General features: G+C 41.5%; 2 protein-coding genes across 4 annotated transcripts; one reads left to right on the forward strand and one right to left on the reverse strand.

Moving 5' to 3' along the window:
- The first annotated feature begins 3,936 nt into the window (after nt 1-3,936).
- Nucleotides 3,937-64,585, forward strand: col5a2a (collagen, type V, alpha 2a). Its single transcript, XM_046362739.1, has 53 exons — nt 3,937-4,193; nt 39,525-39,749; nt 39,990-40,009; nt 40,110-40,175; nt 40,538-40,591; nt 43,667-43,759; nt 45,034-45,111; nt 45,274-45,318; nt 45,412-45,465; nt 45,820-45,873; nt 46,165-46,218; nt 46,317-46,370; nt 46,471-46,524; nt 46,854-46,898; nt 48,783-48,836; nt 49,527-49,571; nt 49,654-49,707; nt 49,929-50,027; nt 50,112-50,156; nt 50,255-50,353; nt 50,664-50,717; nt 50,923-51,030; nt 51,268-51,321; nt 51,426-51,524; nt 51,607-51,660; nt 51,944-52,042; nt 52,147-52,200; nt 52,306-52,359; nt 52,535-52,588; nt 52,746-52,799; nt 52,945-52,989; nt 53,101-53,199; nt 53,319-53,426; nt 53,674-53,727; nt 54,184-54,237; nt 54,326-54,379; nt 54,494-54,547; nt 54,981-55,088; nt 55,184-55,237; nt 55,381-55,434; nt 55,633-55,794; nt 56,118-56,225; nt 56,347-56,454; nt 57,346-57,399; nt 57,537-57,644; nt 57,899-57,952; nt 58,261-58,368; nt 58,621-58,674; nt 58,773-58,880; nt 59,047-59,347; nt 59,591-59,772; nt 61,885-62,127; nt 62,914-64,585. Exons 1-53 carry the CDS (start codon nt 4,103-4,105, stop codon nt 63,058-63,060), a joined length of 4,488 nt encoding a protein of 1,495 aa, XP_046218695.1. The 5' UTR covers nt 3,937-4,102; the 3' UTR covers nt 63,061-64,585.
- A 638-nt stretch (nt 64,586-65,223) lies between these two features.
- Nucleotides 65,224-103,146, reverse strand: gulp1a (GULP PTB domain containing engulfment adaptor 1a). 3 transcript variants are annotated; one of them, XM_046362768.1, is made up of 13 exons: nt 102,751-103,146; nt 91,998-92,079; nt 75,315-75,376; nt 73,627-73,698; nt 72,572-72,670; nt 72,292-72,429; nt 71,945-72,061; nt 71,683-71,769; nt 71,308-71,535; nt 69,697-69,838; nt 69,379-69,473; nt 67,015-67,025; nt 65,224-66,039 (listed from the first exon to the last, which is right to left on the reverse strand). In XM_046362768.1, the coding sequence occupies exons 1-13, from the start codon at nt 102,820-102,822 to the stop codon at nt 66,018-66,020; spliced, it is 1,227 nt and encodes a 408-aa protein (XP_046218724.1). In that variant the 5' UTR covers nt 102,823-103,146; the 3' UTR covers nt 65,224-66,017. The 3 variants fall into 3 exon arrangements, with proteins under 3 accessions (XP_046218724.1, XP_046218713.1, XP_046218706.1); XM_046362757.1 differs by lacking the exon at nt 71,308-71,535 and having other exon boundaries at nt 102,751-103,131; XM_046362750.1 differs by lacking the exons at nt 67,015-67,025; nt 71,308-71,535 and having other exon boundaries at nt 102,751-103,119.
- Nucleotides 103,147-144,179: the final 41,033 nt, after the last annotated feature.

Consider the following 144,179-nt stretch of genomic DNA (forward strand, 5'->3'; position numbering starts at 1 on the left):
CATCCGCTACAAGACCATGGTGCTTGCCTACGGAGCTGTGAGGGGAACGGCACCTCAGTACCTCCAGGCTCTGATCAGGCCCTGCACCCAAACAAGGGCACTGCGTTCATCCACCTCTGGCCTGCTCGCCTCCCTACCACTGAGGAAGTACAGTTCCCGCTCAGCCCAGTCAAAACTGTTCGCTGCTCTGGCCTCCCAATGGTGGAATAAACTCCCTCACGACGCCAGGACAGCGGAGTCAATCACCACCTTCCGGAGACACCTGAAACCCCACCTCTTTAAGGAATACATTACATTTAAGTCATTTAGCAGACGCTCTTATCCAGAGCGACTTACAAATAGGATAGGATAAGTAATCCTTCTCACCCCCCCCCCCTTTAAGATTTTGATGCACTATTGTAAAGTGGCTGTTCCACTGGATGTCATAAGGTGAATGCACCAATTTGTAAGTCGCTCTGGATAAGAGCGTCTGCTAAATGACTTAAATGTAAAAATGTAAATGTACATTTAGTTGAGTTTTCAACTAACGTGATTTCAATAAAAAATGTCACCATGTCATTGTTTTTGGTGAAATAATGACAAAATGCCCGAACGTTGATGACTTTCTGCAAATCCAATCAGTTTGATTCAACATCATCACATTGATTTGTTGTGTTGAAATGACGTGGAAACAATGTTGATTCCACCAGTTATTCCCCAGTGCGAGACAGGTAGGCAGGCAGACATTCAGGCACATACACTTACACAGACATTCATTTAACATCTTTGAACTTTTTCAACAAAAGAGGGCTAAAAAATGATTTACTTTCACCAATCCATTGCCAGACAGCCAGGAACATAGACAAGGAGGGAAGACAAGCCATGACTCAGACTAATGTCTGCTCCCTGTGCAGCTACAATATAGCCTCCCTCTGGCTATCTTCTCTGATGACAGGCCCTATAACAGCTGCCTTTCTCCTCTACTTCCGCCACAGTCCCAGTGGTTCACCACACATCCAGTCCTGATGGCAAGTAAATCACCTGATGCTTTCTGCACCTTGAGAACACAGTCCAATGCTCTTTCCTCTCATTAACTACCCACAACGTAACACACAGCCAGGAGACTGAAGTGTGACTGTGACAGAGGAACTGTTACACATACAGTTGAAGTAGGAAGTTTACATACACTTAGGTTGGAGTCTTTTAAAACTTGTTTTTCAACCACTCCACAAATTTCTTGTTAACAAACTATAGTTTTGGCAAGTCGGTTGGGACATCTACTTTGCGCAGGACACAAGTAATTTGTCCAACAATTGTTTACAGACAGATTATTTCACTTATAATTCACTGCATCACATTTGTAGTGGGTCAGAAATTCACATACAAGTTGACTGTGCCTTTAAACAGCTTGGACAATTCCAGAAAATTATCTCATTGCTTTAGAAGCAACTGATAGGCTAATTAACATAATTTGAGTCAATCGGAGGTGTGCCTGTGGATGTATTTCAAGGCCTACCTTCAAACTCAGTGCCTCTTTGCTTGACATCATGGGAAAATCAAAAGAAATCAGACAAGACCTCAGAAAAAAATGGTAGACCTCCACAAGTCTGGTTCATCCTTGGGAGCAATTTCCAAATGCCTGAAGGTACTACGTTCATCTGTACAAACAATAGTATGCAAGTATAAACACCATGGGACCACGCAACTGTCATACCGCTCAGGAAGGAGACGCATTCTGTCTCCTAGAGATTAACGTACTTTGGTGCGAAAAGTGCAAATCAATCCCAGAACAACAGCAAAGGACCCTGTGAAGACGCTGGAGGAAACAGGCACAAAAGTATCTATATCCACAGTAAAACGAGTCCTATATCGACATAACCTGAAAGGCTGCTCAGCAAGGAAGAAGCCAATGCGCCAAACCACCATAAAAAGCCAGACTATGGTTTGCATCTACACATGGGGACAAAGATCATACTTTTTGGAGAAATGTCCTCTGGTCTGATGAAACAAAAATAGAACTGTGTGGCCATAATGACCATCATTATATTTGGAGGAAAAAGAGGAGGCTTGCAAGCTGAAGAACACCATCCCAACCCTAAAACACGGGGTGGCAGCATCATGTTGTGGGGGTGCTTTGCTGCAGGAGGGACTGGTGCACTTCACAAAATAGATGGCATCATGAGGAGGTAAAATTATGTGGATATATTGAAGCAACATCTCAAAACATCAGTCAGGAAGTTAAAGCTTGGTCGCAAATGGATCTTCCAAATGCACAACGACCCCAAGCATACTTCCAAATTTGTGGCAAAATGGCTTAAGGACAACAAAGTCAAGGATTGGAGTTGCCATCACAAAGCCCTGACCTCATTCCTAAAACATTTGTGGGCAGAACTGAAAAAGAGTGAGCGAGGAAGGAGGCTTACCAAACTGACTCAGTTACAGCAGCTTTGTCAGGAGGAATGGGCCAAAATTCACCCAACTTATTGTGGGAATTTTGTGAAAGGCTACCCTAAACGTTTGATCCAAGTTAAACAATTTAAAGGCAATGCTACTGTAACAGTATAGCTTCCGTCCCTCTCTACCCGGGCTCGAACCAGGGACCCTCTTCACACATCAACAACTGACACCCACAAAGCATCGTTACCCATTGCCCCACAAAAGCTGCGGCCCTTGCAGAGCAAGGTGAACCACTACTTCAAGGTCTCAGAGCAAGTGACGTCACCGATTGAAATGCTATTAGCGCGCACCACCGCTAACTAGCTAGCCATTTCACATCCGTTACACTACCAAATACTCATTGAGTGTATGTAAACTTCTGACCCACTTGGAATGTGATGAAAGAAATGTGATGAAAGAAATTGTATTGAGAACACATACATAGGTAAGACATAACTGTTGAACTTCAGAAAAAAGTATGTCTTGCTAATTCCTGGAAAGGTTACTCCCGGTTTGTCTTGAATCTGACAGGCGAGGCTCTACCAAATGCAAGTGTAATATGCTCCTCTGATTCCAGGCCTGTTCCAGAAATATTTCCTCCCTCCTAATCTCAGCACTCAGAATCAAATAAACTCAGGCTGTCTCAAGAGTCTACTCCCTCCAATCCCTCCCTCTTTGAGGTTTGCAGATCTGAGGGAATCAAATAGGTGAAAGCAATATGGCAGAGGCTTTCCAGAGCAATGAAATGATTCTCTTGCTCCATAAGGTTGTGTGACAAATTGACAAGGCTTCACCTTCCCCTATCGCTTCTGTAATATGCTGAGCCTTCTGAGTTCCATCTTGGATACAGCTGCTCTGCCACCTCCTCTACGTTGATATTATAACCTAACACAGCAGGCGTAGAAAGACTCTTGAGTGGATTTTCTGCTTCGGGCTTTTTCAGGGGAAAATGCAGTATCCCTGAAAACCGGATGTTAGCCGGTTCTGGCGAGTCTGCATCGGCTGCTGTTATTACAAAAGGAGAATCAAACTGTTACTCCTTTCATTTCTGAGGGCCCATCAATCAAAAGTCAAAGGGACCTGCCTAAGAGCATTTAAACAATGTTATTACATGTTTTCTGTTCAGATTTCCTATCACCTTTCGACAATGATAATGCTCCATGAACTCTAGTCTTGTGCTTCTAATAAAACGTTGCCTTTCAGACCCTGCTAAGTTTGGTGCCTTGAAGACAATAAAACAGCACTTTAACAGTCCTGCTTAGCAACCTCTTCAGGGAGGGTGTGGGGAGGGAAGAGCAAAACAGTTTTAAACAAACAAAGCTTTTCTTGTCTGTTTCTTCTCATCTTTGCTCTAATTCTGATCTTGTTGTTTAAGTAACAAGAACGTATCATTCATCATTCAAAAGATGGGTACAAGGGTGTAGTTTTCAGAGCCACAAATGCCTGTGATTGGATGGTTATGAGAGAGGACTGACAAAAGGGGGAGGAAAATTAGGGTTGCCAAGCATTCTTCTCACTTAAAGCTGTAACTACCCAAAAAAGCACTCGTGCAGTCTGGGTTGGGTCTGCCTTGCTCGCTGCTTATTGGAAGTGTTCTCTGGCTACATGGTACAGTGATAACCTGGGCATTTCTCATCCCTTTTTTCCCGCTTTGTGCACAAGTAGAGCCCATGTCTTTGTTGTAGACATGATGAGCTTTGTGCATTCAAGGATTTGCCTTTTTCTGGTTGTCTCTGTGGCTCAGGTTTTGTTTGTGAAATGCCAGGATGGAAACAGTGGTAAGTACATCCTTGCTCATTTATTTTAACAATTAATTGCTGATTGGTGTAGCATTAAGAGTGTGGCTGTTGGTTCCAAGATGAGTTGAACTTAAAACATGATCTTGTTGGATTAGGACTTGATTGTTTTTTTCTGTTGTTGAATTTGAACATTTATCTGTGAATAGCCTCATTTGGTTCAAATTGTTGGATGTTAAGGTAGTTCTGGAGTGTGTTCTGCTAAATACAGATAACAATTAAACAATTAAACATAACGCATAAATAATAATAATAGTGTATTACATTCGTAATGCACTTTTCATTATTCAGTGTTTTTGTTGTTGTTACCAAATAGAAGAAAATAATGTTTATTGAATTGGATCTGTTTTTGCCAAAGTAGATAGCAAGGACATGAAAAATAGAATTTTCACCTTTTTATCTTTTTTTCATGGATAGCAGCTGAAGAAACAGTGGAGGTATGGAACATGTAAGATACATGTCTGTGAAGGATGATTGGCACAGACCTTAGCTGGCAGGACCTCAAAAATGAATTCCAGTTTTGGATGAGAGTAACTATAGTGTGGATTATCTTAAAGCGGGAAATCAGCTCTCAATCATACACTGTACTGTCCTGTATGGACATACAGTATGTCAGTGATTGCCAGTGATGTTACATGTTAATCTAAGGTGCCAGAAGAAAGCCCTGAGAGAGAAAAGAAGTGCCAGAGTACTACATTTATTCCTCATCTCATTTTTTTTCTCTGCATTCTACATCTGCCTAGACTATTTCAACACCATGTGTCTCGGATGGAACATAGCTTGCATTCTAATGCAGAGTCATTGGAGCTCTCTATAGGTAGCCTACAGACTAGCGACCCAGCACTTAAAAACCCAGAGCTGAGTGTTACTGTTGTAGTCACTTTATGTTTTTTCAATGCCATGATGTCATGGAATATTGTTCAGTGTATGATGTCATGAGGGGAAAACCATAAAGCAGACTACTGAAAAGGATCTTTGTGGCCCTTGAGTGGCCCCTGTTTTCAGCTCAGTGAGCTGTCAAAACAATATGTTTGATTTGTAGCTTAAACTCAATTGGAGTTTGTTTTCCAAGTACCCATAGATACTGTATTTGTTAGATTTTTTAAAAAGTAATTCACCCAAAACATGACATCGGCGTAACCTAGATAGGGAGCCCTCTTGTGGTGGAATGAACAGGAACTTTAAAATTCCTGTTTTACATCTGTGCATGTATGAAGTGTAATGATGTTCAACATGTCGGCACATTTTGTGTTGAACTAATTACCGTCATTTCAATGATGTTGCTAAAGAGCCATCTCTTCCATAGTATGTATTACTTTAGCTATTATAGGAATGTATGGCCAACTGTGAAGCCTGACAAGATGGGAAAATAAATCCAAAACTCTTGAAATACGCCATATTTAAGTAGGGCCCCTGACCTAATGCCTCTTCAAAATGGACGACTGGTGATGACTCCTCAGAGGAAAATGATCTTCCTCACATTTTATTCCATTTCAGAGCACTAGTCCCAGAGGGTCTATAGTTTTGCCCTCTGCTCTCGGTGGATGAAAGGGTTTCCATATTTGTCCATATGAAACAAGGCACTGAGAACCTGAACTCATGTTCCCACAGAACATTGACAAATTATGTCAGCCCAGGGAGAAGACCATCAAAAATGTATTCCTGTCAAAGCAGCAGAATGTTGACTCAAATTCTTGCAACTAAGTCAAAAAGGAGTCAACTGCTTTTGAGGGATGTTTTAGTATATGGCTTCATTAAATTACTATGTTAAGTATAGAGAGTTGGTCAGTGTTGAATGGATTACAATCTAAGCTACTTTACATCATTATGAACAGGAAGGCATAGCCATCCAATTTTCCAAGGTGTTTATGAGTCCTTAGAACTTCAGCAACAAATCCCTGTATTTAGAACTTTGTCATTTCAAGAACCCATCAAACTCTGTTTGACACTCTGAGTAAGAACTAGACTACAGATGCAGCATCTTAATTTGGTCATACTCACAGACCAGGGGAGGAGGGCATTAATCAGAGAGGCAACAAAGAGACCAAAGATAACCCTGAATGAGCTACAATGCTCCACAGCGGAGATTGGAGTATCTGTCCATAGGACCACTTTAAGCCATACTCTCCACAGAACTTGGCTTTACAGCAGAGTGGCCAGAAAAAAAGCTGTTGCTTAAAGAAAAAAGTAGGGGAAGACTCCCCAAACATATGGAAGAAGGTACTCTGGTCAGATGAGACTAAAATTGAGCTTTTTGGCCATCAAGGAAAACGCTATGTCTGGTGCAAACACAACACATCTCATCACCCCGAGAACACCCTATCCCCGCCGTGAATCATGGTGGTGGCAGCATCATGCTGTGGGGATGTTTTTCATCGGCAGGGACTAGGAAACTGGTCAGAATTGAAGGAAGGATGGATGGCGCTAAATGCAGGGAAATTCTTGAGGGAAACCTGTTTGTCTTCCACAGATTTTGAGACTGGGACGGAGGTTCACCTTCCAGCAGGACAATGCCCCTAAGCATACTGTTAAAGCAACACTTGAGTGGTTTAAGGGGAACATGTAACTGTCTTGGAATGGCCTAGTCAAAGCCTAGACCTCAATCCAACTGAGAATATGTGGTATGACTTAAAGATTACGGTACACCAGCGGAACCCATCCAACTTGAAGGAGCTGGAGCAGTTTTGCCTTGACGAATGGGCAAAAATCACAGTGGCCAGATGTGTCAGTCTTATAGAGACTTACCCGAAGAGACTTGCAGCTGTAATTGCTGCAAAAGGTGGCTCTATAAAGTATTGACTTTGGGGTGATGAATAGTTATTCATGCTCAAGTTGTCAGTTTTTTATTTATTTCTTGTTTGTTTCACAATAAAAAATTTTGGTGGTAGGCATGTTGTGTAAATCAAATAATACAAATCCCCCCAAAAATCTATTTTAATTCCAGGTTGTAAGGCAACAAAATAGGAAACATGCCAATGGGATGAATACTTTCGCAAGCCACTGTAATTATAATCCACATAACACTTCACATTTCCTGTTTCTGCAGGATTATTTTCCTGCTGTGTGAAACTGACTTTAAATTGAGATCTGTGTATTGCAATGATATAAAGATTTTATGAAAAATAAAGTCTCTAATGTGGTGACAGCAATGAGCTGCTGAATATGTTGAGGTGTTACTGAGGAAACTCTAGACACACCCAATGATTCATTGTGCTCTTTTGCACATGTTAAAGGCTCTTTAAAGGCTCTTTGTCAAAAGTGTGAATGTATTGTATAAAATTCCAAGATTTGTTTTCAGTTTAGTAAGCATATAAGCATATATGATCTATAATATGCAGTGTGACTGGGTTTAATTTAGATGTTATATGGAGAAAATGCCAACTTGAAGATCGGTGTGGTTGAATGTTGATGATAGTGAGTAATTGGAATATAACAGTAATATGTATCTGTTCTGTAAAAAAAGACTGTAACCATGAAGAGGACGGTTGTGGAGGGTATTAAAGTGTTTTTTAAATAAACTGGCTATATTTCTGAGAGGAGGGAGAGACTTGGAAAGAATTTGGGAGAGTTCAAGATGAACCTTTGAAGGCTGAAAACAGGTTTAGAGCAAATGTTTGAAGTCCAAATGTTGAGTTTTACAGTTTTAGATTAATGTCATACTGTATGGGTATGCGCTTGTTGGAAGTTTGCTTGCTGAAGGGTCTCAAACTCTTGATAGTCTTGTGACAAACGAGTGGTGAAAACTTGGCACACACATGCAAACACCATTGTTCCTCTGACAGGTAGATCTTTACTGGCACAATACAAGATGTCCTGTAAGTCTTTTTCTGAGAATATCCTGTGCAAGGATCACTGTCCCAAGTAACCAAAAGTAGCAGTTCGTGCCCAACAGTAGAGCTGTGAGAAGCCATTCAAGAATATGTTAGTGTGTGACCACTCCCCCTCCCAAAGGGCAGCCTGCAAAACATTTGCAAAGATGGCCACTTAACACTGTACGTCAAAGGGACTTCACTTTTTACATTAAACCATTTTAACCCTTGTGGAACCTTCTTTTCATTTATTTATAACTGTCTTTATAGTAGATTTGTTCTTTTTCGTGAACCTTTTGGTATTTATTTAGGACAAATGCCAAAGAGGCTGATAACTTTCTCTCTCTCTCTCTGCGGGTAATTTGCAACAGGCAAACAAAGCTGGTATTCTGAATCAAGAAACCTATACAGTATGAGGTAACTTTGACTCGCAAATCGGTTCCAGGTGTTATTGCCACATGAGTTACAATGCATCAAATGGACGGTTTTCTCAGCAAACACTAAATGTCCAAACTTGAATTCAACCAGGTCCACCAGACACGACACTGATTAGAACCATGTGCTGCATTTTTGCCATATTACTTGATTACATGCATCTTTTATTCCCCGTGTTGGACTAAAATAAATCCAGATTGTACTTTGTGGGTTACATCTCAACCAGAGTGCCAGATATCCTTGTTTTATCAACTGCCTGGCATGATAGCCCATGGCATTGAACCTGGATGACTCAGTGGCACCACAGACTGACGGAGCAGATAGATTTTTAATGCAGCTCGTGCCCAAGAGGCCACTACTTATAAACCAAATGATGGCAGTCAGCAAACGGTGGAGTGGAGGGGGGATGATTTCCAGATGTTAAAACAGTTGCTTTGGCAGTATTTGGAAAGTATTAAAACAAGCAGATTGGCTGAAAGGAAGGAGGCTGGGGAGGAAGTTATAGAGCTGATGTAAGATGTGGTGTGTCAGGGTATGGCTTGGGGCCTAGGTGATGTGGAAATTGTGGATATGTAGGTTCATTGCTTAAGGGCGGGAGCCCCCTCTCCTCTTTCCAGCTCCCAAGCATCCACTGTTTTAAAGTGAGAAAACATCAATTTTGCACATGTTGCGTCAGCTCTGAATGGCACTTCGTTCTCAATCGTCTCTGTGATCCATTCAACAACCTGTCCAGACAAGATGGTCTGTTAGCATCTGCTTCGTTCAAGAACACAAACTGGCTGGCAAATGGTGTGCGTCTGTCGTTTTGAGTTGCCTTTGCAGGTTTTGAATGTTTATACAGCTGGTTGTATTTTGTCAGAGGAGATCAGGAGGGGTGTCTGCCCTCTGGAGTTGATCCACTGGAGGTTGGCAGTCTTAAATATACTGTTCTCTTCCACTAAGCGTGTTCTCTATTTGTCCCCTGGTGACCATTTCAAAGCCTGCGTAATTGGTTTAAATCGTCCAATTTCATGATATGTCATGTCACATTATGGGAGGGTCTGCCATGCAGGTTCAATGCTTCAGACCCAGGTAATGAGATAGCACTACATACCTGGGTTAAAACAGTATTTGTTTAGCTGTGCTTGGTTGAGCTTGCCTGGCATAATGAAACCAATAGTCCCAAAAGTGCCCATTTGGCACTCAGGCAGAAGTCAAATATTTGAGACACTATTTGAACCCAGTTCTGCAGCACAACTAAACATATACTTTCCTGAATTGGTCATTGCAATTATTAAACCTTGTTACTATACATTATACTCGTTAGATACTGATTGTATGATGTCAGAAGTGGTTTCCTATAGGTTCTTGTCTGTACTGTGCCTTCTGTGGGCCACGTGCTGTCCGAAGTTTGAGTACATGTGGCCTGCACAAACCTAAATTCTAGGCTTGATTCTGTGGTTAAGGTCTATGGTTGCTGCCTGCAAAGACTAGTAGGTGGCAATGGTCATGGTGGTCATGTTTAGGTTCCATGCTCTTGTTGTGTAGGAAACTTAATTGACAGCTGACTGGGGTTAGAGGTAGGTTCCTTCCATGTGCACGGTCCTCCTCTCGTGTGTCAACATAGAACCGTTTTAAATCGGTGGAGGCTGCTGAGGGGAGGAAAGCTCATAATAATGGCTTGAACGGTGCGAATGGAATGGCATCAGACACATTGAAAACATGTTTGCTACCATTCCACTTATTCCACTCTAGGCATTACCACGAGCCCGTCTTCCCCAATGAAGTTACCACCAACCTCCTCTGTTTTAAACATATCACACATATGGAAACCACATTTGACTCCATTCGATTAATTCCATTCCAGTCATTACAATGAGCCCATCCTCCTATAGCTCCTCCCACCAGCCTCTGCAGAGCACTTACCCAGAAGAACATCTCGTGGCTCAGTCAGGTACATGACACAGTATATGCCTAATGAATAAAGGAATGGAAGTCGAATGGAAGTCAGACAGACTGATATGTGTTAGCTCCCTTTCAACTCAGCTTGTCCCCCCATGTTTGCTCAATATTTGGGTATTCATTTTATTGGCCTTAACAACTCCATTCAACTATTTAAATCAGGTGCCAGTTGCTCGTCTGTTTTCTTGCCTATGTAGGGCATGATCTAATTTTTTCACAGGTAAAAGTTCACAGGTGAAAGTTTACTGGCTCAAGTGAAAAGGGTTCCAATGTTGTCAGTTAGCATGGCAAATATATGACCCTTCCATGAGTAGTTTAAATTCTTCAATTACCTGAATGATTTTCACTGAGGCACTATTATGTTGGCTAATTTGCTAATGTGGACATCAAATGTAAACTCTGTTTGCATGACTTTGAGACCCAAAGAGCTATATAGACAACATAATTAGGGTCGGGACGATACCAGTATAGCATTTAATTTTGTGGCAGCAAAACATGAAGAGGATTTAACTAAATTTAGGAAAACAGCCCTAATGTTGGAAACAAACATCATTATTTTGTCATCCAGGGTCACATGTATTTATTTCCCAAGCTATAGTGCACAACATTTTACATATAGCAGGTTTTTAAAGGACCAAAGAGTAAGGTCTGCTTCGTGTTTTCATTTTTGCAATGGCAAAACATATTGTGATGCAGATTGCATGATTCTAGAGTTCCTGGTCAAATACCAGAACAGATATGCCAAATGGATGTTTCAGGTGATTTGGAACACATATGTTCAGAGAATTTCTTGGCATTGAGTCAAGCCAAGGATTCCAACTGTTCTGTGTCTACTGTACTACTTCTGACTGCTAAGGTTCTGGTAGGTTGTCTGTCTGTTGTTAGGTGCCATAATGGTCCAACAGCAAGTGCAGAATACTTTACTTCTCTTCCAGTTCCATGTATGACCGTTTCTGTAATGTCCCTCGCAATTACACTCATATGGTAGGAAAAGCAGATCCATTTTAGACTCAGCACAGAGTTAAGTACTGAGTGCTGTGACATGTAGATTATATCAGATGTGGTGAACAATGGGATTTTAGATCCATTTCTGGCTCTCATTACTATACAATGGAACTGTTAGTTGATTAACTCTTACTGAATGACACTACTTCATACATATAATCATGAATGTACAAATGTACGATCTTAATTTGATCACTTGTTGCTGAGATATAGGTCAAATTAAGATCCTACATCTGTAATGATGCACGCATGCACATATGCACATGCACAAACACACACACACACTCATGCAAGGCATGAGAGTGTCACGCCTTGGTCACAGTGTTTTGTGTTTCGTTATATATTTGGTCTGGCCAGGGTGTGACATGGGTTTATTTTGTGGTATTTCGTATTGGGGTTTTATAGTTATTGGGATTGCGGCTGAGTAGGGGTGTTGCATAGGCTTGGCTGCCTGAGGCGGTTCTCAATCAGAGTCACGTGATTATCGTTGTCTCTGATTGGGAACCGTATTTAGGTAGCCTGGGTTTCACTTTGTATTTCGTGGGTGATTGTTCCTGTCTCTGTGTAGTGTTCACCAGATAGGCTGTAATAGGTTTCACGTTCTGTTTGTTGTTTTTGTATTTATTAGTTATTTCATGTATCGTTCCGTTTTTCTTCATTAAAGACATGAGTAACCACCACGCTGCATTTCGGTCTGACTCTCTTTCAACAAACGAAGAACGCCGTTTCAGAGAGATCATTCTTTGGGGAGATGGTGTATCAGATATACATATGTATCAGTTCTCTAAAGACTCAATAATAAGGGAATTTATTAAAACTACACAGCAATTTAAATGAAATAAACAGGATTCAACACCAGGAGTGTTAAAGGCGCTACAGGTAGAATGTCTCACCCATGTGGAAGCTAGGGGAATTGCAACAACACTACAGCTAAATATAAACAACTCTCCCCCGGCCCCCCCCATCCCATTTCCCAGCAATACGGAGGAAAGGTTCGTGCTATCCGACATCCCAACATTCCATCTAGCATGGACCATGGTGGAGATTACTTTCAGTTTCGTCCACCAACTTCAAACAGCATTAAAAAATTATATATTTGTTGTTGACAGTGGTGGGAAAAGTATCACATTTTCATACTTCAACAAAAGTAAAGATACCTTTAATAGAAAATTACTCAAGTAAAAGTGAAAGTCACCCAGTAAAATACTACTTGAGTAAAAGTCTAAAAGTAGTTGGTTTTAAATATACTTAAGTATCAAATGTAAATGTAATTTCTGAAGTACACTTAAGTATCAAAAGTAAAGTATATATAATTTCAAATTCCTTTTATTAAGCAAACCAGGCAGCACGATTTTCTTGTTTTTAAATTGACAGATAGTCAGGGGCACACTCCAACACTTAGACATAATTTACAAGTTAAGCATTTGTGTTAGTGAGTCCGCCAGAACAGATGCAGTAGGGGTGATCCGATGTGCGAATTTAACCAGTTTCCTGCCCTGCTAAGCATTCAAAATGTAAAGAGTACTGTTGGGTGTCAGGGAAAATGTATGGAGTAGAAAGTACATCATTTTCGTTGGGAATGTCGTGGAATAAAAGTAAAAGTTGTACAAAATATAAAAAGTAAAGTATAGATACCACACAAGAAAACGACTTAAGTAGTACTTTAAAGTATTTTTACTTAAGTACTTTAAACCACTGGTTATTGACAATTCAATATTAGTCCTATATTGACACTTTTCCTGTTTGATGGTCGTCGGAGGGCATTGCGGGATTTCTTATAAGCTTCTGGGTTAGAGTCCGCTCCTTGAAAGCGGCAGCTCTAGCCTTTAGCTCAGTGGTAATGCCTGTAATACATGGTTTCTGGTTGGCATATGTACGTACGGTCACTGTACGGACGACGTCATCGATGCACTTATTGATGAAGCCAATGACGGATGTGGTGTGCTCCTCATTGCTTCGGGAAGAATATTCCAGTCTGTACTTGCAAAACAGTCCTGTAGCTTAGCACCTGCTTCATCTGACCACTTTTTTATTGACCAACTCACTGGTGCTTCCTGCTTTAATTTTTGCTTGTCAGGAGGAATCAGGAGGATAGAATTATGGTCAGAGCTTTGTACACATCTCTATGTGTGAAGTAAAGTGGTGTAGAGTTTTTTTTCTCTCTGGTTGCACATTTAACATGCTGATAGAAATTTGGTAAAACAGATTTAAGTTTTCCCTGCATTAAAGTCCCCGGCCACTAGGAGCGCTGCCTCTGGATGAGCATTTTCCTTTATGCTTATGGCGGAAGATAGCACATTGAGTGTGGTTTTAGTGCCAGCATCGGTCTGTGATGGTAAGTAGACAGCTATGAAAAATACAGATGAAAACTCTCCACATTGGTTGCTCAACTAAAGGTTTTGCGAGTATGCTGCGGTACTTAGAGGTAATTTGTGGTTTTACTATGGTACCCTGCGTCACCACTTCAAGATAGCGCACGGGGGAGTTAGAGCACTGATTATGCTTTTGGGGCCTACTGTGTCTCTAACTGACAATGTATGGGTGACATAAACCTAAATAGAAACTGATAATTGTGCACAACTTTAGTATTATGTAGCTCACACCCGACCAGTCATGTTGTACACTGCCTGAGTGTTGCAACGGTCTAAGAGACTGCATAGCAGTGTAAGCTGTGTTGCTCCAGATGCTAGTTCAATACCTGTGCTTTCCTCGACTGGGAGACCCATGAGATAACTGTAGGTTTTTGGTTTCCCTCCCTCTAAATACAGAAATAAATCATTCTAAGTAGTAATCTGGCTTTATGTATTTACAAATTTAGTAACAATGTCTCACCCCATATTCAAGAAAGGTCTTTTTCTCGCTAATTTTACGTTATGTGAAAACAAAATCACCTCCAAAATATATATATTTTTAAACAAACAATTATTATTATTATTATTAATTTAGAATTATATAAAAGCCCCTTGGACAGATATATTATTAACCCTATTATTAGCAGGACAATATATATTGGTCATATTGGTCGTGGCTCCCGAGTGGCGCACAATGGGATTGCCTTGCAGTTCTCCAGCTGTATCCACTGAAAATGTGCAAGGTTCAAGGCGTGAGGGCAGGGGGCACGGGATGGGCCGCAGAGCCGCGCACAGAGGACTGACCTACCCCATGCGGAAGGGAGGAGGAGGAAGGGAGAGGGGGGGTGGACACCCACCCTGCCACACTGCGTAGCACAGAGCAACACTTTAAGGGGCATTGCACTAAGAATGGCCCTGACTAGGGAAATTATTATTATTGCCAATCTGCATGTTTAAACTAAAACAATGTAACTAATGATGGCATCTTTATGCTTTCGTTAAAATAAAATAATGATAAAAATACTCTTTCAAAATGCCGATGTTTATTTGGTTATGGATCCATAACGAATTACTATGTGATTAAAGTTCACTGAATTACAGAAATATCCTCCAATCCTCCAATCCTCTATATGTAATTATTGGAGGAGAGGCACGTCATATTTTTCGATATACTTTAGGCCTACCGTGGGTGACATGAGTCTCACTAGTGTTGAGTAATGTGCTGTTAAAAGTGGTGTAGGTCTTATTTATTTAAAAAGCTAATTGAAGTTAGAAGCAATACCCTACACCTAGTTTAGTTTCACCCTGCTCTGAGACAAGCATGGGGACTGGTCTTGATAAATCAATAATATATAATAATAATATATGCCATTTAGCAGATGCTTTTATCCAAAGCGACTTACAGTCATGTGTGCATACATTCTACGTATGGGTGGTCCTGGGGATCGAACCCACTACCCTGGCGTTACAAGCGCCATGCTCTACCAACTGAGCTACAGAAGGACCAAATCAATGATTATTGTTATTTTCACTGAATCTCCATTTGGGAAGGCAAGTCAGTTAAGAACAAATTCTTATTTACAAGGGCAGCCTACTCCTTCCTCCCCGTTGGGGAATTGAACCCTAGTCTCCCTCATGACACAGGGATTATTTAGCTAAATTGCCAAGTACTGCAGTCTACTCCCGACAGTCAAGTTGTACAGTGCTATATCTTCCATTCCATCCTAATGGAAACCCAGAGGGTTTTTTGTATTTCTTGGAATCGATACACCATAATATTTATCAAATGAATTCAGCAACATTTCTTAAAATCAGTCCCATATACTCTGTTCTTACAAAAAAAGGTTTTAAATTTTCTAGTTCAGCAACAATTGAAAGATATCAAATTATTCTCAAAGATGCCCTCTGGTGGTCGAACTAGAACTAACTAGCATTAATGGTACCATTGGTTGGCACTTAAATAACGTGCCATAGAATTCCGCGGCCCCACGCAAGCTATGTTGCGGTACCAACTTTTAAAGGATGAACCACTGTAGGTAGATAGTGTGGTCTACAGCTTATCATGAGATACTCTACCTCAGGCAAGCAAAACCTTGAGACTTCCTTAGATATTGTGCACCAGCTGTTGTTTACATAAATGCATAGTCCGCCACCCCTTGTCTTTCCAGACGCCGCTATTCTATCCTGCTGATGCAGCTTATAACCAGCCAGCTGTATGTTGATAATGTCTTCGTTCAGCCACGACTCCATGAAGTATAAGATATTACACTTTTTAATGTCCCGTTGGTAGTTTAATCTTCCTCGTAGGTTGTCGATTTTATTTTGTTAGCTAGTAGAACGGAGGGCAGAGGTGGATTATTCCATTGCCTACAAATTCTTAGAAGGCAGCCCGACCTCCGTCCTCTTTTTCTCTGTCGTCTCTTTGCGCAAATGACGGGGATTTGGGCCTGTTCCCGGGAAAGCAGTATGTTGTTCATGTCGGGCTCGTCGAACTCGTTAAAAGGAAAAACAAGCTGTTCGCTGTTCTGATGTCCAGAAGTTATTTTTAGTCATAAGAGATGGTAGCAGCAACATTATGTACAAAATAAGTTACAAACAACGGGGAAAAACTAACATAAAACACAATCGGTTAGGAGCACGGCGCCGTCTTCCTTCATCTTTGTATCTGTGCCATTATAGCATCTGTCACAGAAATGGCAGCGCCATTGAGGTTATCTCCATTTTATAGAATTAAATTTTCTTCTTCACGATTGGCTGATCCCTCCTGATGGCCCAGTTGGAGATGACTCCAACAGGGTCACTGGGAGGGATCAGCCAATGAAGTTGGAAGCCCAACTGAGTTAACTACATTAAAATGGTGGAAGCCTTTTGGCCACGAGAGGCCTCTATCATTCTCTTTTCGCTTGCCCCAGTATGTCATTGCTAGTTGTGCTCGAGGGGTAGATGACCACACTTTATGTGATGCAAATATAAGTGAGGGAAGGTGCCATTGTGAAACAGAAATTTGAATTTTAAATTGTGATTTTGTATTGGCCCAAAAAGTTACTGTGAAACACTTTCATTCCACTATTACTGAAGATATATTATGAACGTTTTCTGAAATTACAATGCCAAAATTCTACATCTCCTTTAAAATCAACACTTTCTTAGTGTTTATATTGATCTAGGTGTTATTAAATTTACATTTTTAGCTATGTTCATATTTAAAATCAACACTAAGCAGTGTTGTGCTCTTAACACTCATGTGCTTTCTTACAGTGTTAATCCATATACCAATGACACTTTTCAGTGTTGTCAGTCGTAACTCTCAGGGTGTTGGGAAATGAACATTTATAGCAGTATTTTGGGGGGATGTTGTTTTAACACTGTATGTTGAAAACTGAACTTGCATATTTCACAGGGTGCCTTTTCGAGTGAATTGTAGAGTTTCCACTCATAGCTGTATTTATTAGTGACAGAGACATGGTTATGGAATTTTTATGGCTTTCACCAAATGAGTACCTAGGCAAATGCTATCATTAAACTGTAACTTGATGATATCTACATCAGGTATTACCTTGATTGGCTAAATTGTATGTAAAACAGTGGTGTTAGTAAACTACTGGTTTACAGGCCACATCAGGCCTGCAAGTCACATTATGCTGCTGTGTAATTCCTTTGTAGTTCTTTTCACCTGCAACCTGCATTCAGAAAGTTGATAAGAAGACCTAAACCACTTAAACTGGAACAACCATTTCAGTAACGGGCACAATATATTTAACTAACTGTTTGGATTAGTTTAGAAAATGTGGGATATTTTTTTGGGGGGGGGGGGGTACTTTTTTGCACAATGTATGACTGTTTTGTCAGACAGTCACAAACCGATGTCCATTCATCTCCCAACAAGCAGACTACACAGTAAGCCAGACCAATGTGAATGTCTGACCATGGAAATGTCTGCGAGTTTCACTGTGAGTCATGGGTACTAGGAAACTAAATTGGATGATTTCACCAGAGTTGCTATGATTTGAAAGAGCCGGGCTGTTAACTGATACGTTTGGTTTGTTTAATCACTTTGAAAATCTCACAGGCGGTGTTGCCTTTTCTTATGCAGAGATGTCATATTATAACTACTTTATATGACACATTATACATTAGATGTGACATTTAACCACATGACATAGACTTATTAACCTATACAACAGCCATTAAGAAAGATTGATGGCTGTTTTCAGCGATCAAACATCTGAAAGCAGTCATTTACTGGCAAAAAAAAGACTCAGTGAGTGAAGTATTATTGAGTGCAGCTTTTGGATGCTTGCTGTAAATGTGTGCAGTGCTCAAAGCGGTTCCACATGTGTTTTCTGTGGGGAACAATTGCTTCCAAAATTGCCTCATAATTGCCATCGTGAAAAGACAAACTATATACATTTTCCGTTCAAGCTTTGCTTAATAGGACGTGGAGGATCTCTAGTTAACACAGCATCTACACAAACGTACAGGGTTTCTGGCTCCAGTCATACAAATCTTTATTCACCCACCCAGACTCAGTGAGGCCACTAAAGTAGTTGATATCTGGTTTTAATGGTTTTATCTGACTGATGACATGGTCGTGCTGTCTTTTCCATCCCCAGTTATGTGTGTTGGCAGGTTATTAAGGTGTGTGTGTGTGTGTGTTTGGTTTTACTATCCTTGTGGGGACCAGAGGTCCTCACAAGAGTAGTAAAACAAGGAACATTCAGACATTTCACTGGTTCCCACAAGGAAAAAGGGTATTTTAGGTTTAGGGGTTAGGTGTAGGGTTACAATTAGGGTTAGGGCTACAATTAGGGTTAGCGTATTAGGGTTAGGGTTAAGACATATGGTTGAGTTTAGGGTTAGGAGATCAGGTTAGGGTTATGGTTGGGGTTAGGGTTAGGAGATCAGGTTAGGGTTATGGTTGGGGTTAAGTTTAGGGTTAGGTTAAGGGTTAAGGTTTAGGGTAAGGGGTTATGGAAAATAGGATTTTAAATGGGAATCAATTGTTAAGTCCCCACAAAGATAGTAAAACAGATATGTGTGTGCATGTGTGTTTGTGTGTGGTTTTACTATTCTTGTGTGGACCAGAAGTCCTCAAGGAAAATTTTGGTTAGAATTAGGGTTAGAGGTAGGAGTTAAGGTTAGGTTTAGGGTTGGGTTGGGTTTGGTTGCGGGGGGGCTGTGCTTGTGTGTGCATCCATGCGTGCATATGTGGTGGGATAGCTCTGTGTAGCACATGTTGTCCAGGGCAGATTCATTCTCTCTCAGTCCAGTCTCCTCCCCACAGGCTGGGCTTGCTCCATCACAGGAAGCCCTGTCACAGCGGAATTTCCTCTGGAAGAGTTCCGTGCTTGCTCTCTGGGATGGGGCTATTCATATCCACAGTCGTTTATCCCCCTGTAAAACCTTGGAGAGATAAAGGAAACGTTTATTTTGGGTCTATGCAGATATGTGTTAAGAGGATGTATTACTTAGATTCTATAATCTAGAGTTCAAGCCTTCTGTTTGATTTAAGCATACTATTTGGAGCATGATATTATGGGCCTACCAATCATGTTGTTTTGATTGCAACAATGTTAATGCTTTTGTGAGTGGGTGAGTCAACCATTTTGGTGTATATACTGTACCTCAGCATCAATAGTATTTATTACTGGTTATCCATGTAATTAGGTCTATTTCTAAAAGGAGATATGGATGAACTCTCCCTTTAAAACTGAAGAACATACTTGTTTCCTAATGGGAAAAGGTCCACCCTACTCTGAATTCAGACCAGACATTTTAGAATTGTTGAAGCTCACACAGCTGCTGATGACATATTCAGAAAATATGCAATGGCTGCTGATAGAAGGGAGGAGCTGCAGCAAACAAAGTGGAGACAACTTGCCAAGAATGAATTCAAAGTTTGGCAGTAATGCATTATATTGAGAGAGTGGTTCACTTAAGTAAGTGGTGGAATATATTGATTGATTGAATGCAAACTTTACAGTTAAGGATATTTTTTTACTTTTCATAAGAGGAGAGTAAAAGAGACATTTCCTGGCCTCCATTGAGGCAGTTCTCTTTAAGTGAGTATGTTTGGAATGTAACTTTCACGTCACTTTTTTTTTACCTTACTTTCACTATCAAGAGGTCAGTAGAACATATAGTTTAAAATGTTCCACCCACAGCTCTCACTCCTAGAACTCCTAGAACTTAAAGCAAGTGTGTTTGTGACTTAACGTCAACATTTAAATTATGACTTGATTTGCTCTCAAAACATGAAATTCTATTAAGTCCTGGTTTTGTGTTGTATGTATATCTTGAGGCTGACTCTAGTCAACATTGTGGGTCTCACTACTGGGAAGTGAGTACATGCACTGTATCTTTATGCTATGTGGGATACTGCAATTGCAGAATCCGTTAAAATATTGTTTTAATGCAAAAGAAATATAAGCACCAATTGTGTGCTAGTATTTTAAAGAGAGCAATTTGGAGTCTACTCTGTATCTACAATAACATTATTTTGACTGCTCTAGATCTGTCACCACGTTGAACAGAGATATACTGTAGGGCGCCGTAAACTTGAAGGGGTCCATTTACTGATAAAGTGAAAACCATACATTATGTCGCTCTCCCACCCCAGGGTTTAGTTTGAGTGATGTCACCGGAGGCAAGGGGGGCTATCACTAGATTGTGGGTTGTTGTTCTTACAAACTGCCTTCTATCTCTTCTCCCTTCTTCCTCCCTGAGTTTTGGTCAGAATTCCTACACAACATATTCCCCAGTGTTAAATGAACACTGAAAGTATGGAACCTTGTAGACACTGAACAGTGTTGAATTAACACACTGCTTACTGCAAACCTTCATTTGCATATTTCCTAAAGTGCTTACCCTTTCGAGTGAATTGTAGAGTGACTGAATTTGTTAGTGACAGACAAATGTTTTTTCAGACATACATTTTCAGTCCTAAGTGAATATGTTATCATTAAAATGTTATTATAATTATGAAATGTAATGTACTGGACTGTTTGGATGACTCAACAGCTGGGTTGCAGACAATGGGTCACTTAGTTGGGTAGTTTTTTAATGCTGTGTTATTGAAATATGACCAAGCGGGTCAGCTCAAAAGACCGGAGGTTTGGCTTAGTAGGGGTGTCGATATCGGTAAATGTCATTCTGATTCATCTGTTAGTATAATTGCTATCACATGTTATGGCCGAACATAGACAATTTTGTCGCTTTAATAAAGCTTACAGTAGTGTAGGAGTTCCTTAAATGCTTATGCAGATTCCAATTTGAAATCCCTCATCGGATAGTAACCACTTTGGTGCAATATTTAAATAATAATGGTAATTCAGTATTTTTGTATTAGAGTATGTAATTTGCAATAATATTAAAATAAAATTTTACATTGGTGTGTACGAACCTAACATGATCAACAGTAATTACATTTACTCTCACGGGTGGCCAAAAATAACTAAAACCACACTCGTAATAAGCCACACCTCCTGAAAAATTAACCCACATTTGGGTAATCCAAACAACTCAACATGTCGGGTTATTCACGCAATCTGTCAAATTATGATGTCTTGCAAAGTGATGTATAATTCCTATTGAAATCCAACCAGAGAGTGGATATCCAAACTTGATCATTTTTAATCACCCGCAACCTGCATTCAGAAAGACTGCCAGCATTGAGAAGACTGAAATATGAGACTAGCTAAAGCATCTAAACTGGAACACCATTTCAGTAACGGATGTAATAAATCCAAGTAACATATTGGATTAGTTTAGAAAATGTATGTCATTTATATTGACTGATTCACTAATCTATGCTTCTCCAATGTAAATCCCAAAACATAGATATTGAAACAAACAATTCTTAAAAATCAACCTGCAATAGAGCATGCTGTGAAATTTGTTGTGGTTTTGGTTCAACTGTTGTTATCATCACCAACACTGGGGTTATTTTACACCAGTGAGTGTTAATTAAACACTTACAGAGGTCATTGTTATGTTTAGAGTGTAGGCCTCTAAGATAAGGCCTTGTAAAATACGCATGGCATTGTGTTCAATAATAACATTTTAATGATAACATATTCACTCAGGATCTCACTTGGTGAAGTCCATAGGACTGAAAATGGATGAATGCAACAGCCATGTCTCTGTCACTAACAAATACAATTATTAGTAGTACCGCTGCATTTCACTCGAAAGGCAAGACACTAGGAAATAAAGCTTTACACCAAGCAGTGTGTTAATTTAACACAATTTCAGTGTTAATTTAATGAATGAATCATTATGATTTAACACTGGAGAATTTGCCGTGAACAAAAAGCATTCCCATTCATTCCTGGACTGTGCATGACTAAAGTGCATGACTGAAGTGCATGAACGTGAATGACTAAAGTGTGCAAATTTGCGGTGCAGTTGTGAGATGTAAATATTTAGAGCACATCTTTGCCTTGCCCTAGGTTGTTCTGAGCAACACACTGTCATGTAAGTCAGTGTCATTGCCAACCAGCTGCATCAACTCTGCTAGCTTTCAGACCTATCAAACAGAAGAGAGATGGAATGGAAAAGGGGGAGAGAAAGAGAGATCATTAGCATTAGAAGGAAACACCAGGCAAGGATGTTTCCCTCGCTAGGGAGAGAATATAGCATTATTGAATTATTGTGCCTAGGGGTCAAACGAAAGGTGGTGGAAGTACAGTATATGTTCAATAGCCCAGGGATGTTTCCCATGACATATATACGATGCCACATAAAACAGCTCGAAGTCTGTCCCTCCAAAAAGAATGATTATGATCGAATAAGTGATTTCATCTTTTGACTGGAGTTTAGCTTATTCAAGGTTTAAGAAGTATAGCCAGATAGAGGTCCAGCTTGAGTACATTCTCTGCAGTTGTAGTTCTTTGTTCCAGAGAAGGACAATTACGAATCCACACAGAAACTTAGACAGCTCTGTGAACAAATCAAGTCCTTTTGAAAATGTTTTTTAAAAACTCTCATTTGTTGTCTGCTTTGTGGCATGCATAAAGAGGGTTTGAGGTCAGCTGGAGCAGCATTACCACTGTAAAAATCTATGATTGGTTTTATCCCAAGCATCAATTAGATGTTAATTACCCAGTACTTACTATGTTCGTAGTTCAGGGAGGCCAATGATCTGAAAAACCCTATTGTAGAAGTAGGCCTAATCGAAGACAGGGGAGCAGTTTTCTTGAGGGATGAGTTGCAAGAGCTGCTGCTCTGTTATAAACACACTGGTGATTGTTTACTTCTCCTATTGTCACTGATGTTTCTGGGTAGCATGTGAGCCATTTGGTTTGGTGTCAGTTGACATATTATATCCTAGGATGCGGGACATCAGTTCCCATGACTGACATGTTTTCTTAACCATTCAGTGTTATTATGTCATTTAGAATGACATCACCCTGAGCCTGATGACATGGTGCTGGTAGTGCATATTCATTATATATATATTTTTGTGTTTCTACTGTATATCAACTAAAGACATTGGGATGTTGCTAAATAATAATCCCTGGTAGCCATAATGACTTCCCAACTGACATTTAAAATAGGACAGATGACAAACTATATGTTGAAAAAAGAGACCGTTGTAGGTGGAGTTGTTAGGGAAGGATCAAGTGAAGACAGGATTATCTTTCAATGATCAAATCATGTAGATTTATGCTTCTATCCCCCTCCGTTGTTCAAGTTCAGTGAGTTGTTTCAGTGAGTTGTTTCAGTGAGTTGTTTCAGTGAGTTGTTTCAGTGAGTTGTTTCAGTGAGTTGTTTCAGTGAGTTGTTTCAGTGAGTTGTTTCAGTGAGTTGTTTCAGTGAGTTGTTGCAGTGAGTTGTTGCAGTGAGTTGTTTGAGTGAGTGTTTCTGTTAAGATCTCCATTTATATCAAACATTTACTCTCGCTCCATTTTTTTATGTAAAAAATATGTGCAACATCGCGGTAGACATCTCCTTACTGTTCCTCCTCTTCGCTGTAGAGCAGAGAGTTTATTCTCCCACATCTGGATATGCACTTAGTTGATATAAAACACAAGGTCACGGGATCCTGGTGTTTTATATCTGTTAAAGTGCCGGCTGGTAAACTGGAATGTTGTACGTCACCATGCAAAGTTTCCTTTGCATTGTGGGTTGTCCTCATTTGGCACTAAATCGGAAGAAATGAACTGAAACTGGGAGCAGCTACCTCCAATAAGAAACATTCATTTAATTGTTCTGTTCCAAAACGTTTTTTTTATATTTTTTTATAATTAAAAGAAAGTCTATTACATGCCCTAATATATATTAACCTGGTGTGATGTATGGATTGTCTGAGTTCTCATGCATGCAAGATGGAAGAAAGAAATTGAGCTTGAAATCACTATCGAAGTAATGAGGAAGTTCATTCCAGCTGTGTCGTAGTCAATGAGGTGCTTGTTATTGGTTTTTAAGGTGTACATTGTGTCTGTTGATATGGTGCTTGCAGTCTTTGAGGCTCAATTGACACCAAATGAATGATTGTATCTGAGTTTGATTCAGAAGGTCTGTTACAGCCTGTATGTATTCACAAAGAGAGAAAACGTGCCCAGCTACACTTAAAGAGTGTCAACATGTTCTGCTAGCTTTGATCTAGTGTACGAGTGGACACCACCTGAGAGGATGCGGAAACCACATGTTTTACTGCTAACCCGAACACTGTAGAAATAACACGTGGTAACAAATCAAACAGGTAGTCTACACCTGTGGAAACAAAAGAACATCTTGTACCTGTATATGGTTAGTTTTCACACCAAAAATGTATGCAAATGATGATATGACATTGATATGACAAATTGTAAGATATGCCATTTAAGACCACTTTGGAGTGAAATGGAAATTGATTACAGTAATAGACATGCAACGTATAGCACAGCAGGTTCAGGTTATGGAGTGTTTAATAAGGGCTTTTACATAGAGATGAATTATATGCTTTGATCTGGAATTCTTCTTCATGCCTGTTTTTATGTGCCAGGTGTGTTATAATACCATAAATGATATGTTATATGCTCAACATCATTGGCTTTGTGGTCAGAGCGCTGTAATTCATGTGAAACACACAAACCATACGCGGTTACAGAGCTAGCCAAATGCCATCGTGAGGTAAACCACATGGCCAGATAAGGTTGAAGTCAAGTTGATGACTTGAGCATTTGATTATTTTCAACTAGTAGAAGTGTGTACATATGTAGCTATTCTCCCTTTTGAGCACTGCTGGTTTGCAGTTGGATGGTTTGCTGTACATTGGTCTAAACTCACTGTATTTTGCAGAAAGCTAGTAGTGCAAAAGAGAAAACCTAGCTTGTTACTGTAGCTTCCAGTCATGTTTGATATGATTATGTGAAGGATTAATTACCATACTGATCTTATCCCACAACCTTCCCCAGGCGCCATTCCTTTCTGTTCTGGCTTGCTAGGGCTGTATTTAGGACTATGCCATTTTTTCCCAGGGAAAGCTCAATGAAGCAAAACACAAGTAATTGTTAGATTTCAATACTATTTAAACCCAGGCCTGCAGTGTAGACGGTACTTGACCACAGACGAGCTCTGTGGAACAAAGACAATTGAAAACTAGGAGTCAGTAGAAGGGGCTAGGAGTCATTTAGAATGACTGCATCCTCCCAGGCAAACATGATTGGAACCACTCGAGGGTTTCATGTTTCTTTAAAGGAAGCCCCGGCCATCGGGGACAGCTCCAGAAGAAAAAGAAGCACAGACATGTAATCAGCTACTTATTCATTTAACTCCTCATCCCCATCCAAGCCTAACCTTGTTTGTGGAACGGAAGGTGAAGTGCGTGTTCAAACCAGAAGCAACAGTGTTCTGTTGTGCCAACAAGGTTTCCCTATAATCCCCAGCTCTCATACCTCACAACTTTGGAATATGAAATAATGTTCTCTTTTTTTACACACACATTACTTCATAAAATATTTTTAACCTTCTGAAGGGAGGCAACTCCTCTGGACACCCCTAACAAAGCTCAGAGGGCCAGGTATTTAATTTTACCTTTATTTAACCAGGCAAGTCAGTTAAGAACACATTCTTATTTTCAATTACGGCCTGGGAACAGTGGGTTAACTGCCTGTTCAGGGGCAGAACGACAGATTTGTACCTTGCCAGCTCAGGGGTTTGAACTCGCAACCTTCCAGTTACTAGTCCAACGCTCTAACCACTAGGCAACACTGCCGCCCCATAGGGCTTATGTGCACTTTGAACTGACACTATGTAGTAACTTGATGCTGACAAGACATTTCGGAGTCCTTAACACCAATTTCAACACTGAAAATGCAAAGGCAGTTGATGGTTACACTTTACACACGGTATATGTAATTTAAGTGATAATCCCAGAGAAGCCGATGTTTGGAGGATATATAGGCCCGAGAGACAAAGTCGAGGACCGACAAACCGTGCCAATATATCCTCCAAACACTGGCTTCGAGGGCATTATCACTTTTATACAACAGGTTACCAGCATATTCAAATAATGATTGACATATTTTCATCAAAACATGTATTTGTATGATTTTATTCATACTATTTCATATTTCCATAAGATATAGACCCGACACAAATCTAGGGTTGCTACCCAAGCGAGCTGGTGTTTCATTCCATTGGTTCGGTTGCCAGAGACGCTATCCAGTTGTTCAGTATTTTTTTGTTCTGTATCCAGTCGTTCATTCTAAATGTTCTATTGCCATACTGGCTAGCAATGTTCTTATCCCTTGTTTGCTATCAAGCCAACTACGGCTAACTTACAGACACGTCAAACACTACCGCCAGAATAACAGAAATGTAACTGCATTTGCTTAAGCTGTTTTCTCGTGACATTTATTTGAATACATCCATAAAAATGAGCTAATGATGCCATATTTCACCTGGCATAGAAAAGTGCTCTCTCATCAGGACATTGTTGTTCGGAGCTAGCCAACATCACAGCTAACACAATCACTTCAAACTGAAGCTGGAAAGACTGCAAACTAGCTGCATCTCATTTAGTTTTACTTGTTATCTATTGCCGTTTCTTTGTATATGTCCATAAAAATGATGCTCATTCATGAAGTCCCGACCCGTACACATTCATTACTATGGGACAGTTGGAGATTTAATATTTAAACAATGTTGCAAATGTCAGGGAGATAGACAGCAAGGTTTATACAAATCTTTGCTACTGAAATCCAATTGCTAGTCTAAAAGAAATGGGAGAAAATGTCTAGATGCTTTTTACAGTGGTGATCAAGTTTATTAAATTGCCTGGCTAGGCTGATGAGACAGTGAGATGGAATAGAGCAAATAGGCAACGTTATCGCTTTAGCTGGTGGTAACTTGTGGAATAGACACCGGCTGAAATTTGATTTTAACCAATCAGCATCCAGGATTAGACCCACCCGTTGTATAAAAAGGCTTAATGAAGCCTTCCAAAGCTGCATACATAATACGCCGTCTGCCACGTGGCAATAATGCCAGGTGTAAGGACCTGTCATATCGCCCTTTATAGTATGGCATTTGCTTATAAATTATTTGTGAAACATCTACCTAGGTGTTAAAAATGGTTATGAGCCTTCAATAAGCTTCATAGATACAATTGTGACCCAGTTGTTTTTGACCAACCACTGTCCTGGATAGCTTTTTCAGTGAGCCAATGACAGGAGGGTGTCAAAGGGGAAGAGGAACTGGGAGATTTATGTAGGCTCTGACACCAGAGGGTTCAAAGCAGGCACCACAGAGGCCGCAAAGCCACCCAGCATCTGTAACTCATCTGCATGACTTGGAAAAAGCAGGCAGTATTCTGACAGTATTCCTACAGGATCAACACTGTCAGCAGGAACACTCTGGTCTTCCCAAATGGCAGATCTGTTCAGGCCTACAAAGAAAACAAACAATAATAAAATGATTAAGTCATATCAAAAGGATTAGGCTGCTTTTGGATGCGTCTGACACCTGACAGAGCATTCGGGACACCTTGCTATTTGAACAAGAGTAAGCCTACTATCTGAAACAGTTTGGCTGGCATTGAGTCTTTTTTGGTTTTGGGAAAGAGAGAGTTGAGTTTAAATAACTCATAGTTTCCATCAGGTCATTTTGTAACCTCTACACTTCTGGCTGTAATAGTCTACTCCCCAAACACAATGTGTTATGAGTATTTCCACATTAGCCAAGGAAAATCCATGAAGTACCCATTCATTTTAACCTTCTGACAGATTCACTGGAATTTGATCATAGATGTTTGACATTGTTCAAGTTTGGATGCTGCGGTTCACTTTTAAGGTTACTACAAGCTCCACTTCATTGATCTACAGCTGAAGTCGGAAGTTTACATACACTTAGGTTGGAGTCATTAAACATCGTTTTTCAACCATTACACACATTTCTTGTGAACAAACTATAGTTTTGGCAAGTCGGTTAGGACATCTACTTTGTGCATGAAACAAGTCATTTTTTCCAACAATTGTTTAAAGAAAGATTATTTCACTTACAATTCACTGTTCACTGCTCACAATTCCATAGGTAAGAAGTTTACATACACTAAGTTGACTGTGCCTTTAAACAGGTTGGAAAATACCAGGAAATTATGTCATGACTTTATAAGCTTCTGATAGGCTAATTGATTTCAGTCAATTGAGTCAATTGGAGGTGTACCTGTGTATGTATTTCAAGGCCTACCTTCAAACTCAGTGCATCTTTGCTTGACATCATGGGAAAATCAAAAGAAATCAGCCAAGACCTCAGAAAAACAATTGTAGACCTCCACAAGTCTGGTTCATCCTTGGGAGCAATTTCCAAACACCTGAAGGTACCACGTTCTTCTATACAAACAATAGTACACAAGTATAAGCACTATGGGACCACACAGCCGCCATACCGCTCTGGAAGGTGACACGTTCTGTCTCCTAGAGATGAAAGTACTTTGGTAACAAAAATGAAAATCAATCCCAGAATAACAGCAAAGGACCTTGTGAACATGCTGGAGGAAACATGTGCAAGTATCTATATCCACAGTAAAACAAGTCCTATATGGACATAACCTGAAAGGCCGCTTAGCAAGGAAGAGCCACTGCTCCAAAACCACCATAAAAGAGCCAGACTACGGTTTGCAACTGCACATGGGGACAAAGATCATACTTTTTGGAGAAATGTCCTCTGGTCTGATGTTACAAAAATAGAACTGTTTGGCCATAATGACCATCGTTATGTTTGGAGGGAAAAGGGGGAGGCTTGCAAGCCGAAGAGCACCATCCCAACCCTGAAGCACAGGGGTGGCAGCATCATGTTGTGGGGGTGCTTTGCTGCAGGAGGGACTGGTGCACTTCACAAAATAGATTGCATCATGAGGCAGGAAAATTATGTGGATACATTGAAGCAACATCTCAAGACATCAGTCAGGAAGTTAAAGCTTGGTTGTAAATGGGTCTTCCAAATGGACAATGACCCCAAGCTTACTTCCAAAGTTGTGGTAAAATGGCTTAAGGACAACAAAGTCATCACAAAGCCCTGACCTCAATCCCATAGAACATTTGTGGGCAGAACTGAAAAAACGTGTGTGAGCAAGGAGGCCTACAAACCTGATTCAGTTACACCAGCTCTGTCAGGAGAAGTGGGACAAAATTGTGGGAAGCTTGTGGAAGGCTACCCGAAAAGTTTGACCGAAATTCAACATTTTAAAAGCAATGCTATCAAATACTAGTTGAGTGTATGTAAAATTCTGACCCACTGGGAATGTGATGATCTGCTAACCATGTGTATGTGACAAATAAAATTGTATTTTATTTGATGAAAGATATAACAGCTGAAATAAATCATTCTCTCTACTATTATTCTGACATTTCACATTCTTAAAATAAAGTGGTGATCCTAACTGACCTAAGACAGGGAATTTCTACAATGATTAAATGTCAGGAATTGTGAGAAACTGAGTTTAAATGTAGTTGGCTAAGGTGTATGTAAACTTCCGATTTCAACTGTAAGGGCATGTGCGTGGGTGGAGTGAGATTTTTGGAGCAGCGGACACCTTTTGGAAACATGATATCCTCACCAGTCCCACTTCCATTCACAAGAGGGTGATAGCAAAGTTTTTTGTTGTTGTCATTTCATTTAGTGAACGCACGGAGGAGTTGCCTTCCCTTGCTGGGACACACTTTTCACGTCACTTCGATACAAAGTGATTTTCTTAACAGGTTAGGAGAGAATTTTCCTTGACCCTAACCTTAACCTCAGTCTCCTAACCTGCTACATTAATTACCCTAGCTAGCTGCATAAGTTTTCCTATACTGCTAAGAAAAATTCACTTCAGTATCGAAGTGGCATGAATATAGTGTTTCCCTTCCCTTGCCAGTAGTAGCTGGATAGCAGCCTGTCTATCTGGCTTCAGCCTGGCTAAAAATATAGCAAGCTATCTAGCCTTATTAGCTTCCCACATCTCCATGAGAAATAATCAGATGTATAATAAAATAATATGAACTGGCAAATATTCTTATTCTTGCTGGTGTAACCTAAAACATTATCCCAGTTTGATATGCTGCTTGTGTATTACTTCCCATATCAGCTACAAATAGAAAGTCATTATGTTTTGGTCATGGAGAAAAAAAATACATGGCTAGCTAGTTGGCTACAGCAGGTTAAACCATTTCACAATATCCTGGAATCATTCGTTTTTACTCCAAAATATACCTTTTTGGGTGGATTCTTGTTTGGTTTACAGTTTGAACAGTCGCTGAGATTACATTTGGTTCAATCAATCAATGCAAAATTGTGCATTTTATTATTTTTGCATCAATGCAAAATAGACAACTTTGATGAATAGACTATAAAGCCTATTGATCAGATCAAGGAACCAAGCAGCAACACTGTCCCCCACGGCTGTGGAAGGAATGATAGAGCAAGTCTCAATTTTCAGGTAGTACAAAAGTAGGTTGAATTCTGGATAGTATTACAAGGAGCCCCTTTTGTGACAAAAAGACATTGCTACACCGAATCTTGCGTCTCCATAGAGCTTGTAGTAAGCTCTATCTGGCTTTTGTTCCCCCTGAGGTAGTTTAACAGTCTAGGGAGTCTTACTGATAACACAACTAAACATTCTCTCATTCTCTCAGTAACCTAGAGAAATTCCATGTTCTCAAACAAGAGTGGTCAGTCTGAGTGAGAATACTAGTGGGAAATACACTAGTATTCAGACGAACTCCACAAAAGGGGGGCAGCATGTTTTTTCACTGTTAGCAGGTTTTTACTTGTCTGAGGAAAGTATGGAACTGGCAATGAATTAAGCTGAGGGGTGGGGGTTGCATTTTCCAAGTCCTCACAGACTAGACCGGGCACGCACGTACAAGTATGTCCGCATATGCCATCACGCGCATGTTGATTTTGTCTGTTGCTAGCTAATTTGTCCTGGGATATAAACATTGGGTTGTTATTTGACCTAAAATGCACAAGGTCCTTTTTTCTGGACCTTTTAGAATTTTGACCCATGTTGAGTCACACAAAATGCGCTGTGTGATCTCAACAATTAATACATAGATAAAAGGGGAAAGATAGTTAGTTTCTAGTAATCTTTCCTCCTTCATCTTTTTCTTCTTCTTCTGTGGACTTTATATGGCAGTTGGAAACCAACTTTAAGGTGTATTACCATCACCAACTGGACTGGAGTGTGAACGTAAGTTAATCTTTCAATCACGCACGTGGGTATATGCTCCTAAAAACCAATGAGGTGATAGGAGAGGCGGGACTTGCAATGCATCATGCGTCATACATAGAACCAAGTTCTATTTTAGAGCCTGGCTACACAAACACTCATTGACGCACACGGGCAGTTTGGATAGAATAGCATGTATTTGTGCATTTATTCTACAACGCTCGCGCATGTAATGTGACACAGTTTAGATAGTGATAGCGCTGACATCATCCACATATTCCTATGGAAAACCCTCGATGGCACATGAAGCTGGAAGTATTTGAATTTGAATCATGCCATATTGCTGAATGGGGCTGAATAGTACCAAAAAATTGCTAAGGATCATGGGGAAATTGGCCGTAACGAGCAAAGGATCATGGTCGATGTAGATGTTTTCTTCCTGCCTGCAAGAGCGTTTATGAGGGTACGAGTAGGCCAGGCTCCAGGATGAGGTGCCTGAGAGGGCATTTTAAATCCATGGGGGGTGCACAAAAAGTATTGCTTTAGCGCTCAAATAAAACAAGGTAGATTTGTCAAACTGCTGTTCAGATATACATAAATGGATCTGAAATGTACATCTCAACAACTATTGTTTTACATAAAAACACAAGAAAAATATCGGCCCCACTACAGCATAGAAGTGTATCCTTTTTTTGCTCCTACCAGCACTCACCGATCAGCTCGACAGGATGAGCACAACAAGGCTATCAAAGACTCTTACATGCTCCATAGCTTTAAATGTCATTGATTATAACTATTGGCTACATATCTGTCATATTTGTGACACTACACAATGAGTGTAACCTATAGTAAGCCAAGCCGCCATATCTCCAGTTGCGCAATACTTTCTGTGGGAGAGTTTCAGAAAAGCGAACTAAATCAAACTATGTGCATATTTTATATAGCCGATGTGAAATGTCCTACATGACAGTAGGCCATTTCAATCTGCCGCAAATAACAATTATACATCTGCAAGGTTACAGAAACACAGTAAAGACATGGGGACAGGAATCCAAACCAAGACCTTTTCAATCAAAGTCAGTTACGGCAACAACAACAAAAATGTCAGTGTGGTTTGCAAAAAACATCTTTGATGTATGAATTCATATGAAGATGAGTTTCTTCTTTGTTTGTTCCAGTGTTTTTTATTGATTAAATTGATCCAAATGTGCATTCTCACAGAACAATAGCCTGGAAACGGGTTATCATTGACAAGTCCCGGCTTTAGTTATGGATGGTACTTGGAGGAAAGACAGAAGAGCTTTTAGCAAGCAACTTAACCCATCCCGGGACTTTTTAGACTCATCAGATGTTTAGAACATGGACGACCTAGAAACTTTCTTGAGGCCCTACTGTTTAAGTAGCCTAGACCAGTGTAGAGTGTACGGCTGGTTACACAGAGAGGTCCAGAGATAAAGAATGGAGACATGGTGGAGGACCGGCTCTACGGATCAACGCTGCCACGGAGGGGGAGTGATCCACCACCGCCATACGGCTTTCTGAGACATAAGGATGGGTGTCGGTGGGGGGTGGCTGTGTGTGGCGGCTGATGGGGGCGGTATGACTCATAACCACAGACATTCATTGGGGCAGGGGAAAAACCTTTAATTCTGCCACAGTCAATCACTTAAATTGACTTACAGTATATTTGATCACGCCATATTGTAGCTGGACAAGACTGTAGTTCCTTCTATTTTGAGATAGCCAGGTGGTCCTCATTGTGTCTTGTTAAGGCATAAGTGATTGATGGTATCAGTAACATCATCTCACTGGCTTTCTACGCGGTTATCATGGACTTATTTGCCTTTGTTTGATCCAGTTCCCAGAATAAGAGTCTTAGTTTCTCATTATCTGTTCTGTCTTCTCTTTGATGAGTAGTCAGCACAGCACTGTAAAGTCAGACTCTTTTACATACTATCTTCCTCCAATATAGAAAATAAGATCCTGGTGAACCAAATATTCCAGGATGATATTTTTGTGTATAGATTTTGTCATAATCTTTTCATACCTTTGTAAAAATGTTGGTCAAGGTCTACCATTTGAGGAAGTCTGATTTCAGGGAAAACACTGCTTGTGGTCATTTTGTATATGTTGTGGAGTAAACTAACACATGGTTCATTTAGAAGATTAGCTTGGATCTGGAATGATCCATTATCCCCACAATGCCAAAGTGATGACATAGCCGACTGCTCAGTCTGTTTCCTACCAGTCAGACCTCACAGCACAGGTTTCACTGAAGAACATATATACATGGAAACATTTGACTGCTATAAAAGTAGTATCTTGTAAGAGCTGTTGGGCTGGTAGACATGTTCCAGGCAGTCTGGCACTGACCAGTCTGTGAGGTGTGTTCTTGTCAAGGGGTTACCTATAAAGCTCAGGGGTGCCACCTGGTGTTTACAATGGTAACAGGTAAAGGATCTGCATGTCACTTCTACTCCATGAGCTTACAGTACTTAGCCCTTTGATAAATTAGCTTGTTTTGTTTGTCAATGATCATGATTACCTAGAAATGCTAATGCAGCTCACAGTACAGTACAACCACACTCCTTTCCCCTGCATCTCTTCATCAGGTGTAGCTGTAAATGAGAATGTGTTCTTCTCAGTCAACATACTTACCTGGTAGAGCAGAAGTTCAATAAGTAAATCAGTAGATAGAAAGATAAATCATAATGAATAAGTATTTGGTTGTGACTGTGGATACATTGTGTTAAAACGTATGGGAACTTATCTTGATATAGCCAACTCTCTGCTGCCTTTGGAGTAGTTAAAAGAGGTAAACCTGTGAAGATTTGCTGTAAATTCACATAAGAATTCAAGACGTAGAGTGTAATAAAAATGTAATATTTTAATGTTAAACAGTACATTCGGAAAATATTTAGACCCCTTGACTTTTTCCACATTTTGTTACAGTACAGCCTTATTCTAAATTTGATTAAATTATATATTTTCCTCATCAATCTACACACAATACCCCATAATGAAAAAGCAAAAACAGTTTAAAAAAAACATTTTTACAGAAAAGAAATACCTTATTTACATAAGTATTCAGATCCTTTGATATGACATTAATTTGAGCTCAGGTGTATCCTGTTTCCATTGATCATCCAATACAAAGTATTGAGATAAACTTTTGTTATTGACCAAATACTTATTTTCCACCATAATTTGCAAATAAATTCATTAAAATCCTACAATGTGATTTTCTGGATTTTTTTTCTCATTTTGTCTGTCATAGTTGAAGTGTACCTATGATGAAAATTACAGGCCTCTCTCATCTTTTTAAGTGGGAGAACTTGCACAATTGGTGGCTGACTAAATACTTTTTTACCCCACTGTATATACAGTTGAAGTTGGAAGTTTAAATACACTTAGGTTGGAGTCATTAAAACTAGTTTTTCAACCACTCCACAAATTTCTTGTTAACAAACTATTTTTTTGGCACGTCGGTTTTCCAACAATTGTTTACAGACAGATTATTTCACTCCAACCGACGGTCACCTTTTCCAGAACCCTCTTTTCCCTGCAGTTGAACTGATATTTTATCCAGTACCAAATGGAAAAGATATAACTGAGTCAGCCTGCAAGCGCCCGGCCTGCCACAAGGAGTAGCTAGAGCACGATGAGCCAAGGAAAGCCCCCCCCCCGGCCAAACTCTCCCCTAACCGAAATGTGCTGGGCAATTTGTGCAACATACAGACACACACAACCATCAACGACATCACACCTCCCCATACCCCCATACCCACCCTCCCATCTCCAGTGCTGGCATCACTCTCCACATGGTCTCAAACTGCACCGTTTTGTTTCTCTCAGTCGCCCACCCACTTTCTACATTTAGATAATAAAGGATTTGACCTTTCCATTGTGTTAACGATGGTGGATTGTTGATTTCCAATTTTTAAGTATGCATTTTTTCAAGATGGTTGATGGGAAAGGTATAGTCCATCCTATGAGGTTTCTCACTGCTCCCTCATATGCCATATCTTGAAATATGCCATATCTTGAAATATGTAGACAGGTGGATAAAAATTATGTTTACATTGGAATACTTCTGACAGCCAACTATTCTAACTCTGCCCATAACTTTTGGATATTATAGCATTTCCAGAAGGCATGGATTATTTTCATTTTTATTTCACCTTTTATTTAACCAGGTAGTCCAGTTGAGAACAAATTCTCATTTACATCTGCGACCGAGCCAAGATAAAGCAAATCAGTGTGACAAAAAATAATATAAATAGTGGTGTGCAAAAGAGCAAAAAAGTAAATAAAAACACTGTGGGGATGAGGTAGGTAGTTGAGTGGAATATTTACAGATGGGCTACGTACAGCTGCAGTGATCGGTAAGCTGCTCAGATAGCTGATGCTTAAAGTTAGTGAGGGAGATATAAGTCTCCAACTTCAGCAAGTTTTGCAATTCGTTCCAGTCATTGGCAGCAGAGAACTGGAAGGAAAGGCAGCCAAAGTGGCTGTTGGCTTTGGGTATGACCAGTGAAATATACCTGCTGGAGCGCGTGCTATGGGTGGGTGTTGTAATGGTGACCAGTGAGCTGAGATAAGGCGGAGCTTTACGTAGAAAAGATTTATAGATGACCTGGAGCCAGTGGGTCTGGCGACGAATATGTAGTGAGGGCCAACCGGCGAGAGCATACAGGTCGCAGTGGTGGGTGGTATATGGGGCTTTGGTGACAAAACGGATGGCACTGTGATAGACTGCATCCAGCTTGCTGAGTAGAGTGTTGGTGGCTATTATGTTAATGACATCGCCGAAGTCCAGGATTGGTAGGATAGTCAGATTGTTGGGTAGCGTGAGTGAAGGAGGCTTTGTTGCGAAATAGGCCGTTTCTAGATTTAATTTTGGATTGGAGATGATTAATAGGAGTCTGGAAGGAGAGTTTACAGTCTAGCCAGACACATAGGGATTTGTAGTTGTCCACATATTCTAAGTCAGAACCGTCCAGAGTAGTGACGCTAGTCGGTCGGGCAGGTGCGGGCAGCGATCGGTTGAAGAGCATGCATTTAGTTTTACTAGCATTTAAGAGCAGTTAGAGGCCACGAAAGGAGTGTTGTATGGCATTGAAGCTTGTTTGGAGGTTTGTTAACACAGGGTCCAACAAAGGGCCAGATGTATACAGAATGGTGTCGTCTGCGTAGAGGTGGATCAAGGAATCACCCGCAGCAAGAGCAAACATCATTGATATATACAGAGAAAAGAGTCAGCCCGATAATTGAATCCTGTGGCACCCCAATAAAGACTGCCAGAGGTCCGGACAACAGGCCCTCCGATTTGACACACTGAACTCTATCTGAGAAGTAGTTGGTGAACCAAGCGAGGCAATCATTTGAGAAACCAAGGCTGTTGAGTCTGTCGATAAGAATATGGTGAATGACAGAGTCGAAAGCCTTGGCCAGGTCGATGAAGACGACTGCACAGTACTGTCTTTTATCGATGGCGGTTATGATATCATTTAGTACCTTGAGCGTGGCTGAGGTGCACCTGTGACCAGCTCGGAAACCGGATTACACAGCGGAGAAGGTATGGTGGGATTCGAAATGGTCAGTGATCTGTTTGTTGACTTGGCTTTTGAAGACTTTAGAAAGGCAGGGCAGGATGGATATAGGTCTGTAACAGTTTGGGTCTAGAGTGTCTCTCCCTTTGAAGAGGATGACCGCGGCAGCTTTCCAATCTTTGGGAATCTCGGACGATACGAAAGAGAGGTTGAACAGAGTAAGTAGTAATAGGGGTTGCAACAATGGCTGTAGATCATTTTAGAAATAGAGGGTCCAGATTGTCCAACCCAGCTGATTTGTACGGGTCCAGGTTTTGCAGCTCTTTCAGAACATGAGTTATCTGGATTTGAGTGAAGGAGAAGCTGTGGAGTCTTGGGCAAGTACCTATGGGTGGTGCGGAGCTGTTGGCCCGGGGTTGGGGTAGCCAGGAGGAAAGCATGGCCAGCCGTAGAGAAATGCTTATTGAAATTCTTGATTATCAGGGATTTATCGGTGGTGACAGTGTTACCTAACCTCAGTGCAGTGGGCAGCTGGGAGGATGTGCTCTTATTCTCCATGGACTTTAGTGTCCCAGAACGTTTTGGAGTTAGAGCTACAGGGATCATTTTGCTATTTGATTTTGAATTTTAAGACCTCTTGACGTATAAAAAAAAATATATATATATATTTATATAAATATAAATATATATACAAACATTATTGGATGAAAACATTTATTTGACCTTACTGTTATTAGCCCATATAAATGCATCAATTAACAGAGGAAATACATGGAACAACAGATAGACCCAGAAGAAAGTGTGTTCTAATGTGTCTATCCTATATCTAAGAGATTTAAGAAAGATCGGGAAACCTTTGTTTGCTTTTTTACATGTATGTAACCCCTTATTTGTATCACGAAACAGTCTCCATATTCACTACCGTTCAAAAGTTTTAGAACATCTACAGTACTCATTCAAAGGTTTTAGAACATCTACAGTACTCATTCAAAGGTTTTAGAACATCTACAGTACTCATTCAAAGGTTTTAGAACATCTACAGTACTCATTCAAAGGTTTTAGAACATCTACAGTACTCATTCAAAGGTTTTAGAACATCTACAGTACTCATTCAAAAGTTTTAGAACATCTACAGTACTCATTCAAAGTACTCATTCAAAAGTTTTAGAACATCTACAGTACTCATTCAAAGGTTTTAGAACATCTCACAGTACTCATTCAAAAGGTTCAAAGGTTTTAGAACATCTACAGTACTCATTCAAAGGTTTTAGAACATCTACAGTACTCATTCAAAGGTTTTAGAACATCTACAGTACTCATTCAAAGGTTTTAGAACATCTACAGTACTCATTCAAAGGTTTTAGAACATCTACAGTACTCATTCAAAGGTTTTAGAACATCTACAGTACTCATTCAAAGGTTTTAGAACATCTACAGTACTCATTCAAAGGTTTTAGAACATCTACAGTACTCATTCAAAGGTTTTAGAACATCTACAGTACTCATTCAAAGGTTTTAGAACATCTACAGTACTCATTCAAAGGTTTTAGAACATCTACAGTACTCATTCAAAGGTTTTTCTTTAACACTTTTTTTGGTTACTACCTGATTCCATATGTGTTATTTCATAGTTTTGATGTCTTCACTATTATTCTACAATGTAGAAAATAGTCAAAATAAAGAAAAACCCTGCAATGAGTAGGTGTTCTAAAACTTTTGACCGGTAGTGTATACTTCCTTAATTTTGTTTTGAGTGGTACCAGGGGACCATCAGATGGGTCTTGTGAGGTCAGTTGGCATCCTACCTTTACCTAGAAGGGTCTTTTACTGTGTAGCTCAAACCGTTCGAACGCTACAGACAGAAGTCGGCAGATCGGGCTGTACCGACTTCAGACAATTCCAAAGACGCTTGTGGGATTCATTAAGCAAAAACGTGTTCATCATTCTTTCCATAGAGGGGTCATAATAGTTTGTAGGCCAACAGACGAAAAATTGTGAGAAGACTTATTTTCGGGATGTCTCATGTTCTTACAAGCACTGCTCTAGCTCTGTCACCTTTCACCGCAGATGCAGAAGTGTTACATAGGGGGATGCAATGGATTGAGACTCATCCAATGTAAAAAAACAACAACTGATATTTAGTTTAAACTGATGGATTTTTATGGGGATTTTTTTATATTATGCTAATTGGGGTCATTGCTATTAAAAACTTTGGGAGCCATGCCTTTCTGAAGAGTTTTATTCTACATAGATTTATTGGAATTTTGTTCCATTTGATTAGATCTGCTTTCATATTTTTGAGAAATGGGATGAAGTCATCTTTATATATTTGTTGTTTGTTGTCACTTTAAGCATCCCAAGTATTTAATGTTTTTTGTGGTCCACTTAAAAGATTTCTGTAGAGCATGAGTTTTTCTTTTTCTTTTTCCCATTGCCATTATTTCATTTTTTTCTACGTTCATTTTATATCCTGGCATTTGAGACTATTCAGAAAATATTTTTAGGAAGGGGGGCATTAAGTTTGACTTTCCATGGCTGAACTCTGACCTTTGTCTGACCTGTCCTGTCGGTCCCGCCTTCCACAGGAGATGACTCGGGCTGCACGGTCGATGGCCAGGTGTACACCAACCGAGACATTTGGAAACCAGAGCCATGTAGGATCTGCGTGTGCGACAGCGGCTCCGTCCTGTGTGACGAGATCCAGTGTGATGAGCTGTCCAACTGTGAGAAGGTGACCATCCCCGAGGGCGAGTGCTGTCCCATCTGCCAGAGCGAGGGCGGCTCAGACACCAGTAGCAACGGCAGACCCGGTGAGTTGTCGGAAAGCGTGACCTGAAATTTGTTGTGACCCCAAGTCTTGAACAACATTTTTTTATGAGAGAACCCAGTGTGAACTGTTCATGAATGTGTAACTATTAATGTAACTACGTGTGAACTCAGTGCTTTGCTATGAAGAAAATAAGAATTAACTCCCATGACAATGAAGTCATCGTAGACTAGATGCTTTTGTGACTTGATTCTTTATGTCTGTTATGTTCTGTCATTTTCAGATGGTGGCAGAGTCTACAGGGTAAGCTTAATATATCATTGTGATACATCTTTATAATATCGTATTACTAATTGAATTTAAACGGTGGAGCAACTTCTGCCTTCTTGCTCTTCGTTTGTAGGGTCAGAAAGGAGAACCTGGAGAAGTGCCACAGGTGACTGGGATCAGAGGTCGTCCTGGGCCTATGGTAAGCTTATAGTTCACTTTGTTTTCAAAGTCTATTATAAACTGAGTTTGTGATCTGGATCTTTGTTGCGATTCAACAACATAAAGCTTTGTTGGTGCATATAGCTTTAACCAGCTGTTTCTCAGTTGTGGTGTTGATTTTGTAAAACTCTTTGAGTCGACACTAGATGGCAGAAGAGAACAGTTACCTTTAACTTGACCTGAAAGGATTCCTGTGTAGTACAACTGTACTTGACAGAGCATCCGGAATGACTTTACTCTGTTTTCATAGTAATGATATTATCGTGAAGGATTTATGAAGGAACATTATTGTGCCTACGCTAATTGTGACTTTTTCATCCATTCTTTTTGTCCTAAAATCAGGGGCCTCCCGGATCGCCAGGATTCAGAGGTGACCGAGGACAGAAAGGAAGACCTGTACGTTCCAAACATGACTCACAGAGCAAATACATTATGCGTTTAGCAAGGCTTGAGTTCTGTACTGCATAATTATCTCCATTGGCACATTGACAAAAAAAATTGTTTTGATTCAAAAGGGATCTTTGCCAAATCTCAAATCCTTTATCATTCCTTGTCCTGGGACTAAAGCAATAGTGTGATCACCCTTTTATGTGACAGCCCCTCAGAAGTAGTATGATCCATGTGGACCCACCTGTGCAGTCAACACAGTGACTATCTTGTAAAAACGTTGATTGACTTGGGAAAGGCGTTTGAGGTAAAGTGCATTCGGAAAGTATGCAGAACCCTTGACTTTTTCCACAGCCTTATTCTAAAATGATTTAAATAACTTTTTTTCCATATCAATCTACACAGAATACTCCATAATGACAAAGCGAAAACAGGTTTTTAGAAAATTTTGCAAATGTATAATAAATAATAAAAAAACAGAAATACCTTACTTACATAAGTATTCAGTCACTTTGCTATGAGACTCGAAATTGAGCTCAGATGCATCCTGTTTCCATTGATCATTGTTGACACGCATTTACTTGACTGGAGTCCACCTGTGATCATTTCAATTGATTGGACATGATTTGGAAAGACACATACAAGGTCCCACAGTTGACAGTGCATGTCAGAGCAAAAACCAAGCCATTTTTTACATTTTTTATTTGACCTTTATTTAACCAGGTAGGCCAGTTGAAAACAAGTTCTCATTTACAACTGCGAGCTGGCCAAGATAAAGCAAAGCAGTGCGACAAAGACAACAACACAGAGTTACACATGGGACAAACAAACACAATAACACAATAGGAAAATCTGTATACAGTGTGTGCAAAATAAGTAAGGAGGTAAGGCAATAAATAGGCAATAGTGGCGAAGTAATTACAATTTAGCAATTAACACTGGTGTGATAGATGTGCAGATGAGGATGTGCAAGTAGAAATACTGGTGTACAAAAGAGCAGAACAACAAATATGGGATGAGGTAGGTAGTTGGTTGGATGGGCTATTTACAGATGGGCTGTGTACAGCTGCAGCGATCGGTAAGCTGCTCTGACAGCTGATGCTTAGAGTTAGTGAGGGAGATACGTCTTCAACATCAGTGATTTTTGCAATTCGTTCAAGTCACTGCCAGCAGAGAACTGGAAGGAAAGGCGGCCAAATGTGGTGTTGGCTTTGGAAATGAAAAGTGAAATATACCTGCTGGAGCGCGTGCTATGGGTGGGTGTTGTTATGGTGACCAGTGAGCTGAGATAAGGTCGAAGGAATTGTCCGTAGAGCTCCGAGACTGGATTGTTTTGAGGCACAGATCTGGGGAAGGGTACCAAAACATTTCTCCAGCATTGAAGGTCCCCAAGAACACAGTGGCCTCCATCATTCTTAAATGGAAGATGTTTGGAACAACCAAAACTCTTCCTAGAGCTGGACGCCCAGCCAAACTGAGCAGTTGGGGGAGAAGAGCCTTGGTCAGTTAAGTGACCAAGAACCCGATGGTCACTCTTACAGAGCTCCAGAGTTCCTCTGTGGAGATGGGAGAACATTCCAGAAGGACAACCATCTCTGCAGTACTCCACCAATCAGGCCTTTATGGTAGAGTGGCCAGACAGAAGCCACTTCTCAGTAATAGGCACATGACAGCCTGCTTGGAGTTTGCCAAAAGGCACCTAAATGATGTATCCAAGATTGAACTCTTTGGCCTGAATGCCAAGCATCACGTCTGGAGGAAACCTGGCACCATCCCTACGGTGAAGCATGGTGATGGCAGCATCATGCTGTGGGGATGTTTTTCAGCGGCAGGGACTGGGAGACCATTCAGGATAGAGGGAAAGATGAATGGAGCAAAGTACAGAGAGATCCTTGGTGAAAACCTGCCCCAGAGCGCTCAGGACCTCAGACGGGGGTGAAGGTTCACCTTCCAACAGGACGACGACCCTAAGCACACAGCTAAGACAATATATCAGCCCCTATACCACTGATATGACAAAACATGTATTTTTACTGTTCTAATTACATTGGTAACCAGTTTATAATAGCAGTAAGGCATCTCAGGGGTTTGTGGTATATGGCCAATAGGCCACGGCTAAGGGCTCTATCCAGGCACTACGCTTTGCGTCGTGCATAAGAACAGCCCTTAGCCGTGGTATGTTGGCCACATACCACAACCCCTCAAGCCTTTTTGTTTAAGTATAGCACAGCCTTCATTTTTTTATTGAGGCTAATCAAGCTGAGACATGATAATAAACTTACTTCTTAGTCACTATTGAATTAGGATATTTCAAAGAAGCAACTACTTTATGTGATAACTATAATATAATTAGATGGATTTATTTATTAATGGCTTTTATTGTCATGCTTAAATATAATACAATGTCTTCAAAGATAATGGAGACTTCATGACTTGAAGATAGTTCAAATTGATGTGCTATGCACTTTCTGGAGATTTGTCTCTTTGATGAATTACGTCTTGATGATCAAGAGATTGAGCAAAAAAAATGGACAATACAATAGCATTATTAGAAAACATTCCGATAGACCCATTCCCAACTTATGTATTTTGTTTAAATTCAGTACACGACAAAATAATAAATTATGCATTTATATGCTTCCCTCATTGAAATGCTGATCATATTGAGGGCATACATTAAGCAGAATCTTATTTAGCAGAACAACATTAGTCTTTATGATTTATGACATATGTTGCTGGTCTGCCTCTCATATTATGTTTAACACCCTTGATTCAATTGATCAGTTTTGTCAAGCATACACTGTCATCATTTTTTTCTCTCATTTGTGGCCATTTTCATCATCCACTGTCATTGCATATCAACTAGAATACATGCTTTAGAACCAGAAGGCAATATGAATGTCTACACATATATTACTAAACCTAAATGGAGATCCGTAACTCAACTGTCACTGATATCAATACATGGTTTGGGCAGAAATGTAGGTCGCACATCAAGTTATGATTTGGCACATAATGAATGGCACCGTATGAACCTGTAATGCTTTGTCCTGTTTATATTAACATGACATTATCTAATTGAAGGGGCTACGTGGAGCAGCAGGATATGACGGAGAGCCTGGTGTGCCTGGAAATCCAGGAGAACCCGGACCTGCAGGAAACCAGGGTCCACCAGGGGTAAGTACTACAATACCCACCCCTCATAAACAATGTATAATGTGAATTAGAAACTGGGTGGCCCTGAATGCTGATTGGCTGACAGCTGTGGTATTACACGAGTATGACAACACATGTATTTTTACAGCTCAATTAGTTTCTAACCAGTTTATAATAGCAATAAGGCACTGGGGTTCGTGGTATATGGCCAAAATACCACCGCTAAGGGGTATATCCAGGCACTCCACATTGTGTTATGCATAAGAACAGCCTTTAGCTGTGGTATATTGGCCATGTACCACACCCCCCCGTGTCTTATTGCTTAAATATACACTACCGTTCAAAAGTTTGGGGTCACTTAGAAATGTCCTTGTTTGACCCAGACGTCATGCTCTTCATTGTAATCAGAGGGCTAATATAAATACAATGCATGCTAGTCTCTATTGGCTAAGAGTTGAGGAGAGACTGACTGCATCAAATCAAATGTTTATTTGTCACATGTGCAGAATACAACAGGTGTAGTAGACCTTACAGTGAAATGCTTACTTACAATGCTTAACCAACAATGCAGTTTTAAGAAAAAGAAGTGTTAAGTAAAAAAATGTATAATAAAAAATAACTAATAATTAAAGAGCAGCATTAAAATAACAGTAGTGAGGCTATATACAGAGGATACCGGTACAGAGTCAATGTGCGGGGGCACCGGTTAGTCAAGGTAATTGAGGTAATATGTACATGTAGGTAGAGACTATGCATAGATAATAAACAGAGACTGGCAGCAGTGTAGCGGGGGTGGGGGGATACAAATAGCCTGGGTAGCCATTTCATTAGCAGTTCAGATATCTAATGGATTTGGGGTAGAAGCTGTTAAGAAGCCTTTTGGACCTAGACTTGGTGCTCCGGTACCGCTTGCCATGCGGTAGGAGAGAGAACAGTCTATGACTAGGGTGGCTGGAGTTTTTGACAATTGTTAGGGCATTCCTCTGACACCACCTGGTATAGAGGTCCTGGATGCAGGAAGCTTCACCTGACTAATGAGGGAGCAGTTGATACCAAGCGTGAAGTAGAGGGGTGGGGGGGGGGGGGTGTGATAATGGGATCGGGGGGGAGCATGAAGGAACCTAAACATAAAACATTAGCAGATTGATTATCTGGACATTATCTGGCCTATTGAGAAACAAAGTATGAGGACAGGACAGCACCCCTGGCTGTTAGCTGTCCCATTGAGATGCTGAGTGTTCTCTGAGTTGCAGAATGCATTTCCAATACTCTAAATCACTGTTCTGTTTCTCCAGGGACTGGGAGCTCAGATGGCTGGAGGCTTTGGGGATGAGAAATCTGCCGGCCAAACGGCCATGGTACCAGGAACTCGTGTAAGAAGCAGTGACACTATCTTGGGTCACAGAAGTCTCGTGTCATATTCCTTTGCTATGGCTTGGATAATTAAACGTTTGTGATGTATCAAATATTGAGTCTGTGGGGCCATACTTTTAAAAGTAATGATTGTGTGTGCAATGATGTTATCTGTGTTTTAGGGGGAAGCAGGAGCAAGAGGACCTCCTGGGCCAAATGGAAACCCTGTAAGTTAAAAGCAACCCATGACGAAATCATTTCAAACAACTTTATTTGGAGTTAGCCGTTCACCAACCTCTCTCGCTCACTCTCTCTCTCAGGGCCATGCTGGACCACAAGGACCCCCTGGGGAAGTCGGTGATCCAGGTCACATGGTATGACATTCTCCTTGTCACATGTCATGTTTCCAGTCAGGTGTTCCCTGTTGCAACAATTCTCAACAACGTGACTATGAGAATAACACCTTGAATCATGTTGGCACCACAGTAGTCACATTCATCTTCTCAAACAACACACAACTGACAGATTGTAGAATGTCAGAAGGCATACATTGTCGTGGACACAATTTCTGAGCAACTGTTTATGTTGACCATTTCATCTCCTGGTCACACTTTTCACAAAGCAGACAGGTATAATAAATGATGATGCAGTTCTAATGCATTGTAGGGCTTGTCATAAGCATGTATAACCCCTTTATTCAAAGGTCTTATAATTCTCTTCTGTTGCAGGGTACATCTGGACAAAGGGGACCTGAAGGGCCACCGGGAAAGCCGGGTGAAGACGTGAGTAAACGCTCATCTCTGTTCAGCCGAAGTACTGGCGCCACCCTGCGTATCAAAGACATGGTTTTAGTGGGCTCGTGGTAATGTCGTCTGCCTCACGAGTCTGTTGTGTTGTGGGAAATGCTTCCCAACAGAAACCATCTTGAAAGACGTGAACATGCTAGATAGGAAGTGTACTAACCAGGACCATTTGGAATGAACACGACTTGTGTGGTCTCAAGCATGATGTGTAAGAAACATCATACTTTATACATAGCAAATGGCCATGTTACTAACTTATTATGATCCTAGGGAGAAGGAGGAAAATCAGGAAATTCTGGAGAGATGGGATTCCCTGGATCAGCGGTAAGTTATATATAACAACGGAAGTGTTCAACTTGAAATTATGACTAAAATGACTGGAATACTGTATTGACACTGTACTAAAATACCATGTATTTCAGGGAGCTCGAGGATTTCCAGGGACACCTGGGCCTCCCGGATTGAAAGGCCATAGAGTAAGTATGACCCCCAACAAACATTCAAAGAACCTCACTGTGAACTCATGTGTCACGCCATTATTGTCCACTAATGGAGAAATACACTTTGTTGTTTCAGGGTCACACAGGTCCAATTGGTCTAAGAGGTGAAACTGGAACTGTAGGATCCAAGGTACAGCCTCTATACGATGTTATATACATAACTCGCTCGCTATGTTTTGATGATTCATATTGACATCATAGTCATTTCTTGTCATGATATGTCAGTGATATTCACATAGATATGATATAGATGAGTGTATAATATAAACAGAACCTAAGCTTTTTGTGCGTATGGAACATTTCTGGGCTCTTTTCTTTATTTCAGCTCATGAAACATGGGACCAACACTTTACATGTTGTGTTTATATTTTTGTTCAGTATATATTAAGTATATGCATACTGTAACGTTTTGAAAGGCATGTATTGATGAATGCAATGTTTTTGTAATTGATCTCTTAGGGTGCATTAGGTCCCACGGGTCCGATTGGCACACCTGGCCCTATGGTAAGTGGAAAATATTTTAAATATACAGTATTGTGTACTAGCAACTTATGCAGTCACTGATAAAACACACTGAACCTTATTGTGATGTTAAATTAATAAGGATCTATTGGTTCATTGGAAGACTCCTCTCCGTCTGCACAGTTCACAAAAGATATGATAGGTTAAAGCAAAATGGTGGATGCCTACCTAGTGTTAGCTTTGACCAGTCTAGATTATTCATAGTGTAGTGAAGAATGAAAGGAGACAAGCATTGGAAGGCACTATATGGATGCAGCCCATGATGAGGAGCCATGCCTGTACTGTACATTACCTTTGGATATACTTATGTTGGCTGTCTAAAATAAACAGTGCAATGTGCTTAAAGTATTAAAAATGAACAAATTGAATATTACATTCACCTAAGTATTCAGACCCTTTACTCAGTACTTTGTTGAAACACGTTTGGCAGCGATTAAAGCCTCAAGTCTTCTTGGGTTTGACGCTGCAAGCTTGGCACAGCTGTATTTGGGGAGTTTCTCCCATTCTTCTCTGCAGATCCTCTCATTCTTTGTCAGGTTGGATGGGAAGCGTTGCTGCACAACTATTTTCAGGTCTCTCCAGAGATGTTAGATCGGATTTAAGTCCGGGCTCTTGCTGAGCCACTCAAGGACATTCAGGGACTTGTCCCGAATCCACTCCTGCATTGTCTTGACTGTGTGCTTAGGGTTGTTGTCCTGTTGGAAGGTGAACCTTCACCCCAGTCTGAGGTCCTGAGCGCTCTGGGGCAGGTTTTCACCAAGGATCTCTCTTTACTTTGCTCCATTCATCTTTCCTCTATCCTGAATGGTCTCCCAGTCCCTGCCGCTGAAAGACATCCCGACAGCATGATGCTGCCACCACCATGCTTCACCGTAGGGATGGTGCCAGGTTTCCTCCAGACATGAATCTCGGCATTCAGGCCAAAGAGTTCAATCTTGGTTTCATCAGACCAGATAATATTGTTTCTCGTGGTCTGAGAGCCTTTAGGTGCCTTTTGGCAAATTCCAAAAGGCTGTGATGTGCCTATTTTTGAGGAGTGGCTTCTGTCTGGCCACTCTACCATAAAGGCCTGATTGGTGGAGTGCTGCAGAGAAGGTTGTCCTGGAAGGTTCTCCCATCTCCACAGAAGAACTCTGGAGCTCCTTCAGAGCGAACATCGGGTTCTTGGTCACCTCACTGACCAAGGCTCTTCTCCCCCGATTGCTCAGTTTGGCTGGACGGCCAGCTCTAGGAAGAGTCTTGGTGGCTCCAAACTTCTTCCATTCATGAATGATGGAGGCCACTGTGTTCTTGGGGACCTTCAATGCTGGAGACATTTTTTGGTACCCTTCCCGAGATCTGTGCCTCGACACAATCCTGTCTAGGAGCTCTACGAACAATTGCTTCGACCTCATGGCCTGGTCAAGTTGTAGAAACAAAAACCTGTTTTTGCTTTGTCATTATGGGGTACTGGGTGTTAATTGATGAGAAAAAAATGTAATCAATTTTAGAGTAAGACTGTAATGTAATGACTATAATGTAAAAACAGTGGGAAAAGTCAAGGGGTCTGAATACTTTCCGAATGCACTGTATGTGTGTTTTTTTCCTTTGTATTGAAAACAGGCTCTACTGCAAATGAGACGTTGGTCTCAGTTGATCCCCCTTATAAATACAAGTAGAATAATAACATGGGTCTGTTTGCAGCATCTTTTGGTATTTGCAGGACTAGTCCTAGTTTATCAACTCTCTGCCATTTAACACCTATTTTCAACTTGTACTTTTTCCTTACATTTATATGTTTATTGCTTCATGGTAATTTTGTCAATACATTCATATGTTTATTGCTCTGTCACACAAAAAGTAATCATGATTAATTGCTCCTTTTAGGGCCCTAGAGGCATGCCTGGGGAGAGAGGTCGCTTAGGAGCAAATGGAGTGCCGGTAAGAAGGAGAACACTTAAAGTTGGGGGGGGTTTAACGCCATCTTGTTCGTGAGAGTTTCCTCTCTCGACAGTGGGTTTATTTCAGTTCATAGCCCAAACGGTTTGGATGCTGGCACATCAGTGTTACAGACTTTAGTCAAGTCCCGTAGGGCTTGTGGGGTCGGAGAGCAAAGTGAAGAACACCATCATGTTTGTGAGAGTCTCATCTATAGAGTGGTCTGTTGGGACGCCACAGACGTTTTAGTGAGAAGACCGATTTTCGGGATGCCTCATGGTCTGACAAACACCACTTTAGCTCGACCACCTTCCAAAGCAGATGCAGAAGGCCGACATAGGTGGATGTGGTGGATCCTTGAGACGCAGCCCATGCAAAAAATATCTCTAGCTTAAACTGTCGGATTTTGATGGGGATTTTTTCAGTTATGTTACTTAGATCTTAAGGTTAATATCATTCTCAATTGTATTGCTCATTTTTATATACAAGAGTATAAATGTAATGACTCCAGATAACAAGATATTGTTACATCCACTCACACCATTACAAGTCCTCAATTATTTTTTTCAAATCTATTTGATGTATTTGACAAGTGTACATGATACAAATTCCCGATGCATGTCTTTACAAGAATTGTAATTGTAGATTGTATTATGTGTGAATCCAATTAATTATTTATTTTTTTGATTGTAGGGAATGAAAGGTCCTCCTGGGAACATTGGTAAATCTGGTCCGATGGTAAGTTGGCCTGCAGTTGCTACTAATATAATACAGCATTTGAGCTATTCGTTAATTCAATTTTCTGGTATTATACTTGCAGGGTCCATTAGGTATCAATGGTCCCCCAGGTTATCCAGGAATTCCAGGAATGAAGGCAAGTACTGTAGACTATCAAGTAGAACATTAAGTATTCAATACATGTTCAAATCAATGTGATTTAAATAGTAACTTCTGAGGCTGTATATGTAGCAGTGTATGCAATATGTTGTAAATGAAACCTAATAACATACAGTATGTAGCTAAATAATAAGGTAATGTAGGACTACTGTATGTACATAAAATGGACTCATGAGGATTTCTGTTTCTATTCTCCAGGGCCAACCTGGTGCCACAGGAGTGCGGGGGCCCGAGGGGCAACAGGGACAGAGGGGCGAGACAGGACACCAAGGCAGGGCAGGATCTACTGGCCAACAAGTAAGGGTCTTATTTATAACACCTACTCTCTTTGTTAAACATCATTGTGCTGTACTTTTAACATGATATATTTTCTATATTTAGGGTCCTTCAGGAACAGACGGGGGGCCAGGTACTAAGGGTCCAGTGGTACGTATATTATAACGTAATTGTATTATCACATAGCATACCTAGATTCATACGATCAATATTGATGTCTATTGAGAAATATTCTTGTTGTTTTGTAGGGTACTATGGGTGTGCAGGGTCCCGGGGGTCACCTCGGCCCCCATGGTCCACCCGGACCTCAGGGAAGCACTGGACAGCCTGGGATCAAAGGTCAACTGGTAATGTGGCATCCGTTTACTTTGGATAGAAGTAATTTTCTACTCATGGGAGGTCCATTCATTCATGTACCATATAGATGTATACATACACTGTCAATGTTATGACATGCATGCATGACTTTACCAGAGCACAGATAATATGGCCCAGATCACCTAACTAATGTACCATTACTGCAGAACAGTTGTTTGACTGATTGACAAGATGGTAAAATTGATTTTCATTTTATGATACATTATACATTATCTCCGGTGCAGAAAAAAATGCTACTATAGTGATACAGTATATTTATGGCTCTCGTCTTTTTTTCAGGGAGATGTTGGTATACCTGGGTACAAAGGAGAGGCAGGACCCAAAGGAGAACCTGTAAGCCCAAATAATATGTGACCATTCACAGAGAATATGTACAATATTAATACTATTATGTACAGTACGTGTTATATTGTACAATACATGGATGTCTACACGCTCATCATTTCCCATTGAATGAAATTCAGACACTGTCATAATTGGAGCAAAGTGTATTGAGATGGTTAAACAAATGTTACATATAGTTTGTTTTGATTCATAGGGTCCCCCTGGTTCCCAAGGAGTAATCGGGCCGCAGGGAGAGGAGGGAAAGAGAGGAACTCGGGGTGACTCTGGCTCACTAGGACCACCTGGTCCTGTTGGTGAGAGGGTGAGTCTACCGTTGGCCTCTATTCCTGAACACTTCTAGATGATTAGGATTTAGGTCAGTGACTGTAACTTAAGACTTCTCAGGATGGATCTCAAATTTATCCCACTTCATAATCCAATTGATTTAGCTGACATTGATATCCTCAAACCTGTGCAGAAAATATATTGTGTCATAGATGTAATCTTGGTGTATCGTATGTGTCTTCATTTCATATATGGATGGGCATTTGTATTGCAGGGGTCTCCTGGTAACAGAGGTTTCCCTGGTGCTGATGGATTACCTGGGCCTAAGGTACAGACAGAGATCTATTACAGCTACATCGGTGGTCATTAGACTGGATTCTTAGGACAGGAGCCCCAGCCCGAACCTAATTCACTAATATGTTTCTCCTGAAGGGTGCTCAAGGAGATCGTGGACCTTCTGGCATATCTGGGCCTAAAGGTTCCGGAGGGGATCCCGGGCGCACTGGCGAACCTGGCCTCCCAGGCGCACGGGTAATGTGAAGATATCATGAATAGCTTTCCAAGATTGTTGTCTTTGTTTCTGAGGCTCATAATTTTGTCTGTTGTTTTGTAGGGTCTGACTGGCACTCCAGGAGTTCAGGGAGCAGAGGGCAAACCCGGACCACTGGTAAGGTTGACAAAAGAGTGTTTACACACATCCAATTTAGGTCAGAGCTGAACAACTGTAGAGAAAAAGGTAATGCACTCAGTGATTGCCACCTCTCCAGCAAGTGTTCTTAAAAAGTAATGCTTTCAGTGATACACAAACAAGGCTTAGACCGACAGGCTATTTGTCAGGTGATCAATGACCGGAGAATACCTCTTTTCGAAGTTTGACCATTAGTATCAGTAGTCATAACACTGAATGAACAGACAGAGGTAAGAGTTGTTTTCGTGCCCTCTGTCTGAAGGGTCCAGCAGGAGAAGATGGCCGCCCAGGACCAGCAGGGTCGATTGGAACCAGAGGTCCTGCAGGAACCATGGGAACACCTGGACCAAAAGGCTTTAACGTAAGGAACCTTGGAAGTTCTAACATTCTCAAGATATCTTGCTATCAAACTTTTCCTTTCTCCTCATGATTACTTGAATGACATCTTGTCTTTTCAAATCATAGGGAGACCCAGGGAAGACAGGAGAACAAGGATCTCTGGGAGTGGCAGGACAAAGAGTGAGTACGGATGTCAATGAGCACTAAATGACCTCTGACCTCATATGTGTTTATGGGGAAAATTGTGTTCATGAGGACGTTTACTAATGATCACTTCCTTTCTAGGGTCCTCCTGGGAAAGAGGGGGAAGTTGGCCCTGCCGGTCCCGCTGGCCCTTCGGTAAATCAACTGTTTTTCTCTGATTGTCGTTATGACTGATATCTCGTACTAAACATTTTGGTACAGCATTTTCCTATCAGTCAATATTATGCAACACCACTGCACATCTGATTTGTAAAGTATACTCTCTCATAACATACTCTTCAACAAATGTTGATTCTCTCTTTGTCTGAAGGGCGTTGCAGGTGAAAGAGGAGAACAGGGACCACCTGGAGTGAATGGTTTCCAGGTAGGTTATTCTGGATTTTGTCATAGATGCATGGATGTTGTTCACAAGCAGCAGTTGATCATTGAAAGTGGCAACAAAGATTGTAACTCATAAGGGATGATTGAATCAACTGGGCACTGTTGTCGTCATCTAAAGTGTATATGCCTTTGTGTATTAGGGATTACCTGGACCCCCAGGCCCTCCTGGAGAGTCAGGAAAACCAGGTGATCTGGTGAGTTTCATGAACACTTGCATTGTTTGAATTAGCTGAAGTATATATCTAATGAGATAAATACTGTAGATCCTCTATTTCATTGGATGCAATACTAATTTGTGAAATCATGACGATGGAGTATGAATTTCTTTATCTTGTTTAGGGTATCCCTGGAGAAGGAGGTGCTGTTGGCCAGATTGGACCAAGGGTACATTGATAATTTTACTAATATCAATATATATTGGAATATATTGCACATATATACAATGTAGTATTGCAGTAGACACAGCATGACTGACAGACATTTTGTGCCTAACAGGGAGAGCGTGGAATCCCAGGGGAGAGAGGAGAACTCGGACCTCTCGGTTTGGCTGGAGCCAAGGGAATCCCCGGAGCACCAGGACCCGATGGACCAAAGGTATTTGTTGTCCATGTATAGAGATATAGTAATATGGAGCCACTATGGAGGGTTATGTGTATTGGATTTTTTAAGTCTGGAAATATGAATATGAACCCATTGCTTTTTTTCCTCCAAAGGGTAGTCCTGGTCCCACTGGTAGTCTTGGTGACCTAGGCCCTCCTGGTCTTCAGGGGATGCCTGGCGAGCGAGGGATCTCTGGTTCTCCTGGGCCTAAAGGCGACAGAGTAAGTATTCACACACTGCATCATCAGCTTCTCGTCCTATCACATCCATGGGAGAGGATGTATATCTATCTCAGTGTCTTTGTTTCCATCTTGCTGTATTTGTATGTGTGGACCCCAAGAAGTAGCTATTGTTAAAATAACAAGTAGCTAATGGGGGTTGAAGTAAACAATTGCATATATATATATGAGAAAACAATAAATAATATTAACTGTCAGATTTTGACACGTGACATTCTCCATCATTTAGGGGTCTGGTGGAGAGAAGGGATCAGAAGGTACACCTGGAAATGATGGAGCAAGAGTGAGTCAAATTTACACGTGACTTCTTTCACTTCAATGTAACACTAACACAGATTTTGTCACTTCTTATTCTGGTTTCTTATTCTGGCCTAAAACAAATAGTTTTGTGTCTTGATCATGTGAAGACAGAAAGCAGATTTGTCTCGTTTGAAAAGTGCTTGCCCCAGGTCCTCACCAAGCTTGTGCATTCAGATCAAGCACTGCTGGCATGCAGTGATTATGTCGGAACAGGATAAGTTATCTGTACTTAAGGGTTGTAAAAAAATTAATAAAAAATAAGACACTTCTTGGATGAGTTATTCTACAGGGGAGTGTTACAGTGAAAGTCCGTTTGGAAACATGTTGCTGCATATTCTGTCAGAGAAACAATTGTCTGCTCAATTCATTGCACGAGTCAAAAATGAGTCAAAAATGGTATGGTATGTATTTGCCCTAAAAATATGTTTTCTCACCTCAGGGTCTTCCTGGTCCTCTCGGCCCACCCGGACCCAATGGACCTAGCGGTGAAAAGGTAAAGACATAGTTTGCCAAAAGCTAAAAATGATTAGTTAGTTCATCTTTTGTTGTTACAGTAGAACTAAAACTTGTTGTAATTGCAGGGAGAAGCTGGACCTAAAGGTCCTCCCGGGCCTCATGGATCAAGAGCTATGCCTGTGAGTGGACAACTGGACATTGAGTATTAAAGCATACAATGACACATTTACCTTGAAACGATCATATCAGGTATTATGGCATTGTAATGCTCTATTTATATTCTGTTCCACCAGGGACCCCGTGGTGAACCTGGTCCTATTGGTCCCGTTGGGTTTGGTGGACCACCCGTAAGTCATTCTTTTCTGTAACCCATGCATATGAGACGACAAACGGAGTCATAGTGATCATAACAAATCATGTCATGCAGATGTAGGATATTAATTTGAGCACCCTGTTGCAGGAGAACCTTCCTGCGACAAATGTTCCCTTATGAAAAATGTATCAACCCCTACAAAAATGAATTATAATACACATAATTATTCACATTTCCTGTTGCCTTAGGATTATTTTCCTGCTGTAGAGAAGTGGCTCAAATTAAGATGCTACATCTGTACTGCATGCAATATACTGTATCACGTTATAATAATAATTTGTCAAATTTCTATAATGCTTTTCAGAATCTCATATTCTTAGACCCCCTTTTGTGCTTTCTAGTAAGAAAAGTAGTGAATTTGGGCCGATTCCAGCTCTCAGGCTTGTTGTGTTATTGTCCATATACAGGGACCTGATGGTCAACCAGGAGTCAAGGGGGAGCCTGGAGAGCCTGGTCAGAAGGGTGATGCTGGTTCTCCAGGGCCTCAGGGCTTGGCTGGATCCCATGGACCTCCTGTGAGTTAACACACTGCATTATCTTGCGCTACATTATCAGACAACAGACTAAACAGGAGGAACTATCTCATTCAGCAATCTTCATCTCTCCGCAGGGTATTTTCGGTGTGGCTGGACTGAAGGGTGGAAGAGGAACCCAGGGTGCACCTGTAAGTTCATGTTATGAATTATGACTAAAGCCTCTTGGGACTGTGACAGGATTGTGCCCAGGTATTGACACATGTGGTACAGATAGTATATAGCCATGTAATAAATGGTAACCATGTAGATCTTCTCATCTTTTCACTCTTAGGGCCCCACTGGTTTCCCTGGATCTGCAGGCAGGGTTGGACCACCAGGCTCAACTGTAAGTAATCATCAAACCACTATTGGTTCTATTGGTTAATGTATCAATTTGGAAGTAGCCACCAGCTATCATTTCAATATGCCACTCGCTATTGAATACAAAAATGATAACCACTGATCATTACTTACACACTTCACATTGTTCTCAGAGATAAAGAACAAAAACAACAGGAACAAAACAACATTCTCTTTGTAACAGGGTCCAGTTGGGGAGGCTGGACCCCTTGGTTCCCCTGGGAAAGAGGGTCCTCCTGGCCTTCGTGGAGAGAATGGATCCCCTGGAAGACAAGGAGAAAGAGGCCCCCCTGGACCAGCCGGGGGCTCAGGAGACAAAGGAGACTCTGGGGAAGACGGACCCACGGTAAACTATTACGTTTTGCTGAATAACAATGTTTCTCAATCCGTTCCTGGGAGAATCCCAAGGGCTGCACATCACCAAGTCCTTGATAGGTTGAATCGGATGTGTTCATGCCAGGTTAGAACATAAAAGTACACCTCAGGAATTGTTTGTGCAGAAACACATTGCTGTATAATAGTTTATCCAAAAACCTAAACAAAAATATCAGGAATTATCCAATTCATGAACAGAACTGAATTTGGAGTTTGAGTCTTGTTGAATTGGATTGACCACAACCCTGTTACATAGCAATATCTAGACAATAACAACTGGATTTGTTTCCACAGGGTCCTGATGGACCTCCAGGTCCAGCCGGAACAACAGGACAGAGAGGCATTGTGGGTCTTCCTGGTCAGAGGGGAGAACGTGGAATGCTGGGACTTCCAGGACCAGCAGTATGTTCTGATTTCTACACATTTGTTTGAATCCCACTAATGTGTCCGCAATCTGAGCTGCGTCCACATTGCATGTTACACAGTGCTCCTCATGATTCCATTGTCCCTGTGGTGTTTGTAGGGTCCTCCAGGAAAACAGGGGACTGCAGGACCTGGGGGAGACAAAGGCCCCACTGGCCCGGTCGGTTCTCCTGGTGCCAACGGACCTCGTGGTGATCCTGGTCCCAATGTAAGTTCCCCCTTACATTTTTTTTCGCCAAAACTTTTCACTTCACTATTTGTCCTCTTGTTGCTAGCAGTAAGAGAGTTTATACCATGGCATTGTCGAATACTAGTTTCTGATTGGCTAAAAGGGAATTCTAGAGAGTGAATTATTTAAGCAATAAGGCACAAGGGGGTGTGGTATATGGCCAATATACCACGGCTAAGGTCTGTTCTTATGCACGACACAACGCGGAGTATACCACAAACCCCTGAGGCCATATACCACAAATGCCTGAGGTGCCTTATTGCTATTATAAACTGGTTATCAACGTAATTAGAGCAGTAAAAATTAATGTTTTGTCATACCCGTGGTATATGGTGTGATATACCATGGCTGTCTGCCAATCAGCATTCAGGGCTCGAACCACCCAGTTCATAATTCCCGATAATGCATGGTATATCAGCATGGTCGAATTCAATGGCTATAGTTCATTCTTACATTTTCTATTTGAGCTACTTTTGAAAACAAAAGTCGAATTTAAAACATTATTGGCATTGTTGAATTCGATTTTCATCGTAGCATGCAAGGACTGATGGTTTAGTTAGCTAAACTAGCAAGTATGTTTGTTTGGTTACCATAGTACATTTGCTGGCTGCTTTAGTGGATGTTCACATTTCTACATGAAAATGAACATATTTCTAGCGGCAAATATGTTAAATTATAGCCATGGTATAAAAGGGATAATCAAAACAATGCTACTCCGTGGAAGGTTGTTCCTGTCCGCCAGCGCGCCATGGAACACACCTTCCACGTCGTTCATTATTTTCCATAGAACGCGAAAGCCCCTCCTTGTTTATCCCTCACATATTTCGTACAGGTTACAGTAGTTATTCACAATACGTTGTTTTCCTCCAGGGTCCTGCTGGATCTGATGGGCCGCCAGGCAAAGATGGAGTCATTGGTCAAAGGGTAGGTGCAACACCGTGTCCAGAATGTTTCGTATTGTTTATTGTGCTTGACCAACCGTATTGAAACAGCAAGACAAATGCCTTACAACCTTCTGTAGCATATACATTTTATGGTTCTGATTTTGATGATTTCAACAGGGAGATCGAGGGGACCATGGTCCAGAGGGTCTGGTTGGGACCCCAGGACAACCAGGAACTCCAGGTCCAGTCGGTGCCACCGGTGGTTCTGGAAAGAGAGGAGACGCTGTACGTAATATGCCCTTTTCATTTATGTAAGGAATTTCCTTGTCAATACATGAGAATCCCAAGATTAGATAAGATGGGAAAAGAAAAGGGTCCTGACAATGTGTACATGTTCCTTATATACAGGCATAAGGCTGTCATTGTAAATAAGAATGTGTTCTTAACTGGCTTGACTAGTTAAATAAAGGTTAAATAAACATTTAAAAAATATATATAGATATCTAATTAACTCATGTTGGTATCCTATTCATACACAGGGTTCCAGAGGACCAAACGGTCCACCCGGTTCAGCAGGAAAGAGAGGGTTAACGGTAAGACCATCATAAACATATACATGTATAAAGGTTAACATTTCATTTTACTTTAATGCTTAAACCACCAATAAATGTTTTTTTAAATGTTCAAACATATTCAAAATCCAATAGAAATGAGCCGTCACAGAAATGATAACACAGCACGCTGTGGTTTTTGACTACTAAAGCATTAGGCTTGACTCGTGGAAGAACTGGCCATTTGCATATTTGTATGGTGACACGTAACCACAAACAGAAATGAGCTTTCTCGTTTTTCATTGGACGTCCCATAAAATGTGATTGCATGGTGTCGTTCGAAACAACAGGGACCACAAGGACCAAGGGGTGATAAGGGTGACCTCGGAGACCATGGAGATAGAGGACAGAAAGGACACAGAGGTTTCACCGGATTGCAGGGTCTACCTGGACCACCTGTATGTCAAATCTTACTTATATAAATACTATAAATAAATACTTCTCTTTAATTGAGTAGAACTTATATACAGTGAGTGTACAAAACATTAAGGACTAATATCGAGTTGCACAATAGCTTTCACCTGGATTCACCTGGTCAGTCTATGTCATGGAAAGAGCTGGTGTCCTTAATGTTTTGAACAATGAGTGTATGTGTACCCTTTTAAGTTGATATCAATCTCAATATTCATTATTTACTCCTTTATTTTTAGGGTACAACAGGAGAGCAGGGAGCATCAGGAATCATCGGACCAAGCGGTCAAAGAGTAGGTATCATGTCAGACTGTTAAATGATGGCCCATGTTGTCAACCATAATGTATTTGTTTCATTATAATGGATCTTTATCATGGTATGATATAATAGGGACCCCCTGGACCAGTTGGACCCCCGGGAAAAGAAGGGTACATCGGACAACCTGGACCAATGGGACCTCCTGGAACCCGTGGAATTAGTGGCGAAATCGGACCTGAGGCATGTAAATTTCCACTTCAAAATCATTTCACCTACATGGACAACTTATATGGACATTTCCTGGGAAGTCGGCGCAAACGGCATTAACATTTGGCACATAATGTCAAAACACATTTGTTCACACCTTGTAATTACTCTCTATTTACCATAACTCTTTGGTTTGCAGGGACCTCCCGGAGAGCCTGGTCCCAATGGTCCTCCCGGGCCTCCCGGACCCCCCACAGCTGCCATGGATGACCTATTTGGCGGCATGCACGACTATGATGCTGGCCCCCCTCCTCCAGAGTTCAATGAGGATGAGGCCCTGCCCAACAGCAATGCCACTCAGCAGCTGGACCCAGGTGTTCAGGCCACTCTGAAGGCCCTCAGCAGCCAGATCGACAGCATGAAAAGCCCAGACGGCAGCAGGAAGCACCCGGCTAGGACCTGTGAGGACTTGAAGCAGTGCTACCCACTGAAGAAGAGCGGTGAGTTGTTGTTTCCATGAGGCAAAGGGAAGTCCATCAATGAGGTGTTTTCTTTTGGTAGTTTTTCAGTATTCAGACCATGTCTTATCATGCAGCCATTGCTTCATGTGATGTGGGGTGGTGTGTATTTTGGCAAAACTTCTACCCCTAAGGATTCCAAAATCACATTAGAAACATCTCTTTGGTAAAAAAAAAGTCAATAGACCAGGGCAGATGGGACATTATTCTCTTTCTCTATTCCAGGTGAATACTGGGTCGATCCAAACCAAGGAAGCTCAGAGGATGCTATCAAAGTACATTGTAATATGGAGACGGGAGAAACTTGCATTTCAGCCAACCCCGCCAGCATACCTAAGAAAGTATGGTGGGGCACCTCAAGGAAGAAGCCTGTGTGGTTTGGAGCTGATATCAATAGAGGAACACAAGTAAGACCATTTTTCACCACAATAATAATTTATTACTGTGATTAACGTTCTAATTAGAAAGGAAACTGCTCTGGGACCTGTTGGATCACTGGGTATTCAAATGTTCCCCTTCAGTGGTTTAATTTCGGAAGTCTGCGGGAATTCTGCTTCCATGCATTCCACCAAAATTATGGGATAAAAGTATTTGATATGGTAGTGCAGTATTGCTGAGGAAAAATACTTTCTTTGCCAAATCAAAGCAAATTTTATTTGTCACATACACATGGTTAGCAGATATTAATGCGAGTGTAGCAAAATGCTTGTGCTTCTAGTTTCGACAATGCAGTAATAACCAACAAGTAATCTAGCTAACAATTCCAAAACTACTACCTTATAGACACAAGTGTAAGGGGATAAAGAATATGTACATAAAGATATATGAGTGAGTGATGGTACAGAGCGGCATAGGCAAGATACAGTAGATGGTATTGAGTGCAGTATATACATATGAGATGAGTATGTAAACAAAGTGGCATAGTTAAAGTGGCTAGTGATACATGTATTACATAAAGATGCAGTAGATGATATAGAGTACAGTATATACATATACATATGAGATGAATAATGTAGGGTATGTAAACATTATATTAGGTAGCATTGTTTAAAGTGGCTAGTGATATATTGTACATCATTTCCCATCAATTCCCATTATTAAAGTGGCTGGAGTTGAGTCAGTGTGTTGGCAGCAGCCACTCCATGTTAGTGGTGGCTGTTTAACAGTCTGATGGCCTTGAGATAGAAGCTGTTTTTCAGTCTCTTGGTCCCAGCTTTGATGCACCTGTACTGACCTCGCCTTCTGGATGATAGCGGGGTAAACAGGCAGTGGCTCAGGTGGTTGTTGTCCTTGATGATCTTTATGGCCTTCCTGTGACATCGGGTGGTGTAGGTGTCCTGGAGGGCAGGTAGTTTGCCCCCGGTGATGCGTTGTGCAGACCTCACTACCCTCTGGAGAGCCTTACGGTTGTGGGCGGAGCAGCTGCCGTACCAGGCGGTGATACAGCCCGACAGGATGCTCTCGATTGTACATCTATAGAACTTTGTGAGTGCTTTTGGTGACAAGCCGAATTTCTTCAGACTCCTGAGGTTGAAGAGGCGCTGCTGCTCAGTCTTCACGATGCTGTCTGTGTGGGTGGACCAATTCAGTTTGTCTGTGATGTGTACGCCGAGGAACTTAAAACTTACTACCCTCTCCACTACTGTTCCATCAATGTGGATAGGGGGGTGTTCCCTCTGCTGTTTCCTGAAGTCCACAATCATCTCCTTAGTTTTGTTGACGTTGAGTGTGAGGTTATTTTCCTGACACCACACTCACCTCCTCCCTGCCGTCTCGTCGTTGTTGGTAATCAAGCCTACCACTGTTGTGTCGTCCGCAAACTTGATGATTGAGTTGGAGGCGTGTGTGGCCACGCAGTCGTGGGTGAACAGGGAGTACAGGAGAGCGCTCAGAATGCACCCTTGTGGGGCCCCAGTGTTGAGGATCAGCGGGGTGAAAATGTTGTTGCCTACCCTCACCACCTGGGGGCGGCCCATCAGGAAGTCCAGTACCCAGTTGCACAGGGCGGGGTCGAGACCCAGGGTCTCGAGCTTGATGACGAGCTTGGAGGGCACTATGGTGTTAAATGCCGAGCTGTAGTCGATGATCAGCATTCTCACGTAGGTATTCCTCTTGTCCAGATGGGTTAGGGCAGTGTGCAGTGTGGTTGAGATTGCATCGTCTGTGGACCTATTTGGGCGGTAAGCAAATTGGAGTGGGTCTAGGGTGTCAGGTAGGGTGGAGGTGATATGGTCCTTGACTAGTCTCTCAAAGCACTTCATGATGACGGAAGTGAGTGCTACAGGGCGGTAGTCGTTTAGCTCAGTTACCTTAGCTTTCTTGGGAAGCAAGTCTGAAGACTAAATCTAGCAATGGACACACATTTGACAATCACAGATAATATTTGCTATGTAAATGTGATACATGTACATAACTACGACATGACCGATAACTGTTGATTACATCATATTGAAATGTATCTGAAAAGTGAGTTCATCATTTGCCGCTGTTTTTTGTTTCCTCTTTTTGTGTTTTTGCAGTTCACCTATGGTAACAAAGATCAACCTGCCAACTCGGTCACCGTCCAGATGACATTCATCCGTCTGCTCTCCAAAGAGGCTTCTCAGACCATAACCTACCACTGCAAGAACACAGTGGGCTACAAGGATGAGGCGACTGGGAACCTAAAGAAAGCAGTCATCCTCAAGGGGTCGAATGACCTGGAGCTCAAGGCAGAGGGAAACAACCGCTTCAGATACACCGTGGTGGAGGACAGTTGTGGAGTGAGTATTTTCTATGGGTGTTTTGCGGCAGTTTAAGTTTGTTTCCTGAAACATTTCAATCTTTACTTACAAAAAAAACATGTCAAATATGCAGTTTCACATGTGTAATTGTATTTCCACATGTGAAATGGCTGCTTTTACATGTTGAGTTTAAATTTAGCATGTGAAACCATATTTTCACATGTATTAAAATTAGAGTTCACATGTTAACACAACCTGTTCATATGTGAAGAGAATAACATGCTTTCACCTCACACAATTGCAGTTTTACATGTGAAATTTGCGGCTTCACATGTTAAAAACTTTCACATGTGGAAATCGGATATGCAGTAGTACATGTGAAAAACATTCACATTCACATGAAAATCTAACTGCATTTTCACATTTTAAAAAACATGTGCAAATCACACTTTCACATGTGAAAATCTTCCACGTGATTGTTTTTCACATGTGAACATACTTTTCTTTCAGTTGTAAGATGTAAGAAAACTCTAAAACTCTTACTGAATTACAGATTCACATGTGGGGTTGAAATAATGTTATTCTCCTCACATGTGAAAAGATGGTGTTAACATGTTGCAGTAGCAATGATTCCACTGTTGCAGGGGGAGTTTCCACATGAGGGAAAAAAACATACGTGTGAAACTTCACACATCTGTGGTAGTCTGAAAACCAAGTTTTTTTCACGTGATTTATTCATATTTGTTTGGTAAGGATGGGTCCTCACTGGAAACAGTGACTTCCTGAGATCTTAATTGAACCTCTGTAATTTCTTTCTCTTTAAAGCAATCCAATGGCAAATGGGGCAAGACAGTGTTTGAGTACAGGACACAGAAAACAGCCAGACTACCAATCATGGACATGGCCCCTGTGGACATCGGTGGTTCGAATCAGGAGTTTGGTATCGATATTGGGCCGGTTTGCTTCCTATAAAAGCCAACAACAACAGGGATGCATGGAAGAGAATCCAGAGACTCTTGAACTGACAGCTGACCCGATCAGCCATGTACATACAAGTACTGGTGGACTATTCTCGCCCCGTAGCAAGATATTTATTGTGCCTTTCCAACCTTTACACCATCGTAGTCTATATGTTTTCGCCCCGTGTACGTTAGATGAATGTTTGGGAGAAATAAAGAGCAAGCAAGCCACATTTAGAAACGTTGCTTGCACTTGAGAAATATAGTATGAGCATGTTTCATCTGTAATTACCTTTAGTTCATGCCAAGATCCAGTGCATTGATACAATATTAGGTTTTATGGAACGTAGATAAAAAGCTGCCAAAAGTCCTTGACAAATATGAATGCTTTACCAAAAACGTAGTCATTAACTGCTGTTCATAAGATGAGAGTTTCATTCTGTAAGAATATAACTACAATGGTTAATTCCACCTCTTAGATTTCCTAACCTCTTGTGTTACATAATTCGTTTAAAAAAAATGTATGAAGTGTTTTCAATGTCAAATGTACATTTATGGTGCTATTGAGGAAATTAATTCAGCTAAAATGCTTTCATTGGCACACATGGTTGTTTTTTCTTTCCAGAACAGAACGAGTTTAATACAACTGATGTCTGCATCCAAGTTATCAACTCTGTACTGACTCCATTGAATACAAATTAAAGATCGAACCAGACGGTCGATTCCTCAGTGTTAGCTACCTCGTCGCCACAAACTGGGATGCCACAGGTTTGGTGCTGTCTGTAAGTGTTGACCATGTGCTCCTCTACCAGCTACGGTACAGGATAGGGCTTGCGGCTAAAAATAAAGATGGAGAGATGGAATCTGTGTCTCCTGAAAAGTGTGGTGATTGTGAAAGAAGAATTTCCTTTTTTAAAATGAATCTGTGGTCATTTTAAAACTGAGTGTGTTCTATTTCAAATTCATGATCATTTTAACACTACAAGTGCGTAATGACTTTTTCTGCATGTTGCCCTTTAAGCCACTTTCTCTTAGTCTTATTTTATAGCAGCTTTTGAGACATTCAATAAGATGAAAAGCCTATTTGCTTCATGTATTTTTGCTCTGCAACAAATTAAACAAAAAGCTTGTCCATCCCCAAAGCTCTTTTCTTGTCACATTAATTAGCTACGGTTCTACTTTTTTAGGTAAAGCCGTGCCGTACTGCATTTACTAAGTAATTTGTTTGCACAGAGATAAATTAAATATTGCTAAAGGTAGAGTACACATGGACTGAACATATTTTTAGCTTTGTAATTATAAATGTATTATGTCCATTGTCTTGTTGCTTCATGTCTCTTTTTAATTGCATTTTTTCCCCTTAATCAACATTCTGTTTTCTTTGTTTGAGGTAACTTACCATAATGATAGTATTTATTCAATATTTCAAAACTGTAAATATTCTGGTGGCTCATAGGTCCATCTCCGAGGCAGATCAATAAGATATTCTATCCTGGAATCAAGTCAGTTTCATCCACTTAAATAAACAATGAAATGATTTTGTTCTGCTTGTTTTCATTTCAAAGTTTATTTGTTTATCAGTCATTCTTTAGTATTGAATGTCGCTGGAAGCTGGAACAATATCTTCCGCGGCTCACCTTTTGACGCTTACAACTATAAACAGTTTATACCTATATAATTCATTTTTTTCAGTAAGCACACAAAAAGGGCAAAGCTTACAAGTTAGGACCAATGGAAGTGTTCAAAACGCGAAACTCTCCTTCGTCTTTCATGCTTCAGCAACTCTCTTCACCCCAAGCTCTTGATGGGGTACAGAAGCTTCAAATCAAGCTGGCATAATACAATACTTTATACATAATTAATAAGACTACCAACAGAGGCAACTGTGTGACTGAGAGGCTGCCAAGAGTGAAGGAAAGAATGTCCTAAATGGATATGCTCATCGAGTCTTATAAGTATGTATACAAGCGTTAACATTAATATGTTGTTACATAGCACTTTAGTAATATCATTACAAAGATACTATGTAACAAATTGAATGTAAAGTGTTACCCAACACACTTAATCCCGCAGACTTTCACATATCAAATGTATACATTTTTAAATGCATAACATTTTAAAGTCACAAAAAAATACATGTTTAATCATTGTATCACACAAAAAAAATGATTGAGTGTTGATATTTGATGCCGTAATGTTTTCTTTAATAACTGTAACAGCAAAGTCATATGGCATACAAAGTAAAATAAGTATATAGTACTGTATATGGACAGAGGTTTTCCAAAAGTGCTTTCTGGTGCAAGAGGATACTGACATATCATAAGAAAGTAAATAAACGGCAATACATACCTAAATGTTTAACAAGACAGGAAAACTATTAAATCCGATGTCCGGACAAAACTATCAGAATAAATGAGAATTACAGTTAACTAAAGATACATATGAGTAAAAAGAACATAGAAGATATGTCAAATGAAGGGCAAGCTGAGAGTTTGGTATATGAGTGTTAATACAAGACTGACCACATTTACGTGTCTTGATGATCAGCAAGTCATGTCTGACAGACAAATAAGAATGTGCTAACAGCGTCGTTCTAAGTGGTGTATATTCAATAAAACTGATTCTACACATAAGAAAATTCGGCCACAGAGTGTACCATTGCACATACTATTTACACCCACCATTGCCTGTACAAGCAAGAGGTCTCAAAACTACTCATTCCCATGTGAGTTCTTACAAAAATAGTGCTTTCTATATCAGACTTGAATATACCTTTGATTATTCTAAAACCAAATTCAAATGCAAATACATATAAACCTCAAGATGAGAAGAACATTGACATCTTGACTTTTAGACCCAATTCTGGCACTTTTAATACAAATGATTTAACAGTATGTAAAAGCAACATGTCTACTTGGCATCAGCAGCGACTGTCTAGTGGGTCAGGAGAAAAGACAGTGCCCTCTAGGGTTAGTCCCATTTTGAACCCCTCCTGTAAAACAAGGGGAAGAATGGCTGTTAGAAAGAATCTATCCCATGTCAACCTGCTCTAAAGGAGGAAAGATAACAAACGGAGGTGGTCGATATAACCAATAAAAACGTTTCTCAAATCAGCAAACTTGAGAGACAATGCAAGAGTCTTGGGGAGCTGTATAACCAAGACTCTGTACATTAGAGTCATACTGGCCCCAAGTTGTTATTCTTGTTTGATCCAAAATAGCATGCATCCAAAGTCTACAGAATAATGGTTAGGGGATATGAAATCTAGAATGCCCCAAGTTCTTTTCAGAAGCAGTCCGAGAAATGACAAGTTCTGAGGAAGCTTTGGTCCAAATCCCTCTAAATAAATGTAGAAACATCATCACCACAAAGTACACAAGAATCTGTATCACCTATGTATGTATAAATGAATAAATCTGACCCTATGTTACCCTAGAATGTTCCAGAGACAACAAGTAACACAAATATGATGACACGGATTGACAAGCAATTTCACATTTGCCACACATTTTCAGTTGCAAAATGATGGAGAAAGATAATAGTAGCTGCAGCCAAGTACACCCAACGCAGTATTATAATATATCAGATTCGTTATTTATTCATATTTTGTCGTTGACACGAAAGATCAAATAAAAGAGAACTGACTGAGAAAAGTAAAACTTCCATAGCCAACCGCTTTTAACACATATGCATCATCTTGATACAAGTTAAAACAAGGTTAAGGATATCAATCACATTGTTTGCAGGCAAATGTAACTTCAACTCCATACAAAAAGATGTGCACGCATTATGAAAGGGTGACGTTTCAAAAAGCCTGCTGGGTGTACTTTACGGACGGACTGTATATGCAGAGAGTACACAACAGAGTCAAACTGAACACATTCATTCACGATGACAAGGTCACAGTCACAGTACCGGCAGCCACAAGAAGGGCTCTTATGGGTCAAAATAGTGTAAAGGTACAAACCATCTCTGACGCTGCAGCAAAAGGGGCAAGAAATATATGGAAACAGAGAGTTAAGACAGAAAAAGGCAGGAAGGAGAAGAAAGAAGTGATGCCTAGCAGCAAACTATTGCCTCCTACTGGAAGTACAGTAGCATCCCATGAACTTCCCAACGAGTTAATCATGCAGAAAGGTTATTGTAAAGGTTTGCAGATAGCAATTTGCATTTGGATTCTAGGTTCCCAAAGTGCAATTGCAGTTAAAATAAAGAGTTTGAAATAAGACAGGAGCATTGCGGTTCAAACAGACATTGTATTTGTAATTACAGATAAGATGTGCTCCAACTATGGTAATAATTAACAAAAGTATCTATTCATGTGGTGCAACAGAATGTGTTAAAAAACAGCCCAACATGCCTATTCAATGCATCCTTAACACAACTACTAACAGGTGTAGTTTTGCATCGATGACGTGACAACAAATCTTTATATTTTTTGCACCTGTAATCAATCAGTGACAACTAATCATTTGTAACAACAGCTTTGAAATAGCTAAAATCTAGAATGATATTCCACTCAAGCCCTAAAATCCCATTGGATGATGTTACAAAATCCTTAGAGTATATGCCATAAGGAATATAGAGAAGTGAATGAGGATTAGATTAAAGTGATAAATGTAACACGCCTGCCCGACGGGGGCAGATGACGCTAGTACCTACTTCACAGTAGGGTTGTGTTGTTGTTGCAGAGATGCCTACTTGAAGAAGTGAACTTTCATGTGCCTTAATTACAAACTTGTATGGGATGCGTAAATATGAATAAAAAATTAAATCATGGGCCTAGTTCAGCCAAGGAGAAAGAGCTTTATAGGGAGAAACACAGGATCCTTCCTGGCTAGCCATGATTGGCTGAGATAATGGAGGAGTTGACCATGCTGACGGTTGACCATGCATTTACAGTTGAAGTCGGAAGTTTACATACACCTTAGCCAAATACATTTAAACTCAGTTTTTCACAATTCCTGACATTTAATTCTAGTAAAACTTCCATATCTTAGGTCAGTTAGGATCCCCACATTATTTTAAGAATGTGAAATGTCCTGAATAATAGTAGAGAGAATGATTTCAACGTTTATTTATTTCATCAAGTTTACATACACTCAATTAGTATTTGGTAGCAAGTTGTTTGCATTTAAATGGTTTAACTTGGGTCAAACATTTCAGTTTCGGATAGCCTTCCACAAGCTTCCCACAATAAGTTGGGTGAATTTTGGCCGATTCATCCTGACAGAGCTGGTGTAACTGAGTCAGGTTTGTAAGCCTCCTTGCTCTCACAAGCTTTTTCAGTTCTGCCCACAAATTTTTCTGTACGATTGAGGTTTTGGAGCAGTGGCTCTTCCTTGCTGAGCGGCATTTCAGGTTATGTCGATATCGGAACTCGTTTTACTGTGGATATAGATACTTTTGTACCTGTTTCCTCCAGCATCTTCACAAGGTCCTTTGTTGTTGTTCTGGGATTGATTTGCACATTTCGCACCAAAGTACGTTCATTTCTAGGAGACAGAATGCGTCTCCTTCCTGAGCGGTATGCGTGGTCCCATGGTGTTTATACTTGTGTACTATTGTTTGTACAGATGAACGAGGTGAATGCACCAATTTGTAAGTCTCTCTGGATAAGTGCGTCTGCTAAATGACTTAAATGTAATGTAAATGTAACAAAGTACATTCAGGTGTTTGGAAATTGCTCCCAATGATGAAACAGACTTGTGGAGGTTGACAATTTTTTTTCTGAAGTCTTGGCTAATTTCTTTTGATTTTCCCACGATGTCAAGCAAAGAGGCACTGAGTTTGAAGTTAGGCCCTGAAATACATCCACAGGTACACCTCCAATTGACTCAAATGATGTCAATTAGCCTATCAGAAGCTTCTAAAGCCATGAGATCATTGTCTGGAATTGTCCAAGCTGTTTAAAGGCACAGTCAACTTGTATGTGAACTTCTGACCCACTACAAATGTGATGCAGTGAATTATAAGTGAAATAATCCTGCGCAAATTAGATGTCCCAACCGACTTGCCAAAACGATAGTTTGTTAGCAAGAAATTTGTGGAGTGGTTGAAAAACAAGTTTTAATGACTCCAACTTAGGTGTATGTAAACTTCCGACTTCAACTGTACATGTCAATTCTTAAAGAACATGGTGGGTCTATGGCTTAAGAGGGATGCTGAATGGGCGTAAACAAATATGAGCTCTCTAGCACTCATCCAAATCTTTTAAGGGGTTTTTCTCCTACTTTATCAACTTGAGAGGGTAGGGGCCCCGCCACCAGGGTGGAGGTCCACTCTCCAAACCTTTATAATAGATTAAGATCATTCACAGACATGCAGTCACCTGTATCTCGTCCAGCTTGGACTGGATATCCGGGGGGAAGTCGGCTTGCCCACAGGTGAACGGATCGAAAGGCGCTGCACCAAAAAGGTCTTTACCTGTAAGAGAGAGACGAGATACTGTTTGAGATGCCACAACGTAGTAGTGTTTAAATGGGCTTTCATTGGTAGGCATTGTTTATGTTCTCATAGTATAACCAAAACACTTTCTCCCTAACGACCACGACCTGTGTTTTTATCCCTCATTGTGTGTGTGGTTGAATTCTAATTGGAATCTCACTGTCATCCTGGAACTGTAAAGTAACCGGAGCAGTGTACTCACTCATGTCTGAAGGAGATGTTGTAGGGGGCGGAGGGGGTGTGCCGTTGCTTGCGGGTATTGGCACCAGGGGTGTGACAGCAGAGAAGGGAACCATGTCAAAAACATCTGTGGATGTCTGGGGTTTCAAGGAGATGCTGCCAGCCTGTGAGTGTAGAGGAATTGGTTCATTCCAATTAGTCCCTTATGAAATGAGCATTATTCTGAGCTCCAGTGAGCTCCAAAAGTAGTGGGAACAATGACAAATGTTTTGTTGTTCTAGCTCTGTACTCTAACCATTGTAATATTTGGGGAGGTTATATTTTTGTTTTGGGGGGGGGGTATGATATTTGTGAGTCGGTAACTTTCTCACTCATCATTATTCTCGATTTATTCAGGACTATCCGTAATCATGGTAGCATCCACATTAACGTGCAAGTCTTTACAAACATATTCTATTCTTATTTACGATACATTATTTATCATTCATTTCTATTGGGCACAAAATAATCTGAAACACAACCAAAACAAAGAGCAAATGCATCCAACAACTGTGTCGAGTCCCAAGCTTGATGTAGTCATTGTGTGCTATGAATATAGGACCAAATACTCAACGTTTTATTACTTTAATACATATATGTGGATTTGTATCTCCTAAAATGGAGGGACTATGTACAACAAGTCCTGTAATTTCTAAACGGTTCACCCAATATGGACGAAAAGACCTTCAAATTAAACCTGAAACTCTAGTCATTGACTCATTTCAATTCCAAAGTATTGGAGTACAGAGCAAAAACAAAAATGTGTGACTGTCCCAATAGTTTTGAAGCTCATTTTATATTCTGAAGTCAGAGTTATGAAGATATATTAGAACTACAGTCCCACTTCAAATCTAACTTATTGAGATAAGACTTAGAAGTTGATGAAATATTAATGAGCATACTTTATGTACCTGCAATGTCTACTCTACATTATACATTGAGCATACAAAACATTAGGAACATCTTCCTAATATTGAGTTGCGCCCCCTTTGCCCTCAGAATAGCCTCAATTCATCGGGGCATGGACTCTACAAGGTGTTGAAAGCGTTCCACAGGGATGCTGGCCCATGTTGACTCCAATGCTTCCCACAGTTGTGTCAAGTTGGCTGAATGTCTTTTGGATAGTGTACCAAGTGTTGATACACACGGGAAACTGTTGAGCGTGTACAGCCCAGCCCAGCAGCGTTGCAGTTCTCGACACACTCAAACCGGTGTGCCTGGCACCTACAACCATTCACCGTTCAAAGGCACTTTAAGTATTCTGTCTTGCCTATTCACCCTCTGAATGGCACACATACACAATCCATGTCTCATTATTGTCTCAAGGCTTAAAAATAATTCTTTAACCGGTCTCTTCCCCTTCATCGACACTAATTGAAGTGGATTTATCAAATGATATCAAAAAGGGATTACCGATTTCACCTGGATTCACCTGGTTAGTCTGTCATGGAAATAGCAGGTGTTCCTAATGTTTTGTACACTCAGTGTATACGAGTTAAAGTGAACTATTGTTAACAAGAAAATAAATCAAGAAAACAAAACATGAATTAAGAATGAAATAAAAGGCAGGAGGAGAAAGGTAGTTGTACAGTACGCGAGGTCGGGGGATACTGCATCCGTCGGCAGTCTTTGGAAGGAGAGCGGATTTAGCCGGAGGAGGGGTTAGTAGCCCTGCCGAGAGGTTGGACTCTGGCGAGCTCATAGGGGTGAGTGTGACCGAGGAGATCTCAAGACACGAGAAGGACGTCAGATTGTGACACCAGAAGAGCGAGGAGGGCCTTGAGAGCATGTAGGCCTCGTTAGTAGAGTTTATGTGCAGCAGCTGTGAAGAGATTGCATGCAGAAGATTTAGTTGAAGACTGAAAGTGGCTAGTTAGTTCACGCAGAACATGACAAACATCTTATTTGGGGTATTATGGGTTACTTATGGAAGTCTAGAGACCGGAAGGGATGTCCATGCAGTTCTTACTGGTGGTACAGGAGCAATCATCAACTGCTCCTCCAGATCCGAAAGCTGCTTCTTTAGCTCAGAATTTTCAGTTTCCAGTTCTTGAATCTGTGAAAAAGAAGGATGCTTGTTTTGGAATTGATCTATAGCTACCTACCTTCAATACAGATATAATCTGTTATCATCAATATTATTGAATGGGGGTGTAGTGTATATCCAATCTCTATCCCATAAGGATGAAGTGTCTCTCCCATATCACACTTGTCCAACAATTGAATCGTACTCTTTTCTGTAAGGTTCCTATCTGTCTTCGTGTCTCCACATCTTTTCCACCAGACTCAAGGAACTTCTTGTAGGCCAAGTCGAATGCCTGGCCAATAGTGAGTGTTATCTCCTCTGCCTGGAAGACAACAGCATCATCCATGAGTTTTTGTACAAAACTTCTTATAAAATGGTATTACTAACTGCATAGGAACAATTGTCCTGAACATAATTCTACATTTGCATCGATTATTCACCAGAAACTATTCTTAATTTGAGGCCATTATATCTTTATAATTTACTAGTGATTGTCACATATAGACGGATCAAGAACTCAAGTTGTTAACTCTCAAAGTTAGTATTTCTTACACATTTCTCACTGTCAAACACGTAGCAGAGGTGTTTGTTAGACTCCGAGTCTTTACAGATGAAGGTGAATATCCTTTTATCCGTCTTGTCATCTGCACAGAAGGATATCCTATGCAACTGGCAGTTATATTGGACATCCTGAAAATAAAAAGAAACACAAATGCTTTGGTTTAAGGCAACAATACCTCCTTGATAGCCCTTCACTCGAATGCTTCCATAATATGCATAAAAAAAAAAACTTGGAGCACTTATTTAAAGTATCCATGTCATGTGGACATACTTTTGTCTTGGGATCTAAGATCTTTACTCCATAAATGGATATTTGCAGTTCCACTTTTGGGGTCTTCTGTCCCTCTGATTTCTTGATATGCCTTTGAAACTGCGGAGAGGGGAGAGTAGAAAACATTAGAATTCACTTATCAAAGCTACAGTCCGATCGATGGTCATGGTACTCCAACTTGCCCTAGCTCATTCTGAAGTGTAGTCTTTTATTGGAAGTGGTGAAAGTTACGATATCAATATGATATCATAAAATAATGATAACCAGCCCCATTTACCGAAAAAGGATATCCAAAGTTAATTAGAAAATGTCATTCTTCCAACACAGTGCAATACTCATTTGAATTAGGACGAATGTAAATTGCGCAATCAGAGCTTTTTTTTTCACACCCATTTTCTGAGTACATGAAAATAACTTCCCCCTTGAATGGTCTCTCAATTGAGATTATTACAGAAGAAAAGAGCAGATTAGCTGACATGCTGAGAGCAGAACGAGGCAGAGCAAAGGAGATCGGTGGCAGCAAAGCTGGCTGAACTCTAGCTGGGGGAAACTAGATTTTTAAAGATTATGAAAATGAGGTTAGCTATAAGTAGCTGTCTTTGTTAGTAGACTAGTAAGTAATTATGATTCATGCTATAGTAAATTCCTGGCTACAACATGCTACATGCTCCTTCTCACATCCTCAGACCTCAAAATGAAGGTATAACTTGGAAGATAGTTGCTATTAGTATACCTTGAATTCTGGCTAGAATGTGCACTATGGTTACATTAATCTGATTCTGGCTAGAATGTACAGTATGGTTAAATTGATCTGATTACAGTTAACCACAAAATCCTGAGTTTTAGGGTATCAACATGTGGAAATAAAAACTGACCTAAACCTCTAAGCTGTTGCTGGTGGGCGTAGAGAGGCCCGCCCTGGAGTGCACTTTTCTGTCCAATGAGGTCCAATTTCAGGGACCGTCTATATACTCACCAGCCCCCCTAGATGAAAAAGTGATGTAATACAGCTTTAATTCGGGTTTCCAAGGGGAAAAAGTGTATCGCTAACTTACCTTTAACTTTCTAACTGCATCTTTAACAATCTCTGTGCCTTTCGGTTGTTCAACTTCTGTGTTTCCAAGAAACTAGAATAAAAAGGGAAAATAATAGTGTCACTTTACTTTAGGCATACAGCTATACAGGATTAAGTCACAATGCACTATAAGGTATCTATGAATGCCTTACAATGTCTCTATATACTGCATGAAATAGAGAAAAAAGGCTTCAGATTATAGGAGGGGTTTGCAGGAAACTCGCCCCCAACCCCCCCCAAAAGGGCAGCACTACTGCTGCTATCCAACAGATGGAGCCAATGACCTTCAGACCTAAACTCCATCTGTCCATACAACCAGTTATTGTCAATATGTCTTGCCTGGTTTAGTAAGGAGACTCTGTACTCTCCCCATTAGTGTTTCCCAATGGAATGGCTCCAGGTTGTTTCAACATGACATGGGAGCAATATCAAATAATAATACAGCGATTTAAGGTTTCCTAAGATTCTTCATTCAGGAACATAATAAGATGCAACAATTGTTTAAAAATTCAGTGGTTCAGCCCATATACTGTATACTGGTCTCTGACACTATCTATCCACTTCCTTCCTTCATGATTTAAATCCACGATAGAACACACAGTGGGTACACAATGGGCAAACAATGCCAAAAATCTGGGCAAACGATGCCAAAAACGACACTTCACCCTCCTGTCAATAGGGTGGAAAGACGGATGGGCCTGTATTCAAATGGTGTCAGCATTTGCACCGGCCGTGACAAATGCTGCCCGCACTCAAGGACACATATGAGCGCAGCCCGGGTTCTACAAATAGGTGCAGCAAATGACAGATACGCTACATGGGATGTAGAGAGTCTCGTTCCTGAACTATGCACTCTGTTCTGCTGGACTGTAGAGGCTGTTCCACTGTCTAAAGCCCAGCCTGTGGTGATCCATCACCTTGGGAAGGTTATTGGCACAGGGACGGTTCCCTGCTGCACCTCACTCCCATCCACTGCCTGATGTGAGGTTTGCTCTCCTCTCTGCTGTTCCAGTCTTGAGCGGCAGTGGATGTGTCAGTTTGGACATTCTACTTTAGCCTTTTTTTCCCGGTTCACTTCAATAAGACATTTCGGGAGCTGCTGGATGTTCACCGACAGGCGCTCTGCCTCCAATATGAGGGGAGTCTTTGGGTGAAGTAGAGCAGAAAACACCTTTAGATGGGAGACTCTCTTCCCGGGAGTTTACCCTGAAGATGTGTGCAGCATAACGAAGACAGAGAACACTAAACAAGTCAGTTGTTTTGTAACGGTCTGTGGGTTTCCAGTCAAAGTCTACTGTTGTGTTTACTTTGCAGTCAGTCAGGAAGTTCTTCTAGGTTGCCTGTGTGTTTTTACTCTTTGATGGTAGTGTGAAGCAGACACCTTGTTCAGAGGGAAAAACTCAAATCGCTTCATATTGAAAGGGTTTTATTCTTTTGACAAAGTCACAAACTATGTATAACAGAAAACAATCAGAGAACTATTCCCAAGTAAACATGACTTTTTCAAAGCCTTGGTTAGGTGTGAGACCTGTAAATAGGTATGCATGGAGGTATGCGGAACATCAATCTGAATCAGTGAAAGGTGAAAGGTATTTTTCATCTAACTTCCAAAAACCTGTGAGGGAACATGATTTTGATTGCTTTGGAAAGGGAGGTCATGATACGTACCTTGGCATTGTAAGGTATGTAATGCTTTGCCAGAGCTTCTGGAGTGTGCATCCAGGATTTATCTGAAAAGAGATATCACAGTTGGGTCTCGTGTCACTTAAAAATACAACAAATGTGTTTAAAGTCATTCATCTATTAAACTGATATAAATCAACGTTTTGTAATTTATATATATATATAAATTCCAAAACGTTATATATATAAAGAACAGATCAAGAGGATATAAGACAAATCCAAAATAAAGTAACTTTAACCATCCTTGGAAACAGCTACGGCCAGCTTAAAGTTATGAGAATTACATTGTAAAAGGCAGTCGAAGAATTAAATGATTTAAGACGATTATTCATAACTGAGGTTCAGCCTCAAAAATCTAAATCTCTCCAGGAGCTGAGTTAGGAAGTACATCTGTATCATTGTGGTGACTGGGTGTATTGATACACCATCCAAAGTGTAATTAATAACCTCACCAAGCTCAAAGGGATACCGAATGTCTGTTTTTTTTTTATGTCTGACCTACCAATAGGTGCCTGTGTTTGTGAGGCAATGGACAACCTCCCTGGTCTGTGTGGTTGAATCTGTGTTTGAAATTCACTGCTCAACTGAGGGACCTTACAGATAACTGTATGTGTGGGGCACAGAGAGTAGGCAGTCATTCAAAATCATGTTAAACACCATTATTGCACATAGAGTGAATCCTCGCAACTTATCATGTGATTTGTTAAGCAAATTTATACTCCTGAACTTATTTAAGCTTGCCATAACAAAGGTGTTGAAATCTTATTGATTCAATACATTTCATCTTTTCATTTTTGTAATGAATTTGTCAAAATAAAACATAATTCCACTTTGACATTATGGGGTATTGTGTGTAGGCCAGTGAAAAGAAATCTCTAATCTATTTCATCCAAATTCAGGCTGTAAGGAGTGTGAATACTTTCTGGAGGGGTTGTACGTCTTAATGAAGTGATAAACAATTACACCTGCGAGTGGCCTTGGACAGCATTAAACTTGTGGAGGCCTGGTCATTTAGACAGAACCTTTCCCTACAAGCCAATGATGTGAATGAAAGTACCTATATCATAGCCACAACATCTCTGACCAACACAGCTGACCCATCTGCTATGCAGTGACACAGCACTAGCTCTATCCATAACCACCATACGCCTTATCATCAAAGAGTGAATGAGTGAGATCAATCTCCTGGGAATGCCTCAGGGTAGTGCTGAGCGATTAATCAAAGTTTCTGGGGAGTTTTGGTTATCAAACGCCTAATTGACCAAAGTTGGTTTAATTACTTGAATTCCATTTCGTTTGTTCTTATGTGAGCTCAATGCGCCGTTACTCTAGAGAGAAATCAAATGATTCACAAGATAAATTAAGATAAGAGGTATGTAGGTCGGTGGAGTGAAGGGAGTAGTAGTTTTCATTAGGGAAATGTTCAAGCTAGTTCAGCACAGAAACGTAACATTTAACTACAATGACCATAATCCATTGTGCCTGTTCTTCCCTGATTGGACAGAGACTGATAACCTACACACAGACCACATGTGAGAGGAATGTACACAACACAACAATGAAAGTTATGGAAACAGTCCGTGAAGTTCCTCTACCCGATTGGTAGTTGGTAATAAGCAGTCTTCAAAGTATGCCTTATGTACTTTGAAGAAAGAGTAAAATTATTTTGTAAGACAGATCTGCAGCATACTAGCTACGTAGGATGACCCAAACATGGTATTAGGAGCACAGAGATTATGTTAGATGGTTGTCTCCTGACAAGCTGTTACTGCCTGAGCAGAGATGAGATGACCAAAAAAGTATTTAAAATAATGTTGTCAAATATAAACTAAGTGATATACACAACTGAAATATTTTATTATTTTATATTAACTTCCTCTTTTTCTATTGATGTTTACCCATTGTGGACAGAGACAATGGAATGTTTTCAATGTTTTGTCAATTGAATGTTCACTATTTTGGGCTTAAAAGCTCAAATCGTTTTAATGTAATTATTTCATAATGCATTTCAAGTTGTAATTATTTTTCAAATAGAAACCGAAATCCAACCCCCCCCCCCCCCCCTAAATTCTAACTATGATGAATTGGGGCAGGTCCAGAAGTCACTGCAGCAGAGAAGGCAGGAAGCCCAGACACTTTTTCTATGCGTCAGCACCCAGTCTTGATTAATAGAGGCGTCCCCACCTCTCGTGCCCACTTGATATAAAACTGCAAAAGGCGGACAGTACAGTCGCTCAAAAAACAGATTGGCACCGGGGGGGAAACAAGTTGACGGGGGAAATAAATCGCTGTGGGCATGAGAGGATGCGTCTGAGAGTCTGAAGGTCCGTTTCATGTGACGTGTGGGTCCTAAACAGTCCGAATCAGTGACAGCTTTAAGTTTACACGTCACGTCAAAAAAAGGTGCCTAGTGGAGACTACAGGGGATGATGCATCTCAATGTTTCATTCCTACAAAAAAAAACGAACAGATTATATTCATATTGTTAGCTTGACAGCATATACAGCACGACACAAGTAACGAGGTGATACAGTAATACAGAGCTGGATTAAAATAGTGTCTGTTTTCTTTCAAACATTTGAGAGGTGCTTTATTGAGCTTGCCTGGCACAATGACACCACTGTAATTGTCCAAATAGTACCAACCCTGCCCATCTGGCACTCCAGACCCGCTCCAATCAAACACCTTTCAAAGTATTTGAAAGTAATCAAACAATAACAGTACTTTAAAGCTAGCGCTTTGTGTGAACTTAAAAACAAGTGCATTTTCAGAACTACAGTTAGTCCAGACGGGGCGAGCCGGAGCTCATTATCTCCCGTCTATATACTGTATATTAACTTTAATAAATTACACAGGTCATGTTATCTGGGACGGCAGCAACGCATCGCTCATGGGCCAGGCTAGCCATTGCCAGCACTCGGCTCATGCAGCAAAACAATGTCCAATTCATCTCCCATTTGTCCCGTTTAGAGTTCAGCTGGATCGATCAGTACGCTCCGGGGGACTAGAAGTCTAAAATACCTCCAGCAGTATTTAACACCTCTACATATCCGTTTCAATTAAATGGAGAGGACAGATACAAATGGATAAACATTAAGGTCAAATAAAATACAATGGACCTCCTCCAACAATGCAATACAATGAGGGGAGCGTATTTGCCAGTGAATAGGACTCAGAGTGGAGACCGTCCTTGTGTTCCTTTTGCACTTAGATTTCCAACCATCATCACCTGAGGGTAATGAAGATAGAGAATTTTGCCTCAACAGTCGATAATGGTTTTATATTTATGTTGCATGATCTCAAGGCCATTTTTGAATCATTTATAGACATTTTCAACGTATGGTTGTTTGTTGAAACTACAAGAGTAAAGCCTTCCATTATCCCACAACTTACTCATCATCATCCTTCCAGAGGAAGACTCAAAGGTCAGAGTGAGAAAAGCAAAACTTTGATTTTCTCAATCAAGAGGAAGCCCTCTAAAAACGCCTTTGTAAGCTTAAACCTAAGTAGCATACACTGTATAGGTACACAGATAAGGTTGTTCAATGCAGGAAACAGTAATTCACCAGAGTCAAAACTGACAATGAGTTTGCAACCCCTTAGTTAAGTCCGTTTTCTCAGGGCTTCCCCAAACTCGGTCCTGCCCCCCCCCTCCCTTTTTTTTTCTTTGACAGGGAAATTATTAACGAGCATCTCTCCTCTCTGGAAATGGTTTCCACTGTCTTAATGTCATTGTAACACTTACGAATGTCACCTAGCCTATGACATTTCCCTTAGCTTTAGTTGTGAACCACTGCTTGCATGGTTGCTTTGCTTGTTACCTTCCCAAACTTGGTCATGACCCCCGTTGCACATTTTGTTTGTTGCCCTATTTAAATCATCATGATGAAGTTATTTATTTGAATCAACTGTGTAGTGCTAGGACAAAAAGCAGTGGTTCACATCTAAAGCTAAGGGAAGGCTAGGTAACATTCATAAGTGTCACAATGACATTAAGGCAGTGCCCTTTGAGGGAACCATTTCCAGAGAGATGCTCATTAATAATTTCCCTGTCAAAGAAAAAGCAGCTTTTGAAAAGACAGTAGCTGTATAATGAATGAACCAAATGGTTTATAGGGAATAGCTCTGTTGAAAAGGTATATATAATAATTTTATAGATGACCTCTGACATTTATCTACAGGTATACTTGTCATCTCTGGGATGAATGGCATTCCAAATAAAATGAGACTTAACAGGCCCCAAACACATTTAGTACAATCACTCTTCCATCCCCATAAAAATGCGAGCATATAATAGTTGTCAATCATTTTTACAAGACAAAGCTCTCTATATTACTTGTCCAGCTGCCTCATTTGTCTGCTGGTCCGAGGACTTAAGCTAGTCTGGTGGACTGCCCTGATGTCTTACTCCCAAACGCATTGATGATTACATACACATATATTTCCTGGCCAATCCAAACACTTACGATGCCTCTCTGAGGAAGTCAAACTGACATATTTTAATAAGTATAATGTGACCCTTGTTTCAAAGGAGGCCATTCTCTGAGCACCATGAATAATTTGGACATTATATTCATTATATGGAAAGCCCATTGTTACAAGGACTGAAGTCAATTCCAAGTCAGAAGTGGAATAGCACATGGAATCAGGATCAAAACTGCCCCACTCACAGTATCAACGCTGAATAAAACTAATGGTGGACCGATATCTACACAACATCAACATACACCAAACGCCTATCTTTTGTTGCATACTTTCCAAGACTGTACAGTGCATATTCTATTTTATTACTGCTCTGCAAGTCTCCAACTCTCCTTGATCCTCTTCCTCAAAAGAAAGCTGCATCCAACATCATCGCAAGACCACCCAGTCATGTCTCCGGGCGTCAGGAATAAACATAGGTGATACAAATGATCAAAACCCCTCATGGCAGCACTTGCTAGATATGATAAACTCAACAAAACACAGAAATAAAGCCCCCCCCCCCCCCTCCATGTTGTCAACCAAACCTGTACCAGAATGATACTAGTATTACAATGACAAAAACATCAAATCGTTCGATAAGCATAATCATTTGGTCAGTTGAACACAAGGCTTCACAACGGGACACAACTGTGCAGCCAGACATGTACTATATGGTTCCTTTGTGATTCCTAACATCCTCTTGCTTTCATTTATCTCTAAAATCACAGCAGTCTTGTCGTTCAATGTTCAGCGACTGGTAATTGGACGCACAAGTCCGGAAAGAAATTGACGAGAGAGATTTGTACCCAATTATTTCTCTGTCATCATCAGATACAAAAGTGTCTCTGTGCCACGGGCCCCTGGTGACTACAGGATAGCACGTTTCACTTGGTGACAAGTATATTTTTTACCTGTTGAGTTTACAGTTGCAAAGTCTTAGGAAATCTTTGCATGGATGATAGAATCATATACCCTGAAAATTGTTGCCGGTGGACCTAGAGATGTGTATTATTTCGATTTGCACCTCATTAGCTTAAAGGTTAAGGTTAGCATGACCGGGTTAGTTACATGCAGCTTATGCCATTTAAAGGGATATCTGCATACTTCATTATTATTATTTGGGCATAGCCATTTCAAAGCTACCATTTGATTCTGTTAATGTCAAGGATGTAGGATTAAAAGAAAAATGCACATACAGTACTGTAACAAGCTTTGAAACCACATGCACTACTTTGATAATTAGGCGTCTTTCATACATACACATACTGCATTATACAATGAGTTAAAACAACCTCATTTTAAACGCAGTCTGAAAAGTGGGAATTGCTTGTATTAACACCAGGCATGGGTTCAAATACTACTTCGGAAAGTATTCAGACCCCTTGACATTTCACATACTTCAATATATTCTAAATTAGATTTTTTTTAACAACATATTAGCAACATTAACACACAATACCCCATAATGATGAAGCAAAAAATGTTTAAAAAGAGGCACAAATCTGGGGAAGGGTAGCAAAACATATCTGCAACACAACAATCTCTGCAGCACCAATAAGGCATTTATGGTAGAGAGGCCACTCCTCAGTAAAAGGCACATGACAGCCTTTTGGAGTTTGCCAAAAGGCACCTAAAGACTCTCAGACAATAAGAAACAAGATGTTATAGTCTGATGAAACCAAGATTGAACTCTTTGGCCTGAATGCCAGGGATCACGTCTGGAAGACCATCCCTACGTTGAATCTTGGTGGTGGCAGCATCATGCTGTGGGAATGTTGTTCAGCAGCGGGGACTGGGAGACTAGTCAGGATTGAGGCAAAGATGAATGGAGCAAAGTATAGAGAGATCCTTGGATGAAAACCTGCTCCAGAGCGCTCAGGACCTCAGACTTGGGTGAAGGTTCACTTTCCAACAGGACAACAACCCGAGGCACACAGACAAAACAACACATGAGTGGCTTCGGGACAAGTCTCTGAATGTCCTTGAGTGTCCCCGCCAGAGCCCAGACTTGAACCCGATTGAACATCTGTAGTGGAGCAGGTTGAGCAGGTTGAGAGCTTCAAGTTCCTTGGTGTACACATCAACAACAAACTAGGATGGTCCAAACACACCAAGACAGTAGTGAAAAGGGCACGACAAAGCCTATTCTCCCTCAGGAAACTAAAAAGATTTGGCATGGGTCCTGAGATCCTCAAAAGGTTCTACACAGTTTCTACAAAGTATTGACTCAGGGGTGTGAGTAGTCTCAAAGTTAATGGATGTGAACTGTGAGCTGGAAACTGTGACAAAATCTTTAGTATTACTAATCCATAAACATGACAGAAAGCAATTGCAAGTGTTCCCATGTCTTATCTGTCCTATTTGAGAGATATAATTCACAAACTGAAATGAGCTATTTAGCATTACCCATATCAATTAGTCTAGCTTTAAGATATGCTGTATTTGTTATGCAGGTGAATGAGGACCCAAAAGCGACTTAACGAAAACAGAGTCTTTATTCCAGTTCTAGACAAAAGTGATAATCCTGGATATTAACAAGGTGAAAACAAAACAGGAAAACTGAATTCCACTCGTCAGTAGAGAGGACTGACTGGAGACTCGACCACAGACTGCAGGTTGCTTCGGGAAGGCACCGGCCGTAGCAGACCTTGACACCTGCTCACACGCAGCATCTGAAGAAGGTAAAACACGACAGGGCGAGACAAGGACACAGAATAGCGAACATCATACAAGGATCCGACAAGGACAGAAGCGGAAAACAGAGGGAGAAATAGGGGCTCTAATCAGAGGGCAAAATAGGGGACAGGTGTGAAAAGAGTAAATGAGGTAGTTAGGAGAAATGAGGAACAGCTGGGAGCAGGAACGGAACAATAGAGAGAGAGAGCGAGAGAGGGAGAGAGGGAGGGGGAGAGAGGGATAGAAAGAGGGAAAGAACCTAATAAGACCAGCAGAGGAAAACGAATAGAAGGGACGCACAGAGACAAGACATGATAACCAATGACAAAACATGACAGTACCCCCCCACTCACCGAGCGCCTCCTGGCGCACTCGAGGAGGAACCCTGGCGGCAACGGAGGAAATCATCAATCAACGAACGGTCCAGCACGTCCCGAGATGGAACCCAACTCCTCTCCTCAGGATCGTAACCCTCCAATCCACTAAGTACTGGTGACCACATCCCCGAGAACGCATGTCCATGATCTTCCGTACCTTGTAAATAGGTGCGCCCTCGACAAGGACGGGGGGGAGGGAAGACGAACGGGGGCGCGAAGAAAAGGCTTGACACAGGAGACATGGTAGACAGGGTGGACGCGATGAAGATGTCGCGGAAGAAGCAGTCGCACAGCGACAGGATTGACGACCTGGGAGACACGGAACGGACCAATGAACCGCGGAGTCAACTTGCGAGAAGCTGTCGTAAGGGGAAGGTTACGAGTGGAAAGCCACACTCTCTGGCCGCGACAATACCTAGGACTCTTAATCCTACGTTTATTGGCGGCTCTCACAGTCTGCGCCCTGTAACGGCAAAGTGCAGACCTGACCCTCCTCCAGGTGCGCTCACAACGTTGGACAAACGCCTGAGCGGAGGGAACGCTGGACTCGGCGAGCTGGGACGAGAACAGAGGAGGCTGGTACCCCAGACTACTCTGAAACGGAGATAGCCCGGTAGCAGACGAAGGAAGCGAGTTGTGAGCGTATTCTGCCCAGGGGAGCTGTTCTGACCAAGACGCAGGGTTTCTAAAAGAAAGGCTGCGTAATATGCACCAATCGTCTGATTGGCCCTTTCTGCTTGACCGTTAGACTGGGGATGAAAACCGGAAGAGAGACTGACGGAAGCACCAATCAAACGACAGAACTCCCTCCAAAACTGTGACGTGAATTGCGGACCTCTGTCTGAAACGGCGTCTAACGGGAGGCCATGAATTCTGAACACATTCTCAATGATGATTTGTGCCGTCTCCTTAGCGGAAGGAAGCTTAGCGAGGGGAATGAAATGTGCCGCCTTAGAGAACCTATCGACAACCGTAAGAATCACAGTCTTCCCCGCAGACGAAGGCAGACCGGTAATGAAGTCTAAGGCGATGTGAGACCATGGTCGAGAAGGAATGGGAAGCGGTCTGAGACGACCGGCAGGAGGAGAGTTACCTGACTTAGTCTGCGCGCAGTCCGAACAAGCAGCCACGAAACGGCGCGTGTCACGCTCCTGAGTAGGCCACCAAAACCGCTGGCGAATAGAAGCAAGCGTACCCCGAACGCCGGGGTGGCCAGCTAACTTGGCAGAGTGAGCCCACTGAAGAACAGCCAGACGAGTAGAAACAGGAACGAAAAGAAGGTTACTAGGACAAGCGCGCGGTGACGCAGTGTGAGTGAGTGCTTGCTTAACCTGTCTCTCAATTCCCCAGACAGTCAACCCGACAACACGCCCATCAGGAAGAATCCCCTCGGGGTCGGTAGAAGCCACAGAAGAACTAAAGAGACGGGATAAGGCATCAGGCTTGGTGTTCTTATTACCCGGGCGATAAGAAATCACGAACTCGAAACGAGCGAAAAACAACGCCCAACGAGCTTGACGTGCATTAAGTCGTTTGGCAGAACGGATGTACTCAAGGTTCTTATGGTCAGTCCAAACGACAAAGGAACGGTCGCCCCTCCAACCACTGTCGCCATTCGCCTAGGGCTAAGCGGATGGCGAGCAGTTCGCGGTTACCCACATCATAGTTGCGTTCCGATGGCGACAGGCGATGAGAAAAATAAGCGCAAGGATGGACCTTATCGTCAGACTGGAAGCGCTGGGATAGAATGGCTCCCACGCCCACCTCTGAAGCGTCAACCTCGACAATGAATTGTTTAGTGATGTCAGGAGTAACAAGGATAGGAGCGGATGTAAAACGCTTCTTGAGGAGATCAAAAGCTCCCTGGGCGGAACCGGACCACTTAAAGCACGTCTTGACAGAAGTAAGAGCTGTGAGAGGGGCAGCAACTTGACCGAAATTACGAATGAAACGCCGATAGAAATTAGCGAAACCTAGAAAGCGCTGCAACTCGACACGTGACCTTGGAACGGGCCAATCACTGACAGCCTGGACCTTAGCGGGATCCATCTGAATGCCTTCAGCGGAAATAACAGAACCGAGAAATGTGACAGAGGAGACATGAAAGGCGCACTTCCCAGCCTTCACGTAGAGACAATTCTCTAAAAGGCGCTGGAGTACACGTCGAACGTGCTGAACATGAATCTCGAGTGACGGTGAAAAAATCAGGATATCGTCAAGGTAGACAAAAACAAAGATGTTCAGCATGTCTCTCAGTACATCATTAACTAATGCCTGAAAAACAGCTGGAGCATTAGCGAGACCGAACGGCAGAACCCGGTACTCAAAATGCCCTAACGGAGTGTTAAATGCCGTTTTCCACTCGTCCCCCTCTCTGATGCGCACGAGATGGTAAGCGTTACGAAGGTCCAACTTAGTAAAGAACCTGGCTCCCTGCAGAATTTCGAAGGCTGACGACATAAGGGGAAGCGGATAACGATTCTTAACCGTTATGTCATTCAGCCCTCGATAATCCACGCAGGGGCGCAGAGTACCGTCCTTCTTCTTAACAAAAAAACCCCGCTCCGGCGGGAGAGGAATAAGGCACCACGGTACCGGCGTCGAGAGAAACAGACAAATAATCCTCGAGAGCCTTACGTTCGGGAGCCGACAGAGAGTATAGTCTACCCCGAGGGGGAGTGGTCCCCGGAAGGAGATCAATACTACAATCATACGACCGGTGAGGAGGAAGGGAGTTGGCTCTGGACCGACTGAAAACCGTGCGCAGATCATGATATTCCTCCGGCACTCCTGTCAAATCACCAGGTTCCTCCTGAGAAGAGGGGACAGAAGAAACAGGAGGGATAGCAGACATTAAACACTTCACATGACAAGAAACGTTCCAGGATAGGATAGAATTACTAGACCAATTAATAGAAGGATTATGACATACTAGCCAGGGATGACCCAAAACAACAGGTGTAAAAGGTGAATGAAAAATCAAAAAAGAAATGGTCTCACTGTGGTTACCAGATACTGTGAGGGTTAAAGGTAGTGTCTCACATCTGATACTGGGGAGAAGACTACCATCTAAGGCGAACATGGGCGTGGGCTTCCCTAACTGTCTGAGAGGAATGTCATGTTTCCGAGCCCATGCTTCGTCCATAAAACAACCCTCAGCCCCAGAGTCTATCAAGGCACTGCAGGAAGCAGCCGAACCGGTCCAGCGTAGATGGACCGACAAGGTAGTACAGGATCTAGATGGAGAGACCTGAGTAGTAGCTCTCACCAGTAGCCCTCCGCGTACTGATGAGCTCTGGCCTTTTACTGGACATGAACTGACAAAATGTCCAGCAGAACCGCAATAGAGGCAAAGGCGGTTGGTGATCCTCCGTTCCCTCTCCTTAGTCGAGATGCAAATACCTCCCAGCTGCATGGGCTCAGTCTCTGAGCCGGAGGGAGGCGATGGTTGAGATGCGGAGAGCGGGAACACCGTTAACGCGAGCTCTCTTCCACGAGCTCGGTGACGAAGATCTACCCGTCGTTCTATGCAGATGGCGAGTGCAATCAAAGAGTCCACGCTGGAAGGAACCTCCCGGGAGAGAATCTCATCTTTAACCTCAGCGTGGAGTCCCTCCAGAAAACGAGCGAGCAACGCCGGCTCGTTCCAGTCACTGGAGGCAGCAAGAGTGCGAAACTCTATAGAGTAATCCGTTATGGATCGATCACCTTGACATAGAGAAGCCAGGGCCCTGGAAGCCTCCTTACCAAAAACTGAACGATCAAAAACCCGTATCATCTCCTCTTTAAAGTTCAGATAATTGTTAGAACACTCAGCGCTTGCCTCCCAGATAGCTGTGCCCCACTCCCGAGCCCGACCAGTAAGGAGTGAAATGACGTAAGCAATCCGAGCTCTCTCTCCAGAGTATGTGTTGGGTTGGAGAGAGAACACAATATCACACTGGGTGAGAAAGGAGCGGCACTCAGTGGGCTGCCCAGAGTAACATGGCGGGTTATTAACCCTAGGTTCCGGAGACTCGGAAGACCAGGAAGTAGCTGGTGGCACGAGACGAAGACTCCGAAACTGTCCTGAGAGGTCGGAAACCTGGCCGGCCAGGGTCTCAACGGCATGACGAGCAGCAGACAATTCCTGCTCGTGTCTGCCGAGCATAGCTCCCTGGATCTCGACGGCAGTGTTGCGAGAATCCGTAGTCGCTGGGTCCATTACTGGTCGGATCCTTCTGTTATGCAGGTGAATGAGGACCCAAAAGCGACTTAACGAAAACAGAGTCTTTATTCCAGTTCTAGACAAAAGTGATAATCCTGGATATTAACAAGGTGAAAACAAAACAGGAAAACTGAATTCCACTCGTCAGTAGAGAGGACTGACTGGAGACTCGACCACAGACTGCAGGTTGCTTCGGGAAGGCACCGGCCGTAGCAGACCTGGACACCTGCTCACACGCAGCATCTGAAGAAGGTAAAACACGACAGGGCGAGACAAGGACACAGAATAGCGAACATCATACAAGGATCCGACAAGGACAGAAGCGGAAAACAGAGGGAGAAATAGGGGCTCTAATCAGAGGGCAAAATAGGGGACAGGTGTGAAAAGAGTAAATGAGGTAGTTAGGAGAAATGAGGAACAGCTGGGAGCAGAAACGGAACGATAGAGAGAGAGCGAGAGAGGGAGAGAGGGAGGGGGAGAGAGGGATAGAAAGAGGGAAAGAACCTAATAAGACCAGCAGAGGAAAACGAATAGAAGGGAAGCACAGAGACAAGACATGATAACCAATGACAAAACATGACAGACAGTATTATATGTGGTTGACAGTTTATTGTTATGACATTATTATACATTACGTGAGCCGCCACATGGAAATGCCAACCCTGACTTGCATAGGTACGTGGTGCCAAACTAGATCAGAACATCTACTGCTTTCTCCGTCAGGCAGGAGACTGCCTCCTGCTGCAGATGAGCAACCCAGAACTGTGTGAGTGTGTCTCAAAAAGCATCCGCTTCAATCAGTTTATTCCAGTTCAGAATAAAAAATATTACTTGTAACAGCAACAAGGTTCCAACCTAGACTTAATGTTTCATATGAATCTGTACTATTTCTTAGGGTTGCACTATCAGTAGCTAGTTAGTTTGCTTTGGCTAACGTTAGCTATTAGCTCTGTAACATTGCAAAGCCGGGGAATTGTTTGAAAGAAAAACTCACATCTACTATTATGAGAGATAGTACAGTCGTGGCCAAAAGTTGAGAATGACACAAATATTAAGTTGGTTGCAAAGAATCTATATTTGCATTGTTGAACCTTCTTTTTCAAGACCTCTGCGATCCGCCCTGGCATGCTGTCAATTAACTTCTGGGCCACATCCTGACTGATGGCAGTACATTCTTACATAATCAATGCTTGGAGTTTGTCAGAATTTGTGGGGTTTTCTTTGTATACCCGCCTCTTGAGGGTTGACCACAAGTTTTCAACGGGATTAAGGTCTGGGGAGTTTCCTGGCCATGGACCCAAAATATTGATGTTTTGTTTCCCCGAGCCATTTTGTTATAACTTTTGCCTTATAGCAAGGTGCGCCATCATGCTGGAAAAGGCGTTGTTCATCACTAAACTGTTCCTGGATGGTTGGGAGAAGTTGCTCTCGGAGGATGTGTTGGTACCATTCATTATTCATGGCTGTGTTCTTAGGCAAAATTGTGAGTGAGCCCACTCCCTTGGCTGAGAAGCAACCCCACACATGAATGATCTCAGGATGCTTTTCTGTTGGCATGACACAGGAATGATCATAGCGCTTATCTTGTCTTCTCCGGACAAGCTTTTTTCCGGATGCCCCAAACAATCGGAAAGGGGATTCATCAGAGAAAATTACTTTACCTCAGTCCTCAGCAGTCCAATCCCTGTACCTTTAGCAGAATATCAGTGTGTCCCTGATGTTTTTCCTGGAGAGAAGTGGCTACTTTGCTGCCCTTCTTGACACCAGGCCATCCTCCAAAAGTATTCGCCTCACTGTGCATGCAGATGCACTCACACCTGCCTGCTGCCATTCCTGAGCAAGCTCTGTACTGGTGGTGCCCCAATCCCGCAGCTGAATCAACTTTAGGAGACTTGCTGGACTTTCTTGGGAGCTCTGAAAACTTCTTCACAACAATTGAACCGCTCTCCTTGAAGTTCTTGATGATCCGATAAATGGTTGATTTAGGTGAAATCTTACTGGCAGCAATATCCTTGCCTGTGAAGCCCTTTTTTGTGCAAAGCAATGATGACAGCACGTGTTTTCTTGCAGGTAACCATGATTGACAGAGGAAGAACAATGATTCCAAGCACCACCCTCCTTTTGAAGCTTCCAGTCTGTTATTCGAACTCAATCAGCATGACAGAGTGATCTCCAGCCTTGTCCTCGTCAACACTCACACCTGTGTTAATGAGAGAATAACTGGCATGATGTCAGCTGGTCCTTTTGTGGCAGGGCTGAAATGCAGTGGAAATGTTTTTGGGGGGATTCAGTTCATTTGCATGACAAAGAGGGACTTTGCAATTAATTGCAATTAATCTGATCACTCTTCATAACATTCTGGAGTATATGCAAATTGCCATCATACAAACTGAGGCAGCAGACTTTGTGAAAATTAATATTTGTATCAGTCTCAAAACTTCTGGCCATGCCTTGCTTGTTGACTTACTTTTCCACTTTCAAAGCACTGAAGCATTCTGCCCTGTTCTGAATGTACTCCCTGGGTTTACCGTCATGTTGTGCCTGGATGTTTGGTCAGGACGTGTCGTTTTATTAATTTGTTCGTTTTGAGAGAATCATTACTAAGCACTTCCCCACACAAAACACATTACGGGCGCTCCTCGTTATTTCTCAAAGTTTATATTAAAGAGACAAAAAGGCATCCCTTGTGTTTGCATTTCATGATGATTGAGCTCAGTCAGAATTTGTGGCTGGCATGAGTCCATTTCATGACAGAGGTGAGTGATGGCGAGTGGGAATAACAAGTCAGTGGCTTGAACGATATCGCTGCAGCGTGTGGGTCGCGGAGTGATCTTCAAGAAGAACTGCAAAAAAAAAAGATCCGGTAAACAGCGAAGCACATGGGCATCTATATCTACCTCTCCCACTTGCGCAGCTGCCAAACTGAGCAGATACCGCTGATAAACAGAGAGCGCACTGAACCGAGAGCGCACTGAACCGAGAGCGCAGTTGCGCTTGGCCAAATCAATTCCAGTAATTAATTCAATAATTATACATTTACGTCGCAACCCACCATTAACAAGTCCGTGACCCACTTTTGGTCGTGACCCATACTTTAAGAAACGCTGGTTTAATCTATTTTGAATTCAGGCTAACACAAACAAATGTGGAATAAGCCGAGGGGTATGGATACTTTCTGAAGGCACTGTATTTAAAAATAATATTTGTACATTTGATCTAATCAAGATATATCAGTGTTTTATTGTTCATGTATTATTTTGTTTTTAAAATGTTATACTTTTTCTTCCACTTTGACATTACAGCATTTTGTGTATGTGTATCCTTGACAAAAAAATGACAATTAAATCCACTTGGATCCCACTTTGTAAAATATGGAAGAAATCAAGGGGGGTGAAAACTTTAAGGCACTGTATGAAAAGAGGCAGTAATGTAATTGGAATTCATCAATGCCTTATTGGAACAGCAAGCCAACATCAGACAAAAATTATGCTCTGTATGTAGCCAGACAGAGCAAACAAATCAATTGCATAATAAGGTGAATGAGGAACAGTAATTTACTTAGTTTTCTTTCTTTTTACAAGCACATTTTGTCATCACTTCAAATGAATAAATATAGGATGAAGGAACATAGAAAATAGTATTATTTCTTCTAACTACTAATTATAACAAAGTGATTGACACAGGTCTGCAGCAACTTTGCTCATAAGACACTAGAAAATATAGATCCAATAATGCTAATTCCCAAATGCAATTGTGAAGGGATGAAAGTCCCAGTGTTTAAAGAATACAATGAAGAATCTGCGCTCAAACAGTCTATCTCAACAGGAGGCTTTTAATAACCACCACAAATGCATGCGTGCTGAGAGTGCAATATCGACTCAACATATTGATGAATAGCTAGCGATGAATCTGCACAGTCATGCACTGTAATGAGACCTGGAAAATAAAATCATAATCTGGGTAAGAAACTTTAGAGCAACTAGATCTGTCATCCTCTTTTGTGTTTCCTTACCAAGCCCTATTCTTAAATCAGTTATGAGCAATGCTCTGGTAATTAATGTTTATCTCCAAAAGCCCTGTGTTCTGTGTCGGTCTGGTGTAAAATATTGGTTGTGTTCGGGAGGTTTGGGAGGGACCTTTGTCCTTCACTTAAAAGGCTTTAATGCCCTCTTTATGCCAGATGGCTGGATGTGACTCTGTAGTTCTCTACAATCACACAGAACTGGACTGTGTGCAAGTATGTATGGAAGCATTTGTGGGCCGATCCGTGCGAGAGATGGGGAATGGTAACCGGGGCCACCGTGTCTAATTCACTGACTACTTTCTGTGACAGCTGTGAAGCAATAACTTCTCTGTTATGCACAATCTTTCAATAGACTCCCTAAACGTGCCCTCTAGAGTCTGAGTTCAAAATATGACAAAGTATTAACTTAGATTCATGAGAAAGTAAAACCTATGAAAAAACAGTAGCAGCAGTAGTGGAGCACCTTAGCACCAAGCTGTATTTTAATATCGTCCATGAATGGGAAATCTAATCTGAACCAGGAGTGGAGATCTGCCTAACCTGATAAGTCTTTATCTCCTCATTGGGTGCCTGACAGGGATGAGGTCAATTTTAAAACTGAAATATCATAACATTCAGGGCCACTTGGGCCCAAAAATTGTCCAGCAGGGTCTTGGGACATTTCCGGGTCTGTTGAATCATGCGAGTGGAGGGAGTTGGAGTGGTATAACAGATGGCAAATACGTAAAGCTGTTGTCGCGATACCGCAGTGGTTGCCTCAGGCATTTTCAGTATGACAGTGCACATGTAGATTACGTAGTTAGCTCCAGGTATAAGAACATGTAGCTCACCGAACATGCACAATCATCATATGAGCGACAGCGTGGAGAAACTGGGCTTTACAGATGGGGAACAGAACAAAAATCTGTCTGAGTGCTTACCTTTTTTCCTGTTAAAGGCCCGGTTCATACTGGAAAACCTTGCGTCTTTGTGGTCCCTTCTGTGTATTTGCCAATACTCCACCTCAGGAGGGAAAAAACAGAGTTTTAGAATCGTTTAAAACCTCAGGCCTTTAACAAACAAAACCTGGAAAATGTGACTAAACAACTGTCCAGATGTCAGCCTCTGCTTTAGGGAACCCACCCTCTCACAGAAACTAATGTTTAGTCAGTCAGAATATACGCCAAAGAAAACCAAAACCGACCAGCAAAACACGTTGTATTTACCTTTGGGTTAAAGTGATTTACCATCTGAGTATGGGAGGTGACCATTTTTTTTAATGGCTAGACTTTTTAGTAGGAGAATTTATCATTGTCAATTTAGCACACTAAACATGACAAAGATGTAAAGAACTCTACCACTGCTGGTCGATTTCGTAGTAACAGTGAATATCGCTTGAGACCATTTTCTGGACTGTTTTACATTTTTCTCAGCCACAATATGTTGCATTACAGTCTAATCTTCATGAGAGAATGGCGATATATGGTTGTCGATGGCTGCCTGAATAAATCAAACCAAAGTAGATGCATTACTGTAGCAAAACATCAGTTCTGATATCAGAAAAGTCTGTTTTAACCTTCACATAAAGCAGAGTTATATGCTGTCATATTCTCTGCTGGATATACATGTACAGTATGAACAGTGAATAGGCATAGCACACTTTAGTTATCTACATGGTATCTCTGACCATTCACTGATAATCCCAACCAAGTGACACCTTTTAATGGCAAAGGTGCATGGCAAGAAGGAAGGAAACCTTTTTGTTTGTTTGCAACCTTGCAATCTCTCCCCCCCAAAAAACTCCAACATGGTGTATGAATGAAGATGTTGTGAGAAACATCAGGTGAGCAGCCAGCACATTATTACACATTATTATAAAACCAACTCTCATACAGCCAAATAAGTAAGTTCTGCCTCATAATATGTTGACAGTTGCTGTTTAAAAAAAAATGTCTTTCCTTATATATAGTGATTAAATTCCTTCTAAGCCAATTTATCGTTTGCTTTAAAGTGTTTTCAGAAAAAGGTTGAAAATCATTTCTAATTCATCTTAATTTTCCTTAAATGTTTTCTCCTTCAAAACCTCTCACTCTGATAAAACTTAAATAGAATGAAGTACTGATTAATCTCCTTATTCATTAGGTAGGCTATCAAAACATATTCTGATAAACCATGAGAATCACGAGATGAGGAAGCATTGAGTTGATAATTAAGGTAGGTTATTGATCATTTCTGGTTCTGGTGTATCTTCCAAAGGCCAATTTCCTAATTCTCTGCTAGGGAAACAAATGGAATACCTGAGATGAGTTCCAAGGATACAAATGGACTTTATTGTCCAGACATACGAGCCATTGTCAATCAAACAATATAATTGAAATGTCCACCTGAATGAAAAGTTCACTTTGAAAGAATTAAGGCTCCTGTAAAATATAAATAAATATATGCCATTTAGCAGACGCTTTTATCCAAAGCGACTTACAGTCATGTGTGCATACATTCTACGTATGGGTGGTCCCGGGGATCGAACCCACTACCCTGGCGTTACAAGCGCCATGCTCTACCAACTGTTATGTATCCTTTCGATACAATGGAAAATGTTGCATCGGGCTACAGTACTCTTTCAATGGTGAATTGTATGCATCGCAATGAGGATGACACAGACCATCGTGTGTAACGCATCACACTGAAGAGTTCATGGCAGGCATATACTTTAGTAACCTTAATCAGATGCTCAACAGAGATTGCATAGGATGAGTAAGTGTACTGTATAGGCCCTGAAGGTGATGTATTTTATTTGACACTGCAGCAGGCCAAGAACACGTGCTATACCATATTCTGTGACACTAGCAGATATAATATATAGCATATACTGTACATACCAATGCTTACAATAGTCCAGCTAAAGACAGTAGTTCCAGGCATTTCTCTTTTCATAAGTAGAGACAAACTGACAAACTAACTTCAGAAAGGACATTGTTATTCGCTGACATATGCAGAGGAGCATTGCAACATTCAGGATATAATGACTCTTACATGCGGGGGAGAAAATCACATGTCTAGCTCTGTGAATAGGTCTATGATTTCAGAGCTACTTTTTAAAGAGTGGTGTGGTGCAAAATACACTGGGGCTCAAGCAACGCAGGAGTCTGAAGAGAGAGGACAAACATGATATTTGACAGCCAGACCTGAGAGACTGAGCTGTTGTACAATAATAAAATGTGCTAATAGTGATAGAAATCAGAGAGCAGTAATGTTTCCTTAGTCCATGCAGAGAGCAGTCTCAAAGTTAACAGATGTGAACTGTGAGCTGGAAAACTGTGACAAAATCTTTAGTATTACTAATCCATAAACATGACAGAAAGCAATTGCAAGTGTTCCCATGTCTTATCTGTCCTATTTGAGAGATATAATTCACAAACTGAAATGAGCTATTAACATTACCCATATCAATTAGTCTAGCTTTAAGATATGCTGTATTATATGTGGTTGACAGTTTATTGTGATGACATCACGTGAGTCGCCACATGGAAATACCAGCTCTGACTGACTGTTGTGTAACACCTTCAGCATGCCACTGAGAACCATGATTCCTCCCCATTATGAAAGGAAATATAGTTCATTTAAACATAACTATAGCACCAACACCTCTTTTCTTTCTGCAATTACATAGCAACAAGCTCCCTACAATAACTATGTAGCTAAGGATACTAGGATAATGTCAAATGGATAATGTCAAATAGACAAAAAGATGATGCGATTAGACATGCAATTATTACAATTTATTTTTCACAGAGACAACTTTATTTTACAAAGGTCTAAAACCACATTGTGATGTTGGGAGATGTCTTCTTTCTATGTATAACGGTCCTTCAGGGGGCAAAGTTCAACTGAAATGAGCTACAGAATGTCGATTGGGATTTTTCCAAACCAGTATGCCAAAACAGAATAGCTTTGCTGGTTAAAAAGACAGCTTGTATTTTTTATTTTTTATGGCCAAATATTGTACCTGCCTCAGAGCAATGCAGAGTCAAATGAACATGGACAGCAGCCATGTCCCCAACTGAGGGGAGACCATGCAACTTTTCTGCACATCTCAACACGTTAGACATAAACAATAGGCTTGGCACCAAGTCACTTATTTATATCATCTCGAGCATGATGAAAATGAACAGCCCATTCAAATCTCTGGAGTTTGAGAAAACATCCGTTTTTCAAATTTACTTAAAAATGTCCAATGTAGCCGTTTTTATTTTCATTTCAAATAATTAAATCATTTCTGAGTAACAATTGAGTACCTTACTGTGATTGTTTTAAATTAAAATGGTCAAAATGAAACAAAAAATAGCTTCTTAGCGAAGATACATTTCTCAAGACATTTCTCAAGAATTTTGCTAAGTATGATTGGCAGTGTTCTGAGTGGGGAGGGGAATGTCACCAGGAAGGCCAAAACTCCATCCCACCAAAACAGGCTAGAATTTCAGGCGGTCATTTCAAACTGTTCTTACACTAAAAGGGCATTATCAACATTTCTACAATTTCACAGTATTATTCCAACCTCAGTGTGGCTGTTATGCAGGTGAATGAGGACCCAAAAGCGACTTGGCGAAAACAGTCTTTAATCCAGTAAAGGAAATATGCAATACTCCTAGACAAATCGGAGCGGTAAATAAAGCATAAAAAACAATTCCACTCGTAATGACGAGAACAGACTGGAGACTTGATCATAAACTGTAGGTTGCCTCGGGAAGGCACTTGACCGTAGCAGACTCAGACACCTGCTCACCACGCAGCATCTGAGGGAAACACGACACGACAGGGCGATACAAAGACACAGCACGGTGAACAATATACAAGGATCCGACAGGACAGAAACGGAAAACAAGGGGAGAAATAGGGACTCTAATCAGGGGAAAAGATAGGGAACAGGTGTGGAAGACTAAATGATTGATTAGGGGAATAGGAACAGCTGGGAGCAGGAACGGAACGATAGAGAGAAGAGAGAGAGGGAGGGAGAGAGAAAAAGGGAACGAACCTAAAAAGACCAGCAGGGGAAAACGAACAGAAGGAAAAGCAAAATGACAAGACAATATAAGACAAAACATGACAGTACCCCCACTCACCGAGCGCCTCCTGGCGCACTCGAGGAGGAATCCTGGCGGCAACGGAGGAAATCATCAATCAGTGAACGGTCCAGCACGTCCCGAGACGGAACCCAACTCCTCTCCTCAGGACCGTAACCCTCCCAATCCACTAAGTATTGGTGACCCCGTCCCCGAGAACGCATGTCCATGATCCTACGTACCTTGTAAATAGGTGCGCTCTCGACAAGGACGGGAGGGGGGAGGGAAGACGAACGGGGTGCGAAGAAAGGGCTTGACACAGGAGACATGGAAGACAGGATGGACGCGACGAAGATGTCGCGGAAGAAGCAGTCGCACAGCGACAGGATTGACGACCTGGGAGACACGGAACGGACCAATGAACCGCGGAGTCAACTTACGAGAAGCTGTCGTAAGAGGAAGGTTGCGAGTGGAAAGCCACACTCTCTGGCCGCAACAATACCTTGGACTCTTAATCCTACGTTTATTGGCGGCTCTCACAGTCTGTGCCCTGTAACGGCAAAGTGCAGACCTCACCCTCCTCCAGGTGCGCTCACAACGTTGGACAAACGCTTGAGCGGAGGGAACGCTGGACTCGGCAAGCTGGGATGAGAACAGAGGAGGCTGGTAACCCAGACTACTCTGAAACGGAGATAACCCGGTAGCAGACGAAGGAAGCGAGTTGTGAGCGTACTCTGCCCAGGGGAGCTGTTCTGCCCAAGACGCAGGGTTTCTGAAAGAAAGGCTGCGTAGTATGCGACCAATCGTCTGATTGGCCCTCTCTGCTTGACCGTTAGACTGGGGATGAAACCCGGAAGAGAGACTGACGGACGCACCAATCAAACGACAGAACTCCCTCCAAAACTGTGACGTGAATTGCGGGCCTCTGTCTGAAACGGCGTCTAACGGGAGGCCATGAATTCTGAACACATTCTCGATGATGATTTGTGCCGTCTCCTTAGCGGAAGGAAGTTTAGCGAGGGGAATGAAATGTGCCGCCTTAGAGAACCTATCGACAACCGTAAGAATCACAGTCTTCCCCGCAGACAAAGGCAGACCGGTAATGAAGTCTAGGGCGATGTGAGACCATGGTCGAGAAGGAATGGGAAGCGGTCTGAGACGACCGGCAGGAGGAGAGTTACCTGACTTAGTCTGCGCGCAGTCCGAACAAGCAGCCACGAAACTGCGCGCGTGTCACGCTCCTGAGTCGGCCACCAAAAGCGCTGGCGAATAGAAGCAAGAGTGCCTCGAACGCCGGGATGACCAGCTAACTTGGCAGAGTGAGCCCACTGAAGAACAGCCAGACGAGTAGAAACAGGAACGAAAAGAAGGTTACTAGGACAAGCGCGCGGCGACGCAGTGTGCGTGAGTGCTTGCTTAACCTGTCTTTCAATTCCCCAGACTGTCAACCCGACAACACGCCCATAAGGAAGAATCCCCTCGGGATCAGTAGAAGCCACAGAAGAACTAAAAAGACGGGATAAGGCATCAGGCTTGGTGTTCTTGCTACCCGGACGGTAAGAAATCACAAACTCGAAACGAGTGAAAAACAACGCCCAACGAGCTTGACGAGCATTAAGTCGTTTGGCAGAACGGATGTACTCAAGGTTCTTATGGTCTGTCCAAACGACAAAAGGAACGGTCGCCCCCTCCAACCACTGTCGCCATTCACCTAGGGCTAAGCGGATGGCGAGCAGTTCGTGGTTACCCACATAATAGTTGCGTTCAGATGGCGACAGGCGATGAGAAAAATAAGCGCAAGGATGAACCTTATCGTCAGACTGGAAGCGCTGGGATAGAATGGCTCCCACGCCTACCTCTGACGCGTCAACCTCGACAATGAATTGTCTAGTGACGTCAGGAGTAACGAGGATAGGAGCGGACGTAAAACGTTCTTTTAGAAGATCAAAAGCTCCCTGGGCGGAACCGGACCACTTAAAACACGTCTTGACAGAAGTAAGAGCTGTGAGAGGGGCAGCAACTTGACCGAAATTACGAATGAAACGCCGATAGAAATTAGCGAAACCTAGAAAGCGCTGCAACTCGACACGTGACCTTGGAACGGGCCACTCACTGACAGCATGGACCTTAGCGGAATCCATCTGAATGCCTTCAGAGTGCGGAAATAACGGAACCGAGAAAAGTAACGGAGGAGACATGAAAAGAGCACTTCTCAGCCTTCACGTAGAGACAATTCTCTAAAAGGCGCTGGAGAACACGTCGAACGTGCTGAACATGAATCTCGAGAGACGGTGAAAAAATCAGGATATCGTCAAGGTAGACAAAAACAAAGATGTTCAGCATGTCTCTCAGAACATCATTAACTAATGCCTGAAAAACAGCTGGCGCATTGGCGAGACCAAACGGCAGAACCCGGTACTCAAAATGCCCTAACGGAGTGTTAAACGCCGTTTTCCACTCGTCCCCCTCTCTGATGCGCACGAGATGGTAAGCGTTACGAAGGTCCAACTTAGTAAAGCACCTGGCTCCCTGCAGAATCTCGAAGGCTGATGACATAAGGGGAAGCGGATAACGATTCTTAACCGTTATGTCATTCAGCCCTCGATAATCCACGCAGGGGCGCAGAGTACCGTCCTTTTTCTTAACAAAAAAACCCCGCCCTGGCCGGAGAGGAAGAAGGCACTATGGTACCGGCGTCAAGAGACACAGACAAATAATCCTCGAGAGCCTTACGTTCGGGAGCCGACAGAGAGTATAGTCTACCCCGAGGAGGAGTGGTCCCCGGAAGGAGATCAATACTACAATCATACGACCGGTGAGGAGGAAGGGAGTTGGCTCGGGACCGACTGAAGACCGTGCGCAGATCATGATATTCCTCCGGCACTCCTGTCAAATCGCCAGGTTCCTCCTGAGAAGTGGGGACAGAAGAAATGGGAGGGATGGCAGACATTAAACACTTCACATGACAAGAAACTTTCCAGGATAGGATAGAATTACTAGACCAATTAATAGAAGGATTATGACATACTAGCCAGGGATGACCCAAAACAACAGGTGTAAAAGGTGAACGAAAAATCAAAAAAGAAATAGTCTCACTGTGGTTACCAGATACTGTGAGGGTTAAAGGTAGTGTCTCAAATCTGATACTGGGAAGATGACTACCATCTAAGGCAAACATGGGCGTAGGCTTGTCTAACTGTCTGAAAGGAATGTCATGTTTCCGAGCCCATGCTTCGTCCATGAAACAACACTCAGCCCCAGAGTCTATCAAGGCACTGCATGTAGCACCCGAACCGGTCCAGCGTAGATGGACCGACATAGTAGTACAGGATCTAGATGGAGAGACCTGAGTAGTAGCGCTCACCAGTAGCCCTCCGCTTACTGATGAGCTCTGGCTTTTACTGGACATGAATTGACAAAATGTCCAGCAAGTCCGCAATAGAGGCACAGGTGGTTGGTGATCCTCCGTTCCCTCTCCTTAGTCGAGATGCGAATACCTCCCAGCTGCATGGGCTCAGTCTCTGAGCCAGAGGAGGGAGATGGTTGCGATGCGGAGCAGGGAAACACCGTTGACGCGAGCTCTCTTCCACGAGCTTGGTGACGAAGATCTACCCGTCGTTCTATGCGGATGGCGAGAGCAATCAAAGAGTCCACACTGGAAGGAACCTCCCGGGAGAGAATCTCATCTTTAACCACAGCGTGGAGTCCCTCCAGAAAACGAGCGAGCAGCGCCGGCTCGTTCCAGTCACTAGAGGCAGCAAGAGTGCGAAACTCTATAGAGTAATCCGTTATGGATCGATCACCTTGGCATAGGGAAGCCAGGGCCCTAGAAGCCTCCCTACCAAAAACTGAACGGTCAAAAACCCGAATCATCTCCTCTTTAAAGTTCTGGTAATTGTTAGAACAATCAGCCCTTGCCTCCCAGATAGCTGTGCCCCACTCTCGAGCCCGGCCAGTAAGGAGTGATATGACGTAAGCAACCCGAGCTCTCTCTCTAGAGTATGTGTTGGGTTGGAGAGAGAACACAATATCACACTGGGTGAGAAAGGAGCGGCACTCCGTGGGCTGCCCGGAGTAACAAGGTGGGTTATTAACCCTAGGTTCCGGAGGCTCGGCAGACCAGGAAGTAACAGGTGGCACGAGACGAAGACTCTGGAACTGTCCAGAGAGGTCGGAAACCTGAGCGGCCAGGTTCTCCACGGCATGACGAGTAGCAGACAATTCCTGCTCGTGTCTGCCGAGCATGGCTCCTTGGATCTCGACGGCAGTGTTACGAGCGTCTGTAGTCGCTGGGTCCATTCTTTGGTCGGATCCTTCTGTTATGCAGGTGAATGAGGACCCAAAAGCGACTTGGCGAAAATAGTCTTTAATCCAGTAAAGGAAATATGCAATACTCCTAGACAAATCGGAGCGGTAAATAAAGCATAAAAAACAATTCCACTCGTAATGACGAGAACAGACTGGAGACTCGATCATAAACTGTAGGTTGCCTCGGGAAGGCACTTGACCGTAGCAGACTCAGACACCTGCTCACCACGCAGCATCTGAGGGAAACACGACACGACAGGGCGATACAAAGACACAGCACGGTGAACAATATACAAGGATCCGACAGGACAGAAACGGAAAACAAGGGGAGAAATAGGGACTCTAATCAGGGGAAAAGATAGGGAACAGGTGTGGAAGACTAAATGATTGATTAGGGGAATAGGAACAGCTGGGAGCAGGAACGGAACGATAGAGAGAAGAGAGAGAGGGAGGGAGAGAGAAAAAAGGGAACGAACCTAAAAAGACCAGCAGGGGGAAAACGAACAGAAGGAAAAGCAAAATGACAAGACAATATAAGACAAAACATGACAGTGGCGATATATATAAAACACAGGCAAATCATGTTTTGCCAGCACTGGGCCTTTAAATAATAGCCTACTACGATCAACTCCTGGACAACCATATGTATCATTCACTGGAGTGTGTGGATTGATTACTCTGTAGACCAATACTCAAGGAGAAGTGTTCCCTAAGTGCTGTCCCTGTACCTTCTCTATCCTGATCATGATCTTAACCAATAGAACTTTAGACCCATAGACCACAGCTATAATAACAACTTCCACCTCAACCTACTTCTGCAGGAAGTAATTTCTTTCAGAGATGAACCTTAAACCAACTCATGGCCTGGGGCACATCGGTATAATACCATAACTAATCAAGTTAAACCTAAAGTATCCCTTCCACGATAAATAAATACAAATGTGCACTGAACTGAGCATGCATAAAGCTATATTCAAGTTCCGGTGAATTGATTAAGAACTAGGCTACACTTCACAGTGTATTCAAACACACACTTACAGCATGGTGTGAGCCCTAATTCCCGTTTTCCCAAAACTCTCCCAAGTCACACTGCAGTATTATGTCATTAAAGGTGAGAACTACATCAAAATAATGTGCCATGGATAGCTGGAGTAAGTGGCTGTATCTGTCTATTCAAGTGCCAATATCCTTTTCTCCCCCTTTCCTTGTTGGCTGTCTGTTCATGCCAATATGTTGCGCATTACTGCCTATAATACCTACTACTACTACACCATTCCATTTTGAATACGTCAGGACTAAGATACAACACAGACACAACCCAATTCAAAGCAATAACTTTTCTTCCAAAAGACTGACTGCAAAATATAATTATCCAGAGGCACAATTAAGTGCTAGCCTATACCTAACAGCAACCACGAAGGGAATATAGGGGAGCAGACTGCTATACCCTCTAACAGTGGATGTTTTCTTACTATAGTGTTGGACTGTGTATGCCTGGCTGTGATGTCACTCCTTATGATTGACAGAAGCTGTGTTTGCTCTTTTTAATGGCTTCCTGGGCTGGTGATTCACCCTGTCTTGGGAGAACCGTATCCCCAGTCTTAGCACAGAGTCTCAAACTTCTCCACTGCTATTTACCATCTGCAGTGGAACTGTGTGAGCATCGAGGTCAGGCATGTTTGAGCCCACGGTTGCGGTAATACACAGCCGCCTGGAGAATCAGGCAGTCCGAGTAATGCTTATTCTCACAGGTTGTTGCTCAGATTTCAAATTCCCTGAGAGCATGCTTGTAACATAGCCTAGGAATGGATTGCACCCGAGGAACGCCAAAGACCATAGTTTACAGCTCACATGGCCGAAAGCATCTGAAGAACCACTGATCCTCGGAGCACTTACAGTAGTGAATAAACACCATCATGTCTGATTATCAAAACAAATGGAATATAAATAATGCCATTTGACACTTTAGGGGCATGGTTAAACAGCTTCCGATCAGCGTACAACACACAGTAAAAGTTATATTAGTTGGGAGCAAAGATGTACAAACACATAAAGCTCAGTGTTTGAAAGACTGAAACAACAATGATCAATTCTAATAACACTAATAACACTAATAACATACCAGAATGCATGTATTTTGCATTACTGCTACATAATGAGGCAAACGCTTATAAGCAAATGTTTCACTAAACATGGCAGAAACTCATTCATGAGGTTTATCATTGGCCATTTGCTCAGACAAACATGTTGACAGTTGCGCAATTCAACTCAAACCGTTTGAATTTAGGTTGGGGAAACAAGCGTTTGGGAAACAAAATATACCTACTTTGACCCCAAGGAACAAGTAATCTCTCATGCCCAAAAAGCAATCCACAAACAAAAAGCAGTGTGAAAACATGTGTGACACTTTATGGAAGAAAAAAAAAAAAGAGTTGAAAAACCCCAAAGTTTATGTCCCCTATAAAAGCCTCTCTAGCAGCCGCTAATCTGAGCCATATGCATAGAAAGGCATCCAGCTTTTGACATGGGATGAAAACACGCACTGCAGTCCCCTAACATAATGCCGCTCAGAAAACAACAATGCTTCTTTGTTTCCACACTCGCTTTCACGCACTCTGGAATTTAGCCCGGCTAATCGCAACACGTTAGACATTGCCAAAACAATCTGTTTATTCATTTAACCCGACATTCCACAGTTGAATCAGCCGGGATCCTAAACCAAGCACAGCAATCCTTTACACTGTTGCCGAGAGGAAGGAAAATAAGAGAGTGGCTATAGAGTGGTAATACAGAAACATACAGAGACGACCAAGCGGCAGGACCAAAATAAAAGTGACTTACTTGCTTTGAAACCGCGTGGAATACTGAGAAGAAGGAAGTTCAAGCAACGTCTAATAGTTTTCAGCTGTGGACCAGATGGAGATACATTCAGGACTGCGGTAGAGGAGATGATGGGTTTGAAAAACTCCAACAAGGGATTTTTTTTGCAGAAACACGATAGCTGGATTTTTAAGAGTCAAAATACCTCCACCCACAATTTATGCAAAAGTCAGGTTTTTTTTGCTAACTTTTCTTGGAGGATGTTAAAAAAAAAACGTCAGCAAAAATAACTGCTTTCTAAAGAAAGAGGAAACATACCAGAGGTAACCTATAACATTCCAGTGGTTCCAGTCCAAACTGTAAATCTCTTTGACTTATATCACTTTTGGAGAGACATGCCAATATCTTTTTTGTCTTTAGATATTCAAATCACCATGTAATGTGTCTGAAAAGAAACCCTGAATCTATAAAAAAAAAAAAAGCAAAAGAAAATGCTTCGTTTTGAGAATTGGCGAAGACAATATCCTGTGAAAAAGTGTTTCCACTGCGGCTGTAGAAATACTTGAGCGTAGGAACAGTGGATCCTAGCAGCTTGAACTGTGCTATACCTTTGTGAAATCTGACACTTCCATGGCTTATTCAACGCTTGGAGATGAACTGCTCATCAGGCAGGATAACACATCACTGAAACTGACAAACAAACACCATTGACCAAAAACCATTGTGTTTCTCATTGGTGAGAGGTCCAGGCTATCTGACATTAGGGGTCCTTATTCAATCAAAGTTGGTAACCAGGTTTCCTAGGATTCTTGCACAGCAAGTCAGGTTTGAAAGAAACCCAGTTTACAGTGTGAAACAAAAAGAAACACAATTGCATGTTAAAAGCCTTCTCACTCTTGGGAACAAAATGTTGGATTTGATCTACCCTCAAATCCTGTGTATTGGTTTTGATTGAATACAGGCCACAAGGTGTTGCCATGATTGTTTTGGCTGGGAGTTCCCAGGTCTCTGAGTACCATTTAAAACAGGAAGGGACCTGTTCTCAGGATTCTGAGGTTCTGTTCACACTTTATTTTCCTAACGCTTTTCTCTGTTTCGCCCTCCATCATTTCATGTTTCGATCTTGTATGGACAGCTGGGGTGAGGTAGAGTGTTAAAAGGTTTTGGCAGACATTTTCCAGCTCTCAAAGTGGAGAACCTTCAACACATTGCCAAGTATAAGATCACGTATGGAAATAATTTACAGCCATTACAAGATCCGCTGACACCAAAGCACCTTCTCTGTAAAGTTAAAAGAGCTCATGATTAACTGAACCTTTAGTGTCCCACCACATACATATCCCTGATACAGTCAAAAATACTGTATCTATGAGTAAAAATATAAATGACTAGGACCCAAATAACATTTACTCCAAACACTACAGTATAAGATTTTCACACTTTTTACCCGGACAAAAAAAATTACATTTATTGTATAATTTCACTGCAAGAAAGAGTTCATATTATATTATGCTACATGTGAGAGGTCATAGGCCTACAGTCAGTGTCCGTATTTCAGTTAGTATTCCATTTAACGATATGTTTTTAAATGAGGAATATTCTGTTTATTCATGGATACAGGGACACTCGTGAACGGTATATCAAAGTTGCATGTAAACATCTTATCCCGAATAAGTCCTTAAGTGGGATATGAGCTACTATCTGGAATACTGTGCACATCTAAATGTGGTAAGTATACCATCTAAACCGCTCTGAAATATATTTTACCTTACCAAAAGTATTGTATTTTCAGCTGTTTGAAGCTGGTGTATAAACCCGAAAGTTAAAGACACAAAAACTCGACTTAAGAACAGGAAGCATAGAATAGTGCAAATAGAACAAATCTACCGCTTCTTAGACTTGCTTTCAATGAGAATGACAGACCTATAACACATATTTCTATGTGAATTTGATCAGGTCGCCCAAAAAGTGATATATTGCAGCTTTAAGTACTGCCACATAGTGATGGTGGATACAGTTACATATCGGGATCAATTTTTTTGCAATATATCGTATAGTTTTGAAAACATCGTAATATTATTGTTGGACTAGTTGGCAAAACTCTAGTATTTTTCTTCATAGCTTCTTCTCCATCGTCTTTTTATATAGGGAGCCAATTTGTTTTCAGCACTTATTTCCATGACTGATCAAAATTAATTTTCTCTTGGCTGTCAATTGTCCTGCTGCAGCAGGAATATGGTGAGCAATATGTTTGGAACATCGAATCGCAATAAAATCACAGAACCAAAACGCAATACATATAGAGTCATAGGAATCACAAAGCATATCATATCGCCACCTAAGTATTGTGATAATATCGTATTGTGAAGTCTCTGGCAATTCCCAGCCCTACTGCCACAGCAGCATAACATTTTAGTAACATCATCATCAATATCAATATCAGTCTGGTTGGCTGATATTAGAGATAGGCAGAAAGACAGATTGGAGCGGCTACATCAATGACCCTCGCTCCAACCCAACTCCTTATCTTCTTCAGTCGACAGCAGCAAAACTGGTAGTCTTGTCTCTAACCATCATAATCTAAAATATCCCGCAAACCACTAGCCAGCCAGCCATATATCAAATTAGAAGATTATAAATATTACATTATGAAGTTATTATTTAAGAGCATTGAAGATAAATCACAATCAGTAAAAACAAAACATTGAGCTGCTAACTAGCAAATTTACATCAATCATCAACATCAATGATCAGATGATAGCCCACACACTTTTCCCGATGTCAATCATGAACTTAAGAGGCACGGTAAATAGCTTGCTTACAGTTTGTGATGAGTGAGTGTGTTGTCATAGACACAAATAGGCCTATGCTACAAAATGTATTTATTTTTGCTACAGAGGCAATTGGTATGTTTTGTGTTTCGCGATATGAATTATGAAAGACGTTTTGGGGTGCCCTTTTTCAGTTTGAGAACTTGCCCCCTGAAAGGTCTGAGTACAGCCCTGTAAGACAGGGTCTCGCTTTCTAGACAGCTCGAAAGGCCAGAGTGTCTAAGTCGAAGTGTGAGTCATGTGACTGGCGAATAAACAATATACATTTTTATAAAGACCAGAAATGTCAGCTGAGTCTAATTCTAGAGTGCAAACACTGTTTTGGTTATGAGAGGCCAGTTGTCAGGAAACCCATTGGTACACTCCCTCGGTCATCACACATTGCACGGCCATGACATCAACCGCAGGTACAACAATAAAACACACTCACCATCTGTTTACACTTTGGTTTACCACAGACATGGGAGACATTTCGTGAACTGCAGATATATTTTGGTTGAGCAGTTTCCATTGTACAATACTCTATTACACCAAGAAAGCAAACAAACATGTTTTTTTTATACTCTTATGCAGGAACCTGTGTACATATTATCCACATAAAGTGTCCAGGAGCATTTGGGCTTTGATTTTGTTTTCCACCCCCACTTCCACGTAAGTCAACAAAGCCAGTCGTTTCCTGAAAACTGCAAGCACATCTTTGAGGTAAGGCTTCAGCTGTTTCAGATGAAAAACATGTCCTTACATAGAGCAAACAAAATGAAAGTATAAATATTAAGAGGGAGAACATTTTTGACAGCTGAGCCAACTGTTGATTCTGTTCAATTGTACAAAATGTATTGAAATCAAACTTCATAGACAATGATATTGTGCATGCAGACAAGCTGTGGCCTATTATGTATGCGTGGTCCTGCAAATTCAAATATCTGCGGTCTTCTTCGCAACGCATACTAATACTAGTCCTTTGCAACGCATACCAACACTAGTCCTTCGCAACGCATACCAACACTGGTCCTTCGCAACGCATACCAACACTAGTCCTTCGCAACACATACCAACACTAGTCCTTCGCAACACATACCAACACTAGTCCTTCACAACACATACCAACACTGGTCCTTCGCAACGCATACCAACACTAGTCCTTCACAACGCATACCAACACTAGTCCTTCGCAACGCATACCAACACTAGTCCTTCACAACGCATACCAACACTAGTCCTTCACAACACATACCAACACTGGTCCTTCACAACGCATACCAACACTAGTCCTTCGCAACGCATACCAACACTAGTCCTTCGCAACACATACCAACACTAGTCCTTCGCAACGCATACCAACACTAGTCCTTCGCAACGCATACCAACACTAGTCCTTCGCAACGCATACCAACACTAGTCCTTCGCAACACATACCAACACTAGTCCTTCGCAACACATACCAACACTAGTCCTTCACAACACATACCAACACTAGTCCTTCGCAACGCATACCAACACTAGTCCTTCGCAACGCATACCAACACTAGTCCTTCGCAACGCATACCAACACTAGTCCTTCGCAACGCATACCAACACTAGTCCTTCGCAACGCATACCAACACGAGTCCTTCGCAACGCATACCAACACTAGTCCTTCGCAACGCATACCAACACTAGTCCTTCGCAACGCATACCAACACTAGTCCTTCGCAACGCATACCAACACTAGTCCTTCGCAACGCATACCAACACTAGTCCTTCGCAACGCATACCAACACTAGTCCTTCGCAACACATACCAACACTAGTCCTTCGCAACACATACCAACACTAGTCCTTCACAACACATACCAACACTAGTCCTTCGCAACGCATACCAACACTAGTCCTTCGCAACGCATACCAACACTAGTCCTTCGCAACGCATACCAACACTAGTCCTTCGCAACGCATACCAACACTAGTCCTTCGCAACGCATACCAACACGAGTCCTTCGCAACGCATACCAACACTAGTCCTTCGCAACGCATACCAACACTAGTCCTTCGCAACGCATACCAACACTAGTCCTTCGCAACGCATACCAACACTAGTCCTTCGCAACACATACCAACACTAGTCCTTCACAACGCATACCAACACTAGTCCTTCGCAACGCATACCAACACTAGTCCTTCACAACGCATACCAACACTAGTCCTTCACAACACATACCAACACTGGTCCTTCACAACGCATACCAACACTAGTCCTTCGCAACGCATACCAACACTAGTCCTTCACAACACATACCAACACTAGTCCTTCGCAACGCATACCAACACTAGTCCTTCGCAACGCATACCAACACTAGTCCTTCGCAACGCATACCAACACTAGTCCTTCGCAACACATACCAACACTAGTCCTTCGCAACACATACCAACACTAGTCCTTCACAACACATACCAACACTAGTCCTTCGCAACGCATACCAACACTAGTCCTTCGCAACGCATACCAACACTAGTCCTTCGCAACGCATACCAACACTAGTCCTTCGCAACGCATACCAACACTAGTCCTTCGCAACGCATACCAACACGAGTCCTTCGCAACGCATACCAACACTAGTCCTTCGCAACGCATACCAACACTAGTCCTTCGCAACGCATACCAACACTAGTCCTTCGCAACGCATACCAACACTAGTCCTTCGCAACGCATACCAACACGAGTCCTTCGCAACGCATACCAACACTAGTCCTTCGCAACGCATACCAACACTAGTCCTTCGCAACGCATACCAACACTAGTCCTTCGCAACACATACCAACACTAGTCCTTCGCAACGCATACCAACACTAGTCCTTCGCAACGCATACCAACACGAGTCCTTCACAACACATACCAACACTAGTCCTTCGCAACGCATACCAACACTAGTCCTTCGCAACGCATACCAACACTAGTCCTCTGCACATGTCATAGAGTTGCTCAAATAATATGCTGTGTCAGGTATTATTGCAGTGGTGGAAAAAGTACCCAATTGTCATACTTGTGTAAAAGTAAAGATACCTTAAAAGATAATGACTCAAGTAAAAGTGAAAGTCACCCAGTAAAATACTACTTGAGTAAAAGTCTAAAAGTATTAGGTTTTAAATGTATTTAAATACAAAAGTAAATGTAATCTCTAAAATATTCTTAAGAATCAAAAGTCAAAGTAAAAGTATAAAAAATTTCAAATTCCTTATAATAAGCTGTATTCCTCAATGGCACGATTTTCTTTATTTTCTTTATTTATGAATATCCATGGGTACACTTCAACACTCAGACGTCATTTACAAACAAAGCATTTGTGTTTATTGAATCTGCCAGATCAGAGGCAGTAGGGATGACAGGGGATTAGTACACAAATTAGACAATTTCCTGCTAAGCATTCAAAATGTAACTAGTACTTTTGGGTGTCAGGGAAAATATAAGGAATAAAAAGTAGATTGTTTTCTTCAGGAATGTAGTGGAGTAAAAGTAAAAGTAGTCAAAAATATAAATAGTAAAGTAAATTACAGTAAATTGCTCCAAAAACTACTTAAGTAGTACTTTAAAGTATTTGTACTTAAGTACTTTTCACCACTGTTTTATTGTCTAGATAGAAACTAGAAAACAGTACTTTATCCAACGTTCACTAGGGATTTGGCTGCATCTCCCTCCAACAATAAAACATGACATCCAATCAGATAAAGTCATCCACATCCCAGGGCCAATTCCCAAGCTGTCCCAAGGTCATGCATGCTGATCCAGCAGCATAAGCAGTCCTAAATGCTCGTAACAACAACTGGTTCCCCCCACATCCAAAACATCTTATCGTTAATGGCAAAACCACAATCTGCTGGGACTGTCTTATTATACCAATACACAGCTATTGTGTCCAAAGCTTTAGTTAATCCACAACTTCCAGAACAGGGAAATTGAATGTAGGCCTGCATATAGAATTCTCAGAGAATGTTAGTGTCCATTACATGGAGTTGATGTAGCAGAGGGGTTATCGGCTGCTATTTCTTGATGAAATAATTTGTCTAGCTGGCTACTCTGCTATGGAACATAATGAGGGAGGAATGTGAGAGAAGTAAACACCGTGAGGGTGAGGAGGAAACCTAATTGGCAATTAGCAGTAGTTTAGGAGGGAACCCTGGACTGGAGGTGAACCAAATGCGGGGAGAGGACATTTTCATCTATCGCAGTGTCATTATAATGGGTTTGATCAAACCTATGCCCAAGATGGGATCAGAACTGTGAAAATGGCGCAGGAGGGGAGGGCTGCTGTTTTATCAGCTCTTAACCAACCATGCTATTTTTTTTTCACGTTGTTCGTAACTTGTTTTGTACATAATGTTGCTGCTACCGTCTCTTATGACCGAAAAGAGCTTCAAGACATCAGAAATGGGAATACTCACCTCAAATTGGGCGAAGAGTTCTTCTTTAATGAGTCAGATGGGAGGGATACACTACTACAGACACCAGACCAGGCCCAGATCCCCTGTGATTAGCTGGAAAAGGAAACTGAGATTTCGCGGAAAGAGATCAGGGTGCCTTGTGAGGATCAGGCGATGAGTGGCTAATCTGCCCTTGCCATCCATCCCGCTAGCTATCGTTCAGTCGCTGGAAAATAAATGGGACGAACTGAAAGCACATATATCATACCAACAGGACATTAAAAACTGTAATATCTTATGTTTCACCGAGTCGTGGCTGAATGGCGACATTAAGAACATACAACTGGCGGGTTATATATATATATGCCCTACGATGAAACATCAAACAGGCAAAGCTCCAATACAGGACTAAGACCAACGCATACTACATCGACTCCGACGCTCGTTGGATGTGGCAGGGCATACAAACTATTACAGACTACAAAAGGAAGCACAGCCGAGAGCTGCCCAGTGACACGAGTCTACGCTAAATAAATTATATGCTCACATCGAGGCAAGTAACACTGAAACATGCATGAGAGCATAAGCTGTTCCGAACAACTGTGTGATCACGCTTTCCGATGTAATACATTTAAACAGAACAACATTCAAAAGGCCGCTGGGCCAGACGAATTACCAGGACGTGTACTCTGAGCATGTGCTGACCAACTGGCAAGTGTCTTCACTGACATTTTCAACCCCTTCCTGTTTGAGTCTGTAATAGCAACATGTTTCAAGCATGCCACCATAGTCCCTGTGCCCAAGAACACAAGGTAACCTGCCTAAATGACTACTGACCCGTAGAACTCACATCTGTAGCAATGAAATGCTCTGAAAGGCTGGTCATGGCTCACATCAACACCATTATCCTAGAAAACCTAGACCCACTCTAATTTGCATACCGCACCAACAGATCCACAGATGATGCTACCTCTATTGCACTCCACACTGCCTCTTTCCCACGTGGACAAAATTAACACTTTTGTGAGAATGCTATTCATTGACTACAGCTCAGCGTTCAACACCATAGTGCCCTAAAAGCTCATCACTATGCTAAGGACCCTGGGACTAAACCCCTGCCTCTGCAACTGGATCCTGGACTTCCTGATGGCCTGCCCCCAAGTTGGTAAGGTTAGGGAACAACACATCTGCCACGCTGATCCTCAACACAGGGGCCCCTCAGGGGTGCGTGCTCAGTCCCCTTCTGTACTCCCTGTTTACTCATGACTGCACAGCCAGGCACAATTCCAACACCATCATTAAGTGTGCTGATGACACAACACTTGCTAGGCCTGATCACCGACAATGATGAGTCAGCCTATAGGGAGGAGGTCAGAGACCTGACCTTGTGGTGCAAGGACAACAACCTTTCCCTCAATGTGATCAAGACAAAGGAGAGATTGTGGACTACAGGAAAAGGAGGACCGAGCACGCCCCTATTCTCATTGAATGGGCTGTAGTGAAGCAGGTGGAGAGCTTCAAGTTCCTTGGTGTCCACATCACCAACAAACTAACATGGTCCAAGCACACCAAGACAGTAGTGAAGAGGACACGACAAAACCTATTCCCCCTCAGGAGACTGAAAAGATTTGGCACGGGTCATCAGATCCTCAAAAGGTTTTACAGCTGTACCATTGAGAGCATCCTGACTGGTTGCATCACTGCCTGGTATGGCAACTGCTCAGCCTCAGACAGCAAGGCACTACAGAGGGTAGTGAGTACATCACCGGGGCCAAGCTTCCTGCCATCCAGGACCTCTATACCAGGCGGTGTCAGAGGAAGGCCCTAAAAATTGTCAAAGACTCCAGCCACCCTAGTCATAGACTGTTCTCTCTAATAACGCACGGAAAGCGGTACCGGAGCGCCAAGTCTAGGTCCAAGAGGCTTTTAAACAGCTTCTACCCCCCCAAGCCATAAGACTCCTGAACAACTAATCAAATGGCTACCCAGACTATTTGCATTGCCCCCCCCCCTTTCTTTACTGCTGCTACTCTCTATTATCTATGCATAGTCACTTTAATAACTCTACCTACATGTACATATTACCTCGACACCAGTGCCCCCGCACATTGACTCTGTACCGGTACACCCCCTGTATATAACCCCGCTACTGCTCTTTAATTATTAGTTATTAACTCTACTTTGAGGTATTTTCTTAAAACGGCATTGTTTTAAGGGCTTGTAAGTAAGCATTTCACTGTAAGTTCTACAACTGTTGTATTCGGCCCATGTGACAAATCAAATTGCATTTGAATTGATTTGAACTTCTGTAGTCTTCAATTTGTAACTGTGGTTACTTTGTATGTATGTGGTATTATGCATTAACGAAAACAAAGGGTGATCTCTTTCAGAAATTATGAAATGAGTTTCACCTTTTATCTGAGCTGCGTTTACACAGGCAGCCCAATTCAGAGCTGATCTGATTAGTCAAAAGACCAATTAGTGAAAAAATTACCAGAATTCAACTGCCTGTGTACAAGCAGCCAGAGAGACCCATTGATGTCACTCAAAGTAGCTTTTGCTTTCACACTGCTTAGATCAGGGTTTGATCTTATCCACAGAGAGCCAGTGTGGGTGCAGGCATTTGTTCCAACTAAGCAGTTGCACACCTGATTAAAAATACACCGACCCTCTGCAAATAAATATAAGTATTACAAATTTTGCATAACAGGAGTTTTTATGAAGTTCTCAGATATTCCTCAGAAAATAACAGATGTCTTCAGGGTATGTCAAGGGTTTGAAGGCTTTCAGAAGGTCACAGTTTTGTATCTTCTTGGAATCTCATATTTATTTTCAGAGATCATATCTACCACCACTCACCATAAAAGTTTGAAAAGTTTCTGAGATGAGAGAACAGGGATGGCACAATAAAGTGACTTGAATGAGAATGAAAGATGTTTCGTCATTGTCTGAGGTAATGCCAACAATATACAGTGCCTTCATAAAGTATTCACACCCTTGACTTTTTCCACATTTGTTGTGTTACAGCAGGAATTTAGGATTGATTACATTTATATTTTGTGTCTCTTGCCTATACACAATACACTTTAATATTAAAGTGGATTTAAAAAAATAAATTACTTAAAAATGATAAGCTCATCTCTGTACCCCACACATACAAATAATTGTAAGATCCATCAGTTGAGCAGTGAATTTCAAACACAGACTCAACCATAAAGACCACCGAGGTTTTCCAGTGCCTCGCAAAGAATGGCAGCTATTGGTAGATGGGTCAAAATAAAAAAGGCAGACATTGAATACCCGTTTGAGCATGGTGAATTTATTAAATAACACTTTGAATGGTGTACGAATACACCCATTTACTACTAAGGCACAGACGTCCTTTCTAACTCAGTTGTCGGAGAGGAAGGAAACCTCTCAGGGATTTCACCATGAGGCAAATGGTGACTTTAAAACAGTTACAGAGTTTAATGGCTGTGATAGGATAAGTTGAAGATGGATCAACAACATTGTATTTACTCCACAATCCTAACCTAAATGACAAAAGAAAGTAAAACTGCATTTTTGGGTTAAAATTAATTGAAAAGACATGGATTCAATTATTTTTTCCCAGTATGTTGTTGCATTGTTGCTCATTATACCATAAATCAATTCATATTTCTATACATTCCTTGTACTACACTGTTAGTATCAAAGTTATGAAAAGTGCTGGCATGTGTTGATTTTTCTATTATTCTCACATCCCAAAATTACTCTATGACTCCTGTCAATCATTATTATACTCCCATTCACTGTGTGATCTGAATAGCATCCCTTCAATTAACTTAGTAAAATCTATTTAAAAAATCATCAACTAACAAATCCTCATCTTTTTTGTCATTATTTAACAAGGCAAGTCATTGAAGAACAAATTCTTATTTTAAATGACAACCTAGGAACAGTGTGTTAACTGCCTTGTTCAGGGGCAGAACGACAGATTTTTACCTTGTCAGCACGGTGATTTGATCTTGCAACCATTCGGTTACTAGTCCAACGCTCTAATCACTAGGCTACCTGCCGCCCCGTCACATTAGACTGTTCCATGATATCATACCGTAACTCAATATCAATGTACAACAACAACCTGGCACAGAAAAAGGGTAACTCGACACGAATCTAGAGTTGATACAAAAAGTCAAACAAATCACACAAAGCAGAGAGAAGTATTAATTGGGAGTAAATAGTTAAACAGTTATTAGGCCATCAACATTCCTGAAAGCACTGTCCTCCTGATACAGTAAGTCAATGGGGGTGAGGGGGGATTGAGTCACTGATCAACAAAAAAACATGCAATTCAAAATTAGATGTAGAAGTCTTGCTCAATGGGGTCATTTGAATCTTGGAAACAGAAAGTGGAAACAGCTGACAAAGCACACCATTTCTGGAAAGGCATGTCAACTTCTCTGAAATGTTTGAACAAAATGATCTAATCTGTCAAGGGTCATTGTCTGGGAGCCCTGATAAATTGAATGCTTCCCTTGTATCTTGCTTCAGCGTCATCACGAAATCCACAGATAGTTTCCCCCTCAACCCTCACAGTCAAGCATCTTAGAAAATGCATTCAACAATGTCAGATATTCTGCAGAGTAATTTTGGTAACAATTCATTGACATTGTTACTTTTTTGCTGACATAGTGAATAACTCCAAGCTTAATTCACATTCTATCAAGTTTCCAACTTACACTGCCTTGGGACCTCTGGGTAAAAACTGTGGGACACATTGCATTTGTCACTTGTGCTAAAAAGTATCTGCACATTTACCTTGACGTTGCATGACAGGAACATTTAGTTATTAACCCCCATCAACTTTCCTAATGGTTCTTAAAATCTCAAAATTGTATGCAAGTTGCTTGATATAACAACAGTGATGTGAAAATCACTTATTAAATTATATATGTCAGTTCCACTTTCTCTGCAAGGCTTAAATAACGCATTCTAGATTGGATGATTGCCATGATTATACCAGACAGGATTTCAATATGTTATACTTTGTAGTTTATAATGCGTATTCATAGAATTCTATGCATTCAAGTGCTTCAAGTGAGTGTAAAGAGATGGCCCACTTTCAATATGTCAAAGCAATATCTGATGAAGACAAAGAGGGTTCAGCAGGATGAGGTTGGAGGTAACACATCTTTGCATTAGTTGAATGGAGCTTTGCTTCATAGAGAATGGTATCTAATTAGATGCTTTGTTAGATGATCAAACATGCCTTCATCATAAAACACCTTTCATCCTATTCTAATATTTACATATGAAAAATGTGGGCCTAACTTGCTGCTGAGGTTGGCCAGTAATCTTGAATCAAATTCAAAAAAGATTAATTCAATGACTATATTTGAGGAGAAAAGGTTTGGCAGATAGTTGTTTGTTGTTGTTGCTGTCAATAATGCAAGCTGAACACTCAATTTTGTCTTCTTCATACATTGTTTTGGACCAAAATTTGTGTAGGTTGGCACTAAGTACACATGCACAAACACGGCAATGTTGGTTTTCTCATGTTGTGACATCATGTTTATAGAGTTTGGGGAAGTGGAGGGTGGGCTGTGTATTATCACTACAGACCCATTTCACAAGAGCCATCACACAACCACGCACATAACTGGAAAAACACTCATATTCACTTGCTCCCTTTGTTTTCTGTTGTTAGATAACCCAGCACCCCCTTCCATACACACACTCTCCCTCATACACACACACTGTTGAAACTATTCATCTGCACCACGTGGTGCAACTTTTGATTTCAATCCATTGCCCATCTTCATATTAACCCGTCCCCCACAGTGAGACAAACATATTTGCATGACGGGGTGTAGCAATTGATAAGATTTATTTTGGATTTTTGCATGTAGCCTATTGCTTCTCAATGGGATCTAATGAGTGAGCCAATTCCATATAGGAATTTTTTTTTTTAAATCAACTTAACCTATTTGGGAGCCTTTTATTAAGCACATTAGCATTGCAGATTTGCCTGTGTAGTCATTGGAAATCCGATTACCTCCCGCTGATGCATTACATGGAGTTCCAAAGCTGTGGGAGCACTGCATGCAGGCAAGCAGGCAGGCTGGCAAGGTGTTGTTCACCATATCCTAGTAGTATATACGAATGGACGGGAGGGCTACCCGGAGTGACCTCTGGGATCACTCGTGATTTGTCTGAATAAATTGGAGCAGCAGGGGTAGAGATTAAGACTGTATTTTTTCCCAGTATTTTTCAAACGTTCCATCCCTAGAATAAATCACTTTTCTCCCGGGTAACCAGGTATTTCCAGCCCAAACCGGAAATGTCATTCTAAAGCACATACATATGTCTGGATTTGACGAGAGCTTTGATCAGCATGAAAATTCAAGCCTGATGCTACCTGAGCCCGATGAGCCATAAATTAAACATTTTATGAGCCCGAGCCCAAAAAAGGCCAAATGAAATGATTGTGCCTTCATATTACGTGTGACAGAAAAACATAAAAGCCCATGGATGTAGCTATGCTTCCTTAGGTAAACAAATGAAAGTGAAAGCTCCAGTAGGCTAATATTTTTGAGTGTGGACTGTATTACCGTACTGTATTGTATAATACTGTATTATATGGACTGGAATTACGTACCTCGTTCAAAACCATGAAGCTGGGAGAGAACATGATATGCTGGTGCAGGACATGAGGCTTACAAAGTTACAATATTAGGCCAGCAAAGTGATTTAGGATTTGGAAATGTTTTAAATGTTGATAATTGGGCTAACATTCATAATAATTCCCCTGATGTGCTGCGATGTCGATATTAGCCGACCTTCTCCTTCTTTCGATTGTTGCTTCATTCCTTCCTCACTTTCAACAGTTAAATGAAATACTTCCTATCGTCAGCATCTTCATCATTGTAATGACAAGTTTGAATAAATTAGGACTGCAATAAGATGCAAACGGCTTTCACTTCTCTTCACAAAGAAAGTTTATGGTCTGAATAAACAACTGCTATAGCCTACTGCCATCGTGCGTTCTCTCTTTCAAATTGCCTGTGACTTCTATTGGATGAGGTCTTTAACATTCAGTAAACAAGAGATTGCAAAAAGGTCCTGCAAGCAATTGTAGTCTAGCTTTTCCTAGGACTCCAAGAGCTAAGGACTGTTTTTTAAGGAGAGTGGCCAGCGGAGAGCAAGTGTATTTTGTGCAAGTTAGAAGTTTATGCACAACCCAACATTCATTAGTTAAATCTAAGGCTAATACTGTTGCCTTCTCACCAAGCTGCTTGCCTATTGTCCTACAAATGTATCCCTGATGTTCTTTCACAGCTCTCTGGTCTTGGCCATTGTGGAGAGGTTGGAGTCTGTTTGATTGAGTGCATGGACCGGTGTCTTTTATACAGGTAACGAGTTCAAACAGGTGCAGTTAATACAGGTAATGAGTGGAGAACAGGAGGGCTTCTTAAAGAAAAACTAACAGGTCTGTGAGAGATGGAATTTTTACTGGTTGGTAGGTGATCAAATACGTATGTCATGCAATAAAATGCAAATTAATTACATAAAAATCATACATTTTTCTGGATTTTTGTTTTAGATTCTGTCTCTCACAGTTGAAGTGTACCTATGATAAAAATCGGCAGTGTATCAAATACTTGTTCCCCCACTGTATACTGTAGATCTATACTGAACAAAACAAAACAAAAAACAACATGTAATGTGTTGGTCACATGTTTTACGAGGTGAAATAAAATATCCCAGAAAAGTTCCATACCCACAAAAAGCTTATTTCTCTCAAATTTTGTGCACAAATTTGTTTAAATCCCTGTTAGTGAGCATTTCTCCATTGCCAAAATAATCCATCCACCTGACAGGTGTGGCATTGTTACACAACACCACAGATGTTTCAAGTTTAATGGGATGTGCAATTGGCATGCTGACTGCACGAATGTCCACCAGAGCTGTTGTCAGAGAATTGAAAGTTAATTTCTCTACCATCAGCTGCCTCCAATGTCATTTTAGAGAATTTGGCAGTACGTCCAACCGACCACACAACTGCAGGCCACATGCAACCACACCAGCCCAGGACCTCCACATCAGGCTTTTTCTCCTGCTGGATAGTCTGAGACCAGCTAACCGGAAAGCTGATGAAACTGAGTATTTCTATCCCTTTTGTGGGGAATAACTATTTTTGATTGGCTGGGTCTGGCTCCCATGTTAGTGGGTCTTGCTCCCAGGCCCACACATGGCTGCGCCCCTGCCTAGTCATGTGAAATCCATAGTTCAAGGCCTAACTAAATTATTTCAATTGACTGATTCAATTATATGAACTGTAACACAGTAAAAACGTTAAAATTGTTGCATGTTGCGTTTATATTTTTGTTCAGTATACACAGTACCAGTCAAAAGTTTGGACACACCTACTCATTCAAGAGTTTTTCTTTATTTTTACTATTTTCTACATAGTAGAATAATAGTGAAGACAACAATACTATGAATTAGCTCTTACGGAATCATGTAGTATCCAAAAAAAGCTTCATGAAATCAGTTTCCTTGGCCGAGCAGCCGCACACAAGCCTAAGATCACCATGCGCAATTCCATGCGACGGTTGTAGTGGTGTAAAGCTCATCGCCATTGGACTGTGGAGTAGTGGAAACACGTTCTTTGTTGGAGTTATGAATCACGCTTCACCATCTGGCTGACCGAAGGACGAATCTGAGTTTGGTGGATGCCAGGACAACGCTACCTGCTCCAATGCATAGTGCCAACTGTAAAGTTTAGTGGAGGAGGTATAATGGTCTGGGGCGATTTTTCATGGTTTTGGCTAGTCCCCTTGGTACCAGTGAAGGTAAATCTTAACGTTACTATATCATTCAATGACATTCTATGACTATTCTGTGCTACCAACTTTCTGGCAACAGTTTGGGGAAGGCCCTTTCCTGTTTCAGCATGCCAAAGCCCCTGTGGACAAAGCAAGGTCCATACAGAAATGTTTGTCGACATCAGTGTGGAGGCCTGACCTCACCCCCATCGACCACCATTTGTGACTCACCACCTGGATTCGGTCTTATGTAGCAAAATGTGAAATGGTGTTTTTACATTGGATAAAAGTAGAGACTCAGAGCTACAAAATGTTATGTCATACACTGCATTTGAGGAACAATGGGAAAGTAATTCTGCTTTGAAAGTTGATCAACTTGTAAACTCACTTTTGAGAAAATGGCCTTTGAAAGTTTTGGCATCTAGTGAAGAGCTCTTCGTTGTCTACACCCATTCAGAATTGTACACACCCAAGTTTTAGCCCCACCCACCACATTTCGCTCTCGGAGCATTCAGAGCATTCAAAGACCTGGATTACATGAAAACAGCCTAACAACTGTGGGAAACTAATAATAACGTCCGCTAGGGAGCCATCCAGCTAACGTTAGCTAACTAACAGTACACTTTAGCTTAAGACATATAGCTAGCTAGCTACAACAACAATAAACCACGTTTAAGATCAGACACGTCACGTAACGCTCGCTATTGAGCCAGCAAACTAACGTCAGCTAATTAAACAACAATGAACAAAGTGCAAACAATGCCACAGTGCTGGGAGCTAACCAACCTGGTTGACTAGAAAAGCAAATGGCTTTGGTAAACAAATAATGTCAGCTAGGGAGCCAAACAGCTACTGTTAGCTAGCAAGCAGTACACTTTAGCTTGAAATGGAACCACTTTCTTTCAAAATTAGAAATGTGTAATATCTCAAAATGTAGCTAGCTAACGCTAGACTATGTTACCTGTATACATCATCATGCACGATGGACGCGTCTCGCTCCGTGTCAGGGATGCCATACCACTGTTTCCCTTAGTTTGAAGATGTAATCCGGAGACAGGTGTTTTCTCCATCTCTTTAGCCATCATAGTCAAATTCCACTGATTTCAAAACTTGATCCTCCAGAAAGTGGACAGCAACACTTATGCAGCTGCTCTACACAATATATATATATTTTTAAAGCCACGTTCCAACAGCATTACCAACACAGACTGACGAGCTCAAATAGACAGAAGCCTTCAATATGGCAGACCAATCCAAAATCCTCTCTCGGCATGTCCAGCCCACTCATTATCTCAGGAAATCATGGCTAGTGGGAAGGTTGCTAATTTTTTCTGTGACTTAACCAATAAGGCTCGTAATTTAACACTTTTATTCATATTTACAGATGGCATAGAGGTTTGTTATTAAGGCACATGAAAGTTCACAAGTTCGAGAAGGAATTTCTGCCAAAAAGAAAACATTTTGATAAAATAATATTAGGATGCGCTGTCTGTCCCCACCTCAGCAATGATGATTGATCATGCAGATATCAGAGAGAAGGCCGTAGAGAAGCCAGATTTAGACATCATATATTGGCTGATTTAACAGTTCAATTTCACATCATGCTTTTCATTGAAATAATTTATTATACTTTATTGGTTTCTCACAGTTATTTTTCCTGGGAAAAGGAAGTGGGTTTGGCCAAGAAATCTCGGAGACCCGGTTCCCGCTATTCAACCCTAATAGAGATGCCTGGTGGGTGAGACCTTTGGCTGACTCGTGTCATTATTACACTGCCTTAGTGATGGCCGGAGACCTTGAGACCGTGCTTCAGGGGACCTTGAGACCGGACTGCAGGGGAGGGCTTGCTGGACAGACAATTGAGCCATGACTAAGGTTAGAGAAGTTGAACAATCCTTCTTAATAGTTTACCTCCTGGGCTAGCAATTTGCTTTGTGCTCACATACACAAAAAAGAAGAGTAGTATCCCCTTGTGATTTCTAATCACAGCATGTGGGATAAAAATAATAATATTAAAAGACTACACATACATTCCAGCGGGGCCTCCAATTTTGTTACCCACTCTATGAGCTATTTTGTAACACCAAGCACATAAAGATTGCTTTGGAAGCTCCTCGGGTGAGCTAGATTTGAAGATGAGCAGTAATCCGACAGCTCCACAGCGGATAAGGTGCCTTACCAATAATTTTGATTGTGAATGACCAGGATCCACTGTTGGGCCTCACTCATCTAATGGCCTCAGAATTTTCATGAGTGCTGTGTCTTCTGTGGGGGGAAGAAGAGAAAGAGAAGAAAGGTTAGTCCTACAGAATTGAGGCTTTGGGAATACTGAATTGATTCTGTACCATCATCTGGCATTGGTCGATACCACACAAGAACAAGAGAATATAGCCTACATAAACAAAAGAAGTGCAGATATTTATTTTCTTTTACCACATTCTGTTTTGTTACAGCCTGAATTTAAAATTTATTAAATTGTGATTGTGTGGCACTGGCCATCACACAATATCCCATATTGTCAAAGTGGAATTATGTTTTTAGAAATAAAACCAACATAAAAAACCAACATAAAAAAGTCCATAAGCATTCAACCCCTTAATTATGGTAAAGCTAAATAATTTCAGGAGTAACAAAGTCACATAATATCTTTCATGGACTCGCTCTGTGTGAAATAATAGTGTAACATGATTTTTGTATGACTACCTCATCTCTGTACCCCGCACATCTGTAAGGTCCCTAAGTTGAACATTGAATTTCAAACACAGATTCAACCACAAAAAACAGGGATAATTGTCCAATACCTCGCAAAGAAGGGCACCTATTGGTAGATGGGGTAAAAAAACTACTATTCCTTTGAGAGTTTAATGGCTGTGATAGGAGAAAAATTAGGATGTACACTATATACACAAGTATGTGGACACCCCTTCAAATTAGTGGATTTGGCCATTGCAGCCGGTCAACTGTAAGTGCTGTTATTGTGAAGTGGAAACGCAGCCGCGAAGTGGTGGGCCACACAAGCTCACAGAATGAGACTGCCAAGTGCTGAAGCGAGTGATGCGTAAGAATCATCTGTCCTCGGTTGTGCCAACTGTACAGTTTGGTGGAGGATGAATAATGGTTTGGGGCTGTTTTTCAGGGTTTGGGCCCTTTAGTTCCAGTGAAGGGAAATCGTAACGCTACAGCATACAGTGACATTCTAGATGATGCCGTGCTTCCAACTTTGTGGCAAAAGTTTGGGGAAGGCCTTTTCCTGTTTTTGCATGACAATGTACCCATGCACAAAGCGAGTTCCGCACAGAAATGGTTTGTCAAGATCGGTGTGGAAGAACTTGGCTAGCCTGCACAGAGCCCTGACCTCAATCCCATTGAACACCTTTGGGATGAATTGGAATGGTGACTGCGAGCCAGGCCTAATCACTCAACATCAGTGGAGGAACAGAACATAAATATTCCAAAACATGTATCTTGTTTTGCAACAAGGCACTAAAGTAGTACTGCAAAAAAATGTGGCAAAGTAATTCACATTTGAGTACAAAGTGTTATTTTTGGGGCAAATCCAATACATCACTGAGTATTACTCTCCATATTTTCAAACATATTGTGGCTGCAACATATGGGTATGCTTGTAATCGTTAAAAACTGGGTAGTTTCCAATCTGCTCTCCCAGACACTGGGAGATTAATTCACCTTTCAGCAGGTCAATAACCTAAAACACAAGGCCAAATATACACTGGCCAAAAATACACCAAGAAGACAGTGAATTTTCCTGAGTTAAAGTTTTGACTTAAATCTGTTTAAAAAATGTTGGCAAGACCTGAAAATAGTTTTGCCACTGCCAAATGTACCTGAATGTCAAGCCCTGAATATGTTCTTGGCCTAGAATAGTGGTAATGCGCAATTCTACTTCACAGTCACATATTCTGAAATTAACATTTCAATATTCATTTGAACAGTTACATGGTTTATACACCTAAGTTGGAAAAAGTTCAGGTTTTGCTTCAGTGCTGACATGCTATACATTTCACAACCAAGCCATATAGTTTGAAATTCAAGTTTCTTGTTGTTGATCTATTTGAGGGCCTCATTTGTTCCAAAGGAGACTTTCGTATCTCAATACTGCCGAGGCACTTGAGGGAGACCCCCAACACATCTGCTATTCAGCGGCTGCTTGTGTGTGAACAGAAGGAGCCTGCAGCATAGACATACCCAAAACTTCTACAGGGAGACATTGTTAATGCATTGTCCTGGGGCCCTCTCCCTGACTGCTTCGTTGGTCCTGCCGCAGTCATCACATTCACAGACCCTCCAGCTAACAGGACAGTGCGACTTAAATGTGAATCTGGCAGACCCTGACTCCATGGTTTCCTGCCGGCAGGAAATAATAAGGCGCAATGTTGCACAAGAACAAATCACATAGTTCTAAATGCAAGCCCTGCTGAGCCAAGGCGAGCACCTTTCAGAGACGCTTTTACATCCATTATGAGAATAGACCACCTGGGAGCAGAAGGGGGTTACATTTTCTAACAAAACCATGGAATAAAAGAACAAAAAAAATGCAGTTGCGTAAGTCTCTTCAGAAAATATAGACAGTATGTGCATAGAATACTCTCAATGAAGAACGACACAGCAAGAGGATGAGAGTATTGCAACTACAACCACCAACTTGAAACTGTAGAAATAGAGTATCAAAACCAGATCCCCATAGTCCTCAGATGAGTTCTTTGAACATAGCAAAAGTCATTGGCAACATGCCAATATTCCACTCGGTGCAAGGTATCCATATTTGTGTATTTGTGTAAGTGAGGTATGAAAACCCCACAGGGACTTAAATATGCAGGGCCAACAGCACACTGGCTTTAAAAATAAGCGTTGGAGTAAAGTTGTTTCCCTTTCATCTCATTCTCATACGTTGTGAAAGTGTTTCGCCTGCTGTTCTTTACATTCCAAAAGGTGTTAGACGTGATGTGGCAACATCAGTTATTCTTCCAAGCATCTGGACAGGTTTGTGTGTTTGAGCCCCAGCAGCAGCTCCACTGCCTGAGGGCTGCTGCCGGGGGTAGATAAGAGACTGAGGCAGAGCTAGGCAGGCCATCCTTTAGCCAGCTCAGCTCCTGAGGGGAAGACCCTGGGCCTGCACTGTCAGGGTCCTACTAGTGTGGAGGGGGGCCAAGCATTCTAAAATACACCACAAAACTTACTGGAAGCTAGCTGAGGCTAAAAATGGCATCATATGCATTACTTTTGCCAATTATTAAAAATGGCAAAAGTCAACCCATAAAACCATTGAAAATACACTATTGTATAAAGCAATGTCGAGCAGATGCAGATGTATCGACTCGAAGCCCCAGAACTTTATAAATAGCTTATGCTGTTTTCCTTTTTTTTAGTAGCAAATCAAACTATATTGACGATGAATAAAACAGCTTTTAAAGCACTGAGGGACAGTATGCGTGAAGACAAAGCAATGTGCTAAACAATATCCTGCATGGAAAACCATTCTTGAGCCTTCACTTATTCCTCCCAACCTGGGACCACAGAGGCTTTATAAAATGCATACTTTCACCATGCAAAACAAGTAGCCAATCTGTGGTGAAACGTAATCTACTTAATTTACTACTACCACCAAGTCAACAGGAGGATCGAGCAGTCATATTGCATGTATCACACATGACCTTTAAAGATATTAGCTCAACCCCCTGCTCCACTCGAGACTACTCTTCAAAAGCCAAGGTATGCTACACAACCCAGAGAGTGGGTTTATACAGAGGTATGGGCCGCACTGCGACCTACCTGACCCATTTAAAAGATAATTGATTTAATATGTAGACTGCAGTCAAGAGAGGTTGGACTGTAATTCCATGGGAGCAAAGTAGAATTAATCTGACTTAATCCTTCAATTGCAGACAGCGACCCAACAGATTTGTGTTATTGATTAAACACTACCTGCACTCTTTAATTTAGAATCAACAGAGCTGCCCGTGCATGTTGCTAGTTACAACAGTGTTCTCATCTCTCACTGTGTTTAATGTGCAAAACTACAGTAAAAATGTTGGCCTGAAGATTGTGGCGAACTGGATATTGCTAACTGAATGCTAAAAAGATGGATGCTCCATAGGTAAACATAAAACAACTACTGGCATATACAGTACATCAAACACTTTACTTAAATAGCTAAATTATTAGCTAAATGACACATACTGAACTATCTATGTTATGTAAATTGGGTGAACGGCAAAACACTGAAACACATGCTGCTTGATCAAATCAAATCAAACGTTACTTGTCACTTGCTGAATACAACAGGTGTAGGCTTTACAATTAAATGATTACAGCGGCTTGTGAAAGTATTCACCCCATTGGTATTTTCCCTATTTTTTTGCCTTACAACCTGGAATTAAAATAGACGATTGCTGTCGTCGTGGAAATGACCCGGACCAAGGTGCAGCATGGTGAGCGTATTTCTTTTATTTGATAAATGTCGCCAAACAAAACAAAGAACAAGGAAACGACCGTGACGCTTACTTAGGCTATAATGCCACTAACAAAGACAACTAAGTATGAATCCCAATCAGTGACAATGATAGACAGCTTTCCCTGATTGAGAACCATACCCGGCCAAAACATAGAAACACAGAACAGAGTTTCCCACCCGAGTCACACCCGGACCAACCAAACATAGAGAATAAAAAGATCTCTACGGTCAGGCCGTGACAGTACCCCTCCCCCAAAGGTGTGGACTCCGGCCGAAAAACTGACACTATAGGGGAGGGTACTGTGACAAGAGATGAAAATAATCTGCCCACTCCATCAAGCAATGGGGACAACAACAGGGCATTCACGGGACCTCATGGAACCATGGAATGCAACTGCGGAAACTGGACAACAGGGAGAAGCAGAGGAGATACCTATCATAGACTTCTCCCAGTTGACGCTTGACATACCACCTACGTCACCTCCAGTGGTAGAAACAACCAGCTGGTTTGATTGAGTCGAATCAGCCAACAGTAACACGGAAGCAGCAATGTGAGAGTCAGTAGTGCATGACCTTAAATGGTAATAATAGGAAGCTTCCATTTAACACACAGGCCTAAGGTTACGTAGGTCTACAGCACCAGTGGGATCATAAGACAGTATGATCCTCGTTAACATGTGAGACAGACTTCATATGGAGGATCATCACAGGTACATTTACTATTGCACTATACTCTTTTTGTTAGACTATAACAATATTTGAGAACTGGATTATTTTGCCTAAGTACTTATTGGGTCACAATCTGAAGAAACTGGTTGAATCTTGTGAACCCGACTAAGTCTCCGAAAAACAGAGGTCTAACCACCTCTTGATCACACAGGCAAAGCGGGCGTTCGCATTTTAGACACCAGAAACCAGATGTGATTAGCAATTCAAGGAAAAATAGCCAAGTACCAGTTACAATATATTGAGTCCATATACAGAGTTGGAAGTGTATAGAGATATTAGAATTCGGAATCTAGCGTCATAGCTGTGAGAATACCAATTACAGGAAAGTGACCAAGGGGCTGAGCATTTAAGGTAATTGAACTATTTTTGCTATTTAGTCAATATTGTTAGAAGTGTTAACGCATTTAAAGTTTTGCAATATTATCTGGCATAGCTTAAAGCATTAAGGATTGATTGAGCATTATTGTTGTATTGAGAAACTGTATAACCATTGAATTGTAATGATGTGTATAAGACAAAAAACAGAGTGACTTAATACAAGCTTGAAACTTTGACAACTAGGCCAGAATAACGATCTGGAGAGCAAACACCTTTGACACTCTCACTTAGCAGAAAGTAACCCTGGTTATAGGTTAAAGTGATTGCACTAAAGAATATTTCATTGTGTGGACAATAATATATTTTTAAAAGTAAAAAAGTATTTAGTCAGCCAACAATTGTGCAAGTTCTCCCACATAAAAAGATGAGATAGGCCTGTAATTTTCATCATAGGTACACTTCAACTATGACAGACAAAATGATAAAAAAATCCAGAAAATCACATTGTAGGATTTTGAATGAATTTATTTGCAAATTATGGTGGAAAATAAGTATTTAGTCAATAACAAAAGTTTCTCAGTACTTTGTTATATACCCTTTGTTGGCAATGACAGAGGTCAAACGTTTTCTGTAAGTCTTGCTTGTTGCTGGTATTTTGGCCCATTCCTCCATGCAGATCTCCTCTAGAGCAGTGATGTTTTGGGGCTGTTGCTGGGCAACACGGAATTTCAACTCCCTCCAAAGATTTTCTATGGGGTTGAGATCTGGAGACTAGCTAGGCCACTCCAGGACCTTGAAATGCTTCTTACGAAGCCACTCCTTCGTTGCCCGGGAGGTGTGTTTGGGATCATTGTCATGCTGAAAGACCCAGCCACGTTTCATCTTCAATGCCCTTGCTGGTGGAAGGAGGTTTTCACACAAAATCTCACAATACATGGCCCCATTAATTCTTTCCTTTGGACAGATAAGTCTTCCTGGTCCCTTTGCAGAAAAACAGCCCCAAAGCATGATGTTTCCACCCCCATGCTTCACAGTAGGTATGGTGATCTTTGGATGCAACTCAGCATTCTCTGTCCTCCAAACAAGACGAGTTGAGTTTTTACCAAAAAGTTATATTTTGGTTTCATCTGACCATATGACATTCTCCCAATCTTCTTCTGGATCATCCAAAGGCTCCATAGCAAACTTCAGATGGGCCTGGACATGTACTGGCTTAATCAGGGGGACAGGTCTGGCACTGCAGGATGAGTCCCTGGCGGCGTAGTGTGTTACTGATGGTAGGCTTTGTTACTTTGGTCCCAGCTCTCTGCAGGTCATTCACTAGGTCCCCCCGTGTGGTTCTGGGATTTTTGCTCACCGTTCTTGGGATCATTTTGACCACACGGGGTGAGATCTTGCGTGGAGCCCCAGATTGAGGGAGATTATCAGTGGTCTTGTATGTCTTCCATTTCCTAATAATTTCTCCCACAGTTGATTTCTTCAAACCAAGCTGCTTACCTATTGCAGATTCAGTCTTCCCAGCCTGGTGCAGGTCTACAATTTTGTTTCTGGTGTCTTTTGACAGCTCTTTGGTCTTGGCCATAGTAGAGTTTGGAGTGTGACTGTTTGAGGCTGTGGACAGGTGTCTTTTATACTGATAACAAGTTCAAACAGGTGCCATTAATACAGGTAACGAGTGGAGGACAGAGGAGACTCTTAAAGAAGAAGTTACAGGTCTGTGAGAGCCAGAAATCTTGCTTGTGTGTAGGTGACCAAATACTTATTTTCCAACATAATTTGCAAATAAATTCATTAAAAATCCTACAATGTGATTTTCTGGATTTTTTTCTCATTTTGTCTGTCATTGTTGAAGTGTACCTATGATGAAAATTACAGGCCTCTCTCATATTTTTAAGTGGGAGAACTTGCACAATTGGTGGCTGACTAAATACTTTTTTTGCCCCACTGTATATACTGAGATCACGTGACACTTAAATAACGTCCACCAGTGTGCAAAGTTAACTAATTATGTGACTTCTGAAGGTAATTGGTTGCACCAGATCTTATTTAGGGGTTTAATAGCAAAGGGGTGAATACATATGCACGCACAAATTTTCCGTTAACATTTTTTTTTATTGTTTGAAACAAGTTCTTTTTTAAATTTCACTTCACCAATTTGGACTATTTTGTGTATGTCCATTATATGAAATCCAAATAAAAATCCATTTAAATTACAGGTTGTAATGCAGCAAAATAGGAAAACCGCCAAGGGGAAGAATACTTTTGCCAGGTACGTACAATCACTTAACCAACAATGCATTTACGAAAAATAAGTGACAAGTAAAAAAAATAAAAGTAGCAAACAATTAAAGAGCAGCTGTAAAATCACAATAGCGAGGCTATATACATAGGGTACCGGTACAAGGTAATTGAGGTAATATGTAAATGTAGGTAGAGTTAAAGTGACTATGCATAGATATTAAACAGGGAGTAGCAGCAGTGTAAAAGAAGGGGGAGGGGCAATGCAAATAGTCTGGGTAGCCATTTGATTAGCTGTTCAGTAATATTATGGCTTGGGTGTAGAAGATGTTAAGAAGTCTTTTGGACCTAGACTTGGCGCTCCGTGCTGTAGCAGAGAAAACTGGAGGGGTGGCTGGAGGTTTTGACAATGTTTAGTGCCTTCCTCTTACACTGCGTAGCATAGAGGGCCTGGATCGCAGGAAGCTTGGCCCCAGTGATGTACTGGTCCGTACACACTACACTCTGTACCAGTCGAGCAGTTGCCATACCAGGCAGTGATGCAACCAGTCAGGAAGCTCTCGGTGGTGCAGCTGTAAAACCTTTTGAGGATCTGAAGACCCATGCCAAATAATTTTAGTCTCCTGAGGGGAAATAGTGTTGGAGTCGTGCCTGGCCGTGCAGTCATGGGTGAACAGAGAGTACAGGAGGGGACTGAGCATGCACCCCTGAGGTGCCCCTGTGTTTAGGATCAGCGTGGCAGATGTGTTGTTATCTACCCTTACCACCTGGGGGAAGGTCAGTCAGGAAGTCCAGGATCCAGTTTCAGAGGGAGATGCTTAGTCTCAGGGTCCTTAGTTTAGTGACGAGCTTTGAGGTCACTATGGTGCTGAACGCTGAGCTGTAGTGAATGAATAGCATTATCACATAGGTGCTAATTTTGTCCATGTGGGAAAGGGCATTGTGGAGTGCAATAGAGATTGCATTGTCTGTTTATCTGTTGGGGCGGCATGCAAATTGGAGTGGATCTAGGGTTTCTGGGATAATGGTGTTGATGTGAGCCATGACCAGCCTTCCAAAGCATTTCATGGCTAAAGACGTGAGTGCTATGGGTCGGTCGTCAATTAGGTAGTATTACTTACCTCAAAGCAAGCATAGACTTAATTTAGCTCGTCTGGTAGTCTCGTGTTACTGGGCAGCTCGCGGCTTCGCGGCTGTGCTTCCCTTGTAGTCTGTAATAGTTTGCAAGCCCTGCCACATCCGACGAGTGTCGGAGCCAGTGTAGTATGATTCAATCTTAGTCCTGTATTGACGCTTTGCCTGTTTGATGGTTCGTCAGGGGACATAACGGGATTTTTTGTAAGCTTCCTGGTTTAAGTCCCGCTTCTTGAAAGTGGCATCTCTACCCTTTAGCTCAGTGTGGTTGTAGCCTGTAATCCATGGCTTCTGGTTGGGGTATGTACCTACATTCACTGTAGGGAAAACGTCATCGATCCATTTATTGATGAAGCCACTGACTGACGTGGTGTACTCCTTAATGCCATCGGAAGAATCCAGGAACATATTCCAGTCTGTGCTAGCAAAACAGTCCTGTAGTTCAGCATCTGCTTCATCTGATCACTTTTTATTGACTGAGTCACTGGTGCTTCCTGCTTTAGTTTTTGCTGGTAAGCAGGAATCAGGGGGCTAAAATTATGGTCAGATTTGCCAAATGGAGGACGAGGGAGAGCTTTGTACGCATCTCTGTGTGGGGAGTAAAAGTAGTCTAGAGTTTTGTTCCCTCTGGTTGCACATTTAACATGTAACTGTATCCTTGAAAAAAGTATTCATGCAATTGCAACTACGGGCCAAAAAAAGTTTCAACTAAAGAAAAAGCACAGTGATATACTGATCAAAGCAGGTAATTCCCAACTGTCTTGTAATCTAAGGGTTTCAAAACCTTAGTTAAATCTGTTCCTTGAAATACATGTGAACACCTAACATGCATTCAATAATACAATAGGAAAGGTCTATATACAGTGTGTGCAAATGAGGTAGGATAAGGGAGGTAAGGCACTAAATAGGCCATAGTGGCGAAATAATAGCAATATAGAAATTAAACACTGGAGTGATAGAGTGCAGAAGATGAGTATGCAAGTAGAGATATGGGGGTGAAAAGGAGCAAAATAAATAAAATAAATAACAGTATGGGGGATGAGGTAGTTGGATGGGCTATTTACAGATGGGCTATGTACAGGTGCAGTGATCTGTGAGCTGCTCTGACAGCTGGTGCTTAAGGTTAGCGAGGAAGATATGAACCTCAGCTTTAGTGATTTTTGCAGTTTGTTCCAGTCATTGGCAGCCAAAAACTGGACGGAAAGGTGGCCAAAGGGGGAATTTGCTTTGGGGGTGACCAGTGAGATATACCTGCTGGAGCGCGTGCTGCTATAGTGACCAGTGAGCTGAGATAAGGCAGGGCTTTACCTAGCAAAAACATAGATGACCTGGAGCCAGTGGGTTTGGCGAATATGAAGTGAGGGCCAGCCAACGAAAGCAAACAGGTTGCAGTGGTGGGTAGTATATGGGGCTTTGGTGACAAAACGGATGGCACTGATAGACTGCATCCAATTTGCTGAGTAGAGTGTTGGAGGCTATTTTGTAAATGATATCGCTTGAGTCAAGGATCGGTAGGATAGGCAGTTCTACGAGGGTATGTTTGGCAGCATGATTTGTTGCAAAATAGGAAGCCGATTCTAAATTTAATTTTGGATTGGAGATGCTTAATGTGAGTCTGGAAGGAGAGTTTACCTAGGTATTTGCAGTTGTCCACATATTCTAAGTCAGAACAATCCAGAGTAGTGATGCTGGACGGGCAGGCAGGTGTGGGCAGCGATCGGTTGAAGAGCATGCATTTAATTTGATTTGCATTTAAGAGCAGTTGGAGGACATGGAAGGAGAGTTGTGTTAACTAACCTTCAGACAAGGTTCAATGCCATACATTGTCCAAAGGGTCAGAAGCATACAAAATGGTGTCTTCTAATGTAGAGGTGGATGTGGGAATCACCAGCAGCAAGAGTGACATCATTGATGTATACAGAGCAAACAGTCGGCCCGAGAATTGAACCCTGTGTCACCCCCATAGAGACTGCCAGAGGTCCGGACAACAGGCCCTCTGATTTGACACACTGAACTCTATCTAAGAAGTAGTTGGTGAACCAGGTGAGGCAGTCATTTGAGAAACCAAGGCTGTTGAGTCTGCCGATAACAATGTGGTGATTGACAGAGTTGAAAACCTTGGCCAGATTGATGAATACACCTGCACAGTATTGTCTCTTATCGATGGCGGTTATGATATTGTTTAGGACCTTGAGCGTGGCTAAGGTGCACCCATGACCAACTCGGAAATCAGATTGCATAGCGGAGAAGGTACGGTGGGATTCGAAATGGTCGGTAATCTGTTTGTTAGCTTGGCTTTCGAAGACCTTAGAATGGCAGGGTAGGATAGATATAGGTCTGAAGCAGTTTGGGTCTAGAGTGTCTCCCCCTTTGAAGAGGGAGATGACCGCGGCAGCTTTCCAATCTTTGGGGATCTCAGACGATATGAAAGAGAGGTTGAACAGGCTAGTAATAGGGGTTGCAACAATTTCTGCGGATAATTTTAGAAAGAGAGGGTCCAGATTATTTAGCCCGGCTGATTTTTTAGGGGTTCAGATTTTGCAGCTCTTTCAGAACATGACCTATCTGGATTTGGATGAAAGAGAAATGGGGGAGGCTTGGGCAATTATCATGGATTTTTCGGTGGTGACAGTGTTTCCTAGCCTCAGTGCAGTGGATCTAACATTTTTTGAATGGGGCATGCTTATTTAAGATGGTGAGGAAAACACTTTTAAAGAACAACCAGGCATCCTCTACTGTCGGAATGAGGTCAATATCCTTCCAGGATACCCGGGCCAGTGTCGAATTAGAAAGGCCTCCTCGCTGAAGTGTTTAGAATGTTTAGAAGTTTAAATCAGCTAAAGATTGACATTGTGGCTTTTCTACATCACTTGACATCAATAACAGAGAAACATATAGGCCACCTTAAATCACTTTTGCCTTTTTCTATTATTTTTTTTGTGTCCAGCATCTAAACCAATGGCATGTGTAGGCCTATATGTGTGCGTGTGTATATTTTCTTTCATCAAATGTTCCTTGACACTCATTTCTACTCTTCTTGATATGGCTAGTCCTAGGTCCATTGCCTGATCCTAGGTCCTACAAGATCATGTGCGTTGACCATTTCACTACATTCTAATATGTACTTCCAAAGCCAGACCTTCAGTTCTGTATTGGAATTTGTATAGGCCTACAGGTCCTACAGCAACTTTAAAGTTTAGTATACGGAGAGACAGACGTCCAACTCAATCTGCATTGGGGTTCTTTTTTTTTCAGTCAGTAAGCAGGCTAGCTTTGACAGAGTGTGGCCTTACAGCGAACTGTGTGAGCAAGCACAACTTCAACTGATTTTCAACTTGTCTTGATTTGAACGTTAGCTTAGAAATAGGCACTTGAGCCCTAATAGAATCCTTGAAACATCAAAGGGGATGGTAGATGTGAGGCTGGACAAAGGACAACTTAGTTCAAGGCCTTAAATGATTTACTTGCCTTAGCAGAATTTACTAATCAATATCTCAGACAGTGTTTTTCATGTATCAGTTTAACTAGTGAAATATATTGTGCTTATGGCAAGACAGCACAAGGTCAAAAAGAAGCACAAAACCACTGAAAGGGCCACTTTGCCACCAGGAGTAAACCTTACAGTGCATTCATCACTGACAGATATAACATACAAGATAACCTTGCCTACGTCTTGTTTATTTGTTGTGACACAAGCTCACGTGGCCAGTAAACAGTACATGGAAAATCCAGCATAAAGTGTGACCTTCAGTTTTGAGACGGTCATATGCCGTACAAGAGATCTATTTGGGACCTTGAGACTTTTGAAGTGAGCAGCTATTTAAATGTGTATATAAATTACTGTCACCACTGTTCACCATGCAGGCACTCCTAGAACTGGATTTCTGTAGAACATATGGCTCTATGGGGCATATTATGCATTATACCGTGCTATGGAAAACAGAAACATGGATAACTTGATAAATAGTAAATCAATCACGGATCTATTCAAAGTGCTGCTTTGGACAATTGCTTGAAGTTTTTAGATTTGTTAATAAATAATGCATTTCCCAACCGGAGTAATTTTTTAAGTTAAAATAAAAAGCATATGGAAATCAGCCTGCATATCTTTTTTTTTTACAACCAGATCTCAATTCTTTATGTAAAGAGATGTAATAGAATGATCCAGACACGTTTTCTTACGATTTCACTTGTTTTGAGAAACCTACCCCATCCAGGGATTCATTTCCTCATCCTCAGTGTGCAGTACGGGGCTCTGAAGAAAACATGAACAAAGGCTCCAAAAACACCAAATACGTCCTTTTACAAACTGAAAAGCTATTAGTATAGCGATACAGTTGTACACATGAAATTGTGTCATTCCAAACTTTATCCGTAAAGTTATATTCCATATTGTTGAAACTTCAGCGATACCTCTCTGTCCATTCTACAGGTAACTAACTGCAAAAATAAAGGAAACACTTGAGTAAATGAGTGACACAAAGTATATAGAAAGCAGGTGCTTACACACAGGAATTTCCAGACACTTGTAGAATCTATGCCAAGGCGCATTGAAGCTGTTCTGGCAGCCCAACTCCCTATTAAGATACTTTATGTTGGTGTTTCCTTTATTTTGGCAGTTAACTGTAGCAGAAGGCTACACAGAGAATGGAACAGCTGGATAGGGAAAACAGTCACACAAAATGGAATGTAACGTTGCAGATAAAGTTCAGAATGACAATTTCATGTGTACAACCTCTAAAGACCTGCATCACTATGCTGGGAGCATTTCCATTTCTAAAAGGATATATTTTAGTGTTTTTAGAGCATTTTGTAATGTTTTTTTTTTAGAGTCCCTGTATTACACAACTAGGCCGAGGAAATGAATCGCTGGTCAGGGTCAGTTTCTCAAAAACAAATGAAATTGCCAAAAAAAAAAAGTAATTGGATGCTATTTACATCAAAAATGTTGATTTGGTTGTAAAAAAAATTTTTTTAAAGACTTGAGATGACTGAGCAACAAAACATTTGGGTCAAAATAAGACCAGTATTCTCATGGAAGGAAAAAAATGTACATTAGATAGAGGGAGCTGAAAAGATGTGCAAACCAACAGGGACTCTGGATCATCTGTTTGGCCCATTGCCGATGTTACTGCATGGTACATTGCATACTGTGACAAATAAACATTGCTATTTCATTTGACAGTCAAGGTGAAGTCATATCTATCACAGACTTTTAAACTCCAAGGCCACTAAGAAAAACAGACAGGGACAAATTACTGTGCAGCTTATCCACCCAGAGTGAATCCACTGAATCAGTGCAGAAGTCCAGTGTAGAATATAATAGTCCTCAGTTTCAGGTCATTGGGTTTCACTGAAAGCTAGACCAGCTGAATAAGTCAGAATGTAATAATTTAAACATTGTGTCCATGTTCTGAATCAAGGCCATGCAGAATGTGTATAGCAGCACCAACTGTGTAAGACTTCACTAGGCAGCAACATTATCTGGAGGACTAATGGTCCTCATTTTAGATGGTTAACTCTCTCCTTCAGCAATTGACATAGGACACATTTTGCAGCAATGTTTAATTGCCAGCAATATTTCTTAGCCTAGGTTCTGATTAGCCAACAGCTTAATTCTGTAGCTCATTACTTTAATTGATTTGATAACCTAGAACTAGTGTAGGGTTTCACAAAAGATTGCAATTGATCAAATATAATTCACATCATGGTTAAGGATAATGAACTTGCTTTCTATTCATGATGTTGTCAAAATACATTATTAGTTGCAGACCACCAAGCAAGTGCACATCTCATTTTTCCTTTCCAGAGACACTAGCTAAAACAAGATTTTAATCAGTTAATCAGTTAGATGAAAATAAATACGTGCCATCAAAATATTGCCATCAATTTTTTAGATTGCTAATATTGTTAGCTACAAAATAACAGGAAATAATCATGAGGGCAGCTGGCAAGCCAACAAGTAGAAAATCTCAAATAATTTGACTTAACTCATGATAATGTCAATTTGTGAAGATGAGACAATATATATATTTTTTCCATTTTTTTTTTATTGAACACACACAAGAATGATGTATAGGTATACAAGACAGGTATACAATTCTTATCTAAACATAAAAGAGCAGACAGGAACAACAAGACCCAGAGTTTTAGGTACAAAACAAACAATACAAAACACGACATACAGAACAAGGACATGTAGAAAGAAAGAGGGTAGATGTAGCCCCCCACTTATTCCCCCTCTTTATCCCCCCCTTATTCCCCCTAACCCCCCCCCCCCTCCCAACTGCTCGGTTGGCAGGGCCAGCACATGCTGCACAAAGGTAGATTAAAATATTACATTTGAGAGTGCGTTAATAAGTAAGATGAGCCAATTTTGACAGACCACTCACTAACGATTGGCAGACCACTCACAGACCACATTACAAATCTGTTTCAAGTAATAAAACTTGAACAATTGCTCAAAGTGTGTCGGTAACATGTGTAACATGCAACCAAGCACAAAAGATGGCTTGTTTCCCAGTACTGCTGAAAATATTCCTTCCATTTCCTTTTGTTTATAAGCATTGATCTTTAAAGGCCAAATTGGTGAAAGCAATATGGTAGAAACTCAATTTACATTATTTTAACATCATAGAGGGACCAGCAGGGAAAGAGTGACTTACCACCATATTGCTATTACCTGCAAAGTTGAATCTACTGGAGAGTATTTGTATACATTGTACAGCCCGGAACTCCAACCCTGGTCGTAAACGCAACACATCCAGACCACTAAAGAAGACAGTATTAACACTTTATTAACACGCCTTGTGCAAGCCAACAGCTGGCCTCAGATCTTGGACCAGCAGATTTAACCTTGGCAGCTATCAATCTGAATAACAGGGTAACCTACACCTAATGGGTATGATCGACCAGCAATGAGAAAATACTAATTTATTCATAGCGTGAAGTAGGAGCCTTGCCTGGGCTCTGACTGTGAGGCAGCCTGGCCAGAGTGATTAGCATCCATCGCAGTCCATTACCTCAGACAGACAGATTGAGCTCTGACAGACGAAGGAGACAGTCCAGGGAGCACAAAATTGAGATGGGAAAAAGGGATGGAGAAATAAGACAAGACTGCCTCCCTAAACAAATAACACAGTTTAGACACTGTCTAACATGCTAGAATTTTCTATGATCAAATGGGATCAAAAAGCTTGATGAGATCAGACATCAAACAATTCATCAAACGATGTACTGTATCTCATGTGAGAAAGATGCATGAGATAGATTTGCAATAAACACCACAGAAAGATGCAACATCCAAGACTGTCAAGCCCTGACCGGTGTTTAGGTCAGGGTGTGACTGGGGGGGGTTTCTAGTTTAGATTTCTAGGTTGGTGGATTGTGTGGTTCCCAAATAGAGGCAGCTGGTAATCGTTGCCTCTAATTGGAGATCATATTTAGGTAAGCTTTTTACCCACCTACATTTGTGGGATATTGTTTGGGAACTACGACTTCACGGTCTTTGTAAGGTTTTGTATTAAAAAGATGTGGAACTCAATGCACGCTGCACCTTGGTCTGCTCATTTTGAAGAACGTGACAAAGACAGATCTATTGTGTTGATATACCAACACATGCACAGACTTAGGTAGTTTGAGGTGAGAAGAAAACATAGGAAGAATGTCTTTAAGAGTAAACTAACATGAATGATCAATTACCTCGACTAACCTGTTCCCCCTGCACATTGACTCGTACCGGTACCCCCTGTATATACAGTGGGGAGAACAAGTATTTGCGAAATCAGCAGTGTTTCCTACTTACAAAGCATGTAGAGGTCTGTCATTTATATCATAGGTACTCTTCAACTGTGAGAGACGGAATCTAAAACAAAAATCCAGAAAATCACATTTTTAGGTCATTTGCATTTTATTGCATGACATAAGTATTAACTGCACCTGTTTGAACTCGTTACCTGTGTAAAAGACACCTGTCCTGTCACACTGACCATTATTTTAGTTGTTTGTTTCTATGTTTTGTTTTGTCAGGGTGTGATATGAGTGGGCATTTTATGTTGCATGTCTAGTTAGTCTGTTTCTATGTGTTTTGGCCTGATATGGTTCTCAGAGGCAGGTGTTTGTCATTGTCTCTGATTGGGAACCATATTTAGGTAGCCTGTTTTGTATTGTGGTTTGTGGGTTATTGTCTGTCTAGTTGCATGTTAGCACTATGTTTCATTAGCAGTCACGGTTGGTTGGTTGGTTGGTTGGTTGGTTGGTTGGTTGGTTGGTTGGTTGGTTGGTTGGTTGAGTTTACCACTACGTGGTTTTCGGCATCCATTAAAATTATGCAGTCACACCACGCTGCGCTTTGGTCCGCTTCTTACGACGATCGTGACATGTCCACACACTCAAACAGACTCCAACCTCTCCACAATGGCCAAGACCAGAGAGCTGTGTAAGGACATCAGGGATAAATAATAATAATAATAATAATATATGCCATTTAGCAGACGCTTTTATCCAAAGCGACTTACAGTCATGTGTGCATAGATTCTACGTATGGGTGGTCCCGGGAATCGAACCCACTACCCTGGCGTTACAAGCACCATGCTCTACCAACTGAGCTACAGAAGGACCTGCACAATTGTAGACCTGCACAAGGCTGGGATGGGCTACAGAAAAATAGGCAAGCAGCTTGGTGAGAAGGCAACAACTGTTGGCGCAAAAAAAAAGTAACAAATGGTAACTAACTGCAACAAATGATTAAATACCTGGTAATTGAGCATCACTGTCAACGCAATAGTTGGCAGTAAACATTGAAAATGTGATTTGTGTCGTTTTTTAAAGATTTGTATTTGCGTTATTGTAGTCAGCCTATAGACAACCCAGAACACTGAACGTTTCCATAGGGGCAGTCTCTGCACACCCACTAGTTGACTACACAACTGCAGGGGTTTGGTTGGTTGTCTGATTGCAATTGACCAATTCAAGGTCTGTGACTAAGGAAATCCAATGTGTAAGAGTGGCGCTAACAGTCTGGGAGTTAGCTCATTGTGCAGGGGCTAGATCCAGACCTGGAGGGTTCTTCCTCAGAGTCTGTGCTCAGCCAAGCCTTAGATGACACTCTCAGTAGCCAGATGTCACCCTAGCTGAGAGAGCTCCTTCGGTTGAAATTACAAACTCAATTGGCATTGAATTATATGTCCTTGAGCATTCTTTCTTTGTGGCACCCCACAAAGATGCAATATTCACTGAATAGCCCATTGACAAACCAGTTTCATACTGCAGCAGCCCTGCATTATGTCCAACATCTCAAATATCTCAAGATAGCTATGGCAAACGATTGATTGACCCAGTGGATGATTACACACAGCTAAATTATACAGCTTTAATTATGTATTTGCAACATTATGTGTTTGCCTTTTTAAAACCATTTTCCTGTTTGTTGATTAAAATACCTGATATTAAATTTGAATTGTCACATGCTTCCTGACTAACATTGAAATTATTACTTAACTATTCAGAGAGACAAAACTAGACAATAACACAAATACATACACAACTTGGCTCTATATACACCAGTACTGAGTTTGAGCTTATTTCTCAAATGTTGTACTGTTAGTGAGGGTTTCTCCTTTTCTAAGATAATCAATCCACCTGACAGATGTGGCATATCAACAAGCTGATTAAAAAGTATGATCATTACACAGGTGACCTTGTGCTGGGGACAATAGAAGGCCACTAAAATATGTTTGTCACACAACACAATGCCACAGATGTCTCAAGTTCTGAGGGAGTGTGCAATTGGCATGTTGAATGCAGGAGTGTCCACCAGAGCTGTTGACAGAGAATGTAATGTTCATTTGTGACAACATTCCACAGGGCACAATCAACAGCCTGATAAACTCTATGCAAAGGAGATGTGTTGCACTGCATGAGGCAAATGGTGGCCACACCAGATACTGTTCGGTTGTCTGATCCATGCCACTAACCTTTTTTTAAAGGTACACTACATGACCAAAAGTATGTGGATACCTGCTCATCGAAAATCTCATTCCAAAATCATGGGCATTAATATGGTGTTGGTCCCCCATTTGCTGCTATAACAAACTCCACTCTTCTGGGAAGGCTTTCCACTAGATATTGGAACATTGCTGCAGGGACTTGCTTCCATTCAGCCACAAGAGCATTAGTAAGTTTGGGCACTGATGTTGGGCGATTAGGCCAGGTTCGCAGTCGGCAATCCAATTCATACCAATGATGTTCGATGAGGTTGAGGTCAGGACTCTGTGCAGGCCATTCAAGTTCTTCCACACCGATCTCAACAAATAATTTCTGTATGAACCTCGCTTTGTGCACAGAGGCATTGTCATGCTGAAACAAGAAACGGCCTTCTCCGAACTGTTGCCACAAATTTTTCTAGAATGTCATTGTATGCTATAGCGTTAATATTTCCCTTCACTGGAACTAGGGGGCCAAGGCCGAACCATGAAAAACAGCCCCAGTCCATTATTCCTCCTCCATCAAACTTTACAGTTTGGGCAGGTAGAGTTCTCCTGGCCTCCGTCAAACCCAGATTATTCCATTGGACTGCGAAATGGTATAGCGTAATTCATCACTCCAGAGAACGTGTTTCCACTGTTCAAGAGTCCAATGGCGGCGAGCTTTACACCACTCCAGCCGACACATTTGCATGGTGATCTTAGGCTTGTGTGCGGCTGCTCGGCAATGGAAACCCATTTCATGATTCTCCCGAAGAACAGTTCTTGTGTTGATGTTGCTTCCGGAGGCAGTTTGAAACTCAGTAGTGAGTGTCGCAACAGAGGACATACTATTTTTCACGCTGCGCACTTCAGCACTCAGCGGTCCCATTCTGTGAGCTTCTGTTGCCTAGCACTTCGTGACTGAGGCGTTGTTGCTCCTAGACGTTTCCACTTCACAATAACAGCACGTACAATTGACCGGGGCAGCTCTAGCAGGGCATTAATGTTCCAAACTCACTTGTTGGAAAGGTGGCATCCTATTGGGACGCAGTGGTCTAAGGCACTGCATTGCTAGTGCTAGAGGCGTCACTACAGACCTGGGTTCAAACCTGGGCTATATCACAACCTGTCAGCAACGGGTGTGGCTGAAATAGTTGAATATACTAATATGGAGTGTCCACATACTTTTCTATATATAGTGCATCTGTGATCAACAGATGCACATCTGTATTCCCAGTTATATGTAATCTATAGATTAGTGCTTAATACATTTAGTCTACATTTAATCTACATAATAGTGCCTAATACAATTGACTGATTTCCTTACATGAACTGTAATTCAGTAAAATCTTTGAAATTGCTGCATGTTGCATTTACATTTTTATTCAGTGAAGGTAGGGTTAAAGTGACTAGACAACAGGATAGAAAATAAACATAAACTGCAGCATATGTGATGATAAAAGTGTTAGTGCAAAAAGGGACACTGCAGATAGTCCACGAGGCTATTTGGTTAAATATTTAGAAGTCTTATGGCTTGGGGGTAGAAGCTGTTCAGGGCCCAGTTGGTTCCAGACTTCGTGAATCAGCTGATTTGGTCATTTCCATCGAACTCTGCCATCATAGGCATCAGTGATGATATTTAACTGGGTAGGAAATGAGGTGTCCCTGAGCATCGGGGGCCCAGGTGGCTAATTCAAAGTTGGATCATCGGATAACGCCACAGATCTTTCCACGTTAATTTCAGCGCTGCTTCCTTCATCTAAACATCCCCCATTGTTCTTCGCAGCAGTGCGACTTAAACCATCTAAGGGGATTCATTCATATGTGCTGTATTGAAACAGAGGTAATTAAATGCTAATTAAATGGGAAAGGATAACAGGTGATTGGATGCTTCTGTGGGTGAAGGATAAAATAGGGTGATTGATGAATGGATGCAATATATAAACAGGAAGTTGAAATATTTGGAACCCATGTTCAAGGCTACAACCCTGTCACACAATTTGCTGTATATTTACACTGGTCTTATTTTTCTCCACCACTGAGCTATATAGAGAGTATAGAATTAGTGGTGGTTGGATGTAGAGAGCAATGGCATAGATCATTGCGGTGCAGTACGCATTTTTCATGCTGTGGCAGGAGCGGGTGGAGCGGGTGGTCAGACTGACAACTCTGAAATGTGTTTTTTTTGTCCCGCAGATTGTTGAAACGATTGTCTTTCTGTTCTGTAGCTCAGTTGGTAGAGCATGGCGCTTGTAACGCCAGGGTAGTGGGTTCGATCCCCCGGGACCACCCATACGTAGAATGTATGCACACATGACTGTAAGTCGCTTTGGATAAAAGCGTCTGCTAAATGGCATATATTATTATTATTATTATATTATTTTGTATTGCATTAACACTAGAAAGGCAGAGAGCGTCATAATGAAGCAAAACAAATGTACATTTTTTTTATTAATCTGCCATTTTTTAAGTCATGTCCCCCCCCATCCTTGACTTTTCCTAAATACATCTATATAAACACACTGTCATTGTTAGAATCTTAATATCACACACAGAGATGGCGTTATAACCAGTTTTAGAAAGGCATGTCATTTGTTGAATGGTCGCCCCCCCCCCCCCCCCGCGTAAGCAGGGGAATGAGTGAGTAGATGAGTAAGAGGAAGCATAGAATGCATAGAAAATTAGCCTGGTAGGCACCATAAACAAAGCGAGACTGGAGCTCCCATCCCCTGCACAAAATAAAGCCAGTACACAAGCCAGTACACAACAGCTATACTCCACACTCAGACTTGATCAATGCAAGGCAAGAAAGAAAGTTTGTGTCCAACAGTTGCCATCGACTGGGACACAATAAAGAGAAAAACAAAGACTATTACACACTACAACCCAACAAAGGCACAGTTAAGTTTACATACACTTAGGTTGGAGTCATTAAAACTCGTTTTTCAACCACTCCACAAATTTCTGCTACTTTGTGCATAACACAAGTCATTTTTTCCAACAATTGTTTACATACAGATTATGTAATTTATAATTCACAATTCCTGTGGGTCAGAAGTTTACATACACTAAGTTGACTGTGCCTTTAAACAGCTTGGAAAATTCCAGAAATGTATGTAATGGCTTTAGAAGCTTCTGAGTGGCTAATTTACATCATTTGAGTCCTCATGATGCCATCCATTTTGTGAAGTGCACCAGTCCCTCCTGCAGAAAAGCACCCTGACAACATGATGCTGCCACCCCCGTGCTTCATGGTTGGGATGGTGTTCTTCGGCTTGCAAGCCTCCCCCTTTTTCCTCCAAACATAACGATGGTCATTATGGCCAAACAGTTCTATTTTTTTTCATCAGACCAGAGGACATTTCTCCAAAAAGTACGATCTTTGTCCCTATGTGTAGTCTGGCTTTTTTATGCCGGTTTTGGAGCAGTGGTTTCTTCCATGCTGAGCGGCCTTTCAGGTTATGTCGATATCGGACTCGTTTTACTGTGGATAAAGATACTTTTGTACCTGTGGAAACCAGCATCTTCACAAGGTCGTTTGCTGTTGTTCTGGGATTGATTTGCACTTTTCACACCAAAGTACATTCATCTCTAGGAGACAGAACACATCTCCTTCCTGAGCGGTATGATGGCTGCGTGGTCCCATGGTGTTTATACTTGCGTACTATTATTTGTACAGATGAACGTGGTACCTTCAGGTGTTTGGAAATTGCTCCCAAGGATGAACCAGACTTGTGGAGGTCTACAATTTTTTTCTGAAGTCTTGGCTGATTTCTTTACATTTTCCCATGATGTCAAGCAAAGAAGCACTGAGTTTGATGGTAGGCCTTGAAATACATCCACAGGTACACCTCCAATTGACTCAAATTATGTCAAAAAATGAGTTGTGTCATGCACAAAGTAGATGTCCTAAGCGACTTCCCAAAACTATAGTTTGTTAACAAGAAATTTGTGGAGTGGTTGATAAACTAGTTTTAATGACTCCAACCTAAGTGTATGTAAACTTCCGACTTCAACTGTAGCCTACAGTAACATAAATGAATG

Source organism: Oncorhynchus gorbuscha, linkage group LG01 (assembly GCF_021184085.1).
Source record: "Oncorhynchus gorbuscha isolate QuinsamMale2020 ecotype Even-year linkage group LG01, OgorEven_v1.0, whole genome shotgun sequence".
Lineage (NCBI taxonomy): Eukaryota > Metazoa > Chordata > Actinopteri > Salmoniformes > Salmonidae > Oncorhynchus > Oncorhynchus gorbuscha.

What these genes read in the sequence shown, in the direction of transcription:
- col5a2a (XM_046362739.1), top strand. Translation starts at nt 4,103, where the DNA reads ATGATGAGCTTTGTGCATTCAAGGATTTGCCTTTTTCTGGTTGTCTCT. An exon ending in TGGGAGTGGCAGGACAAAGA is followed by an intron (nt 52,201 to 52,305) that starts GTGAGTACGGAT and finishes CTTCCTTTCTAG; the next exon opens with GGTCCTCCTGGGAAAGAGGG. An exon ending in TTGGCCAGATTGGACCAAGG is followed by an intron (nt 52,990 to 53,100) that starts GTACATTGATAA and finishes TGTGCCTAACAG; the next exon opens with GGAGAGCGTGGAATCCCAGG.
- gulp1a (XM_046362768.1), bottom strand. Translation starts at nt 102,822, where the DNA reads ATGTTTTCACACTGCTTTTTGTTTGTGGATTGCTTTTTGGGCATGAGA. An exon ending in GGCCTTTAACAGGAAAAAAG is followed by an intron (nt 75,377 to 91,997) that starts GTAAGCACTCAG and finishes ATCTCTTTTCAG; the next exon opens with ATAAATCCTGGATGCACACT. An exon ending in GCAGTATCCCCCGACCTCGC is followed by an intron (nt 69,839 to 71,307) that starts GTACTGTACAAC and finishes CTACACTCACAG; the next exon opens with GCTGGCAGCATCTCCTTGAA.